We start from the raw sequence: 144,179 nt of genomic DNA on the forward strand, positions 1-144,179 counted from the left end.
GAAAAGGAGAGCCGAGCATACGAGTCGAAGAAACCGTACGACCCATGAAGGTTGGTGTCGAAGACCCCGCTCGGAGGACAAGGGCTATGCCTACCTATAAGCTAAGGTTGGAGATAAAGCAGACGACGGACCTAAAGAAGATTCTCAAAGAACGTGTTCTTGATAGCCACGTGACTTTGTCCTTGAGGGAATTGCTTGGCATTACGAAGGAGTTCCATGACACGATCGTGGACCTTGTAAAGAGAAAAAAACAACAATCGGACGAGGAAGAAGAGAAGTCACAAAAAGCAAAAATGAATGCCATAACGATGGCAAGAGACAAAGTTGATGAAGATATGGTGGACATCCACTATACTCAACCTCATTGGGCACGAGCGACAACGGAGACGCCGGTGAAGATTGGGGAGAAGAAAGAGACCGTGGTAGCCTTGATCGACCATGGCTCGGAGATCAACCTCATGTCAACCGACTTTTACAAAAAAGGAAGATGGCCAATCAATACAAATCACGGATGGCAGATTCGCGCGGCAACAAAGACTACGGAGGACTTGTACGGAGCTTGTCCCAATGTTAAAGTCATGATCGGGGATGTGGAGATGGATCAACACTTCTTCGTGCAAGAATCGACGTCACATCCTATCATCCTAGAACAACCGTATATCACATCATCTCAGATGGAGACCAAAGTGTTCGATAATGGAGCAGCCTTTGCACGGATAAAGAATCTTGAAAACCAAAGATCGGTCCAATTCCAAATGGTGCGAGCCAATCATGAAAGGAATCGAGATAGTCTTGGAGGCGAATCCTCAGATTTTTAGAGTGAACTATTGAAGCATGGGGCACAAATAGTTTGAGCAATCACAAGTCCCCACAAGAAACTAGAGCGCGTGCATTGCGAGGAGAAGGAACATGTGTCACACCTAGTGGGGCATGTAAACTAGTACTACCCAACAAGAAGGACAAGCATCGGATACAAAACTTCAAGAAGTTGCTAAAAAAAGAAAACATAATAGAAGAAGAAGAGTTCGTGACTCATATTATGGAAGAAGCCTCATTTAACGACACCATCGGCGAAATCGAGGACGTTGTGGACTTGAGCTATCTTCACGATCATCACGTGATTTCGGTTAGCTCCATCAACATGTACGTTATCATCGATGAATATCATCAAAGCATCTTGATGAAGGAAGCTGACGTCAACACAAAATATAAAACGGTGGATAAGAAGGTCAAGCCAATTGCAGTTCTGCTACCGGAAGATAGCTGGCAAAAGATGAGGGAAGTCCCTAACGATCCAAGCTTAAGAGATCCGAAGACAATAGGTCATGTCTTCACCAAAGAGACGAAGGGAAAGCTACGAGATGGAAGGGAGGATTTCCTTCTCCCTAAAGAGGAGCGAATGTTTCGCGACATGGGAAGGCTTTCGCATTTTTCCCACGAGAAATCGGATGTGCTGATCTAAGGACGATAGAACCAATGGTGATCTTCATGGTGCCGCATGTGCCTTGGAATTTGAAACCGATACCGGTTCCGAGAGCACACCTACCGAAGTTGATCGAGCTCTTAAAGTAGAAGGTGAATATGGGAATTCTGGAATCATCGAATGCTCCTTCTTCCAATAGGTGGTTCACAGTACCGAAGAAGAATGGATCATTGCAATTCATCCAAGATCTTCAACCCGTCAACAAGGTGACAATTCGAAATGTCGGAATCGGTCCGAGCAGGGACGAATTTGCCGAGGCGTTTGCGGGCCGGTCCATCTACTCCATTGGCGATCTCTACTCCGGATATGACCAATTCCAATTGACGATTGACAGTCGTGACATTACAACCATGAGGACTCCAATCGGGCTTGCGCGTATGTGTACCTTACCTCAAGGTGCAACGAACTCGGTGGCTCATATGGTGAATGCCATGAACAAAGTCTTGAAGGATTGTATCCCGGACATCACGATTCCATTCTTGGATGATATTCCGATGAAAGGATGTTCGGATGAGGAGAAAGATGAATCGAAAGACAAGGAAGGGTGTAAAAAGTTTGCCGCGGATCATATGAAAGATTGCGAGCAGGTGCTTCAAAGGCTCGAAGATGCGAATTTGACATTTTCGGGTGAAAAATCCATATTCGAGCAACCGGAGATCTTGTTGGTAGGTCACTTGTGTGGAGCATACAGCCGAAAGCCTTCGCCATCCAAAGTTGTTACCGTATGAGATGTATGGGTGATTGATAAGTGAGGGTGAAGGATGTAATGTATGTGTAATCTTATACGATTATGAGTGTAAATGTAAGTGTGAGTGTGGTGGATACAAAGAGGTGTGACTGAGTGACTAGGTGTGAATGCCCAAGGGGCTTGCACCCTTTTGTACCTATTTAACCCCTTATGGGGAATGAATGAATACAACAATAACCATTTTCTCTCATCATCTCTCTCTCTTCCCTCCCCTTAACGTTGAACCCCCTTGGGAGGGAGGTGGAGCCATTCTAGGCACCACCCTCCACCCCGCAATGCTTCTCAATGCTTGTCTTGTTCTTCATGATCTCTCTCACCATCATACTCTTCATCATCTTCATTATTACACCATGTCTATCTTCGTCATTGATAATCATCATTACCATTAACCCTAACCCTAAAATGTACAACACTTTTTGGCAACCACTAAGGCAACCCCCCCTTAGGAGACGAAGTCGAAGACTACTACACGGCAAAGACATGGCAACGACAAAATGTGCGAGAAATCAAATGGACAATGTGCGGGAAATGGTGATGTTGATTGGAAGCCGTCGAGGTCGCAAAATGCAACATGGTGATGTGTGAGAGGACATCGCAAAAGGATAAGCAACAGACATATATGTCCAAGCGTGTTTTCGAAGCGGTTAACAACAATGTGCGTGTTTTCAAAAGCATGGTGCAAGATGCACGGCTGGACAAACAACGACGCAAAGGGAACTGGTGCCAGCATGACCGGAAAGAAAAGCCCACCAGGAGATTGCGGAGGAAGACGCAGTGTGTGGAGCGGAGGCCGGTAGGATGTGCTGAGAATGCATGAGAGATGGTTCTAAAAGAAGCAACACAGAGAGAGTTGGAATTGGAATCGGAACCAGAACCAGATTCGGTTAACACCGGAGGGCCGAAGAAGACAGAGAAGGAGATGTAGACGCACACTAGACATCAACGACCAAGAAAAAACAACGACCGAACATGCCAAACGGACACATGACATAGCCGGAAACGGAGAAGTTGGACAAGACAACATGATGCAGAAAGCCACAGACAGGGGCCGAAGAAAAACACATAAACACGATGGAATGGTCTGGAGAGAAGAAACGGAAAAAGAACGGAATGAACCGGATGGATACAGCATGAAAGGCGTCCAAAACGGAAAGAGACAACGGATGGATGGCCAAAATTAGACAACGGAAGGGCCAGAAAAGTGGCGGCCACCAGACAGGCCGACAAAGATGACCATGGCCGGCCGACGGAGAAGACCACAGAACCCGACGAAGCAGCGGCCGCAGCAGGAGAGTTCCGGCAAGAGAGGGGCTAGATAACAATAGGAACAGTGGCCAAATATCGGCTGAAGAGCGGAAAGAGCGGTCGGAAGGGCCGGAAACCGGTCGGAATAGCCGGATAGTGGCTGTAGCAGCCGGAGCGGTCGGAGGGATGGACAAGCCCCAAATAGCCGACGACCGGACAGACGGTGGGAGGATGACCGGAATAGACGGACATGCTGGACAAGGCGACGGACGATGGACGGAATAGCAACCATCGAGGTTGCAAAGGCCGCCAGAAACCTTCAACGGTGGCGGTTGCCAGACAACAGACATGCGAACAACGACCAAGCACATAGACGGAGATAGAGATGCCTGAAAGATGATGTCGGACAGGCAGTCAGAATGGACCGGAAGACCTCAGACAATGGGACGGAGACAACCAAGACAAGCGCTAGTCGGAGAGGCCAGAAAAGCGCTAGCCGGAGAGCGGCCGAGAAACAACTAGAATGTATGGAATAGACTGTGGCCAAAGCGACTAGAGAACGCTCGAAAAGCGATAAGAGTGGTGGCGATAGAACATCCGGAAAAGCCAGAATGGCATAACATCGGTCGAGGTGGCCGGAATGGCCGACGACAGACACCGGATGCCGAACGGGTAGAGACGCATAATGCCGGAGGGAGAGATAGTTAGGGCAACGGACAAAGATGGATGGCTGACACAGGCAACAGACGACGATGATGACTGCCGAACGAGGCCAAGAGATGGAGATGGAGATGACAACGAAACCGGGGAAAAAAAACGATTGAAATGAACAAGTAGACAACCGATGGAAGAGACTACTGACGAGTGGAGGAAAAATAGCAAACAAAGCTAGAAACAACGATGGCGGTAGAAGAAGAAGACGAAGATAGAAACAACAAGAAGCAAATGCAGAAGAAGAAAAACAAGACAGACAAAATCATGAAGAAGAGAAGAAGGGGAGAAGAGAAAATGGGAAGGCAGAACAAGACAAATACTGAAGAGGAACAGAAGAAGACATGCAGAAGAAAACAAGAAGAAGAAGCAAATGAAGAAGAAGAAGAGAGGAGAGAAAGGAAGAGAACAGAGAAGCGGGAACCAAAAGCAGAAAGAAAGAGGAAGACGAGGAAGTTAGAGCTGAGACAAACGGCTAAGAAGGAACGGCATGAACGACATAGAGCATAAGAAGAAACAGGAGAGAAAAAATATAAAGACAAGAGGCAGAAAAAGCAGAAAGCAAACAGAAAAAAGAGAGGGAAAAAAGGAGATGAGGGCATCCATGAAATTTTAAAAAACAAATTGAGGGCATCAAACATAGATTTAAAAAACATGAGGGTACATGATAAAATTGTTTTTTTTAAAACTAAAGGGTACCTACAAAATTTCGATAACTCATCAACCTAAAAGAAATGGATGTGATCCACACACAACTAACAAAATCAACAAAAGGAAGATATACATACACAACATTTTTAAGGACCCGAAAGAGCATACCAAAGTTTGTAAGTCGACAGAACGAGAATGTTCGTGTCGCAGAAGATTCGCTGACCAACGGAGATGTTTAAGTCAAGCGCTCCAATCGAGGGAGTCAATCGTTGAGAGGACCGATGGAAATTCCAAGCGAAGAAAGATTATGATGAAGGCATGTGGGATCGACGTGCAAGGCACTCTCCCACGGGCGTGCCATATTGTGCTACCGTATGAGATGTACGGGTGATTGATAAGTGAGGGTGAAGGATGTAATGTATGTGTAATCTTATACGATTATGAGTGTGAATGTAAGTGTGAGTGTGGTGGATACAAAGAGGTGTGACTGAGTGACTAGGTGTGAATGCCCAAGGGGCTTGCACCCTTGTGTATCTACCCTTTTGTACCTATTTAACCCCTTATGGGGAATGAATGAATACAACAATAACCATTTTCTCTCTTAATCTGTCTCTCTCTCTTCCCTCCCCTTAACGTTGAACCCCCTTGGGAGGGGGGTGGAGCCATTCTAGGCACCACCCCCCACCCCGCAATGCTTCTTAATGCTTGTATTGTTCTTCATGATCTCTCTCACCATCATACTCTTCATCAACTTCATTATTACACCATGTCTATCTTTGTCATTGATAATCATCATTACCATTAACCCTAACCCTAAAACATACAACAAAAGTGAACGCGATCCAAGACATGAAAGAAGAATGTGAAACCCAAATGGAGGTTCGAAGGTTCCTTGGAGCATGCATGTTTTATCATATCTGGATTCCTCACTATGCACATGTCGCCGAACCGTTATATGGACTAATAAAGAAAAGAATGAAGTTTGAATGGCAAAGCAAGCATACAAATGCGATGCAAAGATTGAAGAAACTACTTCTTGAAGCTCCAACACTAAGAAAGGCCAACTATACCGAAAGGAAGCCGATTTATGTGATTGTAGATACGAGCCCAACCAGAATCGGGTGGGTCATCAACCAAGAAGGAGAAGATAATGCGCGATATGCCATCCGGTTTAGAGCAAAGGTTCTCAGCGAACGACAACAAAGATACGCCCAAGTCAAGCGGGAACTTTGGGGTATTGTGTCAGTAGTGAAGATGGACAAAGATTACCTGATCGGGACGGAAGTGATAATAGAGACATATTGTCTCCCAATCCTCGGAATGATCTCAGGATGTGCGGCCCCAGATCTAGCTATGCTAAGGTGGATCACCTATATCAAGTCTTTAAACCCAGAGATCCGTCACATTGCAGGGAAGAAGAACGCCATGGCTGACAAGCTGTTGAGGGCAAGATTTGAGAATGACAGTGACATGGTTTCGGAAGATGAAGATGTCACCCTCGACTTCTTCAAGATGGCTCGATTATCGGTGGAAGACAAGGACACGCTAACCTTCCACGCCTTCAACGAGGACGAGTACGAAGGGGAGTGGTTACTATTCGGTAGATTCCTAAGATCAATGACAACGGATGCTTCGTTGACGAAGGAGGAAACCCTACAAATCCAAAAGAAATCTTACCAATACTTCTTGAAGGGAGGATTCCTTTGGCGACACCCAAAAAGAAGGACAGGAATACCACGTCGAGTGGTGGTGAAGAAAGAAGAGCAAGTGACGTTGATGACCGAATTCCACAAGAGTGCTTGGGAAGGTCATAGAGGAACATGGGCGACGTTCGAAAAGTTGAAGGAAAAGTACTGGTGGCCAAGCATGTACAAAGATGTACTCCATTTCGTGTCCACATGCAAAACTTGCCAAGTACATTCCAACATACGTCATTGTGATGAGCTACGATCGACATACCCGCTCACCATACACTTCAAATGGATGGTTGATCTGGTCTCAATGCCAATGGGAGTGGGAAAAATGAAGTACTTAGTGCTGGCAAGAGAAGACTTGACAAATCAAGTGGAAGGGCGGGCTTTGACAAATAAGACAATGTCATCTGTTTGCAAATTTCTACTTGAAGAGGTTGTCTGCCGATACATATGTGTGGGGAAGATAGTTGCCGACCGAGGGGAGTTGGTCGCACACGAAGCAACAGAGCTTTTCGAACGACTAGGCGTGAAGCTCTCCCTCACGACTGCCTACAATCCAAAAGCGAATGGGAAGATTGAACGAGGACATGGACCCATCGTCAAAGCCATCGTATGAGCATGCAACAGTCGAGTCGGGAATTGGCCACGACTATTGCCCTACGCCTTGTGGGCTGACAGAATGACATACAACTCGGTGACAGGGTATATGCCAACATAGCTTATGTATGTACAAAAGCCGGTGATGCCCATCGAAAGGATGATCGCCTCATGGGTAGCGATACCATGGGAGAACGAGATGAGCCGAGAAGAATTATTAGCGGCACGGATAAGGCAACTTGAAAGGACACCTAAAGATCTAGAACATGCGCGAAAAATGATGGAGGCAGCCCGAGTGAAGAATAAAATTCGGTTCGACAAGACGCATCGATTGCGTCCCAAGAAGATCGAAGAAGGAGATTGGGTATTGGTCTACAACAGTAGCCTTGACAAATCCACATAGTACAACAAGAAAGTTCGCAAGAAGATGGTTCGGATCGTATATGGTGATAAGTGCCAACGACAATGCCACATAACACCTTGCGGAGCTAAATGGATCAAGGTTGGCCATACCCATTGCGGGAAAAAGAGTAAAGGTTTTCAAGAAAAGACAAGACGAGGATCCTGACCTCGATCACCTCGACGATGAAGATAGTAGGACAGAAGTAAATGAGGACGTGGAGGAGTCATACTGATCACTATTGCCGAAATCTCACTTTCACTCTTCTTGGCATGTACTAGAGGACGTGCGGTTTGGTGGGGGTGGATGTCGTGAAGATTTTCGGCGATAGTGTGGAAATTGTAAGGAACATTCGAAATCGAGTGTGGTTCTTCACACGAGAAAAACAAAACAATAATAGTGAAGATAATATTTTAAATAAGTTTAATATCTAGGTACAAAAAGATGGAGGTCTTCAAGAGCTTTCAAATGTGCTTTACCACATAAAAAATGGACATCTAAGTGACGAGTTATGTGGGAGTGAAGTATGAGAAGGAAGAAGAGAAAAATAAAACTATAGATATCCCACATAGACAGGATAAAAACAAGGACCCTACAATATATAAAGTAGAGCAAAAGCTATTATCTTTGTGTCTATGGGTGGAGCATAGAGAGTTACAGGTGACTTGCACAAAGTTAATATGATGAATGAGTGTGGCCTAGCTATAAGTTTTGGCCAGCCGAAACCGGACCGGCGATGGAGGCGGCATTCGACGAACCGACGAGACGGCGACCGGATAGATATGTATACATATATATATATACAAGGAGTGCAAGTGTGGATTTGAACCTTACACCTCCAAGTTGAGAGTTTATAGGCTTACCACTAAGCCAAAACATTTTCTTGAAATAATATTTTTATCATTATAGTTACATATAAATTCTTATACATGAGACCTTGAATGAGTAGCATGATTCTCATGCATCACATGTAATGCATGAGCGCCAAATGGCAAGTATGCATCACATGCATCATATGCATGAGAGCATCTATAAACGAGGAGATGAAAAAGAGAAAGGGAGGGTACTTTTTTTAGATATGAATTTAAGAGAAGAAAATTCGTTCTCGAATTGATCGTGTAACTTGTTTCTTAAATCTAAAGTCAATTGCTCAATCTTAATCTCTCTCTTTCGCCATATCAATCTCTCTCAAATTATCTTAAATACTTTCTCGCTAAAGTTTGTGTCAACTTCGAATCCTTTCGGTCTAGAACCCTGGCAGTTCCGCCTCGCGATCCGCGCTTAGTGACGGATCTTCACGACAGCGTGGTAGAATCTACGAAAGATTTTCGCCACCAACACTACCGTGAGAAAGCTTCAACTCCGCCAAGAGTTGAATAATATCCAACAAAGACATATGTTCATCACGAGCTACACCTTGAAGATCAAGGAGCTTTGTGATTAACTCGGCTCGATAAGAGTAAACGTGGAGGATGACGAGAGGGTGCAAATATGTCTCTGCGGCCTTGCACCACGATTCGGCGCTATGCGGACCGCCGTAGTAGCATGGGAGAATCCACCCTCCTTTGATCTTCAATCCATGTTCTTGGTCGAAGAAAACAATGTTCGAACAAGGAGTAATGGTTCGGAAGGCCAAATGCTCTACACGCATTTGGACAGAAGAAGAGGACGCGACCGTGCAAGAAGAGGCCCAATTTACGAAAACAACTCTCAATTACGGCAATCAGATGGAGGTCATTGAGGAACCTTCAGAAGAAGGGGGAACCACCATTCCGATTTAAGCCAACAAACCTTAATCAAATGCGGATATTGCGGCAAAATCGGCCACTGCGAAGAAGAGTGCCGAAAGAAGATGCGTGACTCGGCTTTCACTAGTCGACAACTCACCAATTACGTCGCCGACTCGGAGTACGAAGACTATGGTGGATTATTCGTACTGAGACATAGAGCGAATTCTATGTCGGCCTCTACTTCTACTAGTGTCTCCGGTGTCATGTGAATCTTCACATACTATTTAAAAAAATAATGAAATAATTATTATAGATTAGATTAGTAGCTTACTATAGAAAGATGGATATACTCAAGAGCTTTAAAACGTTTTTACTATATACAAAATGGAGAAATACATATCAAGTTATGTGAAAATAAAGTTTGAGAAGATAGGGAAATTAGAACTATCCCACATAGATAGGAAAGTTAAGGCCCTGGCTATATAAGCACCTTGAGCTCCCTCATTTTTCATTTGTGCTAAGAGTACTTTGGCCACTTTGTCTTGATGGATGATGGTGGCCAAATTCCCTAAAACCGGAAACCGGCCGGTAAACAAATCCGGAAACCGGTCGGTAAGAAAATCCGGAAAACGGGTCTGGTAAGCAAATCAGGAAACCGGCCGGTAAACAAATCCGGAAACCGGTCGGTAAGAAAATCCGGAAAACGGGTCTGGTAAGCAAATCAGGAAACTGGCCGGTATGCAAACCGGAAACATGCCGGTAAGCAAAACCGGAACCGGAACCGGCAAGTAAACCGGAACCGGAAACTGCCCGGTATGCAAACCGCAAACCGTCTGGTAAGCAAAACCGGAACCGGAACCGGTATGCAAACCGAAAACCGGTCGGTAAGCAAATCCGGAACCGGAACCGGTCTGCAAACCGGAAACTGGCCGGTAAGCAAAACCGGAAACTGGCCGGTAAGCAAAATCGGAACCGGAACTGGCCAACAAACTGGAACCGAAACCGGTCGGCAAGCAGAATCGGAACCAGAATCGACCGGCAAGCAAACCGGAACCGGAACCGGCCGGCAAGTAAAATTGGAACCGGAACCGGCCGGCAAGCAAAATGGAACCGGCTACCGGACGAGGTTGGACGCGGACGAACGAAAGATTGGATCATGCAACAAACTAAAGTAAAGTGAAGAGAACTAAAGTAAAGGCCATGTGGACGCAAGCAACTAAAGTTGGAGTGGATGCAAAAAGTAAAGGTCATGTGGACGGTCACATGCAACTAAAAGAAAAAGCCATGAAACTAAAAATAGATGCAACTAAAAGAAAAAGCTAGGCAACTAAAAGTAGAGGCCATGCAACAAAAAGTGGAAAGGCTATGATCAAGGGAGAACTCTATATATATTCCATTTTTCTTCTTGCACTCATGCTCTCTCCATATTATATTGTTTTTGTTTTCCTTTGGAGCTCCCCTATCTTATGGAAGCCATATCTCTCAAGTAAACCCTAATTTCCTTATGGAAGCCATATCTTACTCATAACCCTAAATTTCCATACGGAAGCTATTCAAATCATAAAACCATAATCTCTTATCAAAACCAAAAACCCTAATTTTCTATAGAATTCATATCTTAATTTCCTCTAATCTATTACTCTAGCCATCTCCATTAGCAAAGTTTTTTGTAATCCCAATCTTGGGATTAATTGTAATCTTTCTTTCTACTTGTTAATGAAATTTGTTAATCTTTCTCATTTCGGTTAATTCTTAGTACATAAATACACGAATTTGATATCCTCTAGTCAAAGGCCCCGGGGTCTTGCCTCAACGTTCACGTATCCTCGTCGTATTTCTGCGACAACTTTGGTGAACCCGACGTGAAAGAGGCGGTAGGAAGGATATCAAGTGCAACGATGGCTTCCACAAGTGGAACTCAAGGAGAGGAATTAACGAAAGGCATGGTGTCCGTAGTGGAATACATGCTGAAGGTGAGAGATCGAGAAGCTCTAATCGACAAAGCTGTTGATCGTACGGTTGAGATAGCCGGATGATTTGGTGGCAAGAACATCACAGATTTTCTTGCTACCTATCGGAATGAGATGCAACAAAGAGATGTCAATGATCTCAAACAAATTTTTGGCTTTAAACGTGTGGTGGAGCTAGGGATCCGCGAGCGCGTCATGGAGATTCAAAACAATCATGCAACTTGGGCGGAGTTCGAAAAGGCGCTTCTCGCTGAATACATGCTTGTAGACGCATCACGGATGACTCAACATACACTAATGTCTTGGATTGAGAAGAAAGGCAAGAATATGTGTGCATCTAGAGTATATGCCGAATTCGACCAGAAGTATAACCGACTTCCGAGTGTTGATCAACAAGTTCTTGATGGAGATAAAGTCCTACTATTCCTGAAGGCAGTGGATGCGAAAGATCGACATGAATTAGGTAACTTTTTGGAGGATGAAACACAACCAAGTGGCTTGGTAGCGGACTGGGCAGCAGTGAAGAAGGCTTGTAGCTGTCTTGATAAGCGTCGACAACGGCAAGAGGAAACTGATATGGAGAATCCACAATCGTGGAGGAGGAAGGCACCTCTTACGATCGAGTCTAACAAGCCGTTCAACAATTTCGATAAGAAAGCAATGGAGGAGTCTATAATCGAAGAGCTCTCTAAGAAGTTTGAGGCGGTATCGCTAGCCAACTTAGGTCGACGCGGGCCCAAGGGAAAAGAAGCGTATAGATGTGTGTGGTGCGATAGCTTTGAACACTCACGAAGGGAATGTGCTGACTTGCAAGATGTGATTCGTAAGCATGTCGTCTATTTGGACGATAACATGATTCACTCAAGCGAGACCCGGAAGCCACTACGAGTGAACTTCGGAAGAGGTGGGCTGAAAAAGATTGTAGAAGAAGAAGATGCAAGGCATGTGGAGGCTATGCACTATGCCGCTTCGGCTAGGAGACGAGTTGGAAAAGAGAATCTTAAAATGATCAAGCCAGGAGCTGGGTTTTGGCCAACGGTCTTCGAGTGCGAAGAAAAAGGCAAAATCAATTCAGAGGATCTAAAACTTGCTGACCGAAACGTGCGACGAGCTACCGGATGGTCAGATCCAATCGACGAAAACACAAGCTTTGCGGAGGTTGTGCGTGACACCTATGAAGCCCTTGTCGAAGAGAAGAAGAAGAGAACCGGTGAAGAAGATGGCACATCAAAGCGACCTAACACGAGGAACGGAGGGAAAGAAGAGGCCTCCCAACAAATGCGGATTAATGTTACGGTTGATACAAAGGCCCAGGTTCGGTACCACGATGTAACCACGGAAGAAGGTGTAGAACAAGAGACCTTCTCATCTTGCAAAGAAAGAATGACAAAGGAAGAAACCAATGAATCGAGGGTGGCGAATGCCACTTCAAGCGAAGACAAATGTTTCAAAACACGCAGCGTGTCTGAAACATCAAGTGATGAAGGTGCAAGCATGAGCAAAACTTGCATGACCAAGGGAGATAAAAAAATGTGAGGCCAACATGATTGAGGACATAGCCACGAAAAATGACATCGAGTCAAAGGTGGCTAAGGACCAGTCAATGACGGATGGCCGTGTCATGACTTTCTCCACATTTGTTCTAGAGACTTGGGCAGATGCGTTGGAAAGCAAACGTGAGACCCAAGAGACGGAAGGTAGCGGCGAGGAAGTGAAGGCCAAGGCTAATACATGCGAAGAAGAAGGAGATATCATCGGTATGCCAATTCCTTCTTGAAGATGTTATTTGCAGATATGGATGCGTCGGCAAGATAGTGGCTGATAGAGGCGAGTTGGACGCCAATGAAGCTAGAAAATTCTTCTCAAGGATGGGAATCAAATTATCTCTTACCATGGCGTATAATCCGGAAGCAAATGGGGAGGTCGAACGTGGACATGGACCGATTGTGAAGGCTCTAGTGAAAGCTTGCCATGGGAAAATAGGAGAATGGCCGCGTCTATTGCCATTTGCACTATGGGCTGACAGGACTACTCATAGCACAGTGACGGGATACATGCCGGCAGAGCTCATATTCAGACAAAAGCCAATAATGCTTGTAGAACAAAGTATTATTTCATGGTTTGCATTGCCATGGCAAGATGAGATAAGTAGAGAAGATCTTCTAGCATTGAGGATTCAACAATTAGAGCGAAATTTGGAAGATATAGAGGCTAAAGCGCGACTAAAGAATGCAAGGCTAAAGAACAAGAAAGACATCGACTTCGGCCGAGGAAAATCGTTGAAGGAGATTGGGTGCTAGTCTATGATAGTAGCCTAGATAACCAACATAGTACGGCTCGAAAATTCTCACAACGATGGTTTGGGCCATATGTGGTGAAGAAAGTGGAAGATAATGCAACATATCATTTAGTAGAACTGGATGGTACACCACTTGCCTTGCCAATTGCCGGTAAAAGAATCAAGATCTTCAAGAGAAGAGATAGAATAGAAATTGGATTCGAAGCTTTTGACGATTCAGTCTTAAGCATCGATGAAAAAGTATAGTAAACAAAAGTGGAGCCTCATCAAAATTGGCACATACCGATGGATGTGCAAGTTTGGTGGGGGCGAATGTCGTGTGAATCTTCACAGACTATGTAAAAAAATAATGAAATAATTATTATAGATCAGATTAGTAGCTTACTATAGAAAGATGGATATACTCAAGAGCTTCAAAACGTTTTTACTATATACAAAATGGAGAAATACATATCAAGTTATGTGAAAATAAAGTTTGAGAAGATAGGGAAATTAGAATTATCCCACATAGATAGGAAAGTTAAGGCCCTGGCTATATAAGCTCCCTCATTTTTCATTTGTGCTAAAAGTAGTTTGGCCACTTTGTGTTGATGGATGATGGTGGCCAAATTCCCTAAAACCGGAAACTGGCCGGTAAACAAATCTGGAAACCGGCCGGTAAGCAAATCTGGAAAACGGGTCTGGTAAGCAAAACCAGAAACTGGCCGATATGCAAACCGGAAGCAGGCCGGTAATGAAAACCGGAATCGGAACCGGTAAGCGAAACCGGAATCGGAATCGGAACCGGCCGGCAAGCAAAATGGAACCGGCTACCGGATGAGGTTGGATGCGGACGGACGAAAGATTGGATCATGCAACAAACTAAAGTAAAGTGAAGAGAACTAAAGTAAAGGCCATGTGGATGCAAGCAACTAAAGTTGGAGTGCATGCAAAAATTAAAGGTCATGTGGACGGTCACATGCAACTAAAAGAAAAAGCCATGAAACTAAAAATAGATGCAACTAAAAGAAAAAGCTAGGCAACTAAAAGTAGAGGCCATGCAACAAAAAGTGGAAAGGCTATGATCAAAGGAGAACTCTATATATATTCCATTTTTCTTCTTACACTCATGCTCTCTCCATATTATATTGTTTTTGTTTTCCTTCGGAGCTCCCCTATCTTATCGAAGCCATATCTCTCAAGTAAACCCTAATTTCCTTACGGAAGCCATATCTTACTCATAACCCTTAATTTCCATACGGAAGCTATTCAAATCATAAAACCATAATCTCTTATCAAAACCAAAAACCCTAATTTTCTATAGAATTCATATCTTAATTTCCTCTAATCTATTACTCTAGCCATCTCCATTAGCAAATTTTTTTGTAATCCCAATCTTGGGATTAATTGTAATCTTTCTTTCTACTTGTTAATGAAATTTGTTAATCTTTCTCATTTCAGTTAATTCTTAGTACATAAATACACGAATTTGATATCCTCTAGTCAAAGGCCCCGGGGTCTTGCCTCAACGTTCACGTATCCTCGTCGTATTTCCGCGACACCGGTCTGGAAGACATATGGTTCGTCGATTCCGGTGCCTCAAACTATATGATGTCGCATCAAGAATGGTTCCGAGAACTTCGAGAGCCGGAGTGACCCGACTATGTCGAAATCGACAATGTTCCATTCGGAAAAGAAGGTAAGCAAAATTACATTAAAAATGTCTTGCATGTACCAACCATTACGAAGAATTTGGTCTCCGTTGGCCAAATTTTAGAGCAAGGAATGGAAGTTGGATTTAATCAAGGTGGTTGCTTCATCGAAAAGGAGGGCCGAGTCATCGCGCACAGACGGAGAGAGGGCCGAATGTTCATTCTTGATTCGCATGAGATGAAATTGGCTATGTTCACAAAAGGCATGAAAGTTGAGTTTGACATAGAGTTATGGCACATGCGGATTAGCCATATCAACCTTCAAAAGCTCAAGGCAATGCAATCGAAAGGAGTCGTCATCAGACTCCTGACCTTCAAAGAGAGAGAGATTGAAGAAGTATGTGCGGCTTGCCAATTTGGCAAGCAACATCGGCATCCATTTCCGAAGGAGAGGAATGTAAGCAAAGGCATACTTGACGTAATTCATTCCGATGTATGGGGACCGGCTCAAACGACAACATTCGGCGGATGCCGATATTATGTAACCTTCATCGACGGCTTCTCTAGGCACACTTGGATCTACCCGATGCGGCAAAAGAGCGAAGTGTTCGAACACTTCCAAAAATTCAAGAATGAAGTCGAGAAAGCCACGGGCCGACATGGACGATGTCTTCGGTTGGATGGAGGCAAGGAATATTTCTTGGATGAGTTTACAGCGTATCTACAAAAAGAACGAATTCGGCGAGAGTTTTCGTGTCGTCATACGTGACAACAAAACGGAGTGCCCGAATGAAAGAATCGGCACATCCTCGAAGTAGCACGGGCCATGATGAACGAAAAGCACATGCCGAAGTTGTACTGGGCAAAAGCGGCTAACACGGCCATATACCTCATGAATCGGTGTACGACATCAGGTCTGCACGAAAAGTTTTTCGGAAAGAAGTCGGATTCTATCACACGTCCAGATATTCGGCTCCATTGCATATGTGCACATCCCCGACGAAAAGCGACAAAAGCTCAACCCAAAGTCAGAGAAATGTATCCTCATCGGTATACTCACTGGAGCAAAAGGGGTACAAGTGCTACAATCCCTCGACTCGAAAAGTTCCCGTAAGTCGAGACATCGTTTTTTATGAGTCCGCATCCTGGTACGCACCAGAGACAACTTTGACTCCGATTCCGCTCAACCGGGAATCCACTGAACAAGAGCTAGAAGATGAAGATCGCATCAGGCACATATTCAAAGAAAGTCCGATCACGACCTGACTGAGCGGACCACAAGAGCCTTTGAGCGAACAAAGCGCATCTCGACCAAGTCCGATGTTGGACAAAGGGAAGGCCAAAATGCCAGAGTATGAAGACGCTCATTTCGATGGCAACGAATCGACTCACTCCCTTGATAGTGGGTTCGAAGGCCTTGACATCCGGACAAATGGAGGGAAGAAAGCCTTAGAATCTGCAAACGAGAAGCTCTGCCGATCCACCCATGAAAAGAACCCCATAAGCCAATTCAGCTACAACGATTATATGGCATACCATTACGCCTTTATGATGCAGGTGGCAACAGTACGGGAGCCAAAAACCTTTTCTGAAGCCGCGAAGCACCCGCGATGGATCGAAGCAATGAACGAGGAGATGTGTGCAAACCATGGGGGAAAACATAGCTAAGATGTCTTTCTCGGATCTCTATCTTGAATAATCATGGCAGCTCCCCGAGGCTCAACCATGGTTCTAACATCAATGTAGTTTCCTAGTTAGCCTTATATTAGAATGCCAACCCAACATGTATTGATATGGTCGAGAAAGTGTATTACGTGAAAAAACAAGTGCACTCGCAAGTAATATTCTAGTCTTGCAAGTAACAAGCAAATGTGATGAAAAAAAGAGAAAAAGAAGTCACTATCTATAAGAGTAGAGAAGTGACGAAAACAAGGTTCAAAAACCATGCATTGTCTACTATAAAAAAATACCACCAATAAATGGATTTGTGATGTATGCACCAATCCATCCCAATATGGTGGTTGTAATTTGCACAATTGTGACATAAGCCACAAATTGATACAAGTGGTGGCGGTGTTGTCAGCAAAGATGTAGTACTCAAATCTATGAGTAAAACATCAATAGGGGAACTCATGTGGTTTTACTCGAGTTCTAAGGCTCGATAATAAGAGTTAAACCTAGATGAGTCGTTGGAAATAATCGTTCAAAAAGCGGCATGATGCCCAGTCAATACGAAAAAAATAGACTACACAAAATCATTACCCAATAGGGAAACACACGTAAATAGTGTAGATGAACATAAAAATTAAGGTTTAAAATATAGTGAAGTGTGGGTGGGTAGATGAAAATCATAAGAAAATCTTAAGAAAACTTGTGTAATTAAAAAATAGGTAGAATAATAATCAATTAGGTGTATCAACATTAAGCATGCCTTAAGGGATGGCACCCTAAGGTAGTTGACATGCGCCTCCTCAAGACCACCACATCTCCCTAGAATTGGCCAATTGATGGCTCAATAAAGAGTAAAGTGGTGTAGGTAAGTGACATATACCTCGTTAAGGCCACAACATCCCATAGACTTGGCCAAGTGATGGCTCAATAGAGAGTAGAGTGGCATAGGAAGGCGACATACACCTCGTCAAGACCACAACATCCCATAGAATCAGCCAAGTGATGGCTCAATAAAGGGAAGAGTGGCATACTCAACATCATATGCAAAAGGGCCATGAGGTGAGTGTGTGCAATGAGGGAAAACACGCTCGACCTGATGCACAAGAATAATTATTATTGTACGAGATGGCTCAAGAGAGGGGACCGTGGGAGATACATCGCAATATACAGAAAGGCTATGAGTTGAGCATGTGCGATTAGTGCGAACACGCTCAGCCTGATGCACAATAATAATTAAAATCGTAACATGGTAGAAAGTAGAAAGAAAGAAAATAAAACGTAATACAAATTTGATTCGACCAAGAAGAATGTATCATAGAAAAGAAAAGAGAGATCGAGAAAGAAGAATACCGAGTTAAGAATGTTGTTTTGATCCTATGAAGAGCATGACGAGCCTTGTTAGATCCCCATCGCTCTCACGCGAAAAACATCAAAACAACAAAAAAAAATGTTAGTAAAAGCTTTGATACCATCATTAAGAGTCTATTACTAATCAATAGACCAAAGTAAAGTAAAAGAAGGAAAATAGATTATAGAAGAACCCATTCCACACGACCACCCCCAAGCTATGATCTAGACATAGCCAACCTACCACCGACGTCCCATACTGCCAGATATTAGGATGACTAATACCTTGGAAGAGATAAACACGATCGTCGAGATGAAAGCCTAGCCCGCACCACAGGTGTCTAAGACAGTAGTCTTCCGACGTAATGTCCTTATGAGGGTAGCTAAGCCTCATATTTATACCTTTTTCTAGGCCCCTTGAATAGATGTGCCTTTCTAAAAGACTCTCCATTCATATGTTGTCCAAATCATGATAGTGCATGCACCTATAATTCCTTCTATCCATTCATTAGTCCCCGTTTAAACATTAGTGAACACACCCTTCACTAATGTAAATATTAGTGACCTACCCTCATCAACGTTCTTTGTACATAACAAGAGAACAATGAAATATTGGGTGAAGATGCATATGGGAAGGTAGATCCAAGCAAAAACCCACATCATTTATTTGTGCAAAAATCCTGAAGGGGCATTAGCAATGATGATTCAATTTATCACAAGGACGTGTTGTTTGCACATGTCGTTGTAGAAGCCATACAAGATCTCCCTTTTGGAAGTTATGTGGAAGTCAATGTTGATCAGTGGCTGCCTTATGGTATGCTTGAGCGTGTTCTAGATGGGTCAACACCTCTTCTTGAATATGTCGAATGTGGGACACTCGATTTTCGGCGGCTGGATTAGTGGGAACTTCGGAAAACTCTAAGAAATTCCATTGAGGGTGATGACCTATATATGCAAAAAATGGAGTGACCTTACTGGAAGAGTGGATGGAATTTGTTACGGGCATGACCACATAATATCCTGTGGTGAGAATTTACCGCAGTATTCTATACACGTGGATAAGTGTGAGGGTTAAACGAGAGTGTAAAGAAGGGGAGGATTACTTTTAATCCTCGGGATTTAGACAACCCATTAGGCTAAGTGTGAACTTGCCTAGGGGCCTTGGGTATCGCTATAAATATGACGCCTAGCAACCCTCATTTCATCATCTTTTGACTACGTCGAGACTCCGACGTTGAGGTGGGTCAACTCTTGTAGCGAGCGCGCCAACACTTGGTACGACTCGACACCACGGCAGTGGTATGGGACGCCGAATGAGGCTTGAGTCCGTCTCGATCCCTTCGCTCAGGGATGGTCAGGTGGATCGGCACCCTTCTTTCTCTCTCCTTTCTTATTTTATATCTATTATATCATTATCTCATGCTTACGTTAGACCATAACTCTAACAATTGGTATCAAAGCTTATGTTCTAATGTTTCTACTGTTGGTTTTTGTGTTTTTGATGGATGGTGATCGATTGACGTGCGGTAGACCTTGATCCAAACAACGATCAACAAAGGAATTTCGGTAACTCTTTCTTGTTTTCTTTTTTCTATTCTTTCATCTCCCAATCTAATGATTTATAGTTAATATGTGTTTTTTTTCATTGATTCAATGATGTTGTAGTGGTAATTAATTGGTTTATAAAACGTTTACATATTTGACATATATTTAATATGTGATTCGTGTCGTATGTGTACGAGGTTAATACCTCAATTGCGTATTACGTTCAACACATATGTTACGTATGCGTATGAGGTCAATACCTTGATTTCTATGTAAACAATATGCGTTTGGTGTCGTATGTGTAAGAGGTCAATACCTCAGTTGCGTATTACGATTAACCATTATTATTGGATGTTTCGTGTGCGTAAAGGCTAAGGCTATATGCCTCGATTAGGTGTCTTGATTTCATCATATGTTGGCTATTTGATGTTACGATTATTCTTAATATACGCATATGTGGCCACCTGTATACGTATTTGACTGTATATGTGTGATAAATATACGTATGTGTATATTAGTTATTACGTGATTTATATATCGAATCTTGTCCTTTTCGGGGAACGGATCTTGGTGGTCGTCCTCATATTTTTGTGAGAATGGCGTAGTCACCATCCTTTTTCAACAATTTCTTTTGTTGACATCCACGTTGGTCACTTCGATTTCGTTACGTAACGAAATGCTCTTAGCCACAATGATGTTGAAAACGTAGGGCTTGACCCACTTCATGTGAGGTCGCTCCTATGACACACATATCCAAGATCTCTCCCTCATTACATGGATACGATGCCACCATGACATCATTCTTACGAAAGGAATTCGTAATGACGTAACCATGTGATGGGCCACGTGGGACTACTATGAAAAGAGGGCTCATTTGGCTTGACCATTAGGTTGTACTTTGGCATATGCCATTGTAATTATTAGACTTGAGGTTAGGTAACGTACCAACATAGTTTGTGGTAAATGAGAGGGAAATAACGACTCTTGACATATATGTTTCTTTTTAAAAAAACATATATGGCCAAATGCCTCGCATATCTCTTATATGCATAAAACATTCAACATTCAACACGAGCAACATATTTGGTTAGCTCAAATGTTTAATGCATTTGTTCTCGAGGTCTTGAGTTCAAATATGACCAAGATCATCTAACATTGTTGATTCATATGATTATAATACAAGTTTAAACTTTATGTCTAAGTTCACTTTGGGGTTCTCGTAATAGGACTTAATGAGCCGAAACCACATATGTGGGCACAGAAACATAGTTTATTGTTAACATTTTTTTCGTGTATAAATTATTCATGACGCGAACTACATGGTTGAGCCTCGAGGAGCCGCCATGAAAAAATCGATATAGAGATCAGGAAAGACATTCATTTGTCACCTCCATGGTTTTTAAAACACCTTTGTGTTACCATAGTAACTTGATGTTGAACCTCATCTCATACATCTAGAGGGGTATTGACGTGAGATCATGATATCGATTAATGTTTGCCCATGATATGTTTACATCATGACATGATATTATGACTATTTGTCTGACCTTATCCTATTTATTTGCCAGAAATAATCATTCAATGGCTTAGAATAATGACCTGATGTCATCCGCTCAAGCGGAAGGAACTCAAGGAAATCCTCCTGGACCAATGTCCATTGAGTCGTATATTTTACAAATACAACATTTCCTTAATTCAACCGCGCATCAGATGTCCGAACTTCGGCAATCTCAAAGTGCTCTCAAGGCACGTGTCATTTGTTTATAACGTGACACTAATAAACCCGATGAGCGTCAGGCTAAACCATCATTTGTCGTAAAGCCATTTAATGGAGAAAAAAAGGAAAGAACCGAAGAATCAATTTGCACATAGTTGGGCCGATGGGAGTCTCATTTTGAGCTCTATCCCACGTCAGATAATACGAAGATTGCATATGTCGGCTGAGAACTAGGGGGTAACGCCACCGCCTGGTGGTTTGGGCTCTGAACTTTGGGGAAATTGCCCGATACCTCGACAAATTTTGTCACAGTTTTTAAGGGCCAATTTCTGCAACCTCCCTCTAGAACCGACGCAGCACAAGCTTTAATGAACCTCTCTACAGGGAAGTTTTCCTCGCTAGAAGACTATGTCCACTATGCCAAAAATCGGGTCTAGAAGGGGACAATTCGTTAATAGCTTGTTTTGTCAATGGCATCCCTAATTCGGACTATCAGTGCATAGTGCACGATAAGGATCCAAAATCCTTCGAAGAGGCCGTTGAAATAGTTCTTCGCTATCAACGCACTTTGAAGAAGGACCATAACAAACCCAACGAAGCGCCCGGGACTAAATAGTCGCATTTCGCTAGGAAACGCAAGACACCCAACCAATTCATGGATCGCATTTGTAAGCGACAACATCCTTTTTGCGTAGTCTACAAAAAGAAGGGTCATACAAAAGAACAATGTCGAAAGCTCCAACGGAAAGAGCATGACAACAAAGCAAAAGGTGCAGACAATAAAGGTCAGATTCCTAATGTACTTGACGTCTATACACATCATTTAAGTAATTTTCAATGTTCTTTCCCTCACTATGTATTGGGACCCAATGATTTAGTATGTGCAAATGGGTATATCAATGGATCTCCCATACAATTTTTATTTGATTCGGAAAGCTCACACAATTTTTTGAATGATCATTTGGTTTAGATCTCATTAATCCAACCCACCGTAAGTGATCGCACCTATAGGGGGCACTTGGCTTATGGAAGATTACAATACATCAATGGGGCGATTGGTTCATTAGAAATTTCTATTGATACTTATGTAGAGGAAGTAAACTTCCATGGAATGAATCTTTGTACCACTAATGTAATATGGGGTATCCCTGGTTCTATAATAAAAACTCTTCTTTATCTATTGATTGGGTTCATCATTCAATAACATTTGTACTGAATGATCGTACTCATTTTATTCAATGTGTAAAAAAACAATCCCTCTCGATTGTTTCCTCTCCATCAATATCCGAGTTGTCTTGCTCTACTCTATTTTATTGTGTACTTGATTCGGACATTCACATTTACAATATCGATAATGTCTCGGTTCAATTAACATATTTTGAACAACAACAACTTGATGAAATCTTAAATGATTTTCATGATGTTTTTCCGAGTGAACTACCAGATGGGTTACCTCCTACACATAATATAGACCATCGTATAGATATTGTACCTGGTGTTGCACCAATAAGTATACCTCCTTATCGCTTAAGTCCATCCGAAGAGGATGAGGTATCTAAGCAACTCGAGGACTATTTATGAATGGGTTAGATACGTTATAGTAAATCTCCATGGGGTGCACAAGTTCTCTTCGTTAAAAAGAAAGAGGGCACATGGCGTATGTGTATTAATTACCTACAACTGAATAAAGTGACGATGAAGAATTCATATCCATTGCCCCGGGTTGACGATCGAATTGACCGTCTCTATGGAGCTCGGTATTTTACGAAACTTGATCTCCGTACGGGCTACCATCAAATTTGTATAAGTGAGGATGATGTTCCTAAAACGACATTTTGTACGCGTTATAGCCATTATGAGTTTTTGGTTATGCCTTTTGGTTTGACCAATGCTCCGACCACATTTCAACAAGAAATGAATGACATTTTCCGAGAACAACTTGGAAAATTTGTTGTTATTTTCTTGGATGATATTCTAGTTAATAGTCATACATTAGAAGAACATGCTAAACATGTCCGCTTTGTTTTCCAAACATTGCGCAACAAGCAAATCTACGCGAAGATCTCAAAATGTGAGTTCCTCAAGAAATGAATTACTTATCTTTGACATCTCATAACTAAACGAGGAGTTGAAATTGATCCCTCTCGCATTGAGAAAATCAAACTTTGGCCCACTCTTTCGAATATTCGAGAAGTTCGATCATTCCTTGGTTTTGTCGGGTTTTTGAGAAAATCCCTTCGTAATTACTCCCAATTGACGACGTTGTTTACTAATCTTCTAAAATGTCAAACGCGTTGTCATGCGTTTCGGCGCCGGATCGTTTGCGTGAGTCGGTTGGGAACCACTAGGGTTTTGGACTAGGAGAAGGAGAATTTTAAGGCAAATAAGAATATATTTAGATTATAAGAAAGAGATATTGAAACTTGTGAATCCGACAAGTATAATGTATTTTATTAATCAATATCTAGATAAGAATATGAATTTAGATTGAAAGAGAGAGATATAGAAACCTCGTGAATACCAAGAGTATAGTTTATTTCGTGAATCCCACGAATATAATTTATTAATTGGTGTTTTTTAGAAATATATCCAATTTCCAATGTTTTCACACCTCTATTACATTATGCTCCCCATCCTTATATAATGATGAGAGAGCCTTAGCAATCTATTCTTTCTCTCTACCTATAGATTGTATGCTTTCTCTAACATGCTTTTTTTTCTAACCTCATGCGTTTTTTATCTACTATAGTGTTTATGCACGCTAGATGTGCATGTGTAGCTCTTTTCTATCATGCGTTTTTCTTCTAAGTAAAGCTTTTTCCTAGAAAATATGCGTGAAGCAACCTTTCTATGTGGGATATCTAATATTTTAACACTCATAATGTGTTAGTGTAATGGTAACGCTTCAAATTATTAACATGAATGTACAAGGTTTGAATCTTACCCTATGCATGTAACATGTATTCTCATATTTTCTTCATGTTTATTAAATCGGGTATTTTATACGTTTTTCACATAGTGTACGAAATACACTACGACATTCGCCCCCTCCGAACCCGCACATCCTCCGGTATGTGCTAAAGTTGTCGATGCTTGTTTCTCTCCTTCATCTGTAGCATCCTTCGTTTCTCTCGCTTTGTCGACTTTGTCTCTCCATTTTGAGCACATCCATTTTTTCCACCCAAACCATTGTCACCATCCAATCCACCATATTCTTCATTCACTTTTTGCATTTCCATGACCGGTTGTCATGGCTCCTTGTGCTCCTCTTGAGCATAACCTTTCATGTCTCGTGCATATGCCACCTTCATTCCGACTGTCTCCTTGGTCAATACACTCTGCACTTCGTCCACCTTCATCATACAATCTCGCATTAGAGTTGACAATCTTCATTTTAGAGCCCTCCTTCTTTTTTGAGATCTCATCCTCGGTAACACCCTTCAAATCCACTTGGCCCTTGCCGTCCATGGTAGTGTGCCTGCTTGGCGTCTTCCTCGTGTTCACTAGCCTCGATTGCTTCGACCTCCGGTTGAGTCGGATTAGCTTCTTTCCGGATTAGTCTCGTCTAATCAACTTTCAGCTAAGTCGACTTCCATCCGTATTCGCGTTTGGCCGAATCGGACTCGGTTGATCGGTTTCGACTGAGTTGGCCCCCTTCCAGTTTGGGTTCGACTGATCCGTTCTGGTTTTGGTTGGCTTCCTTTTCCTCATGATAACCGGCCTCAATTGCTTTGACCTATGGTTGAGTCGGATTAGCTTCTTTCCTGATCGATCTTGTCTAATTGGCTTTCGGCTAGGTCGGCTTCCGTATTTGCATTCGGCCGAATAAGATTCGGTTGATCGATTTCGACTGAGTTCGCCCCCTTCCGGTTTGGGTTCGACCGATCGATTTTGGTTTTGGTTGGCTTCCTTTTCCTCATGTTAACCGGCCTTGACCGGTTCAACCTCTGGTTGAGCCGGATTAGCTTCTTTCTGGATTGGTCTCGTCTGATTGGCTTCCGGCTGGAACGATTTCCGTCCGGGTCGGGCTCAACATATTGAATTTCGACCAAATCCACTTCTGCTTGGTTCGGCTTTCATTTAGATAGGAATTTCGGATGGATCATCTTCCATCCGAACCGGCTTCCGACTTTACCTTCCTTGTTGCCATCTCCTGTCTCTCTAGTCTCACATTGGTTCTCGGACACAACCACCAAAGTCTCTAGAATTAGTGGCCAGGAATCCTCGGTATTATCGTCCTCTGTCATTTCACCCATAGCCACCTTCTTGGCTATCTCTCCATCGTATGCATCGGCTTCGACCTTCGTTTTCTCTAGCCACCTTCCGTCTCTTCGATCTTACGTTGCTTTTTGAACGCAACCGCCGAAATCTATGGAATTAGTGTTGGGAGAGTCTTGCCTCGGCCATCCGCCATTGACTCATCCATAGCCACCTTCTCGACTATTTCTTTGTCATATGCATCGGCTTCAACCTTTGTTTCCTCTCTGTCACCTTCCGTCTCTTCAGTCTCATGTTTGATCTTAGATGCAACTGCCGAAGTCTCTAGAATTTGTGGGAAGGAATCCTCCGTATTACCGTCCTCCATCGAATCATCCTTAGCCTCCTTCGCCTCGATGTCATTATCCGTAGCTATTTCTTCAACTCCATAGGTTTCACACTCTTCGCCTTCTTTGATCGTGCAAGCATCGATTATGCTTACCCCTTTTTCAATCAATGTTTCAGACACTCGTGTCCCGAAACCTTCTTCCACCCTTGAAGTGGTGTTCGCCACTCTCAAGTCATTGGCCTTATCCTTGGCTATCGTTCTTTCACAAATGAGAGGATAACTTGTTCCACACCCTCTCCCGTAGTACCATCATATTGTATTTCGGCCTTCATATCGGCCACATCATTCATTCTCAATCATTCATCCCTCATGGACCATGTTGATTCCAATGAGATTCTCGTCTTCCTCTTATCATGTCTTTGGCATACTCTTTCGACTTCGTCCCAATCCTCGGTGAGGCCATTTGCACCATCATCATCTTCAAGTTCAATCCTGATGGCCATCCTTTCTTTCCGATCGATCGATCTTACGAACATTAGGACTTTATCCATCCCCACCAATCGGTGTTCCCGCTCCGAGAGTTGAGCGAAATGATGCTCGAACACTAGGAATGCTTGTGTCACGCTTTGGTTGATCTTCGTCGATGCTACCCACTGGTCAAACTCGCGTCGATCTCATCCCTTCGGTCTCTCATAGTCATATGCCTCTCGTAAAGCTTCTTAAAAGGACCCACATGTCGGGTTTTGTTGCCGTATCTCGTGGACTCTCTCTTGTAGCTCATCCGTGGCCACCCGACTGAAGGATATCACTTGCAATCCTTCTGGTATCCCACATCGCATCATGTCCGCCTTGTAGTCACATAGATAGCATGATACATCCTTTTCGTTGAATTGCATGTTTCTTTGCACAAGCTGCTCTACTGCCGATTTGGTCTCCGACATCACACGTTGGTCTTGTAGTTCTTGTAGTATGCGGTTGATCATCATGGTCATCGCCTCTTGTTGATTCTCCTTCTCCTTGCCACCTAGTTTCACGTCAGCTTCACCAAATGGGTAGTGCCTTTCGGCGTTGGATCATTGCGTGAATCAAGTGGGAACCGTCGGGGTTTTGGACTAGTAGGAGGAAGAATTTGAGTCGAGTCTAGTTATGAATAGATTGCAAGGAAGAGAGATAGAAACATATGTTTTATTAATCAATATTTAGATAAGAATATGAATTTAGATTAAAAGAGAAGGATATAGAAACCTTGTGAATCCCACAAGTATCGTTTATTTATTTTATTAATATTTAAAACCTTAATAATAAATTAGAATAGATTGGAAGAGAAAGATATAAAAAACTTGTGAATCCCACAAGCATAGCTTATTTTATTAATCAGTATTTTTGAACCCTAATGACCTTTCATCCATAATTTTCTCTCTCTATTACATTGTGCTCCCCATCCTTAGTGTTTTTTATCGACTATGGTGTTTATGCATGCTACATGTGCATGTGTAACTTTTTTCTATCATGCGTTTTTCTTCTAATTAAAGAAATTTGCCTAGAAAATATGCGTGAACTTACCTTTCTATGTGGGACATCTACTTTACGTGGAAAAACTTGCAGACACAGAGACACCAATATTTTACTTGGAAAACCCAAAATGGAAAAAACCACGGGGCTCCACAAACCCCAAGAAAACATATCACTATAGTAGAGAGGAAGTACAAAATACGGAACTTGGAGGCATTGACCTCGAGTTCTCCTTCGTCTAAGAGACGGCTATAGAGTTACACTCTCACTCTCTCCCTCACAGTTTAAGAGGCAACTACCTCGTTCTAACTTTTTCAATAATGATCAACTACTACTTACACACTAAAGTTTTCCCTAGTTGCTTATAAACAAACGCAACTTTCTATCTATTTACAAGTATAACCCACAAGGACCTTTTAGACTATTTACAATTATAGTCTTCCGAAACGATTTCGGTATCCAATTACGATTTCAATTTCGGTTTCGGATTATTGTTTCGGTTTCGGTTTCGGTTGAGGCAACACGGTCCTTCTCTTCCCATCCGGAGGGACATGTTTCCCAACAGCCACTCCCCCTCGTAGTCGTTCTTATTGAACTCATATAGGAGTGTTGTATCTATTTGCCCTCAATTGGATAGACTCAAAGAAATCCACGTTGATTTCTTCGTCCTCTTACACCATGCCGTCCTCGTTATGAAACCGTGCTCTCGAAAGCATATCGGCCATGGCGTTATCCTTTCAAGAGATGTGCCAGATCTACGAATTCAGGGATTTGATGTACGTGATCCACTCGAGCATCGCCATGTCTAGAGTTGCGCATCCGGAAACCATACCGAGAATCGGTAAGTAGTCCGTCTCTATGATTATGTCTGTCCCGATTAAATAGTCTTTGTTGGCCTTAACCACTGAAATGATACCCCATAGCTCGCGTTTAACTTAGGTGTATCCTCCATGCCACTCACTTAGCACCTTCACGTCGAACCGTATGGGTAATCGTGCGCCGTTCTTGTCTTCCTGATTTACGACTCATCCGATTTCGGTCAAACGTGTGTCCACTGTAATGTGCACCGGAGTGTCCAGCTTGTATACGCCTTTCCGGAAAGCCGGCGCGGCCATCAACATTTTCTTTAGTCCTCAGACTGCCTCGTAGTGTTCTACGTCCTATTTCAATTTCCGTCCTTTCTTCAGTAAGCCATAGAGCGGCTCGGCAATATGCGGGTAGTGCGGAATCCAAATGTGGTTGAAGGCGCACGCCCCCAAGAATCATCCGACTTTGGTTACCGACCCGCATTCTTCCTTCATAGCCGAGACGGCTTCTACCTTCCCCGGGGATGGTTTCCGACCGTATGGACCGCACAGGTTTCCGACCACTAGGATCTCTGGTTGTCCAAAAGCCGACTTCTCCCCGAAGACGGTAAGCCAAGCGCCTTCGAGCCTCTGCAGTATCTTCTCGCAGTCAGTGATGTGGTCCGCAACAAACCTATGACATCCGTTTGTTCTTATTGATTCGTCCTTCGCATCCTCCAGACATCCCTTGATTGGAATGTCATCCAAGAACGGCATGGTGATGTCTAGGATGCAGTCCCTCAAGACCTTGTTCATCGCATTAACCATGTGCACCACAGAATTAGTCCCTCCTTGCGATAGGGTACACATCCGAACTAGGCCAAGAGGGGTTTGCATCGTCGTGATGTCCTTGCTTTTGACGGCTAGCTGGAATTGGTCGTACCCTGAGTACAAATTGCCGACTGAGTAGATTGACCTTCCAATGAAGGCCTCCGCAAACTCATCAATCGTCGGCCTGATTCTTGCATTCTGAATGGTCATCTTGTTGACCAGTTGCATGTCCTAGATGAAGCGCAGTGTGTCATTCTTCTTCGGCACCGTAAACCACTGATTCGAATACGGGATGCTCGACATCTCAAGGATGCCCATCTCCACTTTCTGTTTAACAGCTCCATTAGCTTCGGGATGTGAGCCCTCGGCACTAGAATTGGTTTGAGACTCCACGACACATGTGGTACCATGAAGATCACCATCAGTTCAACGATAGTCAAGACTGCACACCCGATCTCCCCCGGTGAGAATGCAAAGGCTTTCTCGTGCCTTTTGAGCATCCTCCGAAACTAGTCCTCCTCCGCGGGTAGTAGGAAGACACCCCCACCAATCTTGAGCTTGCACAGCGTCTCGTCGGTGAACCGGTGTTCTATGCCGGCCAGATCTCGTAAACTCGGGTCTACCGTGACCCCTTTCATCCGTTCCTACTTGTCCTCCAGCAAGGGAGCCGCGACTGGCCTCACCTTCCGGTCCACAATCTTGTACTTGGTGTCAACTTGGGCCGTCCGGTCCGACCCGAACATGCTCTTGAAATCCGTGATGACTTCATACATGTCCACTGATCTTTGCTCAGATCCTCCTCGGCTACCTGTTGGGAGACAGGTCCCTCCGGATGGGAAGCGAGAATAGTGCCGACGAACAATCTCGGCCGAGGCCGATAGGCCGAGAAGACAACCGGAAGAGAAGTACCCGGCTACGGAGAGCCGGATGATGCAGACTCGGTGTGAACCGGATGAGGAGTACCCGGCTACGGAGAGCCGGATGGTGCAAACCCGGTGTGAACCGGATGAGGAGTACCCGGCTACGGAGAGCCGGATGGTGCAGACCCGGTGTGAACCGGATGAGGAGCACCTGGCTACGGAGAGCCGGATGACGCAGACCCGGTGAGAACCGGAGGAAGAGACATATTCGTAAATATGTTTCTGAGAGCCCATCGTGGCTATATTTGTAAATAGCCGAAAAGTCATATTAGTATAAATATGACTTAGGGCAAATATGTGTTGTGTTGTTGTCATTTTCTTGTTGGTGCAAGAAGAAGAGAGAGCACGTAACAGTGTACAGAGAGAGAGAGAGAGAGAAAGAGGTCGCTGCCTCTGTTGTAACTGCTGCCTGTGGCGAAGATAGTGAGTACGAGGTCGTTGCCTCCGTGAACTCACTGTTTTGTACATTCCAACATAGTGATAGTTTGTAGCTTGTGGGCTGCCGTGGTTTTTTTTCCCTCCTTGGGATTTTCCACGTAAACATTCTGTGTACCTTTTCTCTCCTTTGTGTCGCATACATTTGTTTTCCGTTTTCTGTGTATGATCCTAAGCTCGGTTGTGGCCGAGCATTGTGCATAAGGAGCCTTGAGTTCCCGTCACTACCCTCGTGATTTCTCCAAGGGTGTCGTCGAATGAGATCGCGTCCATGGCGCCACCAATCTCATCATCGGGGCCCAAGGCGCCACATGCCCTCAAGTGTCCTTCGACCTGCCTCTTCTCCTAGCCGCTAATGCCGGTTATGGTACAACCTCCATTAACGGAGGCCTGGCCAAAGTTTTCTACCTATGGTACAGGTATGGGGTTTCTTCCGGTTGTCCGGATTATCATTGCCCCACACCTTGATAGCCCTCTAAAAATCCTCTCGGTCGTCGTTGCCAAGAAAATCGCAATTCCGCTTGTGGTTCGGCTGGATTGTCATGAACTGAACGGCGTGCCAACCATCTTGACACTTCACCCTTGCGTAGGCTGAACCATTGTCCAACACCTTCATTTCCATTCGAGTTGTCGTAATGCAAGGTTCTCCGAGGATGATCGAATGGGAGGACGTCTCCTGCACGAAGAAGTGATGGTCGATCTCGACATCCCCGACCTTCACTCGAACGTTCGGCCATGCCTCGTGCAGCTCCTCCGTGGTGTGGGTCGTCGCGCGTATTTTCCACCCATGTTTGGTGTTGATTGGCCATTTCCCTTTCTTGTAGAACTGTATGACCATAAGGTTAATTTCAGATCCATGGTCGATCAAAGCCACCACTGGTTCGTTGACGTTCCCGATCCAGACCGATGTCTCCGTTTTCGTTCTCGCCTAGTGCGACTTCATAGAGTGGTGGGCTGAGAACTCGTCTTCTATGGCAACCTCATCGATGTGTGTTGTTCTCACCTCTACTGGCTTCTCTAGCTCAGGCTATGTCGATAGCCGCTTTCATTTTACCAAATCCACAATGGAGTCGTGGAACTCCTTCTTTGCGATCCCTAGCACTTCCGATCCTCAGGGACCATCCAGAGGTCCCTCGTCCTCTCTATCTCTGAGCTCAATCGGAAGCTCGTCAGGTTCATCCCGTCCCGTGGGCATGTCAGACCTCCGTCATTCTTCTTCTGCGCACTGTGAGTATCGTACCGGCTCGACACTCTGACTCCTCCGCTCTTCTCCGCTTGTTTATCTTCTACCAGAACTTCATAGTTCTAGTATGGAACCTCCACGAAGCCAATCTTTTCTTCGATCGGCTCGCTCCACCCGGTGACTTCCTGGACCCGTTTCTCTGTGAGGTTCACCTCTTCCTTTCTCAATCTTACCCCTGACAGGCTTCTAGTGGCTAGAATTCGGAGTCAGCGCTCCTATAACCTCCTACCTGGATCCCATTAGATGCCGAATAGTGGACGGTTTCGGTGTGCCACGCCGCAGCTTCCTCCATCACCCTTTTCATTCCACCGCGGCCAGTATTTTCCTCCAGGGCCCTTCACATATCATTGGCGTGTACCCGCCCATTCCAAAGGTACTCCAAGTTACTCTTAAGCGCCTCAACGAAGTCGCCACAATCCCTCCGAGCGTGGCCGACAGCGTCGCACCACATACACCTCTGGTCGAACGGCGGCCTCTGGTCGCGCGACTAACCCCCGTTGTCCCTCCGTGCTTGCGCAATCTGGAAATCACGCACCATCTTTGTTAGAGACATGAACTAATGTAAGCATTAGATAAGGATAGAATATAGATCTAGATAGAAAGGAGAGAGAGAAAGAAGGGTGCCGATCCAATCGACCACCCCCGATCGAAGGGATCGAGACGGACTCGAGCCTCGATCGACGTCCCATACCATCGTCGTGGCGTCGAGTCGTACCTAGTGTTGGTGCGCTCGCTACAAGAGTTGACCCACCACAACACAGAGTCTCGACGTAGTCAACCAGATGATCAAATGAGGGTAGCTAGGCCTCTTATTTATAGCGATACCCAAGGCCCCCAGGCAAGTTCACACTTGGCCTAATGGGTTGTCTCAATCCCGAGGATTAAAAGTAATCCTCCCCTTCTTTACACTCTCATTTAACCCTCACACTTATCCACGTGTATAGAATACTACGGTAAATTCTCACCACGGGATATTATATGGTCATGCACGTAACATACTCCTCCCCCTCTTTAAAACATTGCACTCTTGCAACGGAAAGTTAGGCAAGTTAGTTCTAAGAGTATTTTCGCGTTCCCATGTGGCATCTTTTATTGATTTATCCATCCATTTTATTTTAAATTCTCAGATTCCTTTAGTACGTAATTTAATTTTGTTTTAACATCGAGAATTCTTTCTGGTACCTATGGTTTAGAAGATAATTCTTCAAAAGTAACCAGAGTTTCAGTTGTAACTGTATTGTCGCCAGAACCTAGAAGTTCTTTTAGACGACTCACATGAAAGACTGGATGAATTCCAATACCATCGGGAAGAGCGAGAGAATAGGCTGATGACCCAATGTGTTTGAGGACTGTAAAAGGTCCACAAAACCGTGGGGCTAACTTAGCGCACTTACCCGTAGACAATGTCTTAGAATTGTGAGGTACACGTAAAAATACCTTCTGTCCAGGGTTGAATACACGAGGTTGCCTATGATGGTCGGCATAAAAATGCGCTCTATCTTGAGCAGTTTTTATATTATCTTGTGCAATATGCAACATATCTTGCATATCCCGAAGAAAGTTTTGCGTACTTCGCAACTCATCATGATGTATATTAACATCAATCGGGGCTCGTGGCTGAAAACCATACATCAACATAAAAGGACTATATCCCGTCGACGTATGCTTGGAGCTATTATAAGCAAACTCCAAAATTGGGAGATAACGTTCCCATTTTGTTGGTTTTGCACCAACGTATGCTCGAAGCATGTCCTCAATAATTTGATTTACTCGTTCTGTCTGTCCATCGGATTGAGAATGATCCGTGGAGCTCATGCTCAACGTAGTTTCTAACTTCTTAAAGACTTGCGTTGTCGTGACGATTTTCGGCTACGGTGTGAAACCGAGTGAGACGAATAAACCAAGGATGTGCAACATTGCACATACACTTAGCAAATAAGCCTCCTAAGGCCTAGTGGCACTTGAGTTCATACAGAGGGGTGCAAGCAAGGTTTGAACCTTGCACCTCTAAGATACAAGATAATTGCCTTACCACTAGGACAACTATCATATAGTGTAGATTTTATGTATTTCCTTTTCATATACAAATTATAGACGAAACAACCATAGAAAACCATGTGCACAAAACCATGGTTTTAAACCCATGGTTTGTGCATGACATAAGCAAAACCGTGTGCACAAAACCATGGTTTTAGCCCATGGTTTTGTGCATGTCACGAGCATGGAAAGACCTATAAAAGCCTCTAGTTGGGCTTGTGTAAGGGGGGCTCAATATGTGATATCACCAACACCATTATCATCAATATAATTATATTTGTCTTTATCTTCATTATTTTCTACTTCTGAAGTGTACAAGCTTTCTTCTTCTCAAGTGAACAAATTCTGTCTAATCTTACATTGATCGTCATCTCTTCAATAATTCCGCGAACATCCTCCCCAGTCCAAGACCCCGGTGGTCGCTCGAGTAGCACACGCACGCGCGAATCTTCGCGACATCATTTGGTGAACCCGACGTGAAGAGTAGCAGGGGAGGACGAAGATGGATGGCGAATATCTCATGGAGGCAATGTCAAGAAGGATGATGGAGTTTCTTAGAGAAGGGAAAAGAAGAAATGAAGCCCAACAAGCCGTCGACAAGGTAGTCGAACGAATGAGCTATTTCAACGGTGCCGAAGTCCAAAGTTTCCTAAAAGTCTACAATGCGGAGATGGATTCAAGAGGTGTGGACAAAGCTATGAGGCTAGAGTACTTTTGTCGGGCGGTGTCTCAACCGATCTTCAAAGATGTAACAGACCTTCTAGAAGCTCATGATTCGTGGGCAATTTTCGAGAAGGCTCTATTGGAGGAATATGACTATGAGAGACTAAAGGGACAAGATCGACGCAACTTCGACCAATGGGTGACATCAGCGAAGACCCACCAAGGTGCGACACAAGCATTCGTAGACTTCGAGCATCATTTTTCTCAATTGTCGGAGCGGGAACAAAGATTGGTGGGGGTCGATAAGGTCCTTATGTTCGTGAAGTCAATCGATCGAATGGAAAGGACGGCGATCGGCCTCAAACTCGAAGAAGATGATGGTGCAAATGGCCTCATCGAGGATTGGAGCAAAGTGGAAAGTGTATGCCGACTACACGATAAGGGGCAAGCGAGAATATCGACGACAACAAGACGGCCTATGAGGGACGATCGAAGAGGGACGAGATGCCACAACGCACCACCAACAAAAGAAATGAAGCGTAGAAGGGAGACAAAACCGAGGCGAATGGTGATCAAGGAAGAAGAGACCTCCCAACAAATGCGGGTTAATGAAGTGGCCGATACAAAGGCTCTGGTTCGGTATGATGGTACCGAGAGAGAAGGTGTGAAACAAGTCACCTTCTTGTCTTACGAAGAAACGACGGCCAAGGAGGAGGCCGATGACTCGAGGACGGCGAACACCACTTCGAGGGAGGATAATGTTTCGGAACACGCATTGTGTACGAAACATCGGGTGATGAAGGCGCAAGCATTAGAAAATCTTGCATGATCGAGGGAGATAAAGTGTTTGAGTCCGACGTGATTGAGGAGGTAGCCATGACAAACGACATCCAGTCGGAGGTGGCTATGGACGAGTCGACAACGGATAGCCATGTCGACACTTTCTTCACGCTTGTTCCAGAGACTTCGACGGTTGCGCCCATGTGCCAACGTGAGACCGGAGAGACGGAAGGTGGTGACGGGAAGACGAAGGCCCAACACAAGGAGGAAGAAGATCGAGGAAGAAAGGATATCCCCACACCTATTCTAGAGACTTCGGCGGTTGTGCACGTGCGCCAACGTGAGACCGGAGAGACGGAATGTGTGGACAAAAAAGAGGACGACCGGAAGGGCGATGAAGAAGATAAGGTAAATGTGCATGAGCGAAGGGATTCCTTCACACCGGTTCCGGAGACTTCGGCAGTCGAGACCGTGTGTCGGCATAAGACCGAAGATAAAGGAGGTGGCGAAGAGGAGACAATATGGCTCGCGGCGAGCATACATGGAGGGAAGGATATGGCCGACGTGGAGGCCAAGGATGAAGCTGCGGTTGAGTTCCATGGAGAGGTTGCATGCGGGAAGGAAGGAAGAGTCGAGAACCGGTTGAACCGGAAGACGATCCGGCCGGGATTCCGACCCGAACGAAGGAAGATCCACATGGGAGCCGATCGACCGGGGCCGACCCGGCCGAAACCTGATTCGGCGAAAATCGATCGGACGATTCCGATCCAAAAGGGGGCCGACCCAGCTAGAAACAATCGGTCGAGCCCGACTCGGGGAAATGTGAATGCAGACGAAGGCCAACCAAGTCAAGAAGCGATCGGTGGAGACCGATCCGGACAAGGGCAAACCCGGCCTAATCGGAGATCGACACGAACGATCTACAATACCCAGTTGAAGACGGTGAGCGTGAGAAGTGGGCAGGAGTCCAATCGAAGGACACGCACAGTGGACGAAGGAAGAGCGGTCGTATCGACGACATCGTTCGGTAGATCTACTACAACCGATCGGGGAAGAAAGTGTGAGCGCCGGATATGGTGGATCGGGTGGCTACGGTGGTTCGGTTGGAAAGATTGCGCATACTCGAAGTGGAAGACAAAGTAGACGAGCGTGCAGAGGAACTCGGTTGATCACCGTTGCCAAAGATCTCACCTCTTCACCTTTCTCGGCACATACCGGAGGATGTGCGGGTTTGGTGGGGGTGGATGTCGTGACGATTTTCGGCTACGTTGTGAAACTGAGTGAGACGAATAAACCAAGGATGTGCAACATTGCACATACACTTAGCAAATAAGCCTCCTAAGGCCTAGTGGCACTTGAGTTCATACAGAGGGGTGCAAGCAAGGTTTGAACCTTGCACCTCTAAGATACAAGATAATTGCCTTACCACTAGGACAACTATCATATAGTGTAGATTTTATGTATTTCCTTTTCATATACAAATTATAGACGAAACAACCATAAAAAACCATGTGCACAAAACCATGGTTTTAAACCCATGGTTTGTGCATGACATAAGCAAAACCGTGTGCACAAAACCATGGTTTTAGCCCATGGTTTTGTGCATGTCACGAGCATGGAAAGACCTATAAAAGCCTCTAGTTGGGCTTGTGTAAGGGGGGCTCAATATGTGATATCACCAACACCATTATCATCAATATAATTATATTTGTCTTTATCTTCATTATTTTCTACTTCTGAAGTGTACAAGCTTTCTTCTTCTCAAGTGAACAAATTCTGTCTAATCTTACATTGATCGTCATCTCTTCAATAATTCCGCGAACATCCTCCCCAGTCCAAGACCCCGGTGGTCGCTCGAGTAGCACACGCACGTGCGAATCTTCGCGACAGCGTCCAGAAGTCACTAGTAAACTTTGGATCTCGATCACTCATGATATCCATCGGTAACCCATAAAAACGAAATAATTCGTCAACGAATTGGTAAGCCAATTTAGGAGCTATTACCGTGGTTTTGGTAGCAATAAATCTGGCCATTTTAGTTAGGCAATCAACGACAACCCAGATGGCATCATGACCTTTTTGGGTGCGAGGAAGGCTAACAATAAAATCCATGGATATAATTTCCCACTTATTATTGGGAATGTCCAAGGGATGTAAAAGTCCAGCGGCTTTAAGTCGCTCGGCTTTGTTAACCTGACACTGGTGACATTTAGTCACATAGCTATGTATGTCAGGACACATCTTAGGCCAATAAAATTGAGTGGAGATGAGAACGAGTGTATGATGTATTCCAGGGTGCCTTGCTGAGGGTGCATCATGCCATTAAAAAAGAATCCTCTTTTTGACCTCGGGTAAATCTGGAACACAAACCTTCCATTACAGTAGAGCAAACTGTTAGCAATGTGGAAGTATTCCTTCAAGGATGTGGTGGTGTTTGTTCCAGACTCAACTCTTGCCCAATATTTTGCAAAATAACTGTCATCAGGATACTTTCCTCGAAGGTGATCATAAAGATCTGATGTTATTTCAGTGAAGCTAAGCATGTTAACTTCACAGATGCGACTTAGTGCATCAACGACAATGTTCATGGAACCTTTATGATATCGTATGGAAAAATCAAAATCCTGGATGAGATCATCCCATCATGCCTTACGACCTTTCAAGTCTTGTTGGTCACAAAAATATTTCAAGGACTCATGGTCCGTAGTTACCACAAAGTGATTTCCATAAAGATAATGGCGCCATGTTTTGACCGCATGTATAACTGCAAATAATTCCTTTTCTTGAACGGTATACCGACATTGAGCAGAATCAAGTTTCTTACTCTCGAATGCTATTGGTTTACCATCTTGATATAAGACACCGCCTATAGCATAATTGCTTGCATCGGTTTCAACCTCAAAAGGTTTTGAAGGATCAGGTAAAAGAAGTGAAGGAGCCTTGCACACCAGGTCCTTTAGTTCCATAAAGGCGAGGTCTAGTATAGCATTCCAAACAATAGGTTTTGTAAACTTACGCCTTTGACCTTTTAGAAGATCAATAAATGGCATTGACAATTGGGAGTAATTGCGAAAGGATTTTCGTAAAAACCCGACAAAACCAAGGAATGATCGAACTTCTCGAATATTACGAAGAGTGGACCAAAGCTTGATTTTCTCGATGCGAGAAGGATCAATTTCAACTCCTTGTTCAGTTATGAGATGTCCAAGATAAGTAATTGGTTTCTTGAATAACTCACATTTTGAGATCTTCGCATAAAATTGTTTGTCACGCAATGTTTGTAAAACAAAGCGGACATGTTTAGCATGTTCTTGTAATGTACTACTATAAACTAAAATATCATCCAAGAAAATAACGACAAATTTTCCAAGTTGTTCTCAGAAAATGTCATTCATTTCTTGTTGAAATGTAGTTGGAGCATTGGTCAAACCAAAAGGCATAACCAAAAACTCATAATGGTCATACCGTGTACGAAATGACGTTTTAGGAACATCGCCCTCACTTATACGAAATTGATGGGAGCCAGTACGGAGATCAAGTTTCGTAAAATACCGAGCTCCCTAGAGACGGTCAATTAGATCGTCAACCCGGGGCACTGGATACAAATTCTTGATCGTCACTTTATTCAAGCGTCGGTAATTAATACACATACGCCATGTGCCCTCTTTCTTTTTAACCAAGAGAATTGGTGCACCCCATGGAGATTTACTATAACGTATATAACCTATTCGTAAATAGTCCTTGAGTTGCTTAGATACCTCATCCTCTTCAGATCGACTTAAGCGATAACGAGGTATAATTATTGGTGCAATGCCAGGTACAATATCTATACGATGGTTTATATTACGTGTAGGAGGTAACCCATCTGGTAGTTCACTCGGAAAAACATCACGAAAATCATTTAAGATTTCATCAAGTCGTTGTTGTTCAAAATATGTTAATTGAACCGAGACATTATCGATATTGTAAATGTGAATGTCTGAATCAAGTACACAATAAAATAGAGTAGAACAAGACAACTCGGATATTGATGGAGAGGAAACAATCGAGAGGGATTGTTTTTTTACACATTGAATAAAATGAGTACAATCGTTCAGTACAAATGTTATTGAATGATGAACCCATTCAATAGATAAAGAAGATTTTTTATTATAGAACCAGGGATAACCCAATATTACATCAGTGGTACAAAGATTCATTACATGGAATTCTACTTCCTCTATATAAGTATCAATAGAAATTCCTAATGAATGAATCGCCCCGTTGATGTATTGTACTCTTCCATCAACCAAGTGCACTGTATTGGTGTGATCACTTACAGTGGGTTGGATTCCCCATATCTGAACCAAACGATCATTCACAAAGTTGTGTGAGCTTCCTGAATCAAACAAAAATTGTACAAGAGATCCATTTATATACCCGTTTGCACGTAGTAAATCATTGGGACCCAATACATAGTGAGGGAAAGAACATTGACAATTACTAAATGATGTGTATAGACCTGAAGGACATTAGGAATCTGACCTTTATGGTCTGCAGCTTTAGCTTTGCTGTCGTGCTGTTCCCGTTGGAACTTTCGACATTGTTCTTTTGTATGACCCTTCTTTTTGCAGACTACGCAAAAAGGATGTTGTCGCTTACAATCGCGATCCATGAATTGGTTGGGTGTCTTGCGTTTCCCAGCGAATTGCGTCTGCTTAGTCCCGGGCGCTTCGTTGGGTTTGTTGTGGTCCTTCTTCGAAGTGCTCGAAGTCGAGCATCAAGCATGCTAAGTTTTGATTGGTCTCCCTCGTCGTTGCAATAGCCTCCCAAAACAAAATCACGTTGTCCATAATAGAACGATGCTCCATGAAACCGGTTTGATTGGAATGGATGATATCTCCTCGGAAGGGCTTGATTCTTTGCACTAGTATGTTAAATTAGATTTAAAATTGTAATGGGCCTCCATTGTCTAATCTCGTGCAATGCAGTCTCCGATTTCGAAATCAGGTAGATCAAGCCTTCATTGAAGTTGCTCGGCATCCGTCCCGTTCTCCACATCTCTTGTAGTCCAGCTTCCAAGCTTGGAAAATTTTGCTCCTAAAACTCCTTGAAGAAGGCTTTGGGAAGGCCGTCAGCACCAGGACAAGCCATACTCTGTATCTTGTCTATCCCCGCTACAATCTCTTCCTCCTCTATGGCTTTTGACAACTACGCTTTAGCTGCCTCTCCAATCCTGGTCTTCAAGCATGTAATTACATCATGCATCAGGTTACTCAAAACCTGGTCATTTGCCAACGTAGGAGCTAGAAGGTCTCTGTAGTAATTAGTCGCAATTTGCAAGATTTCCTCTTGATCAAACGTCATTGAATCATCCTCCCGTATGAGACTGTGAATATGCTTTCCTCTCCGTTTCGGAGTCTTGGTGAGAAAAAACTCCATGTTAACTTTATCTCCCTTGACAACCCACCATGCTGCCGACTTTCTAAAGAGGAATTGCTCACGTTGCTGTCTAACCTCCTGCAACACCCTAGAGGCCTCCTGCAACCTGTCTTTTGCCCAAGCACAACATGGGTTCACTTGCGTGAGCTTTTGAGCTGAGATGACTGCCTTCCTCAGGCGATTGAGATGGTATTGACACCTTACCAGCTCCTCCCTAGCCACCTTCTGAAGAACCAAAGAAGAATTGATAATATTTTCCTCCAGTACCTGTATTAGGTCGTGGGCTGATGGGGAAACCGTCCAAATTTTATTCATTGCATCCTCAACCTTCTGGATACCAAAAATCTTTGGAGGAATCCTCAAATTGCTCTCACTCTTCTTCTTATAAATCGGTTCGAGAGTCAAGGATACTGGAAGGTGATCCGAATATGTAAAACCAGCTAGAATGGATGAGTAGCCACTCCATTCCTCTATCCTAGGGCTCACATAGATGCGGTCTAATCTAGAGTGACATCCTTCACTCTCCTTCCAACCAAATCGTGAGAACCTCAAGGAATTCGCCTCAACCACCATACTAGAATACCATGAATCCTGGATTCCCAACATAGAAATTAAGAAACCCCACGCTCTAAGCTCCTCCCCCTGTAGCAAGTTCGAATGAGCCCCCAAACAATCTTCCATTCTCTCTGTCATGTTAAAATCCCCCGCCACTATCCAATTGTCGAAGGAGGGAATTTTGTTTGCCAACGGTCTCCAAAATCAGGTCCTCTCATTACTAATGTTAGGTGCATAGAAATTCAACACCCCAAATTTTACATTCCTCCATTCCAGGTAGCAGAACATGGCCCTACCTTCGATCAATATGCCATGATCCAAGATGGTGATATCCGTTGATTTCCTCACCGAAATACACACTCCACCTCTCCTTTCTAACACGCCGTGAGCAGGAGCCCACCATGTGTACCAATTCCCTAGCAACGGGTCTTTGAAAAGTTCTTTTCTTTCTCGGCCAAGGTGATGCTCTTGTAAGAGCAAAATATCAATTGTTTTACAAAGGCCATCAGCTTCCCACTCTCTCCTAAACCAACGCTTCTCTAGCTGATGTTGTGACCCACCAAGTCCCTGCACATTCCAAGAACAAATTCTCATTGACTTGGGTTCACAAAAAAAGCCAAGGGGGAATCTCCCATGCTCGACAAATATGTCTCTATCATACGCCATAAAATTCCCACTCCATACTCATATATATATATACACATACATGGGTGTAATGTATGTATATACATATTCACGGATATAGGTATATATGCATGTGTGATATATGAATGTAGGTATATATGCATGTATATGATATGCATGTGTTATGTTTGTGTGTGTATGTATGTACATATTGTATTGTATTGTATGTATGGAATGTGTGTATATGTGTGTATATATTATATGTAATTTATTTTTGTGTGTTTGGTTTGTATATTTGCATCTCTATATAATTGTGTGTATAATAATATACGTGTGTAATATGTAATATATAAAATATGTTTGTAAGGATGTGTATGTATATATGTAATATGTAATTTTTATGTATGTATTATGTATATATGTATGTCAATATATATGGCCGATTCTAATATGTATGTAGTATGTAATGCATGTATGTACATATTTACATATAGTAATATATATTTATACATATATTTATGTTTAGTCAGCATGCATGTATAAATTGGTGTAATGTATATATATACATATTCATGGACGTAATATTTGAATGTAGGTATATATGGATGCATGCATATATATGTATGTATGTATATATGCGACTTCAAATTTGAGTATTGTTTGTGTTAGGATTTTGGTCCCTCCGGATGGGATGATGAAGGCCTGGTGAGAACCGGATGATGAAGGCCCGGTGAGAGCCTCTCACCGGATGAAGTGACATATATGTAATTATGTTTCTGAGAGCCCATTGGGGCAATATCTGTAAATATTCCTAAAGTCATATTTGTATAAATATGACTTAGGACAAACATGTTTTGTGTGTTGTCATTATTTTGTATAGAGTTATTGGTGTAACTACTGTACAAAGTGTAGTAGAGGAGAGAGAGAGAGAGAGAGAGAGAGAGAGAGAGAGAGAGAGAGAGAGAGAGAGACAAAGCAGGTCTCTGTTGTAACTGTTACTCCTAAGGACCGGACAATAGCCTAACATAGGGTGTCTACGGAAGACACTTCACCAAAGGGTGTTACGGCGAGGTAACTTAGACTAATGATTGATCAGACCTTTATTGGCTACTTTAGCAACATATCATGAATCTTAATACATGCGTAAGATAGAAAGTAATTAGCACAGAACAGTGATCAATACACAGAGATAAGACAATAGGGCTTTATTAATTATCCGTCCTGATTTACAATGTAACCGGGCCTTTTTATAGATCACCGGCTCTGCATACAAAACGGTGCCAACCGGCACACTGATATGAACCGGTCCGGATCCTGATCGGCATACCGATTCCGGTACGTCCGCTCACTTCTCAAAATATACTTAATTACATAATATTCTAATAACAACTTCTGATAATTCCTGCCCTTTCACATTCTGGACTGTCCTCCACTCCTTGTCGGCTGGCTAACACATGGCACGCCCGTGGGACAGTACCTTGTACGTCGAATCCCACTATCTGGCCTTCAATCCTCGTCCAAAATGTCCACAATGCTCTAATCGAGGGGCTCTAAGGGTTCTTTCGAAAGCTGATCGGACTGCTATTGTTGTTGTTCCATTGGCTGTGGTTGTTGCTCCGTTGGCTGTTGTTGTTGCTCCTACTGTTGCGCGGTCTCTAGTTCTTCTGGGCATTGCTCCTCCAATAGCCAATGTCCGGCTCTCGGTGCCGGCTGTTGTTGCGGATATTCCTCCCTTGGCTGCTCCTCCTAAGTTAAATCTGATTGGCTTGTCCCAGCCTTGCCTCTGTCTCTCCTATGCTCCGACAATGGCTCTTCATCACTTAGAATGATTGTTGCCGCGCTCTTCGTCGCCTCTTGTCGTAGCCTCTCCTTTTTGTAACTTCCAGCCGATCATCGTCCAGTTGTGCCAGTAGTTGTCGGACCACTACTATCTGTTCATCAGCCAACGTTACGAAGTCATCTGCCAATTCATCTTTCACGGCAGCAAAGTCTTCCTTTTCCAGCTTATAGAACTCATCTCCTTCCTTTTGCTGGTTTTCTGCGTCTGCCCTCAGCAACTGTAGCTCGGCAGCATGCTTCGCCCATTTCGACCACCATAATACTGAGTTGTCTTCAATCAAGCGCTTCGTTCGATTCTTCCATGCTTGTACAATGCACCGGATCCGCTCCAGCCCCATCTTTGATTTGTCTTCTACGGCCTACCATTCATCTTTCAACTATTTGATCAGGTTGGCAGTTACCACCTCCTGGTCCTTGTAGCGCAACAGTTGATTCTAATAGGTTGTCTGCACTCTTTGTAAGACCATGGTGGCACGTTCCGTTTCCACATGATGTTGCATCTGGAGTTCCAGGCATTCTTGAGTCACTTCAGCTCATATGTTTGCCTTCTCAGCCCGTTCTTCCGCTAGTGCTGTCTCAGCCCGTTGCACTTCGTTCCGGAGCTCGAACATCTTCTCCTCCTGTCGGTCGCTGTCATAAGCGTCTCTTCGATCACTATACCGGACATCTTGTGCCGGACGGTAACGCTCCTCTCGTCACTAGCGCTCTTCTTCCTCCTCCTGGTTGCTTTGTGGTTTGATTGTCGGACCGGTGGCGCTTGCCAATTCAACAAGTTATACTCGCACCGATCCATTGTGTGGTTTCTGGAATGGTAAAGCAAGCATGGAGAACGCATGGTGCACTCCAGCACCGAGTGTCCGCCATTCAGGCAAGTCATACATTGAATTGCTTGTCGAAATCGGAGGTCTTCATCGGTTGGTAACGCTCGTTGGAGTGCCCCCATCGTTAGCCACGAGCTGGATTTTTCCATTTCCCCTACTCGGTCTATGACCTGGTCGACGGAACTCATGCGGAAATCAATGACTGTGCACACCGTTCGTAGGGGTTCCGGAAGTGCTGCTAGGAATAACGCCTTAGTCTCTTCCTCCGGTGGTGCCCGACTGAGTTGGCTGTGCATTCTCTAGAATCAGATTAGAAATTGTTGAATGTTCTCCGTGGGCTCCTGCCGGATGGTATAAAATAGGCCGACCATTTCCCGTTGATCCACCTCTTTGTGAAAAAAGTGTAAGAATTTAGTTTTCAATGCCTCAAACGTCATGATGGTTTTGGGATCTTGCGTCAGGCGCCATCTGGCGGCGGGCCATGCCGAACTCCGCCATCTTTGAGCGTTCTGCTTCGGCTGCGGTTAAGCGTTGTGACACATGATTCGCTTCCTAGGTCTGCTAAAATGCATAGATGTGGGCCTTTGTGTCTGGATCATCCCAGTACTTGGGATATTGAAAGGGCATGTCGTCGTCTGGTGTTGGAACACGGGCTGGTGGTGTCGGAGGTCTCTCCTCCTCCTCTATTGGAGGTCTTTCTTCCTCTGTGGAAGGTCTTGCTTCCTTTGCGGGAGGTCTTTCTTCCTTAGTGGGAGGTCATTCCTCCTCTACTTCGGGTGTCGAGTGCTGCTCAGACCTTGGCCGGCCTGTGGCTTCCAGCTCTATCAATTCTGGTTCCGGTGTCAGTAAGGTATTCGATTCCTGGTCCGTTGGTCCGTCTGGGGTGTCGTGATTGCTACGGTAATTGGAATGAGCGCTATATTCGCCGTCCAAGTCCGATTCAAAGGCCGAAAACGGTTCTGAATCGCCTTCTCCTGCAGCTAATGCCTGTAGAAGGGATTCCGCTTCCCGAAGACTACTTAAGCTGCTTCCATCGTCGGGGTGGAAATCTTGTTGCAAACAGAGTGACTCCTTGGCCACTCGCCCGATCACTTTGGAAAATGTTTGATCCACACGAATCTCTTCCGCCGCCTCCTGGAAAGCCTCTCGCTTCCGCAGCCGCTCAGTAAGTCTCCTTGCTCGCTTCGTAACCGGTCCGTTCATTGTTCTAGTCATCCATTCCCGTTGATGTTTGTTGCGCTTATGCAGGAATCGTGGTCGCTAAAAACTGTGTTACTCCTAAGGACCGGACAATAGCCTAACACAGGGTGTCTACGGAAGACACTTCACCAAAGGGTGTTACGGCGAGGTAACTTAGACTAATGATTGATCAGACCTTTATCGGCTACTTAACCAACATATCATGAATCTTAATACACGCGTAAGATAGAAAGTAATTAGCACAGAACAGTAATCAATACACAAAGATAAGACAATAGGGCTTTATTAATTATCCATCTTGATTTACAATGTAACCGGGCCTTTTTATAGATCACCAGCTCTGCATACAAAACGGTGCCAACCGGCACACTGATATGAACTGGTCTGGATCCGGATCGGCATACCGATTCCGGTCCGTCTGTTCACTTCTCAAAATATACTTAATTACATAATATTCTAATAACAGCTTCCGATAATTCCCGCCCTTTCACATTCTAGATTGTCCTCCACTCCTTGCCGGCTGGCTAAAAATAACCGCCACCAGGCGAAGATTGTGAGCACGAGATCATTGCCTCTGTGTTCCCCTGTTGTATTCTCCTTGCATAGTGAGAGTTGGAGTTTGGGGACTCCCGTTGTCGTGCCTTTCGGTGCCGGATCATTGCGTGAGTCGGGTGGGAACCGCTGAGGTTTTGGACTAGGAGAAAAGAAAATTCTAAGGCAATGAAGAATATAAAATATGTTGTAAGAATGAAAGATATTAAAAACTCGTGAATCCCACGAGTATAGTGTATTAGTGAGTACTCAAATTAAGAGAGAAAAAATAGTTAGCAAATTCGTGAATCCCACGATTATATTATATCAATCCACCCTTGTAAAATAAGCAACAACCCCCATACATCTTTCTCTCCTCCTTATATAAGGATGGAAGAGGCTAAGCATAGCTTCATGCTTTTTCTAAAGTATTCATGCACACTAAATGTGCATGAGTTGCCTTTTTACACTATGCTTTTATTTCCTAAATATAGTGCTCATGCTCGTTAGATGTACACGAGTCATTTTTTATTGGTGTACATTTTTCTTATAAATAAAGTATTCACGCATTCTAAAAAAAATGCATGACTTACCTTTTAATAAAGGTAGGCATAAATAAAGGTCTTATACGTATTAAATCTATATTTACAACACTTAGGATAAGTTAGTACAATGGTAAGGTTGGGGTTTGTATACGTTGTCGTGAAGAAAACCGTCCACAAGCGGAATCGGTGCACCGGAGCGTCGGAACCGGCTCTTCATGCACGTACGCCTTATGTTGTACATAGAAGATCCTAGGTAGGTAGATTCGGTAGGTAGGAAGTTAATGGGAAACGGCTCCTTCCTTGCCTATAAAAGGAGGGAGACGAGGAGGGGGGAAGGGATCGCGGTTAGAGAGGACGAAGTGCTGTCGGGTTGTCGGCGGAAGGCTTCTCTCTCTTTCAAAACTCCATAGCTTCTTTCTGTGCAGGTTTCGGGAGGCTCGCGCTGCTCTGAGGAATGCCCGAGTGCTTCCGGCAGCACCTCCAACCTACTCCTTTCTTTCTGTGCGTTTACGAACAGGCATCGGCATCTGTTCGCCGGCCTGTTCGGTTGTAACCAACTTCGTGCTTCTTGTTGTTTGTCCTTGTTAATATATATATACATACATTCGTGTCTCTCTGCGTCGGTGTCCCACTCGCGTCTTTGTGTCGAGGGCCGTGTCCCTGAGAATCTGCGCTCGCAGGTAGTGGGTCTCTTCCCTTCTCCTTTCTCTCTTGCTTTTCGGTGCAAGACCCCCGAGGTCCCGCCTCATTTCACACATCCGCGAGGAATACCTTGACATCTTGGTGAACCCGACTTGCGGAGACCATGGCTTCGGCCGTGGATCGGATATTGACCGCACGTGAGGGCACCGGCGCCCTCGACAGAGCCGTTGAGGTGGTCGTCGATACGATCGGCCGGTTCAGCGGAAAGGATGCCACGAAGTATTTGGCGTCCTACGGGGCAGAAATGCTGATGCGGGACATTCCGGAAGAGAGGCGTCTTGCCGGGTTCCCTCGAGTGGCGATGCCGAGCATCCATGCGGAGGTGCTCAAGGTACGGGCGGAGAGCCGTACCTGGGAGGAGTTCGAAGGCCGACTCCTAGAAAAATACGGGCTGGACGACGCGCTCCGGCTTTCGAAACGGGACTTCATGGAATGGGTGGAGTCCCCCGGCAAGGGAAGAAACGCGTCGGCACTCCTCCGGGAGTTTGAGGAACGCTTTGCACGCCTTTCGGCGCTTGACCGAACCGTTCTGGATACGAGCCGGGTCCTAATGTTCGTCAAGTCGGTGGACGAGCGGGACCGGGATCAAGTCGGCTCCTTGCTAGAAACCAAAGACGGGCTGACGACCGACTGGGTTGCGGTTAAGAGAGTCTGTGGCCGTTTCGACAAACGGCGAGAATGGGCTGACAACGGGGCGACCGGAGCGGGCTCTGTCACAGCAAGGAGCCTTGAACCGGCACCACAAGGGCGAAGGGCAGAGACCCGGGAGTGGCTCGAAACCGGTTCGGCTTCGACCGGCATGGTCAATGACTCGTCCGGAGGAGCAGCGCTGGAGGAGTTGACGCGGGCGATAAAGGATCTCCATATCGCCCAGACTCGAAGGGAAGGCGGCGAACCGGTTCGTGACCGACGGTCGGCAGCAGGGAACGGGTGCATGTGGTGCGACGAGGTCGGCCACATTCGGAAGGACTGCGGCGATTTCGCAGAGGCGTTGAGGAACCGAGTGGTGTACCTGTGGGAAGGCCGGGTGCATGCCGGCGATACCAAAAGGGCCCTAAACCGAAACGACGAGCGAGGAGGTATGAAGAGACTGATGGAAGAGGTAGCGGCCCGACACGTGGAGGCCATCCACTACTCAGCGTCGGCCGGTATTCAGGTCGGGGGTAGCGAGGCCCGAAAGGAGAGCAAAGACGGATTCTGGTTGGCAATGTTGGAAGGCCTCGCCGGCGCACGGCTGAGGGAAGATGAAGCGGACCGCGCTGAGAGACGGGTCCGGGAAATAACCGGGTGGAGCGACCCGGTCGAGGAGAAGACGGGCTTCGTAGAAGCCGCCTGCCGGAACTACGAGGCTCTGGTGGAAGACAAACGAGTGGGGAAAGCCGGAGCGGTCGGGCCCTCACAATGATACGAGACCCAATTCGGGCAACGACGGATCGATGCCGGTGGGTCCAGCACGCAAGATAACACCAGGAAGGGCGGATACCGACTGGGGATGGAAATAGAAAGGACCACGGACCTGCGAAAGGTCCTAGAAGAGCGGATCCTCGACAGCAAAGTGGAGCTGTCATTGCGGGAGGTGCTAGGGATCACTAAGAAGGAGTTCCACGACTCCATTGTGGACTTGGTGAAGCGGAAGAGGCTATCGACGGAGACGGAACCGGAGAGACCGGTGGAGGTGCGGACGACGCACATCGACGACTTGGCGTTGGAAGATGAGTGGGCGGAGAGCCACTATTCGAGGCCACACTGGGCCCGAGCGACCACGGAGACCCCGGTAAACATCGGAGATGTTCAGGAACCGGTGGTGGCATTGGTGGACCACGGTTCGGAAATAAACCTGATGTCGGGAGACTTCTATAAGAAAGGAAAGTGATCGATCAACACCAAGCACGGGTGGAAGATATGGGCGGCGATGCGCGCCACCGAGGAACTGCACGGGGCCTGCCCGAACGTGCTGGTCAAGATCGGCGACGTCGAGATTGACCAGCACTTCTTCGTACAGGAGACGTCCTCGCACCCGGTCATATTAGGGGAACCATACATCACGGCGGCGCGGATGGAGACCAAGGTGCTGGACAACGGTTTGGCCTACGCGAGGGTCAAAAGCCAGGACGGGCGCCATTCGGTCCAATTTCTGACGGTGCGACCGAACCACGAGCGAAACCGCGAATCCCTCGGTGGCGAGAACCGGGAGGATTTTTAGAGAGGGATGCCAAGGCATGGGGCCGAGACAGCCCGGACACTCGGGAAAGACCCCACGGTTGTACGAGACAATCGTGGAGCCAATGGTGATATTCACGGTACCGCATGTACCGTGGAATCTCAAGCCGATTCCAATACCGAGAGCTCACATCCCGAAGTTGATGGAGCTATTGAGGCAGAAAGTCGATATGGGCATTCTCGAACCGTCAAGTGCCCCATACTCGAACCGATGGTTTACCGTACCAAAGAAAAACGGAACATTGCGCTTCATTCAGGACCTGCAGCCGTTCAATAGAGTGACCATTCGGAACGCAGGAATCGGACCGACCATAGACGAGTTCGCGGAGGCCTTCGCCGGAAGGTCGATTTATTCGGTCGGTGATCTGTACTCGGGGTACGACCAGTTCCAGCTAGCCGTGGAGAGCAGAGACATTACGACGATGCGAACTCCCCTCGGCCTAGTACGAATGTGTACCCTACCACAAGGAGGGACCAACTCGGTGGCCCACATGGTGAATGCAATGAACAAGGTACTGAGGGATTGCACCCCAGACATCACCATGCCATTTCTAGACGACATCCTGATAAAAGGGTGCCCGGTGGAAGAGAAGGACGAGACACTTGGGCCGGACGGGTGCCGACGATTCGTGGCAACACACATCAACGACTGCGAGAAGGTGCTACAAAGGTTAGAGGATGCGAGGCTCACCTTCTCCGGGGAGAAATCGGCCTTCGGGCAATCAGAAATCCTGGTGGTCGGACACCTATGTGGACCATATGGCCGGAAGCCGTCTCCGGCAAAGGTAGAAGCCATCTCCGCGATGAAGACCGATTGTAGCTCGGTTACGGAAGTTCGGAGGTTCCTGGGGGCGTGCGCATTCTACCACATATGGATCCCGCATTACGCCCACGTTGCGGAGCCGCTATACGGGTTGCTGAAGAAAGGGCGAAAATTCGAGTGGCGAGACGAGCACTCGGAGTCGGTCCGGAAGCTGAAGGAAGCTCTTGCGGCAGCACCGGCGCTCCGGAAGGCTGTCTACGGGAAGGGTACCCCGGTATACATAACGGTGGATACGAGTCCGACCGGGATTGGATGGGTCGTCAACCAAGAAGACGAGGATGACATTCGGTTCCCGATCCGATTCGGCGCGAAGGTCCTCAGTGAGCGACAACAAGGGTACGCCCAGGTTAAACGCGAACTCTGGGGTATCGTTTCGGCAGTAAAGGCCGACAAAGACTACCTGATTGGGACAGAAGTGATTATCGAGACGGATTGCCTGCCAATTCTCAGCATGGTTTCCGGATGCGCGACACCGGACCTGGCGATGCTCAGGTGGATAGCGTACATCAAGTCCCTGGACCCGGAAATACGACACATTTCCAGAAAGGACAACGCCATGGCCGACATGCTTTCGAGGGCGAGGTTTGATGACGAGGGCGGCATGGTTTCGGAGGACGAAGAAGTCGGGGTGGACTTCTTCGAGGCACCGTACGTGACGACCGATGGGACGAGCACTCTGGTGCTTAACGGCTTCGACGAGAGCAAGTACGACGGTGAGTGGCTCCAGATCGGTGGTTTCTTGAGGACAATGACGCCGGATGCGTCGTGGACGAGGGACGAGACCAACCGGATCCGGAAGAAAGCATACCGATTCTTTCTCCGGGACGGATACTTATGGAAGCACCCGAAGAAGAGGAACAGCGTCCCGCTCCGGGTGGTGGCGATGAAGGAAGAACAGGAGGAGCTGCTGACGGCCTACCACGACAGCCCTTGTGCTGGACATCGTGGAACGTGGGCCACGTTTGAGAAGATAAAGGGGAAGTACTGGTGGTCGGGACTGTACCGGGACGTGCATCGGTTCGTGACAACTTGCGAGAGCTGTCAGATGCACTCCGTAGTCCGACATCGGGACGAGCTTCACCCTACGTACCCTCCGACCATCCACTTCAAATGGATGGTAGACCTGGTGACGATGCCGATGGGAGTAGGACAAATGCGGTATCTGGTCCAGGCTAGGGAAGATCTGACGAACCAGGTGGAAGGCCGAGCCCTTCAGAACAAAATGACTGCGGCCGTATGTCGGTTCCTGATTGAGGACGTTATATGCCGGTACGGGTGCGTTGGGAAGATCATGGCTGATCGCGGGGAGTTGGACGCCGAAGAGGCCAAGGAGCTGTTCAACCGGCTAGGAGTCAAGCTCTCGCTTACCACTGCGTACAATCCGGAGGCGAATGGAAAGGTGGAGCGCGGTCACGGACCGATCGTCAAGGTGTTAGTTCAGGCATGCGGAGGTCAAGTCGGGAACTGGCCACGGCTGCTGCCTTACGCGTTGTGGGCTGACCGAACTACGCACAGTTCGGTAACCGGATTCATGCCGGCAGAGCTCATGTTTGGGTAGAAGCCGATCATGCCGATGGAACGTACGATCTTCTCATGGGCAACCGTGGACTGGAGAGACAAGATGAGCCGGGAGGAACTATTGGCGGCGCGCATACGTCAGCTCGAGCGAAGGCCGGAGGACGTGGAGCAGGCTGCGGGAAAGCTTCGGGATGCGAGGATGAGGAACAAATCCCGGTTCGACCAAACGCACCGGCTCCGACCGGAGAAGATTGAGGAAGGCGACTGGGTGCTAGTCTACGACAGCAGCCTCGACAACCAGCACCGAGCGACACGGAAGTTCGCAAGAAGGTGGTTCGGGCCTTACGTGGTACAAAGCGCCAACGACAATGGGACGTACCATCTTGCGGAACTCGACGGCACGAGAATGGCGATACCGGTAGCTGGGAAGCGGATCAAAGCGTTCAAGAAGCGTCACGACGACGAGCCGGATCCGGTTAACCTAGACCGCGACGACGAACGATCTGAAACCGAGGAAGAACCGACGGGCGGGGAATGAAGGCTGGACGGGTTTTCTCCATCCCAACTCAATTTGGCGCATGCCGGTGGATGCGCGGTTAGGTGGGGGCGGATGTCGTGAAGAAAACCGTCCACAAGCGGAATCGGTGCACCGGAGCGTAGGAACCGGCTCTTCATGCACGTACGCCTTATGTTGTACATAGAAGATCCTAGGTAGGTAGATTCGGTAGGTAGGAAGTTAATGGGAAACGGCGCCTTCCTTGCCTATAAAAGGAGGGAGACGAGGAGGGGGGAAGGGATCGCGGTTAGAGAGGACGAAGTGCTGTCGGGTTGTCGGCGAAAGGCTTCTCTCTCTTTCAAAACTCCATAGCTTCTTTCTGTGTAGATTTCGGGAGGCTCGCGCTGCTCTAAGGAATGCCCGAGTGCTTCCGGCAGCACCTCCAACCTACTCCTTTCTTTCTGTGCGTTTACGAACAGGCATCGGCATCTGTTCGCCGGCCTGTTCGGTTGTAACCGACTTCGTGCTTCTTGTTGTTTGTCCTTGTTAATATATATATACATACATTCGTGTCTCTCTGCGTCGGTGTCCCACTCGCGTCTTTGTGTCGAGGGCCGTGTCCCTGAGAATCTGCGCTCGCACGTAGTGGGTCTCTTCCCTTCTCCTTTCTCTCTTGCTTTTCGGTGCAAGACCCCCAAGGTCCCGCCTCATTTCACGCATCCGCGAGGAATACCTCGACAACGTGGAGGTACAAGGTTTGAATCTTTCCCTATGCATGTAATAAATATTTTTAATATTTTATTTTATTTATTATACTTACTTTAAATCGGATATAGTATTTTACATATTTCACGTAGTGTGTGATTCACACTACGACACCATGGTTTTTCCCGTTTAGGGTTTTCCACGTTAATCCTGTGCATTCCCTTTTGTCTGTGTACTTACTTCCATTTCTTATCTTTCTGTGTTTGATTATCATTGAAGTGATCGAAGTCTTGGTTGTGACCGAAGATTATTCCGCATAGTTCCTATCAATCTGGTATAAGAGAAAAACAACACAAAAAATGGAAGATTCATTTGGCGGCATGTTCAAGCTCGCTGGCTCCAACTACTCAGTGTGGAAGTCGAAGATGAGGGACATGCTCGTGGTTAAAGATCTTTGGTTGCCAGTTCAGTTTGGGGACAAGGGACCGGACAAGATCAATACCACGATATGGGAGGTGATGCACATGAAGACAATGGCGTACATACGGTGCTTCATCGACATGAGCCTGTACAACAACTTCAATGAAGAGAGCAAGGCTCATGAGCTCTGGGAGAAGATCAACATTATGTTTCAGAACAAAAATGTTGTTAATCAGGTTTGGTATTTCGGAAGCTAATGAGGCTCCGGTACCAAGACAACTCTAGTATGGCGGAGCACATGAATGCCTTCCAGGGGCTGATTCACCAGGCAACCTTGTTGGAAGTAAATCTCACCGATGAGGTACTTGCTCTACTCCTGCTCGGTTCCCTCCCGGATAGCTGGGAGACGCTAGTTGTCACTTTGGGCAACGACGAACTGGAAGGAAAACAGTTATCCCTAGCAAGAGTCAAGTCGAGCTTGCTAGATGAGGAAGCGCGTCGGAAAGACAATGATATGAGTTCCAACTCCAAAGTGCTCCTTACCAAATTGGAACACGGAAGACAAAGGAACCGGAGTCCCCAAAACCGGGAAATGTCGGGGACATGGTCAAAGTCAAGGGGAAGGCCCAATTGCTTCTACTATGGGAAGCCGGGGCACTTCTAGAAGAACTGTCGGCATTTCCGAAAAGACAAGGAAACCGACAGTACCAATTCGAAGCAGTCACCGGACCGGAACGGTAAAGACCGGAGGGGACCAGACCGGAAGGGAATGACAACAATCACGGCAAGTGAAGAGGAGTTGATGCTCATCACCGAGGAGAGTGAGTTGAACCTTGCCGGCGACAAGACAACATGGGTTGTCGATTCCGGAGCATCGTTCCACCTGACCCCGGACCGGAAATGCTTCTCATCCTACACAGCCGGTGAGCACAGCTATGTCCGGATGGGGAATGAAGGTACATGCCGAATCGTCGACACAGGAGACGTGTGGCTGACAACACCAACCGGATGCAAGTTGTTGTTGAAGGATGTCTGACATGTTCCGGAGGTTCGACTAGTCCTAATATCAGCCGATAGGCTAGACGATGAAGGCTACACGGGTAGAATCCTGTTGAGAGACAAGCTCAACATCGGCCGGATCGGCTGAAGAAGCCGAGGACCAAATCGGTTGGGACCGATCGGTTAGGCCGAATGCGTAGTTAGGGCCGGATCGGTGCGTAAACCGGGACACTGTTAGGAAAGATATTCCGTGAGGAATATAATTGGGAGTTAGTGTAGGAGCTCTTAATGAGCATTGAAGTACTGTCAGTACTCTTGTCAGTCCTTCTAGGACTTGTATAAAAGTGTTCATTGAACACACATATGTAAGGGATAGTGAATAGATATTGTGTACTGTTCTTGAATATAGTTCTTGTGCTTTTCTCTCTCTCTCACTCTCTCTGTCTCTCCCGAGTATACTGCGTAAGCTCAAGCTCTCCATTAAACCTGAGTTTTCTTCCTTCTGTTCGGTCTTCATACTTGCTTCCGCACGCTACTTTCTACATGGTATCAAAGCGCGAGGGTTGAGAACCTCTCTGCAGCCGACACAGCTTGACGAAGAAGAACAAAAAAAACCATGGATAGAGGCATGGCGAGCTCGCTTCCAACAGAGAAGCTCGACAGAACCAACTATGCGTCTTGGTCCTACAAGATGCACCAGTACCTGCTCGGGCACGGCTACTGGAGTTATGTCGAAGGAGCTAATGACACGGCACCCAAATCGACACACAGAGACTTCCCGTCGTGGGAGCAATCGGCGAGCAGGGTATTATACTGCTTCGCGTCGTGTGTGGGCGAACAGCTATTGAGCTATGTTCGGGATGCAAAGACGATGAAGGGTGCGTGGGAAAATCTGAAGAAGATCTTCGCCGCGAGCACCACTGCAAGGAAGCTTCAGCTCCGACAGGAGTTGAGCAACCTACGACAACGCAACTTGTCGGTGGCGGACTATACCTCAAAGATCAAGGATATCTGCGACTCCCTCACCTCCATAGAGGTGAACATCGAGGAGAGCGAGATGGTCCAGATCTGTCTCGGAGGTTTGGAGTCGAAGTTCGGAGCGTTCCGAACGGTTGTGTGTACCCGGGAGAATATGCCGTCCTTTTTCGACTTACAGTCAATGCTCCTGGTAGAGGAGAACCACGCGGGTGTGTCTACAAGCACACACACCGACAGCAGAATGCTGTACACGGAGGGAGATAGGCCCCGTGGACGTGGAGGACGAGCCGAGTCAGCACGCAATGGAGGCGGCCGACGAGATGAAGGAAGAAAACACCGAAGTGATGCCGACAGCAACTCCGGACCCTCCGGAAACAAGGGGAGTCGAAGCGATGAGAACCGGCAAGGGAAGGCCATCACAGAGTGCTGGTACTGTGGCAAGAAAGGCCACAGGGAAAGCGAATGCTGGAAGAAGCACGCCGATTCGAAGAGAACAGGTTCCGGAAACGGCTTCAAACATACCGACAAGGGAAATCGGCAGCGATCGCACTACACCGAAGACTCCGAGAGAGCCGGAGAAGGGTCTGCCTTCGTGACGAGACACAAAGCAAGCTCAATGAAACAAACCACCCCGAGATCGGACGAGGTGTGGTACGTAGACTCCGGCGCGTCAAACCACATGACGAACCATAAGGAGTGATCCTCGTACCTTGAAAAACCGATACAACCTGGAGTGGTTGCAACTGGAGACGACACTCCGCATCCGATCGCGAATGTCAGAGAAGTTCCCCTTAGCCATGTCGGGCAGAAAGGGAAACTCATGAACGTGTTGCACGTTCCGACAATCAGGAAGAACTTGGTCTCGGTCGGACTGATCGTCGACCAAGGGATGGAGGTTCGGTTTACACACCTCGGGTGCTTCATTGAGGAAGAAGGCCGTGTGATTGCGCAAGGGCACAGAGATGGGAGGATGTTCATCCTCGACTCCACTGACGGCGGCACCGCAATGTTCGCGAAGGGACGAAAATCCGAGTCGGACATCGACTTGTGGCACAAGCGGATAGGGCACGTCAACTACCAGCGGCTTCAAGATCTGCAATCGAAACAGGTAGTGTTCGGATTGCCCAAATTTAGTGGCCGAAACGCACAAATTTGTGAAGCCTGCCAGTCGGGAAGCAACACCGACTTCCTTTCCCCAACGAGCGAAACCAGAGCCGGAACAAGCTCGACCTTATACACTCCGATGTGTGGGGGCTGGCACAAAACGTTAGTCTTGGCGGGAGCCGATATTTCGTCTCCTTCATCGACGACCACACACGGCACATGTGCATCTACCTCATTGAAAGGAAGAGTGAAGTCTTCGACTGTTTCCGGGACCTCAAAGGGTTTGTGGAAACGGAAACGAGACGAAAGATCAAGTGCCTGCGGTCGGATGGCAGGAAAGAGTACTTTTCTGGTCAATTCAACGGTTATCTACAACAAATGGGAATTCGGTCCAAATTCAGTTGTAGATACACGCCGGAGAAGAACGGCGTGGCCGAGAGGAAGAATCGGTCAGTTGTGGAAGCGGCACGGGCAATGCTGGAGGAGAAGAGCTTGCCCAAGTTCTACTGGGCCGAGGCGGTAACAACCGCAGTATACATCCAGAACCGGATCGAAGACAAAGTGTCGGTGCACGAGCTATATTTCGGAACGAAGCCGAACTTGCGACACTTGAGGGTGTTCGGTAGCACTGCGTATGTGCATGTACCGAAGGAGAAAAGGAGAAAGTTGGACGCAAAGGCCGAGAAATGCATCTTCGTCGGTTCCTCAGACAAGCAGAAGGGTTATAAGTGTTATAACCCTCGCACCAAACAAGCGCGTGTTAGCCGTTGTGTTTGACGAGTTCGCGTCTTGGTACCAGCCCCCGACTACGAACCCCGACTCCAATCCGAGCTCTGACGATGAGGTCAACGAGGTCAAGATGCCTCCGGATGAGCCCGAAATCGAGACCCGCGAAGAGAGTCCGATTTCACTCCATTTAAGCGGACCAATTGGACGACTGAGTCGGTACGACCAGTCCGATGAAGAGCCGGCGAGTAGTGGAGACTCGGCCATGCATTCCCCGGGCAGGAAGCCGAGGAGATGGCTTACTCGCAAAGAGAAAGGGAAGAAGAAGGTGTCGGATTCCGGCACGGATAGGAACAAGTCAGACCGACGTGAGTCCGACTCCAAGGGAACCAGTGACGGGTCTTTAAAGGTGAAGTCCGCGTCGACCGAGAAGGCCTCGACATCGGCTAATGCAAGATTACGCCGATCTACCCGCCAGAAGAATCCTGTTTTGCAGTTCGGATACAACGAGTACATGGCGCATCATTATGCGTACATGACCCGTGTAGCGGAAGTGCGTGAGCCGGAGAGCTACGCAGAAGCGGCTAAAGACGCGAATTGGCGTGCCGCGATGGAGGAAGAGATGCACGCATTGGTGGAGAACGAGACCTGGGACCTGGTTGACGCACCAACAGGGGTAAAACCGATCGGGTGTAGGTGGGTGTACAAGGTCAAGTACAACACCAATGGCTCTGTCAACCGGTACAAGGCTCGGCTAGTGGCAAAGGGCTACGCGCAAAAACACGGCATCGACTACGATGAGACGTTTGCGCCGGTCGCGAAAATGACGACCGTCCGTGTTTTGCTCGCAGTAGCTACGGCGAAGGGGTGGCACTTACATCAGATGGATGTAAAGAATGCGTTCCTGCAAGGTGACCTTGAGGAATAGGTGTACATGGTACAGCCCCCCGGATTTCACTCCGGAACGAACTCCTCGGCAGTATGCCGACTGAAGAAGTCCCTTTACGGACTGAAGCAAGCCCCGCGTGCCTGGAACGCGAAGATCACGCAACAACTGCATCGGATGGGCTTCGTCACGACAAAATCGGACTCTTCCCTGTTCATCCGGAAAGGTCGACTCGGACCGGTTAGTATTTTACTGTATGTTGATGACTTGGTCATCACCAGCGCCGACCTAGGTGAAATCGACTGCGTGAAGCTTCAGCTTGCGGCATCGTTCGACCTGAAGGATCTGGGGGACCTTCATTACTTCCTCGGGATCGAAGTGATCCGTACCCCCGAAGGCATATTGATCAGCCAACGTCATTACGTGCTGGGTATGCTCTTCAAATTCGGGATGGCTGACTGTAAGTCCGTCTCGACTCCTCTGGACAGAACCGTCAAGCTTCGTCCCGATACGGGAAAGGTATGCGACCCGACGAGGTTCCGACAAATTGTCGGAAGCCTCATATACTTGACCATCACCCGACCCGACCTCAGTTATCCGGTCGGGGTGATCAGTCAGTTCATGGCGCAACCTACCAAGGGGCACCTTCAGTGTGCGCGACGCATACTTCGGTATGTCAACGGCACTGAGGACCGGGGACTGCTATATCGGACCGGTGCAGTCGCGCAATTAGTCGGCTACACCGATGCTGATTGGGCTGGCAACGCTGCCGATCGCCGATCCACGTCTGGATACGCGTTCTCCCTCGGGAGTGCCGCAATCGCATGGAGCAGTAAGAAGCAGCCGACAGTTGCACTGTCGAGCACCAAAGCTGAGTACCGAGGAGCGGCTGTCACGACATGCGAAGCCATATGGTTGAAGCGGCTACTTACGGACCTGCAAGAGGAGGTGTCAGATCCGACGACGATCTACTGCGACAACCTCAGCAACATCCAGCTTGCGAAAAACCCCGTTTTCCACGCATGGACCAAGCACATTGAGGTGCATTACCATTTCATCCGTGAGTGTGTCCTTTCCGGTGAAGTCGAACTTCAGTACGTTCCGACGGATCGGCAGACTGCCGACATCTTCACCAAGCCTCTTGGTCTGGACAAGTTGCGGCAATTCTCCGGTGCGCTCGGATTGCGTCACCTTGACGTGCCAAACTTGAGGGGGAGAACAATCCCGAACGACCAAGCAAGGCAGCAGGAAAGGAGCGGAGACCGCGACACCGAGTCGGTTGTCGAGCTTGACTTCGGATCGGCTGAAGAAGCCGAGGGCGGACCCGCGGAAAAGTCCGGAAGTGGACAGAAGGGGAGTAGCCGAAGGAGAAAGCCGAAGCCAACCACGCATGGGGAAGATGACACCATCGAGGGCGAGAAGACCGAAGACGAGTTGGAGACAGCCAACTCGGACGAGAGCGAAAACCGATCGGAGGTAGCCGAGTCGGTTCCGATGTTTGATTCAGATACGCTGAATCAACCGAGGCCAAAGCGGAAAAACAGGCAGTAGGAGAAGCGTCAACACCGCAACAGCAGAAGAGCTGATAAGGGCCACATGAGCAGACAAGCCGACCGGAAGGGTCGAAGCGCGCGGAGTCAAACAGGTCGAGGAGCGCGAGCGAGGCGTGAAGCCAGGAGGAACCGGAGCTGTGAGCCCAAAGATCCCGAAGAGGCTCAAGTTGAGCTTGAGGGGGAGAGTTGAGAGACAAGCTCAACATCGGCCGGATCGGTTGAAGAAGCCGAGGACTGGATCGGTTGGGACCGATCCGATCGGTTAGGCCGAATGCGTAGTTAGGGCCGGATCGGTGCGTAAACCGGGAGGCCGTTAGGAAAGATATTCCGTGAGGAATATATTTGGGAGTTAATGTAGGAGCTCTTAATGACCATTGAAGTACTGTCAGTACTCCTGTCAGTCCTTCTAGTACTTGTATAAAAGTGTTCATTGAACACACATATGTAAGGGATAGTGAATAGAGATTGTGTATTGTTCTTGAATATAGTTCTTGTGTTTTTCTCTCTCTCTCACTCTCTCTGTCTCTCCCGAGTATACTGCGTAAGCTCAAGCTCTCCATTAAACCTGAGTTTTCTTCCTTCTGTTCGGTCTTCATACTTGCTTCCGCACGCTACTTTCTACACATCCGAAAGGGAGTCATGAAGTTCAACAAAGGGAGCCTAATAGTGGCTAGGGTCTAGAAAGTCAACACACTATACCTGATGAATGCCCGGTTATGCCGGGAAGAAGTGAACGTAGCATTCGACACTGCCAGTGAGCTATGGCACAAGAGACTATGTCACATGAGCGAGAAGGGGATGAAGAGGCTTGCCGATGACAACCTCATTCCGGTGAAAGACGTGCACCTTGAGAGCTGCACCGACTGCTTGGCCGGTAAGCAAAACCGGACCTCCTTCCACTCAAGGCCACCGATGAGACGTAATACCAACATACCGATGTGTGTCAAGTGGTCACGAAGTCGCATGCCAGAGCACAGTACTTCGTGTTGTTCATAGATGACCACAGCCGGAAGTTGTGGCCCACACCGTTGAAGGCGAAGGATCAAGTGTTATCCGTCTTCAAGGAGCTCCATGCGAGAGTGGAAAGAGAAACGAGCCAGAAGTTGAAGGCGGTTCGAGCAGATAACAGAGGCGAATACCAGGGGCAGTTTGAGGAGTACTGCCGCTTGAAGAGAATCCGGCTCGAATTTACCGTGCCGAAGATGCCGGAACTCAGTGGGTTGGCCGAGAGGATGAACCGAACCATAATGGAGAGGGTCCAGTGTATCCTAGCACATGCCAAGTTACCCAAGACGTTTTGGGCTGAGGCGCTTACGACAGTGACCTACGTGATAAACAGATCACCCTTAGTACCCTTGGACGGAGACACGCCGCAGAAAGTGTGGACCGGTAAGTGTCTTACCAGCATCTGAAGGTGTTCAGGTGTCTCACTTACGTGCATGTTGCAAAGGACTGGAGAGCAAAATTGGATCCAAAGTCCCGGCCTTGCATATTCCTCGGATACGGCGATGATGAGTTTGGTTACCGAGTGTGGGACCCCGTCGACAAGAAGGTTTTCCGGAGTCGAGATATTATCTTCATGGAGGACAGCCAACTGGGAGTCGAAGAAAAAGATAATGAACTCCGAGTCGATCGGTAAGGATCGGTTCGATGAGATTCGGACCTACCCGGCTAAGAGCCGGTTGACACTCGAAAAACCGACCGGTTACGATGAGGATACCGAACCGGCAGAAGAAGAAGAAGAGGAAGCTGAAATCGGAACCGGCCAAGACCCCGAATCGGATTCGGATGAAGAACAAATAGAGGAGCCGGTTGCCGAAAACCAAAGACGGAGATATCCTCTCAGACAAAGAAGAGCTCCCCGAAGATTTCCGGATGCAGAGCATGTGTTGCTAACCGATGAGGGGGAGCCGGAAAGCTTCGAAGAAGCGAAGGATGACACCAAGTGGTTGAGTGCCATGCAGGACGACACACACATACGAATTGGTGGAGTTGCTGAAAAGAAAGAGGGCACTCCAAAACAAGTGGGTGTAAAAGTTTAAACTGGGAGATGCCGGTAACCCCCCGAGATACAAAGCCAGGATCATGGTGAAGGGGTTCCAACAGAAGAAGGGCGTGGACTTCGATGAGATATTTGCCCCGGTAGTAAAGATGACTTCCATCCAGACGGTGCTAAGCATAGTGGCAAGCATGGACCTCGAGGTAGAGCATTTAGACGTGAAGACGGCGTTCCTCCATGGCGACCTCGAAGAGGAGATCTACATGCAGCAATTGGCGGGATTTGTGAAGAAAGGGAAGGAGTATCTGGTTTTCCAGCTGAAGAAGAGCCTCTACGGTTTGAAGCAGGCTCCCCGACAATGGTATCGAAAGTTCGACTCCTTCATGATCGATCAAGGGTACCACAAGATTCAGGCCGATCATTGCGTATTTGTGAACATGTTCGAAGGTGGAGACTTCCTGATACTCCTCCTGTACGTGGACAACATGTTGATCATCGGACAGGACCAAGCGAAGATTCGGATGCTGAAGAAGGCCCTTAACCGGACCTTCTCAATGAAAGACTTGGGTCCGGCAAGACAAATATTGGGGATGCATATCATCCGGGACTCGTCGAAGAAGCAATTGTGGCTGTCACATGAGAAGTTCGTGACAAAGGTGCTTTAGCGGTTCAACATGTCAAAAGCAAAACCGGTCGGATCGACACTCCCGACAAACTGTAGGTTATCCGGTAAGCAAAGCCCGAAGACGAAAGCAGAGAAGGCGGATATGATGAAGATACCATATGCCTCTGCCGTCGAGAGCTTAATGTACGCAATGGTGTGTACCCGACCGGATATCGGATACGCAGTCGGAGTGGTGAGCCGGTTTATGAGCAATCCCGGCAAGGAGCATTGGAATGTGGTAAAATGGATACTCCGGTATCTAAAGGGCACTTTGAGAATGTGCCTCCAATTCGGCTCAAGTAAACCCCAACTTGACGGATTCATGGATTCGGACATGTCGGCCGATGCGGATACCAGCTGGTCAACATCCGGATATGTCATGACATATGCAGGGGGAGTTGTTTCGTGGCAGTCGAGGCTGCAAAAGACGGTTGCATTGTCAACCACAAAAGCGGACTACATGGCGGCTGTGGAAGCCGGCAAGGAAATACTATGGATGAAGGACTTCATCGGAGAGCTAGGGATCCGACAAGAGGAATATCGGCTCTACTGTGACAGTCAGAGTGCTATCCACCTTGCAAAGAACGTTGCCTATCATTCCAGGACAAAGCACATCCAGCGTAGGTACCACTGGATCCAGTAGCGAGTAGAAGATCGGGAGTTTGTGCTAACGAAAATCCACACAGAGGAGAACGGGTCCGATATGCTGACCAAAGTGATGAAACCCGACAAGTTGGACGCATGTCGGAAGCGATTTGGACTAACCAGACATCCCATGCCGGAGTGAAGGGGGAGTTTGTTAGGATTTCGGTCCCTCCGGATGGGATGATGAAGGCCCGATGAGAGCCTCTTACCGGATGAAGTGACATATATGTAATTATGTTTCTGAGATCCCATTGGAGCTATATCTATAAATAGTCCTAAAGTCATATTAGTATAAATATGACTTAGGGCAAACATGTTTTGTGTGTTGTCATTATTTTGTATAGAGTTATTGGTGTAACTACTGTACAAAGTGTAGTAGAGGAAAGAGAGAAAGAGAGAGACAGAGATAGAGCGAGTCTTTGTTGTAACCGCCGCTAGGCAAAGCATGTGAGCACGATGTCGTTGCCTCTGTGTTCCCCTGTTGTATTCTCCTTGCATAGTGAGAGTTGGAGTTTGGGGACTCCCATGGTTTTTCCCGTTTAGGATTTTCCACGTTAACATCCTGTGCATTCTCTTCTGTCTGTGTACTTACTTCCATTTCTTATCTTTTTGTGTTTGATTATCATTGAAGTGATCTAAGTCTCGGTTGTGACCGAAGATTATTCCACATAGTTCCTGTCAGTTTGCATAATATATTCTTTACTATCTCATTAAAATATCTAATATTAATGGGCTTATGTAAAAAAGAATTCCAGCATAATTGATAATACCCTTATGTAAATATATTTTCAAATCTTTATTAATACCCTTATATATATATATTCTGTATCTCACTAATTAATTAAAACCCCTTTTGATGAACTCACGTGCTATCATACAAGTTTTGACAATGAAGCCCCCGGGCGGATACTGATCCGGTTCTTTGATCCGAACTCCGATCCGGTGTTGGCTTATTCAATCGATCCGGATCCGGTTGAGCTTGTCCGCTCAACAAAAGGGTTGCCAAATACATTCTTAAAGTCCAAAAATGCTACTCACATTGATTTTCTAGAATTGGTATCAGATGCAAGAAAAAAATTCAAGAGACACACCCAAACAATTTTTTTGTTCCAGTTGGATACAAGATATCGAACACTAGCTTGGAAGATAAGATGCAATACACTCGCTTCATGATGCTTCAACAAATTCCTACATGAATGAGGCGTTTTTGTCACCCCAATCCAATGAGTTATTGAGTTGACCAATTCCAGCAGAACTTGAGATTTAGCATGAATAGGAGTTGAGTGGATATTGTCGATGGTGGAAAAAAAACCTCTTGTGCTTTTATCACCAAAGTCATCCCTTCCTCCTGATGTTCGTACCTATCAACTGGAGCCTGCCATGATAACCAACATACATTTCCCCATTTCATTGTGCCTTCAACCTAGCATAATTGCAATAGGCGTCCAACAGCATGCCATATTCGATGGGTCTCTGGGCAATTCCACAAAGCGTATCCGATTGATTCTTCTGCATTTGAGCACACTACACAATTAGGAGAGCTAAGGTTCCCAAGCTCCTATGCTCCAACTAGTAGTGACTTAGGTATTAATAACCACTGGAACGTGGTAATTCGCCTAGCATGTTGTTGTTTCCATATTTTTTGCCAAAGCATAGTGATCATTTTATGAGGAACATGATATGTGTGTCATACCTTTGCAGCAGTCGATTGTCAGGTGGTCTAAGCGGCTAGAATGTGGCGACCCAATCTAGTCATGAATTGGAAGAAAGAGATGGCTTTGCTTCCTTGACCCGCATTGTTAGAGCTAGATCCTAATGGAAGCATATGATAAGGAAATATAATGTAAAAGAGAGGAGAGAGAGAAAGAAGGGTGTCGATCCACCCAACCACCCCCGAGCGAAGGGATCGAGACAGACTCGAGCCTTGATCAGCGTCCCATACCACCGTCATGGCATTGGGTCGTACATGGAACTGGCGCGCTCGTTTCAAGAGTTGATCACCACAAGGACAGAGTCTCGACTTAATCGATAATGTGTCAAATGAGGATAGCTACACCTCATATTTATAGCCAGACCTAAGGCCCCTAGGCAAGTTCACACTTGGCCTTAATGGGTTGTCTCAATCAAGGATTAAAAGTAATCATTCCCAGCTTAACCCTCATACTTTATCCACGTGTATAGAATGCTACAGTACAATCTTACCACTGGATATTATATGGTCATGCCTCTAACATGCATAAGGATCCGCACCATGTTCATTGCAAAGGGTCCCAAAGAGTGTCATTTTTGTTGTACTTTGATCGGATCAGGATCTACAATCCATTTATGACCAGTATACACGGGTTCTCGAATTGTCATATTCAATGTTGGTGTCTCATTGTCTCGCAATTCATGGCCTTCGATCTTGTCTAGTGTTTCCCTACCTCTTGGGTTCAAAGAGCCCTCCTTGTGATTAACAACTTCCCTAAGAAATAGAGCGTTAATAATTTCAAATCTCATAGTCAATCTGCCCCTGATTCCTTGGAGTATGTTGGATTGATCTTGTATTGTCAATGACATAAACCGTCTCCAACATTCTATACTCTTTTTGCAATGCATCCCCATGATAACCCCTTACTTGATCCAATTAGTTTACCAGAGTCATCTTTGATACATGGGTTCCGTAGAATGCTTTGACTGAGCCAAGCACATTCGAAATTAGGTTGATCTCATTTGAGCCCTCATCTTATGTCACACACCTTCTTCCACATGGATGCAATAAATCTATCCTCCAATTGGCGTGAGAAACTTGGTTTGACCTAAGTATCACACTTTGATCACATTCGACTAAGCTTTCCACACATTAACGAACAAACCCAATCTTTGTGAAAATTTCTACCATAGTCATAGTGTATGCCCTCAATTGTTATATTCATTATTAACGTTCTTGAACACTAAGAGTGGTCATTCACGAATCACAATCACATGTATTATTCTTTGTTTCATTGGTCATATTTGACCTCTCTATTAAGAAAATCTCTCTCTCTCTCTCTTTCTCATCTTTATTATACCATACATCATGGCTACTAAAGTACATATCACATAAATGTATTGAACTAATGACCTTACAATATCCAAGAGGTTGATTTACGCAACCATCTCATGTGTGGCCAACCTCTGTTTACACGTAAATACATTTGCTTGAAAATTTTATGTGTGTATGCAATTCCATACACTTTAATGGTCTTTACTTTTTAAGTTTATTAAAGTTGTACTAGGTGAAAAGTTATAATCATGTAAGGGCAAAATTATCTATGAATTATCTTAAAATAAGATACCATATTTTACACAAAAGTAATTAAGGATTAAAATTGGTACAAATTGTGTCATTATAAATTTGACAATGCAAATGTGAAAACTCATATCACAATGTATGTGTTGAGGATTGTACCGGCCACAACCGGTTGACACTCGTGTGCGTATGCATGTGCAAAGATCGAGAATGATAGTGCATAGAGAAACAGAAGTACAAAGACACAGGTTGAAAAACCTGAAATGGGAAAACCGCGGGAGCCCATAGACTCCGAACTAAATCACTATATATGGAGAGGAATACAAGGAGACTCAAGGGCAATGACCTCGAACTCATCTTCGTCTAACAGATGGCGGTAGAGTTACAACTCTCGCTCTGTCTTTGTCTTTGTCTCTCTCTTCCTCAATTAGTTACAAAGGCAACAACCCACAGTAACTATACAACAATATTCAACCCTATGTACACTAACTACTTGCCCTAAGTATATTTATACTCATATACAAGTTGGGCAATTTACAAATATAGCCCACTAAGGGCACCAATGAGGCTATTTACAATTATAGCCTCGAGTCGGCTTCAGCCGACTCGACTATTAGCCTAATCGATTTTTCGATTTTGCGGTCAATTGGTTTTCACCTCGTACTCTTCCCATCCGGAGGGACCAGTTTTCCCAACAGTATGTAAGCTACGTCGCATGGAAGCAACGGTTCGAATGGCAGACAACAGAATGGGGTCTAACGTGTATCGATGTGTACGGTTTCCCCGTTCCGTGAAAAATATGGTTTTGTAATCAAGTGCAAAAAGTGTAGTATAATGTGTGAAGCGTGAGCCTCCACATTTTCCCCATGTCATGATACATTGGCGTTGCAAAAAGACGTCATTTACAGATGAACCTAGTGATGCATCTTGAAGCAAATGTGTTGCATCCCATCTACCAACCCAATTTTTCATATCTTGCATCTAACCGGAACACACAATTTTGCTTTTATGTGTCTTTTAGATCTTTTTGCTTGCTTCCCATGCGATTCTAGGAAGTCGATGTGAGGAACTTTTCTGAACCTTAAGCATGTATTCAACAACCCTTTCCATGGCCATGATCTCAATAGGAAGTGATCTCGTCTCAATGATGAGGAGGATCTATGACGTTTGTTTCTTAATTTGTAGAAACTTTGTAAGAAAATGTTTTTGGACATTTTCAAAACTCTTTCCAAGTAGATTTAGGGATGCTACCACACCATACTTCCATCCCATAGAGAAGCATTGGTGTCACCAAAGTGTCGAAAAGGTATTTCTTGCGAACCCAACACTTAATATCTCCACGATTGCATGAGTTCTCAATTGCATAATATGCTCGCTTTCCCCCCTCTAAGCGGTGTGTAGCACATTCATTCCATCTATGATTCAAAAGAACTTCAAGGCAGAGAGAGAGAGAGAGAGAGAGAGAGAGAGAGAGAGAGAGAGAGAGAGAGACTGTGTGTTGAATATGAAGAAAGATAAGTTTGGTTTATGTGATAGATGGAGTTCAAGATTACTGCACTCCAGGATGGAATCCTTCCATTGTGGATTGCATTGTGAGAGTTGCAATTTGAGTGGAAAAGAGAGAACTAAAATAGTCGCAATAACAATGTAATGCTTTTAACACGCAATTAATATAATTGTTTTGTTTTAATAAAGAGGGTTGGCAAATGCATACATACAAGTTACAAAAATTGAATTGTTAGTTACACTCCATCCAACCTTTGTTCATTCCCAAACACTATTGAAGAACCCAATAATTTTATTTAAACCATTAAGTTTTGTTCTATCCCATTATTTCTAATTCTTGTAGGGTGAAAACGGAAGAGTAGATTTAGGGCGAAATTTTAGAATATATAATAACAAATATTCTAAGGGACGAACTCTTTTGTATATTATTGATGCATTGACATTGCTTGAAGACATCCATCAAATGTTGTACATTGTGTTTGGGAATATGTGAAGAGCTCAAGACTCAATAAGGATGCCTTAAGGGTCTTCATGCATATGTTAAGTTAATACTTTTCTCGTAAGACAAAATCCACACAATATGGTGTGTATCTTGAATACTAGACAAATGGACATCATAATGTTATTGAGAACTCGTACTAATAAACCAACAATGTATGGAAGGCTCATGTCTTTGGCACTATGTTGAACAATGTTTGTGCGTCTTTTTTACTATTTCTCAAATTAAAACTTAAAAGACATTATTTTGATATGATGAATGCTTATATATATGTTTTTGCCTCCACCATCCATGAACTATGTATATATGTTTGGGAAATTTCAGTGTTCTTATTTATGTCTCATGTTTTGGGGGGGGGGGGGACCTAAGCTCTCATTTTAATTGATGTTCAATATCTATATGATGATTTGGCTCAGCCCCTGGGTGAGAAGAATGTTATAACCCAACAATCTAGATTACGTGACATGAAAGCCTATTTATTTCGAATGGGCTATACCAATCCTTATATCATTCATAGGGTAAATACATGACTTGTTAGAATATCCTAGTTTAATTTAGGAGAATGATAACAAGGCATGCATATATAGCACACACATTTAATGATGTGCATGTCTTTTGCAAGAGAATATGCTCATGTACCAAGTAATTGAGTCAAAGAGTTCACACTACAATTCGCACTTGGTGAGAAAGAGGACAAAAGGTGACACAAATGGGGATGAAAATGTTGTTGTGTAAATGGTTCATGCAAAGAATTCTTCTATAGGAAGACATTTATCTAGTGGCCCCAATAGAGAATATATTATTGTACATTGCAGTGAAATATGACCCATAAGACTAAAACTGAAACATTTCCACAATGCGTGGAGTTAAGTGATTCTTGATCTTTAAGAATTTTACCAATGAAGGTTGCAATTCAGAGTGCACATTGTGATTGTGAAAGAAATGTGCGTAGTGATTGAACCAAATTGATAATGTGTGGAAAGCAAGCTCGAAGGCTGAGCATTATACCAAACTGGGTTACACAAGCTCATGAACTTGTTGAAGGCAATATATGACTGGCCAACAAGCCACATGACATGTGGCTTAAATGCTTGAAGAGAATGTGTACTAGTTGTATGGAAACAATGGTGTGGGGTGGACAAAAATGACGCGGTTGGCACGTGTTAGAATTTGTGGTTTCCTAATTTAGAGAAGGCACTCAGTATTGTTGTTTAGGTGCAACATGCATAAGATAATGTGTGAAATGATCAACACCACATCTTTTCCAACATTTGGTGTTGTAAAAAAGCCTCATTTTTCACAAAAGAATCTATTGACAGATCATGACATGTCATGAGAGAGAGAGAGAGAGATTTTTAATGCTAGGAGAGGCCAATTGTGACCTATGAGATAGAATTGAGCCCATGACAAGAATCGAACTTGAATTCTCCCAAATTTAGGACATTTGAGGGAGATGCATCAATGCAACATGTAATTTACATAAAGTGATATAATATGTGCAGCCCATTACCTTCCTTGGAGTTGATCATAAATTAGAGAATAGGTGCCATCATAGTTAATATGCATATAATTGAGTGTCGCACAAGAGGTTGTTCCATAATGGCACCTAGAGAAAAAAAATTAGGAAACAAAAAAAGGTGTTGATAATTGAGCCTTGAAACCAAGGTCTTAAGAGTTGGTAGTGTCAACAACTTCCTACTAGAGTAAAATATTTACAGGAGAAAAAGAAGCCGTAAAAATGCGATGTAGGGGACGGGGGCGTAAGAACTTTATATCTTTATTTAATTATTTGTGTACGCCTGATTTAGAATCAATCAATCATATATGTAATAGAATATAACAATAATATTGTTGGTTTCTTTACAACCTAGAAAAGAGACTTAATTTAGTACTGTTCCATCTCGCTTCTCAACGTAGCAAATAACAATACGAGAGAGAGAGAGAGAGAGAGAGAGAGAGATTTTCTGGATGGATGGGTTGGAGTCTGGAGACTTTACGGAGGGGAGGGGAGAGGAGGAGTTTCAATGGACGTACATGGATGGGATGGGATGGGGATCCATCCATCTCTCCCTCTCTCTATCTATCTGTATATGTATACGTGTGTGTGTGTGTCTGTAATATGTACATATGTATATGTATGGTATGTACATACATACATACATACATACATACATACATGTATGTCATGTAAATGCGTGGATGGGTGGTGTTACGTGTGCATGTCCAAGACGTATGAAGGTTTAGTTTTTTTATTTTATTTTATCGGGACCACACACAACACATACACTTTTGAAGATTTCAAACGAGTTGAAAAGTCTGAATATATGAATTCAACTATACATACATATTGTATATATCCATTGACAAAACCAGAAAGCGAAGAAAAAGAGGGCAGGGACACACACACAACACAACACAACACAACACAACACAACACAGAGAGAGAGAGAGTAAGAGTAGAGTTGAGGAATCACGATATATGTATATGTATCTTCTTCTTCTTCTTCCTCTGCCTCTTTGCCTCTGTGTGATCCGACCAGCAGCAGCAGCAGGAGCCGTCGTTGTCGCCGCCATCTCCATTTTCTTTGGCTTTTTTGTTTTGGGTTTTGGTTGGATGAGAGCGAAGTCTAGTCAATATCCCTCCCACCCCCAACCCAAATATGTATCATGAATAAAAATAAATAAAAAATAAACAAACAAATGAATGAATATATAATATGGTGAGGAGGGAGGACTGACTGACTACATTACATACATATGTGTACATACTCAGGAGAAATGAAGCAGAGAAGACCATCATAATGACCCAGCCCTCAGCCCTCAGCAGGCATACTATATACTATATACTATACTGTCTGTCTCTGTCTCTGTGTGTGTGTGCGTGTGCGCACTTACGTCTGCCCATGAAGGAAGGAAGGAAGGAATGATTTTTGGATGAAGGAATGAATAGTCGAGAGTCGAGAGTCGAGAGAGAAGAGTTGGTATCAACAAACAGCAGCATCGAGTAGTGGGAGGCAGGTAGGTAGGTAGGTCGAATATGCAGCCGCAGAAGAAGAAGAAGAAGAAGAGGAGGAGGAGGAGGAGGAGACCGTCTGCAATCAGATCTTCTTCTTCTTCTTCTTCTTCTTCTTCTTCTTCTTCTTCTTCTAGTAGTGCCGGTCGTCTCCTCCTCCTCCTGAGGCAGGGGCAGGGGCAGGGGCAGGGGCAGGGGAAGGGGAAGGGGAAGGGGAAGGGGCAGCTTGTATGCATCCTCCTCCTCCTCATCTTCTTTATAATTCTCCATTGCACAACAGCTGAGGAGCAGGCATGGGCTGAAGAAGAAGAGGAGGAGGAGGATGATCTGCAAGTGCTCCTCCTCCGATTCAGCCCATCTCTGGAAGGCGGCGGAGGAGGAGGAGGTTCTGCGGAGTGGCCGCCGCGGTCGTGGTCTCTGGGGTCGCCGTGCTGGTCGTGGGAGGGCGTCAGGTGCTCGGCATCATCGGGCCGCGTGACGTCGCTGTCGCTGCCTTCCCTCAACCTGAGGGGGCCCATCCCCTCCTCCTCCCTCTCCTCCCTCTCAGCCCTCTCCTCCCTCAACCTCTCCCTCAACCTTCTCCACGGGCCCATCCCTGCCTCCCTCTCCTCCCTCTCCTCCCTCCGCATCCTCTCCCTCAGCAGTAACCATCTCTCTGGCCCCATCCCCCCCCAACTCTCCCTCCTCTCTTCCCTCCAACTCCTTGACCTCTCTGTCAACTCCTTGTCCGGCTCCATCCCCTCCCAACTCTCCCTCCTCCCCAACCTCACCCTCCTCAACCTCTTCTCTAACACTCTCTCCGGCTCCATCCCCTCCGCTTTCGGCCGCTACTCCGCCTCTCTCCACCAGTTGGCACTCTTCAGCAACAACCTCTCCGGCCCCATCCCGCCATCCTTGGGCAATCTCAAGAATCTGCGCCTGCTCCGCCTCGGCAACAACAGCTTAGTCGGATCCATCCCCCCTGAGTTAGCCGGATGCCAGAGCTTGCAGACCTTGGGTCTCGCACAGAACAAACTTGTAGGGAGCATCCCTAGTGCCCTCGCCAAATTAAGAAGCCTAACCAGCCTGGTATTGTTCAAGAATCAACTGACAGGCACAATTCCTTCAGAGCTTGGATCGTTGAGCAACCTCAGCAGCCTGGCTTTATACGATAACCAGTTGTCAGGGAGCATACCAGCAGGCCTCGGCAATTTGCACAAGCTGCAGCTCCTCTATCTGTATCGGAACAATCTCCAGGGCAGCATCCCATGGCAACTGGGGAATTGCACATCCATGGTAGAGCTGGATCTCTCCATGAACAATCTCTCAGGAAGCATCCCGGCATCCCTGGGGCAACTCCACCAGATGAAGCTTCTGCACCTCTTTCAGAACAACCTCAGTGGGCCCGTCCCACCACAGCTGGGGAGCCTCCTCCACTTGCAGACCATGGATCTGTCCATCAACCGAATCTCAGGAAAAATTCCTGCGCAATTGCAAGCCCTCGAGATGCTCTCCAATCTCACGCTCGCAGACAACAACTTGAATGGAACCATCCCTCCCATGCTTGGTTATTACAGTGGCCTCACATTGCTTGACCTTTCCGGGAACAAGCTCACTGGAGGCATTCCTGAGAAGGTTTGCAGGAATGGCCAGTTGCTTCGACTCAGCCTAGGGTCCAATCAGATAACCGGCCTCATTCCGCAAGGAGTGAGAAATTGTTCGACATTGACGACATTGGATCTGCATCAGAATCTCCTCTCAGGGACCATTCCTCGTGACCTGGATCTTCTACCGGGCTTGACATACCTGGACCTCTCTGGCAATGGATTTGAGGGGCCCATCCCTTCCGAGTTAGGGAAGCTTAGCGGTACCCTCATGTATCTCCTCCTCTCAGGGAATCGGTTGACAGGGAGCCTGCCAGATGAACTATGGGCGCTGACTAGGCTAGGATCTCTCCATGTCTCCGGAAATCAGCTCAGTGGAAGCATCCCGGCGGCACTCGGCAACTGTACGAGGCTGCAGAGGCTTGATCTAAGCAACAATTCTTTCTCTGGAACCATCCCGAAAGAGCTCTCCAAGCTAACAAAGCTTGCTAGCCTTGATCTTTCCAATAATGCTTTGGTAGGTCCGATCCCTGCAGAGTTAGGGAGCTTGGGTTATCTGATAGAGCTCCAATTAGGTGGAAATGGTCTGAGTGGAGAGATCCCCGGTGAGCTAGGGAACCTTTTTAGCCTCAGTATAGCCCTGGACCTGGGACGTAACAACCTGAGCGGCCAGATCCCTGAGCAATTGGGCCTGTTGCGCCTCCTCAACAACCTCTACTTGGACCACAATCAGCTCTCTGGCCAAATACCCTCCTCTTTCCAGAACTCTATAAGCAGCCTCCTTGTCTTCAATGTCGCCTTCAATCTCCTGACAGGCCCCATCCCCTCCACTTTCAGCCACATGAGTGCAGACAACTTCCTCAACAACTTGGACCTCTGCGGATCTCCCCTCCCCATTGCTTGCGTTTCATCCAATAATACCTCTTCCCCTAACCCTGCATCATCATCTACACAGAACTCTCCTTTCGGCTCCCTCTCTGTAAAGACGGTGATTATCATAGTCACGGTCATATTATTCGGTGTCTCCCTCTTATCCATACTTGCTTTTGCTTTCTGCTTGTGTGTCCGGCAAAGGGCTTCCCTCAGCAGTTTCAATGGCGAGGATGATGAACTCCAACTAGAGCATGTGGACAAGGCAATGGAGAGGCTCTATTTCCATATAACTGCACCAGATCTCACATTCCAGGATGTGGTCGACGCGACCCATGGGTTCTCGCCCAGCTGTGAGATAGGAAGAGGGGCTGCAGGCACGGTTTACAAAGCCCAGCTTAGCACGGGAAAAGTTATCGCAGTAAAGAGGATTCCAGCAAGGCAGGACGAGGGCCCGTCCCCTGCAGCTGCAGCCATGGATGGAAGCTTTGATGCCGAGATCAAGACCCTGGGGAAAGTGAGGCATAGTAATATTGTGAAGCTCTATGGGTTCTGTTATCATGAGAAGGCCAATTTACTGCTCTATGAGTTCATGCAGAATGGGAGCTTGGGGGAGCATCTGCATGGCACTCCGTCGCGTGCTCTCATCTCAGATCGTGCAGCTCCGGTTTCTTCTTCCTCTTCTGGATCCTCTGTAGTTTCTGGTGCACCAGCTACATTGGCCACTGACACTAATAATGTCCAATGTAACTTGGATTGGGACGCAAGGTACCAGATTGCTTTAGGGGCAGCCCAGGGGCTGGCTTATCTACATCATGATTGCAAGCCTGCCATAGTTCACAGAGATATCAAATGCAATAACATCTTGTTAGATGAGAACATGAAGGCACATGTAGGTGACTTCGGCCTTGCCAAGCTTATCGATGCCCCCTACTCAGTATCAGCCTCTGCCATTGCTGGCTCGTATGGTTACATAGCTCCTGGTAAGCTCTTCACCTTTCATGCTTTTCTTTTCCTTACTTCTGTGGTTACGTAGCTCCTGGTAAGCTCTTCACCTTCAATGCTTTTCTTTTCCTCACTTCTGTGAAGGTTTCTGCTGCTAGTTGCAGTAGTATGGTTAAAATTATGGCATTACACACACAGAATCATGATCATATGTTTGACATTTCTCATTCTTTGTTTCTTCATCGCAGAGTATGCTTTCACTATGAAAATCACCAGCAAATGCGATGTTTATAGCTTTGGAGTTGTTCTTTTAGAGCTACTGACAGGAAGACTGCCAGTACAATCTGTGGAACTCGGAGGTGATCTTGTATCTTGGGTTAAAAACTCCATATCCTCAGAGAATGAGCTCAAGCATATTTTTGATTCAAGACTACAAATGAACAACATTGTTCTTGCAGAGATGGTGAATGTTTTGAAGATTGCACTCTTGTGCACAAATATGCTACCTCTTGAAAGACCTTCAATGCATGATGTTGTAGGCATGCTAGAAGGGGTTAAGAACTCGTTAAACCCAAGAAGAACACTTGAGAATCGGTTGAGCAGATTAGAATTGGAAATAGCTCACTCACAAATTTTCAAAACTTAATTATTTTTTCTGTAAAATGTAAAACATACCGCTGATTGAATCAACAAGTCCTAACATTCTTCATGAGGCCTGGTCTCTTTCATGGCTGTTCTTTACTTCACAACTTTCAATTGCAATTTTAGCCATTAATGGCTCCTACAAATTCAAACCAAATGATGTCTTACCACCTACTCAACAGATCAGTAACACAAGATACGCGCGTAAGAAAAATACAAAAACCTAAATACCATGATTGGTAGTGATTGTCCTCTCATGGATTGCACCGAAATCCATGGTATCATGTCTCCAAAAACCAAGAATTACCTTATGAGTTTGTATGCTTAATTGTCAATTTGATGACATATTTATTATTACTTCACAAATTTGCATCAACGAACTACTCCATTATCCATATAAACAACACAAGTTTGGCTGATTGGAGATACATTATCGTTGATTGATATACCAATCCTCTCCATTATCTTTCCTTTCTTTCCGTAAACAAAATTGATGTACTAACATGCAAAACTACTTAATTTTAAGGTCCATCGAAAGAGCAAAGGGATTGCAACAGCTGGCACGTGTCCCTCTATGGTTCTCTGTGTTTGCCACATATCTACATTTAATGTTCCCTTTCCATAATCTTCTTGGCCTTTTCCACATACCAAGCGAGAAAAATCCTTATACGCAATTTCGAGGAAAATGAAAACCCATATAGAATTGTTTTACTAAAAGTTGAAGTTCCAGCACTATTCTTTAAGTCCTCTTCCTTGTAGCAGTAGAAGTATGTGGTAGTAAGTTAAGTAGTTGTACATGCTGAGCCTCTCATGCACCTGTTGTACTCTTATCTTGTTGTAATATTTTTTAATCAGCATTTTCAAATATTAATAGGCATTTCCAAGACAATTATTCAACTCTCGGCTGCATTGTTCTTTATGCATTGCCATTCATTCTACATAGTTTCTTTTAATCTCATTAACATGGACCAATAGAAGAATATATCAAACATTGAAGGTACATCGATCATGTTAGGGTGTTCAACGATCTATCCAACATAACACATTCAAGCACAAAATTAGTGTCTGGCAAATTACTGCCTTAATAAGATACATACATGAGTTTTTTTTGCCTACAAAATTCCTTGTGATGTACTGACAGCAGTATATTATCGCCAAGAATAACATCACAATATCATGGAGCCCCTTGCAGCTCCATATAATCTTGGTCAGTCACCCGTGGGCTGTCTTCCTTCCTCCTAAACTCATCACAAGTTCAGCAATGATTATTGCAACACAGTGAAATTCATTGCATCTCCCAACAAATTGACTTCATGTTTTGAGGCCATCAAATATACAATTACTTACAGACGCAGAACGAAGCCCTTGCTTCTTCAAGTATTTCTTTTCCCATGCATCCACAATCACACATGCACAGGCATCTCCCCATATATTCACCGAGGTGCGAAACATGCCAATTAGCCAATCCACAGCATACAAGACAGAAAGTTCACTAGTGTACTCACTCAAGGATACTGCCTGCATCACTTGCATTTTACCAAGACTCAAAAAATACATTTACTGATTATTTATGTAAGATCACTTTATAACTGACCTGAAGCACCGTCACAAGTGACACTAGAGCAGAATTCGGAATGGATGCGGATCCTATTGCTGCCAATGTTGCACTTATTGCAACAACAATTATGTTCCCAACTGATAGACTCAAGCCATTTGCCTGGAAGAAAAAAATCCATTCAATGTATCTTATCACTGTAACCAATGTTCAAAAACTTATTTTTACCAAAAGGGAAATAAATGAAAAGAATTAGAGAATATGGTTCTATGGAGGATCAACTGAATATACTTCTATGGAGTTTTATTTCCTATTTAATCTTGGCATTGGAGCTACATGGTTCATCCCAAATTATGCTCAATGGAGGACTTGTGCAGACAATTACTTTACCTAGACCAGCGACCCAACTGCTGCTCTTAAACACTTCATGCAATGTTATAACGTTTACCCTAAAGGGTACATACAATCTTATCTTTCTCTTTTTTCTCAGAAAACCATGGATTATATTTACTGTGTTATAATGTCGTGAGTGAAAACATCAATTATATATTAAGAAAGCACTGCCACAGGACTACAGAAAAATAACTCAGTGTTGTGTATACTAACAAGAGCGGTAGGATTACGCATAAACGATCATTGCATGATCAACCATGACGTTAATAGAGAAAACAGTTTTCGTTTATATATAGTGATTAATGAAACTAGTAATAGTTAAAATTAATAATGATTGGTTATTATGAATTTTGCTCGCATTCAACACTCCCCTTATCTTGTGGATACATTAATGAATTTTATTTTTTACAAGTAATGTGATCTGAACATGAAACAGGTTTCATAAGAAAGTCTGTCCACATATTAACAGATGTAGGTAAAGTTTAAATCAATCTTCTTTGCTTCATTAACATTACAATCAGCATTCTATTGAAATCAACATTAAGTTGTAACTCATCTTCGGACTATTGGCAAGTATGATTGCACAAAAGATGGTTACTATTCGAACCTTGAATAGTTGTCTGATCGAATATCAACTCGATCCATACAGAGTGGTTGATGCAAGAGTTATATAGCTAAACATTTTTCTTCCATTGATGACAAAACCACCATGGTTTGCTTTTTTTTACCTCTAAACTACTGCAACTCCGGCAAGTATAAAGATATAGCCACCAAATGACTTGCCATTGTCTACACTATGCCCCTCCCAAAAGAAAAAAACAAAGTCAATCCAACCAAGTAGTTGACTTGTGCATTAATGTTCGTGTTGATTTTATAGGTACTTGGTTGGATTGAACCGTGCTTTAACCTTTCAAGTCAAGTACTCTGCTGGATTTTAAAAACGCTTTCTGCCTGATGCTTAAGATCATCAAGTTGGTCTTGCTGCACAGGATATGATCTCACGTTGCATCACATAGACATGCACCAAACTTTTTGTAATGAAGAGCTAGATACAAAAACACCAGAACTTTTTGAAGATCCACCACATCTGAAGTTTGTATGTTATGTTTGAAAATCAATATATGATCTCAGGCAATGGCCACGTGTATGATATAAAAAATGTCAATCTTTATTTAATGCTTAAATGAATGAGCCACATTTCTCTTAAAAAAACAGATAGACACTTGTTATCGTTGACATTTATGCAATGATTTTTAGTTATTTTCAGGCTCTAAAATCCTATTTAAACCTTAGGTGAAAAGAATTGGCATCTACTCTCCCTATAATTAATTCAGGGCCTATCGACCATGATCCATTTCCTTTGCATTCATGTAATTTGAAATAGATCCAGTCACACTATCATTCTTTCATAATCCAAATATGTTGTCACAATTCTTCAAAGATGTGATATGCACCATAGCAGGCCTATCAACATCCATGTCTTTCGTCCTTGTAGATTCTCCATTGTTAATTCTCTTGAAGGAGATAGAGGAAAACGCAATTCAAAAGTAAGTTGCATATGATTAGATATTTGTTTTACCGTTGCGTTTCTTCCTCATTTTATGGCTCTTCCGAGCCCAAAGCATTGGATTGATAATAAAAGGTTACAATGATATTGGAAAAACACACAATGTGTGGCAGTGGATTCCTCAGCATTATTTGTACAAGGATGGATCAACACTTCAAGTCAACTACTTGGTTGGATATGCTTGAATAGGAGAGACTTAAAGTGGCTATGTCTGCACACATCCTGGTGTCGCAATTGCTTGGAGGTCAAAAAAGCAATCCAAAGTTGCTTTCTCATCAATAGAAGCAAAATATTTACTTGTATCTCTTGCAGCAAAAGAAGCTGCACGCTACATTGGTCAACTCCATACTTGACGAGATCAATCTATCCGAGGTTCCAAAAATAACCCTCTTCTACGATGATCAACCTTGTATCAAACTTGCCAATATATGAGTGACAACATACATCATGCTGCTATTGAAGCCAAGAAACATCATGGTTGCACATACCATGATTTTGCAAAATTGCTGCATAGCGTAATACTAAGAGAGCTATAAAAGCTACCAGCATACCAGCATAAACCCGTAAGTAATGGGCATTGATTGGGTTCTCTTAGATAAGTGTCATATGGTGTGTACAAAGTTAAATATCACATTTTTCTCTTGTTTTGGGGGATCATAAGCATAAACCCTAAACCCGTAAGTTTGTTCTAGGTGAATAATGATTCAGCAATTTTTAGCATTAAAAAATTTCATGTGTGAAGTAAGCACCTGGCATATGAATATGACAGCTACAGCCTCATATAGAGCTGCTCCATCTCGGTTTATATTTGTTCCTAGAGGAATCAGGAATTGCACAATGCTTCTCTCACATCCATATTCCTCTCCACATTCCATAGTCACAGGCATGGTTGCAGCACTTGAGGAGGTACTGAAACCCATTATAAGAGCTGGAAGAAACGACCTACAGCAGACAAGAATACTTCAATCAGATTTGCACAAAACTCATTCTATAATAGGTCAGGCAACAGCATGCATTTTTAACAGAAATAATAGTCTCAATTATGAAGGATAATCACCAGCATTATTTGCTAATGCAATATAAACTTTGGAAATGCTATCTACTCACTGTAATGCTAAAACTTTTAGATCAGTGACCACTAAGGGATGTAGTTTCCTGAAGTGCAAAGTACACTAGATCTTCCTCATTCCAGATCATATAAAATTTTGAGAATCAAAGCTCAACTCGTGTGAACATGTGATTATGAAGAAAAGCACAATGTGTGAAAAAGTGCATGAGCACAATTTATTATAATCTGTGTAGTTGTCAAGTGTAAATGTGGTCAATGAATATCACATATTCTTATGATAGAATCGTACTTGAGTGGATATCTTGATTAGATTCCACTAACTGCATTTAATGTGACAGTCCCTTGAGGACTTGTATATAAAACCCCCTTGGCCCATTGTGTTTTGTTAATGATCTTTGTTGATTAATATAGTTTTCTCTTCAGTGCATAAGCTGTCAACCCCCTATAGTGTATTTTATTATTTCTGGTTATTTTCTCTGATTCCTCCTCTCGCTCACACATCCACTCTCACACACGCACTACGCACCCACATATTCAACTCTACAAGAGTTAGATTCTTCACATGGTATCAGAGTGTTGTTGCGGTATTCCGCGTGTACGAGTCGGATCGGGACGGGACCACCGGGGTCTCAAACCAAGGACCCGGTGAAGAGAGAAACGGGGGTGAGCATATAGGAACTATCCGGCCGGTTGCCGGATTCCGGATAGAAGAGCGCACAGCACACAGGCACGTAACCGATCTAGGGCCTGTCCTCAGATTTGGCTCGATGAGCACACAGACTCGCCGGATCAGAGAGAGACCCACACACACATGACGATGCTGGGAGGTAGTGATACCTCCCGGTGACAGTGAACGAGGCCCGTATCGGGAAACAACACGCCACAAGAGCAGAAGACACAGAAGAGGACCAGGAGACAGCAAAACAACGATGATTAACAGAGCAGAATAAAGAGAGAGAATACAACCGGACTCGGCCGGTGACAGAGCTTCGAACTTTGCACACACACACACGCACACACACACTGAACGATGAGCCTCTGGTCGGGAGCACACGGGCTTCCTACGCGAGGAAAGGGCTCACCTTCCTTCTGAATCAGTACAGAGCAAAACAGGGAGAACGACAGAGCTCGGGATCTCAAACCTACAACACTTCTCCCTCCAAAACGATGGAACCCGATTTAGATCCATTCCTCCCCTTTTATAGCACAAGGGGAGGACGGTTACATCCGCATTGATGACAACCATTCCTGCCAGCAATCCCTCCCACGATTTACTCCCGTCATATCCTATTATTCCCTTCTTTTTGTGGGATCCATAAAGGACCGAATAAACTATCTTTGTCTAGTACAGTCTTGTACTTTGTGTCGACTCGGGCAGTCCGACCCGACCCAACCGACCTTTCGAACTCTACGATGACCTCGTACATCTCGATTGAATAAACCGGAATCGTCTGGTTTTCGCTCAGGCCTTCTTCAATCTCCCCGAGAGTGTCGTCGAATGAGAACCACCTCCACAACGCCACTGATCTCGTTGTCGGGGCCCAAGGCCCAAGGCTCCGCGTGCCTTCAAACGCCTTTCGACTTGGCCGACAATACCAACTATTGTACCTCCTCCATTTTCGGAGAGCCAAAACTTCCTACCTAATGTACAAGTGTGAGGATTCTTCCAGTTGTCCGGACTATCGCGGCCCCACGCCTTGATAGCCCTCTCTAAAAATCCTCTCGGCACTTGGTGCTGAGGGAGTCCCGATTCCTCTCATGGTTCGGCCAAACCGTCAGAAATTGGACGAAGTGACGACCATCCTAGCTCTTCACTCGCGCATAAGTTGACCCGTTGTCCAGCACCTTCATCTCCATGCGAGCAGCTGTAATGTAAGGTTCATCGAGAATGACCGGTTGGGAAGACGACTCCTGAACAAAGAAATGTTGGTCGATCTCGACGTCACCAACCTTCACTCGGACGTTTGGACATGCCCCGTGAAGCTCCTTTGTGGCGCGGGTCGCTGCGCGTATCTTCCAATCGTGCTTTGTGTTGATCGGCCACTTACGCTTCTTGTGGAAGTCCATGGACATCAAGTTGATCTTAGATCCATGGTTGATCAATGCTACTACTGGCTCCTTTACGTCACCGATCCGGACCAGTGTCCCCGTCGTAGCCCTCGCCCAATGCGGCCTCATGTAGTGGTTGTCGGCAAATTCATCCTCCACTGCCACCTCATCGATATGGGCCGCCTTTACCTCGACTGGCTTCTCCGGTTCCAGCTCCGTCGAGAGCCACTTCCTCTTCACGAGGTCAATGATCGAGTTGTGGAACTCCTTGGCGATGCCAACACTTCCCTCGGCGAAAGTTCCACCTGGCTGTCGAGGACCCGGTCCTCTAAGACCTTCCGCAGGTCTGTTGTCTTTTCAATCTCCAAGCTCAGCAGGAAGCTCGAGAACTTCACCTTCTCTTTCTCCTGTTGGTCAACTGACCCAACATCAGTCTTCCTTGGGCCGCTCCGGGTGTCGTACCAGTTTGAAGGACCGGCCCCTCCAACCTTCCCGACACACTTATCTTCAACCAGAACCTCGTAGTTCTTGCAAAGCCGCTTCCACAAAGCCGGTTTGCTCCTTCACCAGATCATTCCATCCGGTGACCTCCTTCTGTAGCTTCTTCCTGGAGAAGAATTCAAGCACCACCGGCCAAAATCCGGTCTCGGTTCAAGAGCCGGCACCCTTCTCTCCCCCTATTCAGAATGGTCTTCGCATGCCTTTTCATTCCGCCCCGGCCGGTGTTTATTTCCAGGGGCCTCCACGTCTCGCTTGCGTGTACCCGGCTGTTCCAAAGGTACACCACGTTATTCTTAAGCGCCTCAGCAAAGTCGACGCAGTCCCTCCGGATATGGCCGACGCCGTTGCACCACATGTACCTTAGGTCATTCGACGGGCGTAGATCACGCGACTGACCCCCGCCATCTCTTCAAGCTTGTGCGATCTACAGATCGCGTACCATCTTCGTCAACTCCTCAAAAGCTGCACCACCGGATGGTCCCTCGACCATGTTCAGGACCGGGCCTGACTTGAGCTGCATTCTTGTCTCTTCCGACCGAGTCGGAATCTCCTCCGACCTCTTCCCGGCAGTCGGGGCCAACTGTCGACGACCCTGCGTCGTTCCATTTGCGCCGTCTATCCAAACGGCTACAAACCCTTTTGACCACGGCCCAATCAGCCATGAGCCCTTCATTTGTCTCCAAGAGGAGACCAACCTTCTCTCGATCAAGTAGATCGACCGACTTGAAAAATAATAGGTCCTTGCTCGTATCAAGCACGGTCCAGTCTAACACCGAGAGTCAAACAAATCGTTTTTCAAACTCCTGGAGGAGCACCGATGTATTCCTCGCTTTTCTGGGGCTCTCGACCCACTCCATTAACTCCCTGTTCGACAACCGGAGCAAGTCGTCGAAGCCGAACCTCTCGACGAGCCGTCCCTCGAACTCCGACCAGTTCTGAGAGTCGGCTTGAACCTCGAGCACTTCCGTGTGGATGCTCGGCATTACGACCCATGTGAATCCGGACAGCCGTCCGTCCTCTGGGATGTCCATCATTTCGGCCCTGTAGACCTCCAAGTAGCTTGTCACATCATTTCCATTAAATCGGCCTATCGTGTCGACTATCGTATCTATGACCCTGTCGAAGCCACCCACGCCCTCCCGAGCATTTACTAGGCGGTCAATGGCCACCGCCATTGCTTCCGCAAGTTCACTTCCCCTCATCTTGAACTCCTTTGTCACCCCTTTCACGTCAGGTTCACCAAAGATGTCGCAATATTCCACGTGTACGAGTCAAATCGGGGCACGACGACCGGGGTCTCTAACCAAGGAGCCGATGAAGAGAGAAAAGAGGGCGAGCATATAGGAACTATCTGGTATGGTTGCCGGATTTAGGATAGAAGAGCGCACGGCACACGGTCACGTAACTAATCCAAGGCATTTCGCCGGATTCGGCTCGATGAGCACACAAACTCAATGGATTACACACACACACACACACACGAAGATGCTGGGAGGAAGTGATACCTCCCGGTGACAGCAGTCGAGGCCCATATCGGGAAACAACACGCGACAAGCGCAGAAGACACAGAAGAGGACTAGGAGACAACAAAACAATGATGATTAACAGAGCAGAATAAAGAGAGAGAATACAACCAGACTCGGCCGGTGATAGAGCTTCAAGCTCTGCACACACACACACACACACACACACACACACACACAGAACGATGAGCCTCTGGTCAGGAGTGCATGGGCTTCCTACGCGAGTAGAGGCCTCACCTTCCTTCCGAATCAGTACAAAGCGAAACAGGGAGAACGATAGAGCTCGGGATCTCAAACCTAGAACACTTCTCCCTCCAAAATGATGGATCCCGATTTAGATCCGTTCCTCCCCTTTTATAGCACAAGGCGAGGACAGTTACATCCGCATCGATGACAACAGTTCCTGTCAACAATCCCTCCCACGATTTACTCTCCTCATATCCTATTATTCCCCTCTTTTTGTGGGATCCTTACAAAACCGAATAAACTATCTTTGTCTAGTACTTATTAGACCTTGGTATTTACATATATGTTTTATGTACATAAACCCTAGTTCGCGTGCATCATTGCGCACTCCCGTTCACACGCATCCAGCTCTCCTTTCTCCAATGGCTGGAAATCTTCACGACAACGTGAGAGTTAGAGATCCCTCACCGAGCTCTACCATTGAAATTGTGTCAGCAATTAGAGATGCTGCTTCAAATCGGCTATCATCGATGTAGTGTTACTGCACAACAAGAGGTTCACATCAAGAGCATAGGAATCAAGCTAAATCAGAAAGATGAATGCACAGATGGGTAGCGCACTTCCAATAGAGAAGTTGAACAGGCACATATACCTTTGAATAGCAGTCGGTGCAGCTCACCTTTGAAGTGAGATCCAAAAGTTCTAAACTTATGTTTTATATGTCCCATTTAGGGTTGGCCAAGTTCACACTAAACTCGGCCCGAAGTTAAAGAATAAGTGATAAGTGACTTTTGGCCTTTATAATTATGCCTATACACATGTATACAATATAAGGGGGTCATTTAAGGCCTTTACCGCAACAACCTCCCACTTAAAGGTATAAACGATGCCATTAAGCCAAGTAACTTCCACCATTTATATACATATATGTATGATGTTGTGCTTTGGGTAAGCACTTGGTGAGTACATTTGCAGGGTTCTGTGATGTGTGGACCTTTATCAATGTGATAAGGCCATTTTCAAGTACTTCTCGAATGAAGTGATATCGCACATCAATATGTTTTGAGCATGCATGAAACAGAGCATTTTTTGCCAAACAAATGGTACTCTGGCTACCACAACCAAACATAGGTGCCTTTCTGGCAAACCAAACTCATTGCAAAGACATGCTAACCATATTGCTTCCTTCGAAGCCTCAGTGGCTGAAATATATTCAGCCTCGGTAGTGGACAAAGCAACAACCTTTAGCAACCTATTGCACCATTATATAGCACCACCTGCAAGTGTAAATACATAGCTACTTGTGGATTTCCGTGTATCCACATCACCTACCATGTCAGAGTCACAAAAACCCTTCAGTTCTTATGGGTCCTTTCCATAGCAAAGGCATCTCTCAAAGAGAATTCTATGACAATGCATGTCCATTTGACCCACAAAAAGCAAGCTCTTCTTGATCCCTGGTACATAACGCACAATATGCAAAACCAGCTCATTAGTGCCATTTGTAGAAAAATGCATTGTGCCAATACCCTGAATGGAACATGCATGATTGGTTCCAAGGTATACATGACCATGGCTGCCTATAATAAAAGTAGAAAAACACTCCTTTATAGGAGTCACATGAAATGAAGCACCAGAGTCAGCTATCCATGTTTGGGCCAACGCATCATTCACAGTCAGCAAAGCATCAATAAGATCATTCTTAGTGATGCACATGCCCCATGAATGAACATTTAGAGAGGCCTCATATGTATAAGTATCAACAACTGAAAACGTAGCACATAAAATGTCCTCAACAACTGACAACTCCTCTATGACTACATTAGAGGCCAAGTTCGGAATGACCAAGTGTAAGTCCATCTTGACACCCCTTGATCCAAATATGAAGTTAAGTGTAGATTCTGGCAATTTCTGCAAGCTGATGCAATATTTGCCAAATAATTAGGAGTCTTATCTACTTAACTATCACAAATCAAGTAAATAGAAGCAATGGAAAAACCATGGTCCAGCAATTCGAGCAACTGCAACCGAGTCTTCAAGTACACCAAGACAACCAAGCTTAAGAGGACACACAATTGACCTTGAGGGGACATGTTGAGAATCAAGCTTCCACTCTACACATGCACTACGGTTCCACATACTCAACTCTAAGAGAGTTAGATTCTTTTCAGAAATCATACCAATGTTTTAACCAATTTTATAGATTAGGGTAGAGCACATGTAAGTTTGTAAGTACAGTTATTTGATGTTTTAAATCTGTTTCTAATCAGCCTTATCCTTACGTTGCCACATTCATTAGTGAAATGGACATAGAGAATTAGACTTCCTATTTTTTGCAACACTCTGAGATAGATAAATTTTAACAGACCTGAAAATCTGAATGGGATTTTGTCGTGAAAGGAGGAACACTGTAAGGGGAAGGATGATGGTAGAATGAATGAGGAAGCCAGTGAGAACTGTTATAATGTACAAACCCAAGGACCTAAACAGAAGGCCAATACTGCATGCGTTCAAAATTGTCTTAGCAATCAAAGATGCGACACCTACTGGAGTAAATAGAATCACTGCAAACACCTGGCCATTACAGAGATATCCAAAGCTTCAAAAAAACTTACAAGGAACAAGAATTTACACATAGATAGGATCACCGAGCAGATACCACTCACAATTTTCATTATGGCCTCATTGAAGACATCAATCAGCTGAACTGCAGGCTCTGCTTTATCACCTGCATACTTCTCATCGTAAATTTTCAACCTTGAAATTAAATCATCATGATGTTACTATACCTATATTTCATGGCTTAAAACTCCCTTTTCACTGCTCTTACATGGTACATAAAATGTAAACTGTGGTCATTTCAACAAAGAACTGGAAAGCACAACACAGAATGGAAATCAAGTCTGTTAGACAGAAGATGCAACTACAAGCACATGAATAGCAAGTGATTTTATTTACCAAGGGTGTTTAGTGTAAAAGCAAAGATGATAGAGAACGTAATGACTCCCAGAAAGTTGGAGGATGATGCAGCAGAAATGATGTTGGTTGGAATGACAGCTCTCCCAACATTCAGTAGTGATTCCACAGTCGAGCTATCAGCAGTACTTGATGAGGTAGACCTGCTATACTAGAGTTGACAATGAGTAACTGTGCCAACTTTTCAGTATATTCAAAAGAAAATCCTTTTAGCATGACTATGAAGTCTTTTTTTCCAAAGCTCATGACTCTTTTCTGGAGAAGTTCACAAATTAGAGCTTCCATGTCCTATTGGCCATGAGAACACATGCAATGATGGATCATTCATAGCTGACGATAGCATGCCTACTGATAAATATGAACATGGCATGCAAGAAAGCTAGAGTTATACGTCGTGTTTCCACTGGTGCAGCTGGATATCCCGCTCGTGTCAAAAGGTGCTCCTCTGCCAGGTCTTATAGAGTACACAAGAACTATACCCAAGCCAACTGCGAGGAGCATCGAAAATAAATAGTACAGAAGTGACCATTTTGTTATCCGTCCAGTCCTTTATCCACGAAAGAAGCAAAAAACAGTATAAGATCTCAGGCTAAAGAGTTGCTAGACAATTTCCCTTGGAAACATTGTTCTTACCCATCAGTACTGCTTCTTAGGCGGAAAACCCCACTCATCAAAGCCATAACTATCAATGGCAAAACAAGTTCTTGCAATGCCCGAATCATAAGTTCTCCAGGATAACCTGCCATCGAGCTTGCATCATGGAATTCTCACAGCCACACTGGTGTAATATTAAGGAATCTAGATTACAAATAAACCAAATAGTGTACAGATACCTATGAGTTCTATAGTCAGGTCTGAACAACTTGAATTATACAGAGCACTGCCTAGCCCAATTCCAGCAGCAACCCCTAGTAAAGTCCACCATAGCAGAAAATCTTTCTTGAACAACCTTCTCTGGATCGCTCCAAGCATTTTGGCCTCAATTATTATGATGGCAAATAAGTATCCTCTGTTATATTGCAACAATCGGAGCAACTGAAGTTATTAGGTGCAAAATCCAGGGCCTGCGGATGAAAAACGCGTCTTTTCTAATCTCTTTATCTTCTTCTAATCTATCTGAAATGCAAAGAAAGAGAGGGTAAGCAAATACGTAGTACATATTATAACATGTTAGATAAATATAAGTGGCATGTTCGACGACTCTCATACTAAGCACTTGCATTATGAGCTGAAATTAAACAGGAAGAGTGGGTGGGTAGCTACTAGCAAGTGCAATTGTAACGTGGGACAGTAAGATAATCATCATCAGATTCATCCATGCCATGCCATTACACACACACACATTAAACAAATATGTTATGTATGTATGTATGTATGTATATATACCTCCTGTTTTTCTAATAATTCTGTGAGTCAAGGTGGGGGTCGACGTCGCATCAGCAGAGTGAGAAACCAACGTCATCTCTTCTTAATCGCCACGTCCTCGTCCTCATCCTCATCTTCACAAACCTCTTCTCCTTCTCCTTCTCCTTCTCCTTCTCCCCTCTTTCTTCCTCCCCAAACATGCATACATATATATATGTACGATACATACATACATATTTGTTTGAGGTTAACGTTTATTCCCTTTACCTTGCATGCACGTATTGTATGTGTGTACATATAATGTAACATCTCTTTACATTTCTATGTATGTAGTGTTGTAAGTACGTCTAGACGTAAAAGAATTGTTACACATAAAGTAGGTGTGATGGCTCATAAGATGTCATGCCTACCAAGTGGTTGACAGGTTGTGAGACTCTTGGGATTTCAAAATTATGAGAAGTCACTTACATTCTACGGTCGAGAATGATCGCACTGCGATGGCTCGCACATCAAAAACATTGGTGGCTCACACAATAGGAGCACCGAATGAGCGGGCTCAGTTTACCTCTGACCATTTAATATTTCCAACCATTGAAGGCGGTGTTTCAACTCATAACAACTTTAGTGCATTGGACGACACCGGCGCACTTCTCCAGTTAGAGGGAGTGGTTCTAGAAACACTACTGGATAAGATTAGGCATAGCCAATCGAATCAAGGCAGCCCCAACCGGCAAACACAAGAGCTATGTTACAACAGACGACAGACATGGAGGTGTTGAAAACAAAGACAAAGAGAGAGAGAGAGAGAGAGAGAGAGAGAGAGAGAGAGAATTGTGGTTCCTCTCTACTAAATGTAGAGTAGAGAGGCGTGTATTTTAGTTTTATAGGACAAATGTGCCCTTTACAAAAGTAATTGTTCGTAAAAGTCATAACTATTTATTTTTATAATTTAGTTATTATTAATTTGTATTATTTTTTCTAATAATTTCCAACACTCCCCCCTAAGAAAAATAATCAAATTTTCATATCTTTGTCTTTAGTGTTGGTGAGGTTGAGAAGACCAATGTTCTTGCAACATTGTACGTGTTTATGGTTTGGCACTGACTTTGTTAAGAAGTCTACCCACATGGAGGTTGATGGAGTGAACTTTAAATTTATTTCTTCTCTTCAATTAGATCCCTTAGAAATGTTGGGAGACAGGTCCCTCCGGATGGGAAGGGAGAAGAACAGTGCTGATAAGCAAACTCGGTCGGATAAGGAGTACCCGGCTACGGAGAGCCGGATGGTGCAGACCTGGTGAGAACCGGATGAGGAGTACCCGGCTACGGAGAGCCGGATGGTGCAGACCCGGTGAGAACCGGATGAGGAGTACCCGGCTACGGAGAGCCAGATGGTGCAGACCCGGTGAGGAGTGCTCACCGGATGAAGAGACATATTCGTAAATATGTTTTCTGAGAGTCCATCATGGCTATATTTGTAAATAGCCAAAAAGTCATATTAGTATAAATATGACTTAGGGCAAACTTTTAGTGGTGGTTGTCATTCTTGTTGGTGCAAGGAGAAAGAGAGTGCGTAACTGTGTATAGAGTGAGAGAGAAAGAGGTCATTGCCTCTGTTGTAACCGCCGCCTGTGGCGAGGATCGTGAGCACGAGGTCGTTGCCTCCGTGAACTCACTGTTGTACATTCTAACATAGCGATAGTTTGCAGCCTGTGGGCTGCCGTGGTTTTTCCCTTAGTTTGGGTTTTCCACGTAAACATCCTGCGTACTCGTCTCTTCTTCGTGTCGTTCATTATTTCCCGTTTTTCTGTGTATGATTCTAAGCTCGGTTGTGGCCGAGCGTTGCGTATACGGAGCGTGCAGTTCCCGACAAGAAAATGGTGCTTGAATGATATATGTCTTATATTGTTGCTCATTCATGGATTGATTGCAAGCTTTATATAGGATTGATTGTCGCAATAAATTTCAATTGGTTTATCTTCAGCAAGATTAATTTCCTCCAATATAGGTTTCAACTAGATTCCTTCTTTTGCAGCTAGAGTGGCAGCAACATATTCTGCTTTTGTTGAAGATAGTGAAACTATGGCTTGTTTCTTCGATCTCCATACGATTGCTCCTCTAGCAAAGGTGTAAACGTAGCCACTTGTAGATTTTCAGTCATCCACATCCCCCCCCCCCCAGTCAGAATCGTTCCAACCATAAAGGGCAGTTGAGGGGTTTGCCCATCCGCACAATTTTGGTTGGATCGAGTCCGAATGTGTGGATTGATAAGTAAGACACAAGTGTTTAGTATGTTTAAGATATCTAAGAATTCTTTTAAGTGCTTGCCAATGTTTAGGACCAGGGTTAGTCATAAAGCGTGATAGTAATCCAATGCTAAAACATAGATCTGGTCTGGTGCTACTGACTAGATATTGTATGAACCCTATTACTTGTCTGTAGGGAATGTTTTTCATTTCGGTTTCCTCTATGGGTGATTTTGGGCTATCTTCAATGGAAAACTTAAGAGATGGGTTTGTAGTGTTCCATGTCAAAACATTTTAGAATATTATCAATGTACCGAGATTAACAATCGGCAACAGTTCGGTTTGAACCGAACCGAACCGTGAAACCGCGGTTTAACGGTTTCAACGGTTCGGTTCAGGTTTGGGATTTTTTAAATGGTTCGATTCGGTTTCAACAGTTAAAAGCCGCGGTTAAACGGTTTAATGGTTTTTTATTTTTGATTTTTTTTAAAAATTGCAAAAAATTTTAAAAATTGTTTTTAAACAATCTTGTCATTTTTAGACCTTATTCTCACATTTTAGGAACATCTTTAAAATTTTAAAAATTTTAAAAAAGGAAATATTATAAAATTTTAAAAATTAAAAATTTGGCCTATGTTGAAAACCGAAAACGCGGTTTTTATGGTTTAATCGTTTGAAAAATGGTTAACGGTTCGGTTTAACGGTTCAGTTTGGTTTGGACCCTCTCAAACCGAACCGAACTGTTGCCGATTGTTAACTGAGATTGTGAGAGTGATATTTGTCCTAGTGTTGTATTTCGTTTTACTTCTATTCCTAGAAAATAGGTCATGGGTCCAAGATCGGTGATAGGAAATGTTGATTTTAGTTCTTGTTTGCAAAAAATTAAATAAGATAGAGAATTTGAGAGGAGGGGAAAATCATCTGCATAGACTCCTAGTATGATGAAGTTAGATGCCAATTTTCGAAAATAGATGTTTGGTTCACTTTTAAGTCTATTATATCCACATTTGATTAAAAATATATGGAGACGATAGTACCATGCTCGAGGTGATTGTCGTAGGCCGTAAATTGACTTCTTTAGTTTGCAGACGTGTGTTGGAAACTTTGTATTCTCGAAGTAGGAAGGTTGCTCCATATAGACTTCTTCTTCAAGGTCACCATGAAGGAAAGCGGTTTGAACATCCAAGTGATGAAGTTCGAGCTTTTGGGCAGCGGCGATCGCCACAAGTAGTCGAAAAGATGTTATGCGAAGTGTGGGACTAAAGGTTTCTATGAAGTCTATTCTGGGTACTTGTGTGAAGCCTCGAGCAACCAAGCGTGCTTTAAATCGAATGGGATTTCCATGCGAGTCTCGCTTAATTCGAAGTACCCACTTGCAAGTAATAATTGTGTGATTTTGAGGTTTTTGCACTAGACACCATGTTTCATTTTTTGTGAGAGAGTGCATTTCATTTTTCATGGCGGTAATCCAATTTTCTGCATTTGAGCTTTGGAGAGATTCTTTTACAGTTGTAGGCTCTTCACAGTCAATTTTTGTAGGTACTTCATCAAGGTCGGATTTATCCAAAATACCAATGTTGCTAGGATCGAGGTCGCTAAAATGACATTCTAATTCATCTAGCTCTTTGTAGATGTCGGAAAGTCTTCTAAGGCGTCTTGGGGATGTTGTGTCTATGTTATAAGTGTCATACGTGGGTGGAGTGTCTAGTGGGGAAGTGTTAGGACTTAATGTTTGGTTAGGAAACATTAATGTGTTATATGGGATAGAATGAGAAAAACTATAACATTGAAGAGGAGAGGCAAAATTTGTCTGCTCGACAACGACAGGAGTGTGGTCCACAGCGATGGCGTGATCTTTGTTTGGAGATCGAATGCTACTCGAGGCGGCTTCAGGAGACAATGGTGGTGGAGCAGTACGAGTGGGGAGCACAACGGGAGTGTGGTCGACTATGCCATGATGTCTGTTTTGCGGTGAAATGCTACTCGACGTGGCTTCTGAATATGATGGTGTTAGATGAAAAGAGACTTGTGGTGGTGTGGGAGTTCCATCGGTGATTGATGGTTCTTGCAGTGATGGAGGTCCAAATGGAAGGCACCACGTGATGGTGCTGTTGGTTTGCTCGGGGGCTGCACCATTGTCCGCAGTAAGTTTGTTAATTAGGGTTTCTGAATTTGTTGATTTTTGGTTCTGATTTTTTAGGATGTCAAATTTGTTGAAGATAACGCTTCGGTTGAAGAAAAATTTGTTGGTAATTGGGTTGTAGAGTCAGTAAGCCTTGTAGCCGTGTGCATCTCCAGATCCAACAAAGATGGATTTTTGTGCTCTTGCATTTAACTTGTTTCTTTTGTTTTCTGGTACACAAGCGAAAGCAATACATCTGAATATTTTAAGGACTTGTAAATGAGGTTTGTGGCCATACCACATTTCAAAAGGTGTATGTAGTTCAATCGAGTAGTGATAAATTCTGTTTTGAATGTAACAAGCGGTTGCAACTGCTTCCTCCGAGAATTTCGGCTCTAGGTTTGTGGCATTCAGCATGTTACGGGTAGCATTTAGTAAGCTACAATTTTTCCTTTCCGCAATTCCATTTTGTTGAGGAGTTTGTGGTGTTGATTTTCAGTGGTGAATTCCTTTGGATTTGCAAAAATCCACGAAGGCATTGGAATTGTATTCGCCGCCTCCATCAGTTTGTAGAAATTGTATTTTGCTTTTAGTTATATTTTTAGCTAGTGTTAAGTAATTTTTAAGTGCTTGGTTTTTTGTTTTAAGAAATGTAATAACAGTGAATCTACTATAGTCATCTATGAAACTGTTGAAGTAATGTGATCCAGTTATTGATGATGTCGGGAAAGGGCCACAAAGATCACTATGGACTAATTGCAACGGGAATCGACTGCTACTTTGTCGTAGTGGAAAAGAGTGATGAGGCATCTTCCCAACAAGACACCCTTCGCAGAGGTCTAATGAAGTTGTGAATTGTTCTTTAGGGAGACCAATAACCATGTTTTTTTATTGTAGGGTTTTAATGGCCTGTAAATTTATATGTGCAAGTCTATGATGCCATAAGATGCTAAGATCATGGTTTTCTTTTGTGGATACATAAAGTGCATCTATGTTTGTATGTGTTGGTGGGCATGGAATGCGATAAAGCCCTTTATCAAGGGGCCTACAGATGTACTTTATTTTCTGTCCATTTGGTGACTTATGCTTAATTTGTGCATATGTTTCTTCGAATTTTATGGATGTACCATTTTTGGTTGCTTGAGAGACTGATAATAGGTTTTTCGTAATTCCAGGAACAAAATAGACCTTGTTTACTGTGAGGAGTTAATTGTCTTGTAGGAGAAAACTTACATCTCCTTTTCCTAAGGCATTTAGGCTACCATTATTACTAAACAGAACAGGGATTGGTATTGGTAAGGAGTTGTAGTTTCTAATAGATTGTTTATTATTTGTCATGTGATGGGTGACACCGGTATCAAAGTACCAAGTGTTGTCTGGTTGTTGTTTTGTATTGATTTCTGGAGTCGAATCTTCTGCAAGGAAGACTTGTAGGAGGTCATCATAACCATCATCATTTTCCTCATTGTTTGTTTCAGTTGGGTATGACTCATTTTTAGAAATTTCTTCAACTAGGTGGGCTTCTACTCGAGATCTAGGTCGTTGATATGATTGTTTGTTTTGTAAAAAGTAGCGTGCGGAAGCAAGTATAAAGACAAAACAGAAGGGAGAACACTCAGGTTTAATGGAGAGCTTGAGCTTACACAGTATACGCGGGAGAGACCGAGAGAGTTAGAGAGAAGACACCAAAAGGAAAGTATATAATGAAAGACAAAAACAAACATATATGTGTTCAATGAACACTTTGTACAAGCCCTAGAAGGACTGACTAGAGTACTGACAGTACTTCAATGCTCATTAAGAGCTCCTACACTAACTCCCAAATATATTCCTCACGGAATATCTTTCCTAACGGCCTAACCAATCGGTCCCAGCCGATCCGGTCCTCGGCTTCTTTAGCCGATCCGGCCGATGTTGAGCTTGTCTCTCAACATGTTTTTCATTTGTCTGAACCTACATTGATTGTTTGTGTGTCCAGATTGATGGTGTAGAAAATTTGTGAGAATCTGATGCCTCCAACTTGTGGTCTAGAATTGTTAGGATAGTTTCTAGGCCTATATTCTGTTCTTTGGTTTTGATAGGGTTGTTTTCCACGGTATGCTATCATTGATGATTAGTGTTGTGTTTGTTTAGGTCGATGTGCCTTTTTCATGGCTTCTTCTTGTCGTATACAATTAATTAGGACAATGAGAGTTGTGTTTGTATTGAATTTTTGGGTGGTCACAAAAGTGCTCCAAGATGGTGGTAGTGCACCTAATAAAAGAAGCCATTGCAACTTCGATTCAATTTCTACCCCAGACATGAGACAGTCATCTAATTTGCGTTTCCATGAGTTTATAAATGCATTCATTTCATCTTCTTCTTGCATTTTTAAAACGACTAATGAGTTTAGAGTCATGACCTGGTTTCCATCTATAGTTGGTTCGAATTCATTCTTCAAGTCGATCCACATGGCGTTTGCAGTGCTGCAGTTTCTGATTGCGTCGGCTTGTTGATCCTCCAAGTTTGACATGATTTCTAACTTTGCTGCTAGATCTTTTTCTTCCCATGCAGGGTAGTTCGGGTTTAGTGTGTTGGGTTGTGTTTCTGTGCCTTCAACTACTGCCCATAATTTTAGTTGTTTAAAAAGGAGAGTCATTTTTCTACTCCAAACTCTATAGTTTGTATTATTCAATTTGCTAATTGCAGTTTTTCTATACATAAAGTTTTGGGATGAGGAAGGCGTTGCTTGAGTCATGGCTATGAGAGATTTGTTTGTTAAAAAAACAGGATTGTGCAGGTCTTAGAAGAGGCTAAAATTCTAGCCTATTATATTATATGTTGTTTCTGTGCAGAGATTTTTAATCAAGGGCCATTCTTTGATTTGCTATGGTAGAAATTTGGATGTCACCTAAAAAAAGGGAACCTGCTCTGATACCATGTTGAAAACAGAGAGAGAGAGAGAGAGAGAGAGAGAGAGAGAGAGAGAGAGAGAGAGAGAGAGATAAAATTGTGGTTCCTCTCTACTAAATGTAGAGAGGCGTGTATTTTAGTTTTATAGGACAAATGTGCCCTTTACAAAAGTAAGTGCTCATAAAAGTCATAACTGTTTATTTTTATTTTATAATTTAGTTAGTATTAATTTGTATTATTTTTTCTTATAATTTCCAACAGGAGGGTCCTGCCTTCGCTACTCACCAAGGAGCCAAATGGAACACTGACAACCATGACCTCAGAGCACTCAAAGGTTGGTTAAGGAGTGGGAAGGAAAAGGACATGGTCCAACCAACCTCACCTCCATCAAAAGCGATGAGAGAGGCAACAGATGACCTGGAATTTCTGAAACTGCTGCCAACCACAAACATCGACTATAGCAATTTGGATGTTGGTCTTCGGCCTAAATGCAAAATGGGTGACATTACTTGGCCAACAAATTTCGAGTGGGTGTGCACTCATATGATTATATACAATGCAAGGAGTGGAAAACTAGAGACATGTATATCCTTTGAAATAGAACCACCGACAAGGAAAGTATGGACTAAAGAATCGGTGCTTTCGCAAATATGCAAGAGCATTGCTACATGCCTTAGGTTACTATCCAAGAATTGGAATCTATTGAGAGACAAGCTCAACATGAGTCAAACGGCTACCAGCTAAAGGCCGATGAGCCAATCAGTCGGCTGAAGAAGCCGACAGCCGGGTCGACTAATGAGAGTCGGTTGAAGAATGACGTTAACCGGTTGGCTAGCCGAAGTATATTAGTTGGACTCAGAGTCAGAGTCAGAGTAGTAATAGACTAGTGTGAAAGGAAGTAGCCAAAATAGGGATTTTTGCCAAGTAGGAAAACTAGAATAGAACAGTTAGTGTAAATTGTAGGTTCTTGCCAAATAGGCAAGTGTATTATCTTCAAAGAGTCTCTTAGGTCACCAATAAAAAAGGACTGAGAGCATTGTATCAATATCGGTTTGTTTTGGTTATATTAATATAATTTTGGTAGTTAGAGTTTATGATGTGTCGTCTATTTTGCCATTTTCTCTATTCATAGATTATTATATATAACTAATAGTCGATCAAGATAGTATCATCTAGTAGTATGAATTAAGTATGTTGAATTAATGTCTACGTAATACTCTGAGAAAGCATTTGTCGAAGTTGACGAACATTCCATCTCCAATCAAAATCTTCTTGATAGAACAACTTAGTGATTAAGAAGTTCGACCCTTTCTGTCGGTCGTTATAGACAACACAAAGATTTGGCACACCCGGTTACATCTGCTATGAGTAGAGAACAAGGAGAATGGATGTTGCCCAGTCGACCTAGTACTGACCAACATGTAGGAAGCAGAAAGAGCACGCACGAGATTGGAAAGTTGACGTGCTGAAGAAGGTAATTCAACTAATTTGGATTTTGTCGAACAAATTTAGCATGAAGCTGAAGAGGAATTAAGAGAAGTTCTGGATTTATACACCAATAGTAGTTTCAGACAAGGAGCCGTTCGAACATTACAGTTACTTCAGAAACTTAGGAGAAGTTTTTGAGGAGGATACAATGTCGTATCCCTATTCTAAGTACAATGATGAAGCCGATGCGGAAGCACCCATGCACGCTTTCCTTACGACTTGGCAAGCTAACCATGTCTCATAGAGATTGTCAGAAGTGGATGTCGACAAATCCAAGATCACAGAATTCAGATTGTCCCTAGATGAACAATCAGTAAATTGGTACCCACAGCATGAAGAAGGTGAGTTCGAATCATTTAAACAATTAACTAGTAAATTTATCAGGTTGTTTCATTGCCAAGTTCCAAAAAGAGAACTCATGAGCCAAATCTATGCGGCTTTCCAAGAAGCTCATGAGATAGTTCCACATTTTATTATTCAGTGCCAAAACCTTCAGTGACAAATAGCACGACCTCTTCCAGAGGAAGATGTGAAAGACACTTTCTTATCGGCACTCCGAGAGCCACTTTGGACTACCTTAGCCGTGTTCGATTTTAAAGATCAATCACTAGAACAGGTGATTGACAAAGCGCTCCTACTGGATAAAACCCAAACAAGTAATAGTATGTCTATGACATCATTACAGAAATCATTACCAACTTTGGAAGATTTAAGGTTCGGACAAGCTATTCATAGCACAACATGCTTGAATCGAGGGCATTCTATGGTGGAATGCACATTACGTACACATTGTCCAATTTGCCATTCGAAGGCACATATAATCGATCATGCGAATATAATCACCTCAACAACGTCGTGGGTCCAGTCAGACAGATAGAGCCACATGACAACCGCACAGATGATCGAAGTCGACAGGCACCGGTTTCGGGATGATGATCGACCGAGATATGAGGACCGTTATTGGTTGGATTGAAATAAGAGAGAGGATTATCGCAGGGATGATCACTACGATGATTATCGAAGGGACAATGACTGCCATGACGGTTACAGAGGGACAGTTGTTACTAATATGAGCGTGATTACTCACCACACCAGGATAGAAATGAATGACATCCATACAAAGGCTTCCTACATCATGATGACTGGTGATCTTATGATCAATGGAGAAATGATGACAATGGACAGAACAATCTTTGATTCAATGACAAATGACAGGAGGACAATAGACAATCGAACGCATCTAGACAGTTTCAATATAATTCGAAAGTCCGAAATGAGTTGGAGTCCCAAGATGTTCGGCGATCATAGTATGAAAACCGAGAAGCTAGTGGGTCCACAAAACCTATTTGTTATCTTTGTAGAAAAGAGAGGCACTATGCAAATCAGTGTCCAATGAAGGAAAAAGGGAAGGCTCCAACAATAAATATGGTAACCATAGAGGTACAACAAGTAACGACTCGGAGAAAAACCAAATTGTCCAAGTGGGAAATATAGGAAGTAGTGCGGAAGGCGGCTAAGGAATGGGTAGATGAAGCAAACAACAACAATGTCTCCAGTATGCTGCAAGAAAATACCGAACTCAACATCACCCCACCAAATTCAGAAATTCGGTTAAAAGAGGTACTAGAACAATCAAGGTGAAACATGGAGGGTGTTGGCGGATTGCCAGATCACACTACCACTAGTAGGATTACTAAAATTAGTACCCTGATTTACAGAAGAAGCAACACAAATAATTACAAAGAACGAGTTGGGCCAAGTGCCGGTTTATTTTACTAATCCGATTAAAGGTCTGGCAATCATGAATGAGCATAGTCTTTCAATAAAGGTCATCATCCGGGGTCAAGAGATTCCCCATTGTATCATCAACGGTGGGTCAGGAGTGAATGTCATAAATAAGACGACCTGTGATCAACTAGGTATTACGGACTAGGAAGTGTGTCCGTTTTAGCTAAGAATGGTTGATACAAGTTCGGTTCGACCACTAGGGTTGATTCGGCAATCAGAACTGTCAATTGTTGGCCATATGTTCCAGATCCCAACGGTAGTGTTAAAATTGGATGCACTAGGTGCATACACATGGCTATTAGGTCGACCATGGTTATGAATTGCCAATATTAAGCAAAATTGGCAGAAAAATATCATTTCATTTCGAAGAGGGAAAGCAAAGGTATGAGTGTTGACTCAAGAAAAAATACTAACTAAGAAGGAATTAGTGCCATTGTTGCGGGCATGACCATATAATATCACATGGTAATATTGTACCGTAGCATTCTGTACACGTGTCGGCACCCATCTTTCTCTCTCCTCTCTATTTTTCTATCTATTATTTCCTTATCTCATGCTTACATTAGGATCTAGCTCTAACGCCACTATATGCCGAATCAATAAATATGATGGAATGCTTGGAAGACAATGAAATCGAGCAATATCTGGAGGAAAATCCAAATATTATACCATTGTTCGAAATAGATGTAGTGGAAATCATTGGTCCTTACATTAGTAATGAAAATTCTCGTATAGAGGATCAGAACCAGCAAGAGGATCCTAAATACTTGAAAGAATTTCAGTTTCAGTAGGGAGCAATGGAACAAGAAATTCAAGTCTCTCAAAGGGTAAAAACTTCCACACTTGAGGAACAGAATTTGGCAGGATATGACAACGAACAAAAGACGGTACTCATAGCTAAAGATATGTCACCAAATGACATAAATGAATTAGTAAATTTATTACGATAGTATAAAGATGTCTTTGCATGGTCATTTGAAGACATGAAAGGGTTGGACCCAACATTCTGTCAACACCAAATTCACCTGCACAAGGAAGCCAAACCAGTGTAGCAACGACGATATCGCTTGAATCCCAACTACGCAGTCTGAGTCAAGGAAAAAATTGTTGGGAAACATGTCCCTCCGGATGGGAAGAGAAGTACCTATTGGTGAGTATCTCAGCCAAGGCCGATAGACTGAGGCCGAAACCGAATTCGAATTCGATAATCGAAATCGTTTCGGAAGACTATAATTGCAAATAGTCTAAAATGCCCCTTGGGGGCTATACTTGTAAATAGCTAGAAAGTTGCTTTTGCTTATAAGCAACTAGGGCAAACTTTAGTAAGTGTAGTTGATCATTATTGTAAAGTTAGAACGAGGTAGTTGCCTCTGTAATCGTGAGTGAGAGTGTAACTCTGTAGCCATCTATCAAACGAAGGAGGACTCGAGGTCGTTGCCTCCGAGTTCCGATTTGTACTTCCTCTCTACTATAGTGATTTGTTTTTCTCGGGATTTGTGAACCCCATGGTTTTTTCCCATTTTAGGTTTTCCACGTAAAATATCGGTGTCTCTATGTCTTCACATTTTTCGTCTGTGTACTAGCTCTTGGTTTCTGCACATGAATATGAACATGTAACTGGTTGTGGCTGGTCGATTCTTGACAAAGTGGTATCAGAGTGATGGAAGACTCGTTCGATTGCATGTTTAAGCTAACCGGCTCCAACTACTTAGTGTGGAAGTCGAAGATGAGAGACATACTCGTGTGCAAAGACCTTTGGATGTCGGTGCAGTTCGGAGATAAAAGACCAAACAAGATCGATGCAACGACTTGGGAAGTGTTGCATCTGAAGGCAGACACACACATAAGGTGTTTTATAGACATGAGTCTATACAACAACTTCGGCGAAGAAACAGATGCAAGTGTCCTATGGAAGAAGATCTGCTAGGATCCCTTCCGAACAGCTGGGAGACGCTCATTGTCACTTTGAGCAACGCCGGGCCGGAAGGGAAGCATCTATCCCTAGAGCAGGTGAAGTCAAGCTTGCTAAATGAAGAAGCTCACCGGAAGGACCGTGAGTCCAATACTAACCAGAAGTCCGTAGTCACAGAACGTGACATGATTCGGGGAAGAGGCTGAAATCGAAGTCCTTGAACCGAGATAAGTTGGGGACCAGGTCAAAGTCGAGGGGGAGACCCACATGCTTCTATTGTGGAAAGTCGGGGCACTTCCAGAAAAACTACCCACACGAAGAACAGGAAGAAAATCCCGAACAGGAAGAACACCTCAACAATCTATGCGAGTGAGGAGGAGTTGTTGCTCATAAGTGAGCAAAACAAAGTGATTCTTAGAGGTGAAGAATCTACATGGGTGGTCGATTCGGGTGCATCGTTTCACCTAACCCCTAATCGAAAGTGCTTCTCATCCTGCAGAGCCGGAGATCTCGGATCTGTAAAGATGGGAAATGAAGGAGCATGCCGAATTGTCAGTATTGGAGATGTGTGTTTGGAAACTTCAACCGGGTGCAAACTCATGTTGAGAGATGTATGACACATTCCAGAGGTCCAATTGAACATTATATCAGTCGGTCGGCTAGATGAAGAAGGGTACAGGGTAGCATCCGAAATGGTGTCATGAAGTTCTGCCGAGGAAGCCTGATCGTGGCTCGAGCTTGGAAAACCTACATAGTGTACATAATGAATGCTCGAATATGCCGAGGGGATGCAAACGTGGCAGCCGATACGGTCGGTGAACTGTGGCACAAGAGGTTGTGCCATATGAGCCAGAAGGGGATGTGAAAGCTTGCTGAGGACAACCTCATTCCTGAGTTGAAGAACTTGCAACTAGATAAATGCACGGATTTCTTGGCCGGAAAGCAGAATCGAACATCCTTCCGAGCAAGGCCCCCAATGAGGAAGAAAATGTCATTGGAACTCGTGCATATGAACGTATGCTATGTGGACACGAAGTCGCATGGTAGTTCACAGTATTTCATGACCTTCATTGATGACTGTAGCCGGAAGTTGTGGGTTTCCGTGCTGAAGACGAAGGACCAAGTGTTATCCGCCTTCAAAGAGTTCCAGAGTTGGACCCGAAATCTCGTCCATGCATATTTCTCGGCTACGACAATGATGAATTTGGCTATCGGCTATGGGACTTAGTCGAGAAGAAAGTGATTAGGAGCCGCGACATTGTCTTCATGGAGGAAAAGACAATAGTTGACTAGGAGATTGAGAATAAGTCTCCAACTACCGAGTCAAACCGAGTCGATGCTTGGCCGAATCGAGTAGAAGCCGAATCGACTGAAATCGAATCTGAGCCAATCGGCCGAGTTAATACTATGCAAAATCGAGAACTGATTGAAGAACGAGGGGAAAAAACCGAACATGGAACCGAATTCGACTCGGTCGAAGAAGTCAAAGAAGAACCCACCATGCCAAATGGAGGTCGAAGATACCCCCTAAGAGAAAGGAGCCCCCCCGAAGATTTCTGGATGAAGAGTGTGCACTACTAACCAATGAGGGGGAGTTGGAAAGCTTCAAAGAAGCTAAGAAAGATACGTACAACTAAAAGTGGTTGAGTGCCATGCAAGAGGAGATGGATTCCTTGCATGAGAACCACACATATGAACTGACCGAACTGCCAAGAGGAAAGAGGGCACTTCGGAACAAATGGGTATACAAGTTGAAACCGGGAGATGGCGGGAATCCACCCAGGTACAAAGCACGAATCGTCGTGAAAGGCTTTCAGTAGAGGGTGTCGATTTTGACGAAATATTTGCCCCAATAGTAAAGATGACGTCAATCCAAACTGTGTTGAGCATTGCAGCTAGCGTGGATCTCGAAGTCGAGCAATTGGATGTCAAGACGACATTTCTGCATGGTGATCTCGAAGAGGAGATCTATATGCACCAGCCGGAATGATTTGTGGAGAAAGGTAAAGAGAACCTGGTATGCCAATTAAGGAAGAGCTTGTACGGGTTGAAGCAAGCACCTTGGTAATGGTACCGAAAATTCGAATCCTTCATGACCGGGAACGGGTACCACAAATACGTGACAAAGGTGCTCCAGAGATTCGACATAGAAAGCGCTAAACTGGTCGGCTCGACACTGTCGACGAACTGCAAGCTAAGCAAAGAACAATGTCCGAAATCGAAAATTGAGAAGGCCAAGATGTCAAAGGTTCCTTATGCCTCGACAGTCGGAAGCTTGATGTACGCAATAGTATGTACCAAGCCGAACATAGGATATGCAATCGGCGTGGTTAGCCGATATATGAGCAACCCCGGAAGAGAGCATTGGGCTACCCTGAAGTGGATACTTCAGTACCTAAAAGGCACCTCGAACGTGTGTCTTCGTTTCGGCTCAGGTAACCCCACACTGGAAGGTTATACTTACTAGGATATGTTGGCTAATGTGGATACCAGCCGATCCACGTCCGGGTACATAATGACTTATGCAGGGGGAGCTGTTTCGTGGTAATCAAGGCTGCAAAAGGCCGTGGTGTTGTCCACCACGGAAGCCGAATATATGGCCGCAGCGGAAGCCGGCAAGGAAATCATATGGATGAAGGAGTTTATCGGTGAGCTGTGAATTCGGTAGGAGAATTCCAATTTCATTGCGATAACTAGAGTGCCATCCACCTTGCGAAAAATGCCGCCTACCACTTGAGGACCAAACACATCCAGAGGAGATATCATTGGCTCTGAGAGGGAGTAGAAGAAAAGGAGTTGGCTCTAGTGAAGATCCACACGACCGAAAATGGATCGGATATGCTGATGAAGGTGCTATCAGCCGAAAAGCTAAATGTATGGCGATAGAGAGTAATTTTGGTGAAATACCCCATGCCGGAGTGAAGGGGGAGTTTGTTGGGAAACATGTCCCTCCAGATGGGAGATGGGAAGAGAAGTACCGTGTTGGTGAGTATCTCAGCCGAGGCCGATAGGCCAAGGCCAAAACCGAAACCGAAATCAAAATCGAAATAAAAAACCGAAATCATTTCGGAAGACTAGAATTGCAAATAGTCTAAAATGCCCCTTGGGGGCTATACTTGTAAATAGCCAGAAAGTTCCTTTTGCTTATAAGCAACTAGGGCAAACTTTAGTAAGTGTAGTTGATCATTATTGTAAAGTTAGAACAAGGTAGTTGCCTCTGTAATCGTGAGTGAGAGAGTGAGAGTGTAACTCTGTAGTCGTCTGTCAGACAAAGGAGAACTCGAGGTCGTTGCCTCCGAGTTTCGTATTTGTACTTCCTCTCTACTATAGTCATTTGTTTTTCTCGGGGTTTGTGGAGCCCCGTGGTTTTTCCCCATTTCGGGTTTTCCACGTAAAATATCGGTGTCTCTGTGTCTTCACGTTTTTCATTTGTGTACTAGTTCTTTGTTTCTGCACATGAATACGAACATGTAACCGGTTGTGGCCGATCGATTCCTGATAGAAATCAACAAACTATTAAAAGTCGGATTCATTAGGCCAGTGAAAAAGGCTACTTGGCTTAGTCTAATAGTCATCTTACCCAAGAAAAATGGTAAAATTAGGGTTTGTGTAGACTATAGGAAACTGAATTCGGCAATGGTAACAGATGCATTTCCGCTACCCTTTACGGATGGTGTTCTCGATACGGTGGCCGGCCACGAAATCTATAGTTTCCTGGATAGGAATAGTGGCTATAATCAGATTTGAATGCATTCGCATGACCAAGAGAAGACAATAGTCATGATGTTCGGACTAAAGACGACGCCGACAACGTTCCAGAGAATTATAATTGAAATAATTTCAAATTACATTCCGGCTTTTATGCAGGTATTTCTTGATGATTTTGTTGTTTATAGTAGTAAGAAAGATCATATCGAGCATTTATAACTTTGTTTAGAGAAATGCCGAATGGCCTGACTCAGCTTGAATCTAGCCAAATGTGCATTTGGGATAACTAGTGGCACTTTACTAGGCTACATCGTCAGTCGGGATGGCATTGTTGTGGATTCGAACAAAGTAAACGCTATCATTGAAACACCACCTTCAACTAATGCTATATCATTAAGTAGATTTTTGGGACAAATTCGATGGCATAGTCAAATGATACACTACTTCGCTGATGTGGCTACACCATTACATACGACAGTCCATCGCGTCCCTTTTCAATGGACGACGATCGAGTAGGATGATTATGATTCATAAAATAGATGTTGTGGACTAAAGACTTTCATGTTTTTGTCGATGTGTCAGATATAACAATTGGGAGTGCATTAATGCAATTATTAGAGCCCAATTGGTATCGACCAATATACTGTGTGAGCCGTAAATTGTCGACTACAAAGAGGAATTATTCAACGACCAAATGAGAAGCTCTTGGTATGATTTACAGTGTCAATAAGTTCTGACATTATCTGCTAGGCTGCAAATTTACATTTCATGTTGACCATTCGGCATTGCTATATTTGGTGTCGAAACAATCTTTAACAAGAAAACTAGCAAGATGGATGCCACTATTGCAAATGTTTGAGTTCGACATAGTGCATCACCCTGGAGTACAACATGCAGTAGTCGACTGGACTCAGGAAAACGAGGGGAAGGAGTTCGAGATGATTTTCTAGATGCTGAACTGTTTAGGGTAGAAACTATTAATTCGACCGAATTGGATGAGGAATATGCAAATTTATGGCTCATAGAAATGATTTACCACTCGAAGGAATGTCGTTACATGAAAGAAAACGGTTGGCGGTTCGGAGTTGGAACTTTTGTCTGCTTGAAGAGACATTATATCATAAAGGGGCAGATGGAATTTGGCGACGAGGGGTTCGACAGTTCGTAAAAGAAACTGTCTTCCATGAAGCTCACTATGGAATTGCTAGCAGACACTATGCCGGTGTCGTGAAGTTTCGCGTGTGTGTGTCGGATAGGATTAACCGAGAAGGGAAATATTAGGTTAGAGAGGTTAAGATTGGAGAGATTAAGATTAGAGATAAGACAAGACAAGATTCATCGAATGATTATATTACGAAAACACCACATGAATTACAACCATGGCCGCGTAGGCCGAATGTAAACCCTCTAGATGAAACCCTAACCAAATAGGGGGAAAAGAAGAAGAAGAAGAAGAGGCCAAATATTCCCTTCTTTTAATGGGGATATTTTCCTTGATCTTAGGAGGAGAGATTGATAGGGCCTTAACTCCCTCTCCTCAAAACACACTATGCCCACTACCCACTACACCTCTACTTAATGTACTCCCCTTTAGTCTACATGTGCATGTGCACATAAGTGCACATCACATTTACACTTTATGGCTTTTTTGTAGTGCACTTTTAACACCCTACATTTTACCCTTCCTTTTTATATTTGGTTTCTTATTCTTATTTTACAATTCTATCAAGTGCATGTGCAATGTTGCACACCCCCATTTTATTCATCCCACTCGGTTTTCTCACCATAGCCGAAAATCCTCACGACATCCACCCCCACCAAACCGCACATCCACCGATATGTGCCAAGAAAGGTAAAGAGGTGAGATTTTCGGCATTGGTGATGAACCGAGTTCCCTTTTGTCCTTGTCGACCTCGTTCGACTTCGTCTTCCACTTAGAGCACGTTCATCCTTTCCACACAAACCACCGTAACCTCCCGATCCGTTGTATCCGCCACATGTCCCCGAACCATCAGCTCCATCCGATCCACCATATCCGATGCTCGCACCTTCCTCCCTGGTTGTTTGTAGTAGACCTCCCGAAAGGTGTCGTCGATCCGATTGCTCTTCCTTTGTTTGCCATGCATGTCCTCCAATTGGACTCTCGATCACTACGATCACATGTCGGATATTGCCCCTCGTGTACCGCGTGTGTCCCTCCTTCGGCTCGATCATCTCCTCGTCCCAAGCACCTCGGCATGCTGTCTCCCTCCGTTTCGTGCGTGCCTTTCAAAGGCTCTACCCATGTGTCGATGTCGACCTCCGAATACGCGCTCGTTCCTAGGTCCTTACGTGACCATGTCACATGGTCCTCATTTCGCCCTTGCTCATGGTGCTCTCTCACGGTAAAGTGCACCTCCATCCCGACATCCGTGTCGGGATTCACTGCCACGGTCTCCTCTGTGGCTCTCGTTACCGCTTCGTCTTGATGCAAACCCTCTCGGGCTAGTTGGCCCCATCCATCCTTCGGGATGCCATGTTTGCTCTTCCCGGTGTGTAGCCCATCGTTCTCCACGCACCTCCTATGTTTCCCTAGGCACAACCATCCCCTCATGCCGATCACACTTGATTCGTTCCATCGATCTTGGCACTTTGTCGTGCCGTCCTATTGAGAATCGATTCGTAAAACCACAAGATCAAACGATATTGAAAAAATACACAACACATGCACACAATGACACAATACACAGAGATTTATGTGGAAACCCTAAAACGGGAGAAAACCACGGGAGAGCAAAAACTTCACTATACAGTGGATGTACAAGATAGAGATTACAACACTCCTGAGTGTATCACCCACAAAGGGTTTTTAGCGTTTGTTGTTACGCACACAACTATGGCGCCGCTCTCTCCTCTCTCTTCTCTTCGTCTCTCTCTCTCTCTCTCTCTCTCTCTCTCACTCTCTCTCTTACGCATAGTTCTGTTGTCGTCACATTACTATTATTATTACTAGAATAATAATAATAATCAATCTGTGTAAACAATCAACTCTCTGTTGTCGACTCCTCGACTATCGGCTATCGGTTGTTGGCCATCGGTTGTTGGCCATCAGCTGTCGGCTACTTCCGAACAGTCGGTTCCTTCGACTCTTTGACTATCGGCTACTTCCGAACAGTCGGTTCCTCCCATTGGAGGGACATATCCCCAACAAACTCCCCCTTTACTCCTGTGGGAGGGAGTCAGTCAGTCCTGTCTTTTGTCGACAGACTCTAAGTCTGTCCATAGGTACGTTCTTTGTGAGCATGTCGGATCCATTGTTATCCATGTGGATCTTCATAAGTGTAAACTCTCCTTCTTTGACTTTCTCCCGCAACTAGTGATACCTTCTCTGTATGTGCTTGATCTGGGAGTGATATGCAACATTATTGGCAATATGTATGGCACTCCGGTTGTCACACTGAAGCAAGAACTCCCTCTACTTCATCTCTAACTCATTGAGAAAATTTCTCATCTAGATTAACTCTTTGCCGGCCTTTATCGTTGCCATATACTCTGCCTCTTTAGTCGACAAGTCTACAGACTTCATAGGTCATCACGTACCCTGACGTGGATCGGCTTGAGTCTACATCTCCCGACATGTCCGAGTTGGTAAAACCTTCTAGAACAGGTTTTCCGACACCATACCCTAGGCATGCCCCTGAGGTGCCTTTTAAGTACCGGAGTATCCACTTCACCGCTGCCCAGTGTTTTCTTCCTGGATTACTCATATATCACCTTACTGCTCCCACAACAAATGCTATGTCTGGTCTCGTACAGACCATAGCATACATTAGACTGCCGATGGCTGAGGCATATGGTACCTTCTTCATCTCGGCCTTCTCCTTCTCCTCTTTTGGGCACTGCTTCGCATTCAACCTGCAGTTTGTCGGCAACACCGAGCCGACCCGCTTTGCGTCCGACATGTTGAACCTTTCTAGGATCTTCGTCACATACTTTTGTTATGAAAACCATAGCACCTTTTGAGTTCTGTCTCTAACTATGTGCATTCCTAAGATCTGTTTAGCCGGTCCAAGGTCTTTCATGGCAAACGACCTGCCCAAAGGTTTCTTCAAGCTTTCGATCTTCCTTGTGTCTTGACCGACTATCAACATGTCATCAGCATATAACAAGAGAATCAAGAAGTTTCCTTCTCGTACCTTTTGACGAACACACAGTGATCAACCTGTGTATTTTGGAATCGGTGTTCCATCATAAATGACTCGAACTTCTTGTACCATTGGTGTGGAGCTTGTTTCAAACCGTACAAGCTTTTCTTCTTTCTCTTTCCCTTTCTCCTTCTTCTAGCTCCCTGCACAGGAATGTGGTTTTGACATCCAAATGTTCAATCTCCAGATCCATACTGGCCGCTATGCTCAGAACAATTCGAATGGATGTCATTTTTACGACTGGTGCAAATATTTCGTCAAAGTCAACGCCCTTTTTCTGTTGAAAACCCTTCACCACTATGCGGGCTTTATACCTAGGCTTACTGTAGGCTTCTCCAGTCTTCACCTTGTAGACCTACTTATTCCAAAGTGCTCTCTTACCTTTCGGCAGCTCTACCAGGATTCTATCTCATCTTGCATCGCACTCATCCATTTCTCTCTGTGCTCATCGGAAATGGCTTCTTCATAGCACTCTGGTTCACCTTCATCAATCAAGAGGATGTATTGACTGGCATATGTTGTTGGTGCTTTCCTTTCTCTGAGTGGGTATCTCCTTCCACTCGTTGTTGGCTCTCTTTCGGATGTCTCTACCAACTCTTCTCTCCACTCGGGTTCCTGCACGTCAATCGACATCTCCAGGTTGGACGACTCCAACTCATACCCTTCAATTGACTTCAGTAGCTCAGCCGACTCTGACTTATAGTCAGTCGGTCTCTCCGAGTCAGCCGACTCGGATTCGGCTCTGTCGACTAGCTGTCTCCTAATAGCTGACGATGCTGGTTCACTTGGCCTTAAGTCGATGGTAGTCGGGGTTGACTAGGGAGTCAGTTCTGACTTCTGTTGCTTCCAGCCTTCAATCGTCTTATCTTCAAGAAAAACTACGTCTTGACTTCTCACTACCTTCTTGTTGACTAGGTCCCATAGCCTGTAGCCGAACTCATCTTCCGAGTATCCCATGAATATGCATGCTTTCGACTTCCTGTCGAGCTTTGACCTTTGATCCTTCAGTACATGCATATACCCCAAACAACCGAACACCCTCAGGTGTTGGTAGGAGACATCCTTCCATGTCCACACTCTCTGTGGGACATCACCCTTTAATGGTACTAAGGGAGACCTGTTGATCAGATAAATAGCTGTGTACATCGCCTCAACCCAATAGGATTTTGACAGTTTTGCATGAGAGAGCATGCTCCTTACCCTCTCCATGATTGTTTGATTCATGCTCTCTACAAGCCCGTTCAACTATGGGGTCTTTGGCATTGTGTATTCGATCCGAATACCTTGAAACTTGCAGTATTCCTCAAATTTCCCTCTATACTCGCCAACGTTGTTGGTTTGAACAACCTTGAACTTCTGACCCGACTCTTGTTCAGCTCTAGCCTGGAACTCCTTGAAAAACGACAATACTTGATCCTTTAACTTCAGTACAAAGGCCCATGTCTTCCGACTATAGTCGTCAATAAACATCGCAAAGTATTGTCCACCTCGATGCAATGGAGTATCTACATAGCACACATCTGTGTGTACCAGTTCTAGTGCAGCCTCTCTTCTTCTTGGTGGTCTTGTGTGGAATGTTGATCTGTTCTGCTTTCTGACTAAGCAGTCGACACACTTCTCTAGGTGCACTCCCTTGACTTCTGGTAGAAGCTTTTGGTCGGCTAGCAGGTGCATTCCTTTCTCACTCATGTGGCCTAGCCTCTTATGCCATATCTCTCCTACCGAGTCGGCTGCCACATTTACTTCCGATTTGCACAGTCGGGCATGCATCATATATAATGTGCCTTCTTTCTGTGCTCGGGCCACTATAAGATTTCCTCGGTAGAACTTCCACTTGCCATTCCGAAAGCTACCACTATAGCCTATGTCATCTAACATTCCAGTCGATATCAGATTCAATCTGATATCGGGGACGTGTCGAACATCCTTCAGAGTCAGTCGACACCCTGTCGATGTCGTCAAGCAGACACTTCTGACTCCGACTATCTTGCACTCTCCACTATCACCCATTTTCACATAATCGTGATCTCCGACTATGTAAGTCGAGAAATACTCTCTCGACGAAGTTATGTGGAACGATGCCCCAGAATCGATCACCCAAATGCATTCTTCACTTGCAAGATTTGCACTTATCTGTTCACAGATGAACAACATTTCTTAATTGCTCGTAGCAATGGCAGAAGTGTTCTTCTCATTAGGAATCTACCTGGGTTCGACATTGTTTCCGACAATCTTGTCTTTTCTCATATGTCGGCAGTCCTTCTGGAAGTGTCCAGGGGTACCACATTAAAAGCACACTAGCTTACCTCTGAACTTCGATCTGGCTTGGGACTTTTCTCTCCTTGGTGGACTTCTTTGCCGGTTCCTTCCTCTGTCCAAATGTTGTGTTACATTCGACTCCGACTGGGACAAGACTCCCTTGTCCTTCCTCCTTGCCTCCTCATTTAGGATGCTTGTCTTTACGGTTTGTAAAGATAAGTTCTCTTCTTGAGAAGAGGTGCTGAGAGTAACCACCAGGTTCTCCCAGCTATCTTGTAGTGTGCACATCAACAGAATGGCCTGCATCACATCATCCAGGGGAAACTTGGTTGCAGCAAGTTGATTCACATATCCCATGAATGTGTTGATGTGTTCGACGATGCTCTCACCGTCTCTGTATTTCAGCCGTATGATCTTTCTCATCAGTGAGGTTTTATTGAGCGCGTTCTCCCTCTCATATAAACCCGACAGCTTCTGCCACATCTTGTATGCATTTGTGTCATTTGCCACATGTTGCAAGACACTTACGTCGACGCATTGTTGGATGGTGGCCACCGCCTTTTTGTTAAGAAGTTTCCAATCTGACTCCAATACCCCCCTAGGTATATCTGCTCTGTCGACTGGCTCATACAGATCTTTGACTATGAGAAGGTCCTCCATCTTTATCTTCCAGTCTGCATAGTTCTGTGAGTTTAGAACTATCATGCCTGGGAAGGCGCTCACACCTCCTTCCATGCTTGCACCTCAAGTTCTGATGCCAGATTGTTGAGAATCGATTCGTAAAACCACAAGATCAAACGGTACTGAAAAAATACACAACATAGGCACACAACGACACAGTACACAGAGATTTGCGTGGAAACCCTAAAATGGGAGAAAACCATGGGAGAACAAAAACTTCACTATACATTGGATGTACAAGATAGAGATTACAACACTCCTTCTGAGTGTATCACCCACAAAGGGTTCTTAGCGTCAGTTGTTACGCACATAGCTATGGCGTCGCTCTCTCCTCTCTCTCTCTCTCTCTCTCTCTCTCTCTCTCTCTCTTACGCATAGTTCTGTTGTCGTCACATGACTATTATTATTATTATTATTATTATTATTATAATAATCAATCTGTGTAAACAATCGACTCTCTATTGTTTACTCCTCGACTGTCGGCTATCAACTATCGGCCATCGGCTGTCGGCTATTTTCGAACTGTCGGTTCCTTCGACTCTTCGACTGTCGGCTACTTCCGAATAGTTGGTTCCTCCCACTGGAGGGACATATCCCCAACACGTCCTTCATCCCATGCTTGCCTCTCAAAGGCCCGACCCGACCGCTATCGTTGGTCACTTGTTGTGGCTCATCTGGATGTATGCTTGTTTCTTGGCCCTTGAGCAACCGTAGTGCATGCTTTGTATTCCGCCCTTCACTCGTCGTAGTCCCGACCTGCACATCGGCCTCTCACCCTTTCATTGCCGTAGTCCCTTCCAACTCCGATTGGCCCTTTTGGCCCCCGTAGCATACCGTGGTGCTCTGATCACCTCCTTCGGCATCCTCCTCCGCTTCGACCTCCGACTCCTCACCACCACCAGCCGTCTCTTCGGTATTACATTGATCCACAACCGCCGAAGTCTCAAGAATAGGTGCGGAGGGTTCTTCTCGTTCTTGGTCTTTCACCAAGTCGTAATTATTGCGCTTGCTTGGCCTCCACCTCGTGGTCACCAGCTCCCACTGCGTATTGTGGTGCGTTCACCTCGATCTCAAATTGGGCCGGCTTGGCCCTTGTCCAGATCCGTCTTGGCCGATCGGGTTTTGGATCGGTCGGCTTCCTTCCATATTTGTACTCAATTGATAGGGGTTCGACCGAACAATTTCGGCCGAGTCGGCTCTTTTTCGGGTCGGGCCCGGACGATTGGCCCTCGCTCCATTCTTCTTCCATGCGCACCGGAATTCCGGCTGGATTATCTTCCTTTCGAGTCGGATTACTGACCGTTGTCGAGCCTTTCGGCTACGGATCGTTTGCGTGAGTCGGGTGGGAACCGCTGGGGTTTTGGACTAGGAAGAGGAGAGTTTTAAGGCTAATAAGAATATAAATATGTTGTAAGAAAGAGTTATAGCAAACTCGTGAATCCCACGAGTGTATTGTATTAGATTAATCAATATGAATATAAGAATATAAACTTCGGTTGAAAGAGAATGATATAGAATTCTCGTGAATCCCACGAGTATAATTTATTAATTGGTGTTTTTTAGAAACATATCTAGTTTCCAAATATTTTTCACACACAATTACATTGTGCTTCCCATCCTTATGTAGTGATGAGGAAGTCTTAGTAATCCATGCTTTTTCTCTAACTATAGACCCCATGCTTTTCCTATAGATAGACTATATGCTTTATCTAAAGTGATCATGCTTTTTCTAACTTGTGCGTTTTTTATCATGCACGCTAGATGTGTATGTGTAGCTTTTTCTTTATGCGTTTTTCTAATGTTTATCCTAGCGTGAATTTACCTTTCTATGTGGGACATCTATGCTTTAACACTAATGAAATGCTAGTGTAATGGTAAGACATTACATTATTAACATGGAGGTGCAAGGTTCGAATCTTGCCCTATGCATGTTCCGTTTATTTTGCTATTTTCTTCTATTTCTTCATTTTTTATTGAATCTAATACTATATACGTTTTTCACGTAGTGTACAAAATACACTACGACACTCGCCCCCTCCAAACCCGCACATCCTCCGGTATGTGCCGAAGTTGTTGGTGTTTGTTAGTCTCCTCCGTCCGGTCTCTACCCGATTGGTTTCGTTGCCGTCTCGTAGTACCCTCGACTTCTCTTGTTATGTTGACTTTGTCTCTCCATTTGGAGCACATCCATTCTTTCCACCCGAACCATTGTCGACATCCGATCCACCATAGTCTTCGTTCGCTTTTTGCATGGCCCGCTTGGTCCTTGTCATCCGCGGTAGTATCTTTTCTTCATCAATCTCGACTTCTTTTCGGATTTTCGGTTTAGTCGGATTAGCTTACTTCCGATTCGGTCTCGTCGGATCGTCTTTCGTTTAGTTCGGCTTCCTTTCCGATTTGTATTCGGTCGATCCGGACTCGGTTGATCGGTTTTTACCGATTCAGTGCTCTTTCGGGTCGGTTTCTTTTCTTTTCTTTTCATCCGGATTTGCTTTCTTTTCTTCGTTTTCACCTGCCTTGTCCGGTTCGACTTTCGGCACTTCTTTCCGTTGTTCGCCACGTAGGTCCTCTGATATGTGCTCGTTGTTTGGTCCTCGTGTGGTTGTAATGCATGCTTCTTTTCTCGCCGTAGCGCGTGCTTCTTTATTCGCCATAACACGCGTTTCTTTATTCGCCGTAGAGCGTGCTCTGTATTACGCGCTTCTCCCGTCGTAGACCCGACCTCCGCATTGTCGCACTTTCTTTTAGATTGGAATTTCGGATGGATCATTTTCCATCCGAACCGACTTCCGACTTTACCTTCCTCGCCGCCATCTCCCGTCTCTCCGGTCTCACGTTGGTTCTCGGACACAACCGCCGAAGTCTCTAGATATTGTTGGCATGAATCCTCGGTATTACCTTCTTTCGTAGTTTCACCCTTAGCATTCTTCTCGGCTATCTCTTCATCGTATTCGTCGGCTTCGACATTCGTTTTCTCTCCGCCACCTTCCGTCTCTTCGGTCTCACGTTGCCTTTCGATCGCAACCGCCGGAGTCTCTGGAATCAGTGGTGGGGAAGTCTCGATATGGCAATCCGCCATTGATTCGTCCATAGCCACCTCCGATTCGATTTCGTCTTTTGTGGCTACCTCCTTAATCACATCCGCTTCACACTCTTTATCTGCATCAATTATGCAAACATCTATTATGCTTACCCCTTTTTGACCCGATGTCTCGGGCACTTGTATCCCGAAATTTCCTTCTACACTTGAATTATCGGCCTTATCCTTCGCCATCGTTCTTTCACAAGACGAGTGGGTGTCTTGTTCCACTCTTTCTCCCGTGGTACCATCATGTTGTATTTCGGCCTTCATATTGGCTTCATCGTTTTTCCTCAATCGACCATCCTTCATCGGCCATGTCGTTGTTGACGAGATTCTCAGCTTCCTTTCATCATGCCTTCGGCATACCCTTTCGACTTTGGCCCAATCCTCGGTAAGACCGTTCGCACCGTCATCATCTTCGAGTTCGATCCCGATGTCCATCCTTTCTTTTCGATCGATTGATTTTACGAACATTAGGACTTTATCCTCTCCCACCAATCGTCGTTCCCGCTCCGAGAGTCGAGCAAAACGATGCTCGAACTCTAGGAACGCTTGCGTTGCACTTCGGTGAGTCTTCTCCGACGCCACCCATTTGTCGAATTCTCGTCGATCTCGTCCCGTCCATCTCTCATAGTCATATGCCTCCCGTAAAGCTTCTTCAAAGGACTCCCATGTCGAGTTTTGTTGTTATATCTTGTGGATTCTCTCTTGTAGTTCGTCCGAGGCCACCCGACTAAAGGATATCACTTGCAATCCTTCCGGTATCCGATATTGCATCATCTCCGCCTTATATTCACGTAGGTAGCGTGACACACCCTTACCGTTGAATTCCCCGTTTCGTCGCAGAAGCCGCTCTACTGCCGCCTTCATCTCCGACATCGCACGTTGTTCTTGTTGCATCCGCTCAAACATTATCATCATCATGTTCATCGCCTCTTGTTGATTCTCCATCTCCTTGCCACCCGTCTTCACGTCGGGTTCACCAACTTGTGTCGTGCCTTTCGGCTCCGAATCGTTTGCGTGAGTCGGGTGGGAACCACCGGGGTTTTGGACTAGGAGGAGGAAGAATTTGAGGCTAATCTAGTTATGAATATGAATAGATTATAAGAAAGAGATATAGAAACTTGTGAATCCCACAAGTATAATTGTTTTAGTTTATCTAAATCGTAGTAATAAATTGAAATAATTTAGAATAGATTAGAGTAGATTGAGAAAAGAGATCAAACCTTGTGAATCCCACAAGTATTACATTAATCAATATTTATGTAAGAATATGAATTTAGATTGAAAGAGATAGATTATCTTAAACTTCGTGAATCCCACGAGTATAATTTATTAATTGGTGTTTTTTAGAAACATATCTAGTTTCCAAATATTTTTCACACACAATTACATTGTGCTTCCCATCCTTATGTAGTGATGAGGAAGTCTTAGTAATCCATGCTTTTTCTCTAACTATAGACCCCATGCTTTTCCTATAGATAGACTATATGCTTTATCTAAAGTGATCATGCTTTTTCTAACTTGTGCGTTTTTTATCATGCACGCTAGATGTGTATGTGTAGCTTTTTCTTTATGCGTTTTTCTAATGTTTATCCTAGCGTGAATTTACCTTTCTATGTGGGACATCTATGCTTTAACACTAATGAAATGCTAGTGTAATGGTAAGACATTACATTATTAACATGGAGGTGCAAGGTTCGAATCTTGCCCTATGCATGTTCCGTTTATTTTGCTATTTTCTTCTATTTCTTCATTTTTTATTGAATCTAATACTATATACGTTTTTCACGTAGTGTACAAAATACACTACGACACCGTGTCGTCTTTCGGTCGGGTCGGTTCCCGACTCCCTCTTCCTTGCCGCTCCCGACCTCTCCATTGAACTCTGCCACCGGTTTCCCCCTTGCCTCTTCGTCGGCTACCTTCTTCTTCTTGTATATGCCCACTTCGGGCCACGCCTCCTCATGGCCACCGCCCATCTCTTCAGTCTTATGTTGGCACTCGGGCGCAACCGCCATAGTCTCCGACACCGGTGTCTACGGATCTCGTCTTCGTCCGCTACAAACTTCCTCATTCTCCTCGTCATCGTCTCGGTTGCCCGCTTTGCCGCCGCCACCTTTCGTCTCTCCGGTCCCACGTGGGCTGTTGTGGCCAACCGTTGAAGTCTCTAGAACCGGTGTGGGCAAAGTCCCGACACCATCGCTAGTCGATGTCATGTCCGTAGCCACCTCCATTCAGACGCCGTTGTCTGTGGCTACCCTGTTCCTGATTACGCAAGCCTCGATTACGGTGTCGTGCCTTTCGGCTCCGGATCGTTGCGTGAGTCGGGTGGGAACTGCTGAGGTTTTGGACTAGGAGAAAGAAGAATATGAGATAAGGTTCCTTATGAATTGATTGCAAGAAAGAGAAATATTTGAAAGAAGATATGAAACTCGTGAATCCCACGAGTATAGTGTATTAATTGATACTTAGAATGTAAGAGAGAAATAGATGGAAAAAAAATCGTGAATCCCACGAATATATTAGATTGATCAAAATCCTTGTAAAATAATCAACAACCTCTATACATCTTTCTCTCTTCCTTATATAGTGTTAGAAGAGTCTAAGTTTATCACATGCAAGCATCATGCTTTTCCTATCTTTAGTTTTCATGCACACTGCATGTGCATGATTAGCTTTCTATCTCATCTTTTCTTTTAACTCGAGTGTCTATGCATGAATAACTTTTTGTACCATGCATGTCTAGAAATTTTACATGGGATAAAGTTTAGTATAACTTTAAAATTCATAATACGCTAGTATAATGATAAGGCTTAACATTATTAACATGGAGGTGCAAGGTTCGATTCTTGCCCTATGCATGTAATATATAATTTTATACTTTCTTCTATTTACAAATATGTCTCTTCATCTGGTGAGAGACTCTCACCGGCCTTCTTCATCCGGCTCTTGCCGGTTTTACTCCATATCCTATTTGGAGAAACCAAAAATGTAATTTTTCACGTAGTGTGCGAATCACACTACGACACTCGCCCCCTCCGAACCCGCACATCCTCCGGTATGTGCCGAAGTCCCGATGCTTGCTATTCACCTTCATCCGAAGCTTCCTCCAAATTTCCCCTTAAGTAGACTATGAGTTGTAATCCACTTTCCTTGCTTTCCGCATCACCGCGATCTTCGTCCGATTGCTCCTTCTTGTCGGTCTTGTCTAGGATCACTTAGGGTTCTTCTTCAGTCCGCTTCTTGAAAATCTTTACCCGTTTCCCGGCTATAGGCACTCATAGCGTCGTTCCATCCAACTCGCATAGTCGGTAAGTTCCGTTATCGAAAACTTTCTGAACCTCATATGGCTCAAACCACCTTTTCGCGAACTTCCACATCGTTGTATGTTGATGATCCAAACTACTGTCGTAGACAATCACCCAATCTCCTTCTTCAATCTTCCGCGGTCGTAGTCGGTGCTTTGTGTCGAACCGGCTTTTATTCCGGAATCGCGCTTCTTGTTGTCAGCGTATTGCTTCCGCTATGTCTTCCGGTCTTCCCTCCAGTTGTCGTATCCGGACCGCTAGTAGTTCTTCCCGGCTCATCTCTTCCTTCCATGGTAGCATTGTCCATGTCGCGATTGCGGTTTCCGTCGGCATTACCGGTGCCTGTCCGGTCATAAGTTCTGTCGGCGTGTAACCGGTTACGGAGCTATGCGTTGTCCGATCCACCCATAGTGCATATGGGAGCATTTGCGGCCAATCCATCACCCTTCCATCTCATGCTTTGGCAAGTGCTTTGACGATCGGACTATGTCCTCGCTCGACCTTCCTGTTGGCTTCCGGACTGTATGCCGTTGTTAGTGTTAACCGAACTCCATGTTTGGCGAAGAATCCCCTAGCTTTATCAGAGTCAAGTTCTCCCCGATCCGCAATCACTTGTCCTACGCACCTGTACCTGCAAAACACTTCTTCCAAAAGAAATTGACATACCGCAGAACACGTTTTTTTTCGTAGCGCCCAACCTTCTACTTGATTTGTGAGATCTTCCTGAGCTAACACCAAGTACTTCTTTTGTCCGATCCCGGTTGGCATGGCTACAATGTCGATCATCCATTTGAAGTTGATTGTCGGTGAGAATGTCGGATGTAACTCGTCTCGGTGTCGAACTCCGGAGTAGATTTGACACTTCTCGCAGCTTTCTGTGAACTCCGCGACATCTTTGTACATATTCTTCCACCAATATCTTTGCTTGATCTTCCCAAATGTTGCCCATGTTCCCCGATGTACAACCCAATCAGATTCGTGAAATTCGGACATTACCTCGTTTCGTTGCTCTTTTGTCCCGACTACTCGAAGTGGTATGCCACCCGGTCTTTTCGGCTCCCTCCAGAAAAATCCATTTTTCAAGAAGAACTTTCGGACTTGCCGTTTCTTACTTCGGATCTCGGCTCTCTTCTCTTTATTGTCCGATGATTCCTCGATTTCTCGTAGCATTTTCCCAATCAACAAGCTTTCTCCCTCGTATTCTTCTTCCCGGAATTCTTGGATTATGTCCACCCGGCATATGTGCTCCGAAGCAAAGTAGTCTTCGGAAACTTCTTCATTATCGGATTCGGTTATGTCATCTCCGAACCGCGCCCTTGATAGCATATCTGCTACAACGTTGTCTTTTCCGGAGATGTGTCTTACTTCCGGATTAAGTGACTTAACATATGCAATCCATCTTAGCATAGCCACATCCGGTATCGTGCAACACCGCATCATCCTGAGTATCGGAAGACAATCCGTTTCGATCACTACTTCGGCTCCGATCAAATAATCTCGATCCGATTTGATTGCCGACACGACTACCCATAATTCTCTTTTAACTTGTGCATATCCGCGTTGCCTTTCGTTGAGAACCTTTGCTCCGAATCAGATCAGATATCACGAACCTTTCGGATCGGCTTGATTGATGACCCATCCTATTCCGGTTGGACTTGTGTCAACCGTTACTATGATCGGTTGGTCATAGTTTGGCTTCTTTAGTGCTTCTGCCCTCCGTAGTGATTTCTTGAGCTTCTTCACAGCTTCGGTTTGTTCCGGTTTCCATTCGAACTTCTTCCGCTTCTGCAACAAGTGATAGAGCGGGTCCGCAATATGTGTGTAGTGCGGAATCCATATGTGATAGAATGCACATGCTCCAAGAAACCTTCGGACTTCGGATTGTGACTCACATACTTCTTTCATAGCTTGAATCGCATCGATCTTGGTCGGTGACGGTCTTCGGCCGTAGGGCCCACATAGATGTCTGACTACCAATATTTCTTCTTGTCCAAATGCCGATTTCTCTCTGGAAAGTGTTAGATGCACATCTTCTAACTTCCGTAATACTTTCTCAGAATCACGGATATGGTTGATTACAAACCTTCGGCATCCTCGTTCATCCATAGCTTCATCTTTTTCTTCCACCGCACACCCTTTCACCGCAATGTCATCTAGGAACGACATCGTTATCTCCGGTATGCAATCCTTTGAGCACCTTGTTCATCGCATTCATCATATGTGCGATTGAGTTCATCGCGCCTTGTGGTAGCGTACACATCCGGACTAATCCTATCGGTGTCCGCATGGTAGTGATGTCTCGGCTCTTCACAACTAGTTGGAATTGGTCATATCCGGAGTATAGGTCTCTGATGGAGTATATCGCGCGACCGGAAAATGCTTCCGCAAATTCGTCCACTATCGGACCGACTCCGGAGTTCCGGATCGTGACCTTGTCCACCGGTTGCAAATCTTGAATAAATCGGAGTGACCCATTCTTCTTCGGAACCGTAAACCATCGATTTGAGTACGGAGCATTTGATGGCTCTAGAATCCCCATCACCACCTTCTCTATTAGAGATCTAGGGTACTAAAGTAAGCTTAAGATAAGGATAAAGTATTGATAGATAGAAAGGAGAAAGAGAAAGAAGGGTGCCGATCCACCCGACCACCCCCGAGCGAAGGGATCGAGACGGACTCGAGCCCCGATCGGTGTCCCATACCACCGCCGTGGCATCGAGTCGTACCTGGTGTTGGCGTGCTCGCTACAAGAGTTGACCCACCACAAGAGCAGAGTCTCGATGTAGTCCAAAGATGATCAAATGAGGGTAGCTAGGCCTCTTATTTATAGCGATACCCAAGGCCCCCAGGCAAGTTCACACTTGACCTAATGGGTTGTCTCAATCCCGAGAATTAAAAGTAATCCTCCCCTTCTTTACACTCTCGTTTAATCCTCACACTTATCCACATGTATAGAATACTACGGTAAATTCTCACCACGGGATATTAAATGGTCATGCCCGTAACATACTCCCCCTCTTTAAAACATTGCATCTTGTAATGGAAAGTTAGGGAAATTAGTTCTGAGAGTATTTTCGCGTTCCCATGTGGCATCTTTTATTGATTTATCCATCCATTTTATTTTAAATTCTCGGATTTCTTTAGTACGTAATTTTTATTTTAACATCGAGAATTCTTTCTGGTACATGTGGTTTAGAAGATAATTCTTCAGAAGTAACCAGAGTTTCAGTTGTAACTGTATTGTCGCCAGAACCTAGAAGTTCTTTTAGACGACTCACATGAAAGACTGGATGAATTCCAACACCATCGGGAAGAGCGAGACGATAGGCTGATGACCCAATGTGTTTGAGGACTGTAAAACGTCCACAAAACCGTGGGGCTAACTTAGCGCACTTACCCGTAGACAATGTCTTAGAATTGTGAGGTACACGTAAAAATACCTTCTGTCCAGGGTTGAATACACGAGGTTGCCTATGATGGTCGGCATAAAAACGTGCTCTATCTTGAGCTGTTTTTATATTATCTCGTGCAATATGCAACATATCTTGCATATCCCGAAGAAAGTTTTGCGTACTTCGCAACTCATCATGATATATATTAACATCAATCGGGGCTCGTGGCTGAAAACCATACATCAACATAAAACGACTATATCCCGTCGATGTATGCTTGGAGCTATTATAAGAAAACTCCAAAATTGGGAGATAACGTTCCCATTTTGTTGGTTTTGCACCAACGTATGCTCGAAGAATGTCCTCAATAATTTGATTTACTCGTTCTGTCTGTCCATCGGATTGAGAATGATCCGTGGAGCTCATGCTCAACGTAGTTTCTAACTTCTTAAAGACTTGAGTCCAGAAGTCACTAGTAAACTTTGGATCTCGATCACTCACGATATCCATCGGTAACCCATAAAAACGAAATAATTCGTCAATGAATTGGTAAGCCAATTTAGGAGCTCTTACCGTGGTTTTAGTAGCAATAAATCTGGCCATTTTAGTTAGGCAATCAACGACAACCCAGATGGCATCATGACCTTTTTGGGTGCGAGGAAGGCTAACAATAAAATCCATGGATATACTTTCCCACTTATTATTGGGAATGTCCAAGGGATGTAAAAGTCCTGCGGCTCCAGGTACAATATCTATACAATGGTCTATATTACGTTTAGGAGGTAACCCATGTGGTAGTTCATTCGGAAAATCATTTAAGGTTTCATCAAGTTGTTGTTGTTCAAAATATGTTAATTGAACCGAGACATTATCGATATTATAAACGTAAATGTCCGGATCAAGTACACAGTAAAATAGAGTAGAACAAGACAACTCGTATATTGATGGACACGAGGAAACAATTGAGAGGGATTGTTTTTTTACATATTGAATAAAATGCGTACAATCGTTCAGTACAAAAGAAATGGAATGATGAACACAATCAATAGATAAAGAAGAGTTTTTATTATAAAACCAGGGATAACCTAGTATTACATCGGTGGTACAAAGATTGATTACATGGAACTCTACTTCCTCTATATAAGTATCAATAGAAATTCCTAATGAATGAATCGCCCCGTTGATGTATTGTACTCTTCCATTAGCCAAGTGCACCGTGTAGGTGTGATCACTTACGGTGGGTTGGATTCCCCATATCTGAACCAAATGATCATTCACAAAATTGTAAGAGCTTCCCGAATCAAATAAAAATTGTACGGGAAATCCATTGATATACCCGTTTGCATGTTGTAAATCATTGGGACCCAATACATAGTGAGGGAAAGAACATTGACAATTACACTCTATGATGTGTATAAACCTGAAGGACAATAAATGTTAATAGTAAACTATGTTTCGGTGCCCACATATGTGGTTTCGGCTCTTTAAGTCCTATTACGAGGACCCCGAGGTGCACTTAGACCTTAAGTCTAAACATGTGTTATAGTCATATGTATCAAGGATGTTGTATGGTCTTGGTCATATTTGAACTCGAGATCTCGAGAACAAATACATTAAACACTTGAGCCAACCAAGTAAGTTGCTCTTCTCGAATGCTTAATGTTTGATGCGTATAAGAGATATGCGAGGCAATTGATCATATATGTTTTTTTTTAAAAGAACATATATTTCAAGGGTCCTTATTTCGCCCTCATTTACCAAAACTATGTTGGTACGTTACCTAACCTCAAGTCTCGTAATTACGATGGCATACGCCAAAGTGCAACCTAATGGTCAAGCCAAATGAGCCCTCGTTTCGTAGTAGGCCCACGTGGCCCATCACATGGTTACGTCATTACGAATGCCTCTTGTAAGAACGAGCTCATGGTGGCATCGTATCCATGTAACGAGGGAGGGATGTTGGATACATGTGTCATTGGAGCGACCTCACTTGAAGTGGGTCAAGCCCTATGTACTCAACATCATTATGGCCATAGGCGTTTCTTTACGTAACGAAATCGAGGTCATCAACGGGATTGTCAACAATAAAAAATTGTTGAAAAAGGGATGGCGACAACGCCATTCTCACAAAAAGGTGAGGACGGCCACCGATATCCTTTTCCCTACAAGGACAACTTTCGATATAATCACGTAATAACGAATATACACATATGTTTACTTATCACATATATACGATCAAATAGGTATATACGTGACCACATATGCCTATATTAAACATATCGTTATATTAAATAGCCACAAATGGTGTGATCAAGATACGTAATCGAGGTATATACCTCTACGCACACGAAACATCCACCAATAAGATATCATCGTAATACGCAATTGAGGTATTGACCTCTTACGCATACGAGACCAAACGCATATCCTTTACAACAAATCAAGGTATTAAACTCATACGCAAACGTAACATATGTTCGTGAATGTAATACGTAATTGAGGTATTAACCTCGTACGCATACGACACTCATCACATATTATTTATATGTCAAACGAGGTATTGACCTCGTGCACATATGTAAACGTTCTAGATAATCAATTAAAGACCACTACAACATCATTGACTTAATGAAAAAAATGACATATAAACTAAACACATGATTAAATGGGAGAAGAGAGAATAGAGAAAAAAAAATACGGAAAGAGTTACCGAAGTTCTTTGTTGATCGTTGTCTGGATCAAGGCCGACCGCACGTCGATCGATCACGATCAATCAAAAGACAAAAGACAAACAAAGAAACATTAGTACATAGCTCTGAAACCAAGATCTAGGTACTAAAGTAAGCTTAAGATAAGGATAAAGTATTGATAGATAGAAAGGAGAAAGAGAAAGAAGGGTGCCGATCCACCCAACCACCCCCGAGTGAAGGGATCGAGACGGACTCGAGCCCCGATCGGCGTCCCATACCACCGCCGTGGCGTCGAGTCGTACCTGGTGCTGGCGCGCTCGCTACAAGAGTTGACCCACCACAAGAGCAGAGTCTCGATGTAGTCAAAAGATGATCAAATGAGGGTAGCTAGGCCTCTTATTTATAGCGATACCCAAGGCCCCCAGACAAGTTCACACTTGACCTAATGGGTTGTCTCAATCCCGAGGATTAAAAGTAATCCTCCCCTTCTTTACACTCTCGTTTAACCCTCACACTTATCCACATGTATAGTATACTACGGTAAATTCTCACCACGGGATATTAAATGGTCATGCCCGTAACATTCTCCTTGAGCAAGTCGATGTGCTTGTGGCACCGGAATTGGCTTCAGGTTCCACGACACATGGTCAATCGTGAAGATCACCATCGGCTCCACTATCTTCGGGTCTGCGCATCCTATTTCTTTCGATGTAAATGCAAATGCTCTTCCATGTCGCTCTAGCATCCCACGGAATCGTTCTTCTTCATTCTTTAATAGGAACCTACCTCCACCGATCCAAAGTTTCTTCCGGGTCTCATCCGTGAAGGCATGTCCGATATCCATGGACTTCCGAAGTGTCGGATCCCCCGACACTTCTTTCCTCTTTTGTTCGCTATCTGCGGGTAACGGTCCCGCTGCCGGTTTCACTTTCTTCTCCATGGTCTTGTATTTCGTACTTACCATTGCTTCTTCTTTGCGGAGCGCATCCGGCCCCATTTTCACAGTGATCTTGTACATCTCGGCCGACTCCACCGGAATTACCTGGTTTCCCTGGCTTGTATCTTCCACGAGCTCTTCAAGTCGTTGTAGTGTGCTCCCATAGAACACCTCTTTGACTATTCCCATGATTTCTTCGTCTTCTTTTATTATTGATGCCGACCGTAAATTATCCTCCACTTTTCGGTATTCTTTCTTCATTCCTCTAGTTACGGCCGTGTACGTGGATGCCCTATCCGGACCGATTCGTACTTGTTTTGCACCGAGAGGTTTCTTCCTGTGTGGGGTATTAGGGCTTCTCGGACTATCACTTCCCCACTCCGCAACAGTCCGCTCTAAAAATCGATCTTCGTTTGGGACAAGAGCTCCCTCTTGTTCCTTTCATGATTTGTCGACACAGTTAGGAATTGGACGGATTTCCCTCCGTTTTGGCTCCGAATTCATGCAAAAGCCGCACCGCTATCGAGCACCTTTGTCTCCATCCATGAAGCCATGATAAAGGGTTGCCCGAGGATCACGGAGTGTGAGACCTCATCTTGCACGAAGAAATTTTGGTCTATCTCCACATCCCCAATCTTCACCATCACATTCGGACAAGCCGCAAATAGTTCTTCCGTTGCTTTAGTGGCTGCTCGGATCTTCCACCCATGATTCGTGTTAATAGGCTACTTACCCTTCCGGTAGAACTCCTTGGACATCAAGTTGATCTCCGATCCGTGATCAATTAATGCTAGCACGGGCTCTTTGATGTTACCGATTCGGACCGGAGTCTCCGTAGTTGCATTCTCCTCTGTACTTTGCCTTTTTCTCTTCACGAGATCCACAAGAAGATCGTGGAACTCCTTCGCTATTCCAAGTAATTCTCGAAGCAAAAAATCTACCCGGCTATCGAGGATTCTCTCCTCGAACACCTTTTTCAAGTCCGTTTCTTGTTCGATGTCCGAGGTGAGCTTGAATGCCGGAATCATCTTTTCTTTTCCCTTACCTCTAGAGTTGCATCTTTCCGGTGTCTTCGATGGACCGGCTGCCTCATCTGTGCGCCGTCGCTTCTCGGTGTTTTCTAGCACTTCTAGCCAAAAAGACACCTTTGCTCCCGATGACCTCGTCGCAATCCCTCCGATCATGTTCAGTGCTATCGCACCATATGCATCGACGGTCCACATACTTGGAACTTGTGGGACGGTCATCCGACTTCTTCACTATCGCAATTTTTAGATTCTCCATCTCCTTCAGCAACTGCTCCACCGTAGTTGCGTTGATTCCCTTCTCAGTTGTTGATTCCCGAGCCCGTGGTGGATGGTCTTCCGATCCAGATCTCGGTTTCGGAATTGGTTCCGAAACCCTCTTTTCTTTGTTGGCAAGCCATTGCCCCCTCTTTGTGTATCACGCGACGATATCCCGCACGCTTTCCCATGTTTCGGTGAGACCACTCTCAGTATTCGTGTCCTCTAGAAGCACTCCAAGATCCTTCTGGTCCCGGACGTCTATGGCTCGTAAGAACATGATAACTTTGTCCGGTGTGAGGATATCTTGATCTCTCGCAGACAACCTCCCGAACCGACTTTCAAATGCCGAGAACACATCGACCTTCATCCCCTTGTCAGGCGTTTCTACCCAATCCTCGAATCCTCTCCGCGTTGCCTTGGAGGAGTCCTCGATAGAGAACGTGGTCTTTAGCGCCTCTTCAAACGCTTCCCACGTCGGATTTTGTTGTCGTAGCCCGTGGATACTTGCTTGAAGCCCGTCGGTAGCTACCCAGTTGAAGGATGCCACGTGCAGTCCTTCCGAAATCCCGCACCGTAGCATTTCCGCCTTGCAGTCCCGAAGATAGCGTGATACGTCCTTTTCGTTGAATTGCTCGATCCGTTGCACGAGCCGCTCTACTGCCACCGCTATCTCCGACATCGCACGTTGTTCCTGAAGCATCCGCTTGAACATCATCATCATGTTGTTAGCCTCTGGTTGATTTTCCATCTCCTTGCCACCCATGTTCACGTCGGGTTCACCACTTGTGTCGTGCCTTACGGCTCCGGATCGTTGCGTGAGTCGGGTGGGAACCGCTGGGGTTTTGGACTAGGAGTAAAGAAAATTCTAAGGCAATTAAGAATATGAAATAAATTGTAGGAAAGAAAGATATGAAAAACTCGTGAATCCCACAAGTATAGTGTATTAGTGAGTACTCAAATTAAGAGAGGAAAATAGTTAGCAAACTCGTGGATCCCACGATTATATTATATTAATCAACCCTTGTAAAATAATCAACAACCTCTATACATCTTTCTCTCTTCCTTATATAGTGTTGGAAGAGTCTAAGTTTATCAAATGCAAGCATCATGCTTTTCCTATCTTTAGTTTTCATGCACACTGCATGTGCATGATTAGCTTTCTATCTCATCTTTTCTTTTAACTCGAGTGTCTATGCATGAATAACTTTTTGTACCATGCATGTCTAGAAATTTTACATGGGATAAAGTTTAGTATAACTTTAAAATTCATAATACGCTAGTATAATGATAAGGCTTAACATTATTAACATGGAGGTGCAAGGTTCGATTCTTGCCCTACGCATGTAATATATAATTTTATACTTTCTTCTATTTACAAATATGTCTCTTCATCTGGTGAGAGACTCTCACCGGCCTTCTTCATCCGGCTCTTGCCGGTTTTGCTTCATCCAGTTCTCGCCGGTTTTCTTTATCCGGTTCTCACTGGGTACTCCATATCCTATTTGGAGAAACCAAAAATGTAATTTTTCACGTAGTGTGCGAATCACACTACGACAACGGTTGCCTCCTCCTTTGATTTTTCGGGCAACCGTGTCCCAAAACTTCTGCCCACTCTCGAAGTGGTGGTCATTGCTCCGTAGTTCACTTTATGATTTTTTTGTAGTGCACTTTTAACACCTTACATTTTACCCTTCCTTTTTACATTTGGTTCCTTATTCTTATTTTACAATTCTATCAAGTGCATGTGGAATGTTGTACACCCCCATTTTATTCATCCCACTCGTTTTTCTCACCATGGGCAAAAATCCGCATGACACCGGAGAAACAACTGCTTAGAAAATATGGAATAATGGGCTGTGGTGGCTTAAGACTATGAAGGACGCAGAAAATTATTGTCGGCAATGTGATTTATGCCAATGTGACTAATCAAAGCCATACAACTCAAAAACCCTAATTTTCGAATTGAAGCTAAAAACCCTAATATTCTAATTAAAATCCATATCTCATTTCTTCTAATCTATTACTCTAGCTATCTCCATTAACAAACTTTTTGTAATCCCAATCTTGGGATTAATTGTAATCTTTCTTTCTACTTGTTAATGAAATTTGTTAATCTATCTCATTTCGGTTAATTCTTAGTACATAAATACATGAATTTGATATCCTCTAATCAAAGGCCCCGGGGTCTTGCCTCAACGTTCACGTATCCTCGTCATATTTTCGCGACATCTTTGGTGAACCCGACGTGAAACAAGGTAGTAGGAGGATATCTTATGGAGGCATATAGATACAAAGAGCCGAAGAGATGCAAACTATTCGAGTTCGACCATTGGGTATCATCATTAAAGACCCACCAAAGTGCCATGCATGCTTTCGTTGAGTTCGAGTGTCACTTTGCACAACTCTCGGAGCGGGATCAAAGATTGGTGGGGGTGGAAAAAGTCCTAATGTTTGTGAAGTCAATCGATCAGAATGAAAGGAATGCCATTGAAATCCGACTTGAGGATGACAATGGTGCAAATTGCCTCACAGAAGATTGGACTAAATTAGAAAGAGTATGTCGACTTCACGATAAGAGGAAGACAAGATTCTCATTGGCAACAACACAACCCAGGATGGATGGTGAAAGGAGTATAGGAAGCAACAATAAACTACCACCTAAAGAAGATAGCTTGAAGAGGGAAGGTTCGATGTTACTTGACATAGAGGCCTTCATAAACGAGGCATATGAGAAATTAAAGGTAAAACTCGAGGCCAAAGACAATCTTATAATGGAACCAAAACTGATTAAAATGGTTATCAAGGAAGAAGAGACCTCCCAACAAAGGTGGATTCATGATATGACCAATACGAAGGCCCAAGTTCGGTACGACAGCATCATAGGAAAAGATGTGGAACAAGACGCCTTCTCGTCTTGCAAAGAAACAATGGCGAAGAATGAAACAAATGAATCAAGGGTGGCGAATGCCACTTCAAGCGAAGACAAATGTTTTGGAACACACATCGTGTCTGAAATATCAAGTGATGAAGGTGCTAGCATGAGCAAAGCTTCCATGATCGAGGGAGATAAAAGTGTGAGGCCGACATGATTGATGAGATAGCCACGAAAAACGACATCGAGTCATAGCTGGCTAAGGACTAGTCAATGGCGGATGGCCGTGTCGAGACTTTCTCCACACTTGTTCCGGAGACTTGGGCAATTGCATCCGAGAACCGATGTAAGACCCAAGAGACGGAATGTGGCGGAGAGGGAGTGAAGGCTGAGGCTAACACATGCGAAGAAGAAGGAGACGTCAAGATGAAGAGGGTAGACGACGATCATGAAGAGACTTTCCCTACAAAAGTTCTTGATACTTGGGCATTAACTGATGTAAGACCCAAGAGATGGAAGGTGGCGGCAAAGAAACAAAGAGCAAAGCTAATACGAACAACCATAAGGTGGAAGTGGCAAAGAATAGCACGACAAAGGCAACGCCAAATTACAAAATTCCTCCACACTTGTTTGAGAGACTTGGGCATTAACCGATGTAAGACCTAAGAGATGGACGATGGCGGCGAGGAAGCAAGGGTTCAAGCCAATGTGTGCAACAAGGAAGTAAAGCAAAGCAAAATGACAAAAGTCCATGCGTGCGACAAAGAGGTCAAGCAAAGCATGAAGACAAAAGCAAATGTGTGCAATAAAGAGACCAAGCAAACCTCAAAAAGCAAAGATGTGGGCCAAGTGGGCCAAGTGGATATGAAAGATGTGATCACAAAATCTAACAAGGATAATACTAGTGTAGAAGTCATAGTCATCTCAAAGACGAGAGTATACCACAAAAGTGGACAAAGTGGGAAGCATGCGATGTGGTCACTTAAGGTCCTAGAGGAGAGCATGCCGCTAAAGAACAAATCGCTGAGAGTACTCAACAATAGTATTTCGATAAAGCCTTTGAAAGGCATGCATGGAACAAGAAAGGATGATAAAAGAAACTTAGATGACCAAGGAGATGGCCGAGATGAAGGTGGCACATGCATAAAGAGTGAAGCATTATGCTCTAGAGGAGCAAAGAGAGCCATGAAAATCGGTCATGGAAATGCAAAGACTGAACGAAGAATATGGTGGATCGGATGACAATGGTGATTCGGGTACATCAATAAAAAAGTAAAGTAATAAAAAATGGAGCCTCACCAAAATTGGCACATACCGGTGGATGTGCGGGTTTGGTGAGGGTGAATGTCGTGTGAATCTTCTCACACTATGTAAAAAATAATAATAAATAATAAAATAAGTACTTTATATTAGCTTAATGGCATGTTATAGAAGATGGATGTTTGAGAAGATAGGGAAAATAGAACTATTATTTATCCCACATAGATAGGAAACTTAAGGCCCTGGCTATATAAGCACCTTGAGTCCCTCATTTTCATTTGTGCTAAGAGCACTTTGGCCACTTTGTCTTGATGGATGATGGTGGCTAAGTTCCCAAAAACCAGAAACCGATTGGCAAGCAAATCGGAACCGGGCCGACAAGCAAAATCGGGAATCGGGCTGGCAAGCAAAATTGGAAACCGGCCAGAAAGCAAAACCAGAAACCGGCCGATAAGCAAATCGGATCCGGCGGCAGAGCCATCGAGGCGGTGGCAATCAGTGACTGGACGGAACCGGCGACTGGACGAGGTTGGACGCAAACCGAACGGATAAAAGGATCATGTGGCTAATTAAAGAAAGGTAAAAGAGACTAAAGTAAAGGTCATGTGGACGGTCGCATGCAACTAAAAGATAAAGCCATGCAACTAAAAATAGATGCAACTAAAAGAAGAAGCTACGCAACTAAAAGTAGAGGCCATGCAACAAAAAGTAGACATGCATATGATCAACGGGGAACTCCATATATATTCCATTTTTTTCCTATACTCATATGCTCTCCATTATTTTCTTTTCCTTCTCAGCTCCCTTATCTTATGGGAGCCATAACACTCATAAACCATAATTTCCTAACGGAAGCCATATCACCCATAAACCCTAATTTTCCATACGGAAGCCATATCTCTCAAAACCCCTAATCTTTCTTTTCTATTAATCTTAGTAAACTTGAAACTTCTTAATCCCAATCTTGGGACATATTGTAATTTCTTTCCCTTTGTTAATGAAATTTGTCAATCTTGCTCATTTTGAATTAATTGTTTAATATAATCATACGAATCTGATATCTTCTGGTCGGAGGCCCCGGGGTCCTGCCTCAAGTTCACGTATCCTGGTCGTATTTTCGTGACAGTGTAGCAGAGAGAGAGAGAGAGAGAGCATGAGTCTTTGTTGTAACTGCCGCCATGCGAAGATTGTGAGCACGAGGTCATTGCCTTTGTGTTCCCCCTATAGTATTCTCCTTACATAGTGATAGTTTGGAGTTTGTGGGCTCTCGTGGTTTTTCCTGTTTAGGGTTTTCCACGTTAACATCCTGTGCATTCTCTTCTGTTTGTGTACTTACTTCTGTAGAAAGTAAAGTGCGGAAGCAAGTGTGAAGACCGAACAGGAGGAAGAAAACTCAGGTTCAATGGAGAGCTTGAGCTTACGCAGTATATGCGGGAGAGACAGAGAGAGTGAGAGAGAGAGAGAGAGAAAACACACGAACTATATTAAACAAAAACAAGACAATCTCTATTCACCACACTCTATACATATGTGTGTTCAATGAACACTTTTATACAAGTCCTAGAAGGACTGACCGAAGTACTGACAGTACTTCAATGCTCATTAAGAGCTCCTACACTAACTCCCAAATATATTCCTCACGGAATATCTTTCCTAACGGCCTCCCGGTTTACGCACCGATCCGGCTCTACCTATGCACCGGTCTGCGTACCGGTTTACGCATTCGGCCTAACCAATCGGTCCCAACCGATCCGGTCCTCGGCTTCTTCAGCCGATCCGGCCGATGTTGAGCTTGTCTCTCAACACTCCCCCTCAAGCTCAACTTGAGGCTCTTCGGGATCTTTGGGCTCACAGCTCCGGTTCCTCCTGTCTTCACGCCTCGCTCGCGCTCCACGACCTATTCGACTCCGCGCACTTCGACCCTTCCGGTCGGCTTGTCTGCTCATGTGGCCCTTATCAGCTCTTCTGCTGTTGTGGTGTTGACGCTTCTCTTGCTATCTTTTCTTCCGCTTGGGCCTCAGGTTATTTCAATGTATCTGAATCAAACATCCGAACCGACTCGGCTACCTCCGATCGGTTTTCGCTCTCGTCCGAGTTGGCTGTCTCCAACTTCTCTTTCGTCTTCTCGCCCTCGATGGCGTCATCTTCCCCATGCGTGGTTGGCTTCGGCTCTCTCCTTCGGCTGCTCCCCTTCTGTCCGCTTCCGGACTTTTCCGCGGGTCCGCCCTCGGCTTCTTCAGCCGATCCGAAGTCGTACTCGACAACCGAGTCAACTGACTCAATGTCGTGGTTTCCACTCCTTTCCTGCTGCCTTGCTTGGTCGTTCGAGACTGTTCTCCCCCTCAAGTTTGGCACGTCGAGGTGACGCAATCCGAGCGCACCTGAGAATTGCCACAACTTGTCCAGACCAAGAGGCTTGGTGAAGATGTCGGCAGTCTGCCGATCCGTCCGAACATACTAAAGTTCGACTTCACCGGAAAGGACACGCTCACGGACGAAATGGTAGTGCACCTCAATGTGCTTGGTCCGTGCGTGGAAAACGGGGTTTTTCGGGAGCTGGATGCTGCTGAGGTTGTCGCAGTAGATCGTTGTCGGATCTGACACCTCCTCTTGCAAGTCCCTAAGCAGCCGTTTCAACCATATGGCTTCGCATGTCGCGACAGCCGCTCCTCGGTACTCAGCTTCAGTGCTCGACAGTGCAACTGTCGGCTGCTTCTTACTGCTCCACGCGATCGCGACACTCCCGAGGGAGAAAGCGTATCCGGATGTGGATCGGCGATCGGCGGCCTTGCCAACCCAATCAGCATCGGTGTAGCCGACTAACTGCGCGGTTGCACCGGTCCGATATAGCAGTCCCCGGTCCTTAGTGCCGTTGACATACTGAAGTATGCGTTGCGCACACTGGAGGTGCTCCTCGCTAGGTTGCGCCATGAAGTGACTGATCACTCTGATCGGATAACTGAGGTCGGGTCGGGTGATGGTCAAGTATATGAGGCTTCCGACAATTTGTCGGAATCTTGTCGGGTCGCATACCTTTCCCGTATCGGGACGAAGCTTGACGGTTCTATCCAGAGGAGTCGAGACGGTCTTATAGTTGGCCATCCCGAATTTGAAGAGCATACTCAACACGTAATGTCGTTGGCTGATCAATATGCCTTCGGGGGTACGGATCACTTCGATCCCGAGGAAGTAATGAAGGTCCCCCAGATCCTTCATGTCGAACGATGCCGCAAGCTGGAGCTTCACGCGGTCGATTTCACCTAGGTCGGCGCCGGTGATGACCAAGTCATCAACATATAGTAAAATACTAACCAGTCCGAGTCGACCTTTCCGGATGAACAAGGAAGAGTCCGATTTTGACGTGACGAAGCCCATCCGATGCAGTTGTTGCGTGATCTTCGCGTTCCAGGCACGCGGGGCTTGCTTCAGTCCGTAAAGGGACTTCTTCAGTCGGCATACTGCCGAGGAGTTCGTTCCAGAGTGAAATCCGGGGGGTTGTACCATGTACACCTGTTCCTCAAGGTCACCTTGCAGGAACGCATTCTTTACATCCATCTGATGTAAGTGCCACCCCTTCACCGTAGCTACTGCGAGCAAAACACGGACGATCGTCATTTTGGCGACCGACACAAACGTCTCATCGTAGTCGATGCCGTGTTTCTGCGCGTAGCCCTTTGCCACTAGCCGAGCCTTGTACCGGTTGACCGAGCCATCGGTGTTGTACTTGACCTTGTACACCCACCTACACCTGATCGGTTTTACCCCTGTTGGTGTGTCAACCAGGTCCCAGGTCTCGTTCTCCACCAATGCGTGCATCTCTTCCTCCATCGCGGCATGCCAATTCGCGTCTTTAGCCGCTTTTGCGTAGCTTTCCAGCTCACGCACTTCCGCTACACGGGTCATGTACGCATAATGATGCGCCATGTACTCGTTGTATCCGAACCGCAAAACAGGATTCTTCTTGCGGGTAAATCGGCGTAATCTCACATTAGCCGATGTCGAGGCCTTCTCGGTCGACTCGGACTTCACCTTTAAAGACCCATCACCGGTTCCTTCGGAGTCGGACTCGTGTCGGTCTGACTCGTTCCTATCTGTGCCGGAATCCGACACCTTCTTCTTCCCTTTCTCTTTGCGCATAAGCCATCTCCTCGGCTTCCTGCGCGGGGAATGCACGGCCGAGTCTCCACTACTTGCCGGCTCTTCATTGGACTGATCGTACCGACACAGTCATCCAATCGGTCTACTTAAACAGAGTGAAATCGGACTCTCTTCGTGGGTCTTGATTTCGGGCTCATCCAGAGGCATCTCGACCTCGCTGACCTCATCATCAGAACTCGGATTGGAGTTGGGGTTCGGAGTCGGGGGCTGGTACCAGGACGCGAACTCGTCAAACACAACGTCACGGCTAACACGCGCTTGTTTGGTGCGAGGGTTATAGCACTTATAACCCTTCTGCTCGTCCGAGTAACCGACCAAGATGCATTTCTCCGCCTTTGCGTCCAGTTTCCTCCTTTTCTCCTTCGGTACATGCACATACGCAATGCTATCGAACACCCTCAAGTGTCGCAAGTTTGGCTTCGTTCCGAAATATAGCTTCTGCGCCGACACTTTGTCTCCGATCCGGTTTTGGATGTATACCGCGGTCCTTACCGCCTTGGCCTAGTAGAACTTGGGCAAGCTCTTCTCCTCCAGCATTGCCCGTGCCGCTTCCACAACTGACCGATTCTTCCTCTCGGCCACGCCGTTTTGCTCCGGCGTGTATCTACAACTGAATTCGTGCCGAATTCCCATTTGTTGTAGATAACCATTGAATTGACCAGAAAAGTACTCTTTCCCGCCATCCGACCGCAGGCACTTGATCTTTCGTCCCGTTTCCGTTTCCACGAACCCTTTGAGGTGCCGGAAACAATCGAAGACTTCGCTCTTCCTCTCAATGAGGTAGATCCACGTGTGCCGTGTGTGGTCGTCGATGAAGGAGACGAAATATCGGCTCCCGCCAAGACTAACGTTTTGTGTCGGCCCCCATACATCGGAGTGTATAAGGTCGAGCTTGTTCCGGCTCCGGTTTCGCTCGTTGGGGAATGGAAGTCGGTGTTGCTTCCCGAGCTGGTAGGCTTCATAAATTTGTGCCTTTTGGCTACTAAATTTGGGCAATCCGAACACCACTTGTTTCGATTGCAGGTCTTGAAGCCACTGGTAGTTGACGTGGTCTATCTGCTTGTGCCACAAGTCGATGTGCGACTCAGATTTTTGTCCCTTCGCGAACATTGTGGTGCCGCCGTCAGTGGAGTCGAGGATGAACATCCTCCCATCTCTGCGCCCTTGCGCAATCACACGGCCTTCTTCCTTAATGAAGCACCCGAGGTGTGTAAACCGAACCTTCATCCCTTGGTTGACGATCTGTCCGACCGAGACCAAGTTCTTCGTGATTGTCGGAACGTGCAACACGTTCATGAGTTTCCCTTTCTACCCAACATGGCTAAGGGGAACTTCTCCGACATTCGCGATCGGATGCGGAGTGTCGTCTCCAGTTGCGACTACTCCAGGTTGTATCGGTTTTTCCCGGTACGAGAACCACTCCTTATGGCTCGTCATGTGGTTTGACGCTTCGGAGTCTACGTACCACACCTCTCTGATCTCGGGGTGGTCTGTTTCATTGAGTTTGCTTCGTGTCTCATCACGAAGGCAGACCCTTCTCCGGCTCTCCCGGAGTCTTCGGCGTAGAGCGATCGCTGCCGATTTCCCTTGCCGGTTCTCATCGCTTCGACTCCCCCTGTTTCTGGAGGGTCCGGAGTTGCTGTCGGCATCACTTCGGTGCCTTCTTCCTTGATCTCGTCGGCCGCCTCCATTGCGCGCCGACTCGCCTCGTCCTCCACGTCCACAGGGCGTATCTCCCTCCGTGTACAACATTCTGCTGTCGGTGTGCGTGCTTGTAGACGCATCCGCGTGGTTTTGCTCTACCAGGAGCATTGAATGTAAGTCAAAAAACGACGGCGTATTCTCCCGGGTACACACAACCGTTCGGAACGCTCTGAACTTCGACGCCAAACCTCCGAGACAGATCTGAACCATCTCGCTCTCCTCGATGTTCACCTCTATGGAGGTGAGGGAGTCGCAGATATCCTTGATCTTCGAGGTATAGTCCGCCACCGACAAGTCGCGTTGTCGTAGGTTGCTCAACTCCGGTCAGAGCTGAAGCTTCCTAGCTGTGGTGCTCGCGGCGAAAATCTTCTTCAGATTTTCCCATGCATCCTTCGGTGTCTTTGCATCCCGAACATAGCTGAATAGCTGTTCGCCCACACACGACGCGAAGCAGTATAATACCCTGATCGCCGATTGCTCCCACGACGTGAAGTTTCTGTGTGTCGATTCGGGTGCCACGTCATTTGCTCCTTCGACATAACTTCAGTAGCCATGTCCGAGCAGGTACTGGTGCATCTTGTAGGACCAAGACGCATAGTTGGTTCTGTCGAGCTTCTCTGTCGGAAGCGAGCTCGCCATGCCTCTATCCATCGTTCTTCTTGTTCTTCTTCGTTAAGCTGTGTCGGCGCTCTGATACCATGTAGAAAGTAATGTGCGGAAGCAAGTGTGAAGACCGAACAGGAGGAAGAAAACTCAGGTTCAATGGAGAGCTTGAGCTTACGCAGTATACGCGGGAGAGACAGAGAGAGTGAGAGAAAGAGAGAGAGAAAAAACACACGAACTATATTCAACAAAAACAACACAATCTCTATTCACCACACTCTATACATATGTGTGTTCAATGAACACTTTTATACAAGTCCTAGAAGGACTGACCTCACTCCCAAATATATTCCTCACGGAATATCTTTCCTAACGGCCTCCCGGTTTACGCACCGATCCGGCCCTACCTACGCACCGATGTGCGTTCCGGTTTATACATTCGGCCTAACCGATCGGTCCCAACCGATCCGGTCCTCGGCTTCTTCAGCCGATCCGACCAATGTTGAGCTTGTCTCTCAACAACTTCCATTTCTCATTTTTTCTATGTTTGATTATCATTAAGTGATCTAATCTTTGGTTGTGGCTGAAGATTATTCCGCATATTCTCTTCAACCTGGTATCAGAGCGAAATGACACAGAAAAATGGAAGATTCGTTGGGAGGCATGTTCAAGCTCACCGACTCCAACTACTTAGTGTGGAAGTCGAAGATGAGGGTCATGCTCGTGGTTAAAGATCTTTGGTTGCCGGTTCAGTTCGGGGACAAGAGACCAAACAAGATCGACGCCATAGTGTGGGAGGTGATGCACATGAAGACAACAACTTACATCCGGTGCTTAATCGACATGAGCCTGTACAACAACTTTAATAAGGAGAGTAAGGCTCATGAGCTCTGGGAGAAGATCGACATTATGTTCCAGAACAAAAATGTCGTTAATCGGGTTTCGGTATTCCGGAAGCTAGTGAGGCTCCGGTACCAAGATGGCTCCAGTATGGCGGAGCACATGAATGCCTTCCAGGGGATGATACACCAAGCAAACTCGCTGGAAGTATTTCTCGCCGATGAGGTACTTGCTCTACTCCTGCTCGGTTCCCTCCCGGATAGCTGGGAGACGTTGGTTGTCACTTTGGGCAATGTTGGGCCGGAAGGGAAGCAATTGTCCCTAGATAGAGTCAAGTCGAGCTTGCTAGATGAGGAGGCGTGTCGGAAAGACAAGGCTACGACCTCCAACTCCAAAGCGCTCCTTACCAAATCGGAACGCGGAAGACAAAGGAACCGTAGTCCCCAGAACCGGGAAAAGTCAGGGACACGGTCAAAGCCAAGGGGGAGGCCTACTTGCTTCTATTGCGGAAGCCGGGTCACTTCCGAAAAGATAAGGAAACCGACTATACCGATTCAAAGCGGTCACTGGACCGGAACGGTAAAGACTGGACCGGAACAGAACGACAACAATCGCGGAAAGTGAAGAAGAATTGATGCTCATCACCGAGGAGAGTGAGTTGAACCTTGCCGGTGACTAGACAACGTGGGTTGTCGATGCCGGAGCGTTGTTCCACCTTACCCCGGACTGGAAATGCTTCTCATCCTACACAACCGGTGAGCACGACTGTGTCCAGATGGGGAATGAAGGGACATGCCGAATTATTTTCATAGCAAACGTGATGTTGACGACATTGACCAGATGCAAGTTGTTGTTGAAGGATGTCCGACACGTTCCGGAGGTTCGACTGAACCTGATATCAGCCGGTCGCCTAGATGATGAAGGCTACACAGGTAGCATCTGGAATGGTGTCATGAAGTTCAGCAAGGGGAGCTTGATAGTGGCTCGGGCTCGGAAAGTCAACACACTGTACCTGATGAATGCCCGGTTATGTCGGGAAGAAGTGAACGTGGCATCTGACACTGTTGGTGAGCTGTGGCACAAGAGACTGTGTCACATGAGCAAGAAGGGGATGAGGAGGCTTGCCGATGACAACCTCATTCCGGTGAAGGACGTGCATCTTGAGAGGTGCACTGACTGCCTGGCCGGTAAGCAAAACCAGACCTCCTTCCGATCAAGGCCACCGATGAGACGGAATGCACCACTGGAGCTGGTGCATACCGATGTGTGTCAAGTGGACACGAAGTCACATGCCGGATCGCAGTACTTCATGACGTTCATAAATGACCACAGCCGTTGAATTACCGTTGAAGATGAAGGACCAGGTCTTATTCGTCTTCACGGAGTTCCACGTGAGAGTGGAAAGAGAAACCGGCCGGAAGCTGAAGGCAGTTCGAGCAAACAACGGAGGAGAATACCGGGGGCAGTTCGAGGAGTACTGCCGCTTGAAGGGAATTCGGCTCGAATTTACCGTGCAGAAGACGCTGGACCTAAACGAGTTGGCCGAGAGGATGAAACGGACCATAATGGAGAGGGTCCGGAGTATGCTAGCCCATGCTAAGCTACCCAAGACGTTTTGGGCTGAGGCGCTCTCGACAACGACGTATGTGATAAACAGATCAGCCTCAATGCCCTTGGATGGAGACACGCCACAGAGAGTATGGACCGGTAAGGAGGTGTCTTACCGACACTTGAAGGTGTTCGGGTGTCTCGCTTACGTGCATGTGGCAAAGGAATGGAGAGCAAAGTTGGATCCAAAATCCTGGCCTTGCATATTCCTCGGATACGGGGATGATGAGTTCGGGTACCGAGTGTGGGACCTACCCCATCAACAAGAAGGTGTTCCAGAGTCGAGATATTATCTTCATGGAGAACAAGACCCTTGCCAACTAGGAGTCGGAGAAGAAGATAATGAGATCCGAGTCGACCGGTAAGGATCGGATCGATGAGATTCGGACCTACCCGGCTAAGAGCCAATTGACACTCAAAGAACCGGCCGGTTACGGTGAGGATACCAAACCGGTAGAAGAAGGAGAGGAAGCTGAAACCGGAATTGGACAAGACCCCAAATCAGATTCGGATGAAGAACAGACACAGGAACCGGTTACCGAAAACCGAAGACGGAGATATCCTCTCTGGGAAAGAAGAGCCCCCTAGAGATTTCCGGATGTAGAGCATGTGTTGCTGACCGATGAGGGGGAGCCGAAAAGCTTCGAAGAAGCAAAGGATGACATTCATAGCCGCAAGTGGTTGAGTGCCATCCAGGACGAGATGGATTCCCTGCATGAGAACCACACATATGAATTGGTGGAGTTGCCGAAAGGAAAGAGGGCACTTCGAAACAAGTGGGTGTACAAGCTGAAACCGGGAGATGCCGGCAACCCCCCGAGATACAAAGCCAAGATCGAGGTGAAGGGGTTCCAGTAGAAGAAGGGCGTGGACTTCGACGAGATATTTGCCCCGGTAGTAAAGATGATTTCCATCCGGACGGTGCTTAGCATAGCGGCAAGCATGGACCTCGAGGTAGAGCAGTTAGGCGTGAAGACGACGTTCCTCCACGGCGACCTCAAAGAGGAGATCTACATGTAGCAACCGGAGGGATTTGTGAATAAAGGGAAGGAGCACCTGGTTTGCTGGCTGAAGAAGAGCCTCTACGGTTTGAAGCAGGCTCCCCAACAATGGTACCGGAAGTTCGACTCCTTCATGACCGATCAGGGGTACCACAAGACGCAGGCTGATCACCGCGTATTTGTGAAGAAGTTTGAAGATGGAGACTTCTTGATACTCCTCCTGTACGTGGATGACATGTTTATCATCAGATGAGACCAAGTCAAGACACGGATGCTGAAGAAGGCCCTGAACCGGACCTTCTCAATGAAAGACTTGGGTCTGTCAAAACAGATATTGGGGATGCATATCATTCGGGACCGGTCAACGAAGCAATTGTGGCTGTCACAAGAAAAGTACGTGACAAAGGTGCTTCAATGGTTCAACATGTCAGATGCGAAACCAGTCAGATCGACACTCTCGGCAAACTGCAGGTTATCCGGTAAGCAAAGCCTGAAGACGAAGGCAGAGAAGGTGGATATGACGAAGATACCATATGCCTCTACCATGTGTACCCGACCGGATATCGGATATGCAGTCGGAGTGGTGAGCCGGTTTATGAGCAATCCCGGCAAGGAGCATTGGAATGCGGTAAAATGGATACTTCGGTACTTGAAGGGCACCTCGAGTATGTGCCTCCGATTCGGCTCCGGTAAACCCCAACTTGACGGTTTCACCTTTTCGAATATGTCGGCTGATGAGGATACCAACCGGTCAACACGGGATATGTTAAGACATATGCAGGGGGAGCTGTTTCATGGCAGTCGAGGTTGTAGAACACGGTTGTGTTGTCAACCACGGAGGTGGAGCACATGGCACCTGTGGAAGCCGGCAAGGAAATACTATGGATGAAGGACTTCATCGAAGAGCTAGGGATCCGGCAAGAGGAATACTAGCTCTACTATGACAGTCAGAGTGCCATCCACCTTGCAAAGAACACGGCGTATCATTCCAGGACAAAGCACATCCAACAGAGGTACCACTGGATTCGGGAGCGTGTGGAAAATCGAGAGTTTGTGCTGACAAATATCCACACAGAGGAGAATGGGTCAGATATGCTGACCAAGGTGCTGACGCCCGACAAGCTGAACGCATGCCTGAAGCGAATTGGACTAACCTGACATCCCATGCCGGAGTGAAGGGGGAGTTTGTTAGGATCTCGGTCCCTCCAGATGGGATGATGAAGACCCGGTGAGAACCTCTCACCGAATGAAGGGACATATATATGAATATGTTTCTGTTAGCCCATTGTGGCTATATTTGTAAATATCTTGAAATTCATATTAGTATAAATATGACCTAGGGCAAATAGAGTGTGTGAGGGTATCATTGTGCTGTCATTATTTTTGTATAGTGTTATTGGTGTAACTGATGTACAGAGCATAGCAGAGGGAGAGAGAGAGAGAAAGAGAGAGAGAGAGAGAGAGAGAGAGAGAGAGAGAGAGAGAGAGAGAGAGAGAGAGAGAGAGAGAGAGAGAGAGAGAGAGAGAGAGTCTCTGTTGTAACCGCCACCGAGCAAAGATTGTGAGCATGAGGTCGTTGCCTCTATGTTCCCCCTATTGTATTCTCCTTACATAGTGATAGTTTGGAGTCTTTGGGCTCCCGTGGTTTTTCCTGTTTAGGGTTTTCCACATTAACATCCTGTGCATTCTCTTTTGTTTGTGTACTTCCATTTCTCACTTTTTTTTTGTTTGATTATCATTAAGTGATCTAATCTTTGGTTGTGGTTGAAGATTATTCTGCATATTCTCTTCAGCATCTGCGACCGACTCCGGAAGGCACATCATCACATGGAAGGGTTCCAGATAAAACTCCAAGACACGATACATTTTAATAGAAAACAATGGTCAACTTACTCGTCTCAAAATACATTTTAATAGAAAACAACGAATGATCGATGATGACCTCCAAGCATCTCTTAACACACAGGTGGAGATAAAGAAGATGCGCATAGCTACATTCGAAGATGACAAAGAGGACATGACTCAACGCTACCAACAAGTCACTGATAAGTATGAACATGTGTGAAATGCACTAGTTGTGGTAGAAGCAAAAGTGATGGTTGAGCACAACTCTGCGATAGGGCAACAAGAAGAACTAAAAAATGAAATCAGTGCTTTAAAGTATCGATTCAGCATGGGAGAGAAAAAGGTACACTCCATCTTGAACTGACACAATCATAAGGTGCATTAGGCCATCACAAAGACTCTAGACGAAGGTTGGAAGAAGTGGTCGGCTCAAGCAACTGAATTACAATTATTAAGGTCGACTAGGAGAACAGGAAAAAGCAAGCTCAAGGATTAACGTCACACCACAAGGAGGAAATCAACAAGTTGCTAGAAGAATACGATGACTAACAGATTACACTCGCACTAGAATATGAAAAGGACCTGAGAGACTCTTTCAAGATAATACATTTGCCTATTTGGGAAGAACCTACATTTACACTAACTGTTCTATTCTACTTTTCCTACTTCGCAAAAATCCCTATTTCGACTACTTCCTTTCACACTAGTCTATTACTACTCCGACTCCGACAAATATACTTCGACTAGCTGATGGGCCGTTATGTCCTATATTCCTATTTCTTAGTAATAGGAATATTTTAGGGAGTCAATGTCATAGGCTCTTTGTGAGCATTGAAGTGCTTGTTAGTACTTGTGTCAGCCTGTGTTAGAGGCTTGTATAAAGAGTGCTCACTAAGCACATTGTATGTATTGAGTCCTGCTTTTTGAAATATATTTTTCTTGTTGTCTATGCACTCAGTCTCTCTCTCTCTCTCTCTCACACACACACACACACACACACACACACACAAAATGTATTTCCATTCTTTGCGTTTACCTAACTATTGCCATTGTTCAACTCAACCGACTGTGTCTGTGTACAAGCTTCCACAACTTATTTTCTACATGGTATCAGAGTGCGAGGGTTAGAAGAAACTTCTGTTGCCGACAAAGTGCAGGAACATGGACAGAGGTATGGGTAGATCCCTTCCATCAGAGAAGCTCGACAGGAGCAACTATGCATCTTGGGCATACAAGATGCAACAATATCTTCTCGACCACCGATACTAGAGTTATGTGGTAGCACCAAAGCTGTTGCATAGAGGCTTTCTAATTGTTAGAGCTATGATCTAATGTAAGCATATGATAAGGATATAATATATATGAAATAAGAAAGGAGAGAGAGAAAGAAGGGTGCCAATCCACTTGACCACCCCCGAGCGAAGGGATCGAGACGGACTTGAGCCTCGATCGGCGTCTCATACCACCGTTGTGGCATCGAGTCGTACCTGGTGTTGGCTCGCTCACTACAAGAGTTGAGCAACCACCGAACAAAGTCTCAAGATAGTCAAGAGACGATAAAATGAGGGTAGCTAGGCCTCATATTTATAGCGAGACTGAAGGCCCCCAGGTAAGTTCACACTTGGCCTAATGG

At 45.0% G+C, this 144,179-nt stretch overlaps 2 protein-coding genes across 4 annotated transcripts; one reads left to right on the plus strand and one right to left on the minus strand.

Annotated features, from left to right (window-relative positions):
• The first annotated feature begins 45,076 nt into the window (after positions 1 to 45,076).
• LOC147857144 (uncharacterized) lies at positions 45,077 to 75,668 on the plus strand. The gene is made up of 3 exons (XM_087328137.1): positions 45,077 to 45,301; positions 71,626 to 74,890; positions 75,101 to 75,668. Exons 1-3 carry the CDS (start codon positions 45,077 to 45,079, stop codon positions 75,496 to 75,498), a joined length of 3,888 nt encoding a protein of 1,295 aa, XP_087184263.1. The 3' UTR covers positions 75,499 to 75,668.
• Positions 75,669 to 76,458: 790 nt separating this feature from the next.
• On the minus strand, positions 76,459 to 88,548 carry LOC147857145 (uncharacterized). 3 transcript variants are annotated; one of them, XM_087328441.1, is made up of 11 exons: positions 88,530 to 88,548; positions 88,147 to 88,429; positions 87,947 to 88,052; positions 87,699 to 87,860; positions 87,296 to 87,450; positions 87,004 to 87,065; positions 86,706 to 86,911; positions 79,759 to 79,951; positions 77,089 to 77,211; positions 76,842 to 77,012; positions 76,459 to 76,737 (listed from the first exon to the last, which is right to left on the minus strand). In XM_087328441.1, the coding sequence occupies exons 2-11, from the start codon at positions 88,283 to 88,285 to the stop codon at positions 76,669 to 76,671; spliced, it is 1,386 nt and encodes a 461-aa protein (XP_087184567.1). In that variant the 5' UTR covers positions 88,286 to 88,429; positions 88,530 to 88,548; the 3' UTR covers positions 76,459 to 76,668. The 3 variants fall into 3 exon arrangements, with proteins under 3 accessions (XP_087184567.1, XP_087184568.1, XP_087184569.1); XM_087328442.1 differs by having other exon boundaries at positions 76,459 to 76,732; positions 87,296 to 87,456; positions 87,705 to 87,860; positions 88,530 to 88,547; XM_087328443.1 differs by lacking the exon at positions 88,530 to 88,548 and having other exon boundaries at positions 87,296 to 87,456; positions 87,705 to 87,860; positions 87,947 to 88,063; positions 88,147 to 88,287.
• Between the last annotated feature and the right edge of the window lie 55,631 nt (positions 88,549 to 144,179).

Source organism: Azolla caroliniana, unplaced genomic scaffold (assembly GCF_043228905.1).
Source record: "Azolla caroliniana isolate FFs.n. ecotype wild unplaced genomic scaffold, voAzoCaro1.0.p SCAF_12, whole genome shotgun sequence".
Lineage (NCBI taxonomy): Eukaryota > Viridiplantae > Streptophyta > Polypodiopsida > Salviniales > Salviniaceae > Azolla > Azolla caroliniana.

Excerpts from the sequence above, each read along its gene's own strand:
- LOC147857144 (XM_087328137.1), top strand. The coding sequence starts at position 45,077 with ATGTCGTCGTCTGGTGTTGGAACACGGGCTGGTGGTGTCGGAGGTCTC. Across the intron at positions 45,302-71,625 it reads CTGGTTCCGGTGTCAGTAAG|GGGCAGGGGCAGGGGCAGGG; the intron begins GTATTCGATTCC and ends CTCCTGAGGCAG. Across the intron at positions 74,891-75,100 it reads GTATGGTTACATAGCTCCTG|AGTATGCTTTCACTATGAAA; the intron begins GTAAGCTCTTCA and ends TCTTCATCGCAG.
- LOC147857145 (XM_087328441.1), bottom strand. The coding sequence starts at position 88,285 with ATGCTTGGAGCGATCCAGAGAAGGTTGTTCAAGAAAGATTTTCTGCTA. Across the intron at positions 87,861-87,946 it reads CTAAGAAGCAGTACTGATGG|GACTGGACGGATAACAAAAT; the intron begins GTAAGAACAATG and ends TCGTGGATAAAG. Across the intron at positions 86,912-87,003 it reads ATGAGGCCATAATGAAAATT|GTGTTTGCAGTGATTCTATT; the intron begins GTGAGTGGTATC and ends TGTAATGGCCAG.